General features: G+C 42.8%; 1 protein-coding gene across 2 annotated transcripts; it reads right to left on the bottom strand.

The window, feature by feature from the left end:
- Positions 1-70,677: 70,677 nt before the first annotated feature.
- TNFRSF21 (TNF receptor superfamily member 21) lies at positions 70,678-138,168 on the bottom strand. 2 transcript variants are annotated; one of them, XM_028097749.2, is made up of 6 exons: positions 137,668-138,168; positions 116,609-117,257; positions 114,576-115,070; positions 92,729-92,994; positions 73,410-73,638; positions 70,678-72,119 (listed from the first exon to the last, which is right to left on the bottom strand). In XM_028097749.2, the coding sequence occupies exons 1-6, from the start codon at positions 137,752-137,754 to the stop codon at positions 71,890-71,892; spliced, it is 1,956 nt and encodes a 651-aa protein (XP_027953550.2). In that variant the 5' UTR covers positions 137,755-138,168; the 3' UTR covers positions 70,678-71,889. The 2 variants fall into 2 exon arrangements, with proteins under 2 accessions (XP_027953550.2, XP_087880073.1); XM_088023947.1 differs by lacking the exon at positions 137,668-138,168 and adding an exon at positions 129,885-129,954.
- Between the last annotated feature and the right edge of the window lie 6,011 nt (positions 138,169-144,179).

Genomic DNA, 144,179 nt, shown 5'->3' with positions numbered 1-144,179 from the left:
GAAACCTCTTAAATTCAACTCAGTTGTTGACCACTTAGCTGGTATTTGAGATTTCCTGCCATCCAAGTATATTTCTCTTTCTCCTGACCCTCCCCTACCCTCAAAAAAATTAAAGATCCCTTTGATCCACACAAGATTATGGAACAATTACCACAGTACTGACCCCACTGAGCCTGTCAGATTGGCAGCTAGATCTTCCCTTTCACCATGTGGCGAAATGCCAGCCCCCTGGCTCAAATACTTTCAGATCCAGGCTTTGCCTCTTCCTCAGTGTTGTGGCGCAGAGGTGAGTATGGGAAAGGCAGGGGATCCAAACTGACCGTTGCCATGGCAACAAGCTGTTAAGTGAAATCCCAGTGTGGATGGCGGGGTGACACCCATAATGTAGCATATTTTACATTCATTTCATGCCATGAATGACTTACCAAACACCTGATACGTACGGAAAGTGCCATCATGAGGACACTACTTTTGTGTCTGTTGAAAGTTGTTATTGAACCATACTTGACCCATAGACATAAATTCTGTCCTCAATGATCACCTATTTTTATAAGAGAAGTGGAGTGCCGACGTGTGTAACTACAACACGATCGTAAAAAATCCCCAATCATTGCATAGGAGAAACAAGGAGAAATGTCATCTGATAAAGTGTATCAGGGAATCCAGAGAACCAAGCCTTATGTCATCAATGACAGTTACGCTACACTTGAAAAAAAAATGAAAAAAAATTTTTTTGAACAATTGAAAGGGAAGCATTGGGAGAGGGACAGAGAAGAGAAAGTGACCTTTGTTTTCATATCTATGGGAAAGCTGCTAGAACCAAGATCAGTTCATGGAAACTTCCAAAACGACATGAGTTTGGACCCCAATGGTATCTGCACTTTAGTGTTTCCTGCGCACCCAGGTCCCACCTGACTCCACCTTCATGTCCTCTCCTTTTCTGAAAGTGGCAAGGCTATGACCCCCAGCTCTTCCTCAATATACTTTCCTTGCCTCCCACTCACCCCTTCAAGGTCAGATAATCTACTTTCAGGAAATGACTCATACTAAGGGATACATTACCGGTGTTGACACAGCACTGACCCCTAAGGAGATCATGCACTTGAACAAGAGATAAGCAGCCTTTATCCCCATAAATGACGTTGGACCTCAGATTGTAGGGTGCTTGAAGGAGTAGGGAATGAATGTTGCTAGGAGGAGTGGCTTCCCCAGAAATAGACACCTCACCTGCAAGTGGGGTCCACCCCACCTTCTTTATGTGTTTATTTTGGATTTTCCTTCCACCGAAATGTAAGCTCTATGAGAACAGCTTTGTCCATCTCATTCACCTCTCCACCCAGTGCCTAGAACAGTGCCTGGCCTATGGTGGATACTCAAAAAACCCTTGTTAACTGAGGGTTTAGTGAATGTTGTCCGCAGCACAGACCTGCTGAACTAAGCAAGACAGGGGGAGGCAACAAAGCCTGGAACTTGAAAAACATGTTCATTGTTGGAAAAAATTTAAAACAGAGAAGCAAAAATAAGAAAATTAAAAGCATTCATAATTTTCTCCCCATTTATTGTTACCATAGTAAGGTAAACCAATCCAGATTTTTATCTATGTCTATATTATATATATGTGTGTACACACACACACACACACACACACACACACACACACACACACAGACTTTAGCCAAAAAACATCACACTGTCCTTAATATTTTATAGCTTGCTTTTTAAAATACAATAAATTGCAAACGTCTCACCATGTAATAACGTATTTTATAGTCTTTTAAATGACTATCTAATAGTCTAGCACCTAGCTATACCAGCATGCTCTCTTTGACCCATTCTCTATTTCTGGATATTAGGTTATTTCCAACTTCTCAGTACTATTTTTAAAAACACAGCTAAGAATGTCCTTAATGCCAAATCTTTGTGTTACTTCCTCATACAAGTGAAAATATTACCATCATTAAACATTGGCAATGTGTATTGAATGCCCTCTATGTGCCAGGGTACTTACATTACTTTATGTAATCCTCCCCCAAACACTATTATTCACAGATGAAGAAACTGACTTTGAAGATACTGACTAATTTGCCTGAGGTTACCATTAGTCATGTCTTTTAGTGTTTTGGATATATACTGTCTTTTGGAAACACACTTTGGAATGTTTCACGGAATAAGTAGGAACTGTTGCTTCAGGTAAGCCCTCTATTAAGGGAGAGATTACACAATCTCCCTTGGTGAACTATTCCCACATTTTATTGGCCTGTCAACATTTGTTTTCCCCTTATGTTTATCCAAAATCTTTGTGGTGGTTTAATCACCCTGTACTACCTGGCAGTAGGTAGTACTTTTGACGCACCCTCTGATCAGACTGCATTCCAGAGAAGCCGTGTATGGTCCTGGACTCAGAGTCTTAAAACATAGGCTTAAACTTTGATTTCATCTCCTTTCCTGGATTGGGTCCTTAGGCACATCAGTTAACTTACCCAAGCCTTGGTTTCCACATAAGATGGCAAAAATGATATGGACCTAACTCATCTCCCACGGTTGGAATGATGGGATGAGAAAATGAAACGTTAAGAGCTTTGCATGCTAGAAAGAACAATGGCAATGCAAGGTATTGTTACCATTATCAACACCATCATCTTTATCGTGACCTTTAAGTCGGTTACCTTGCTCTTGATTCTGGCCTTTGCCTGAACAACATATCGCTGCTTTCAGTTAGTAATCAGAGAGAAAGAAACTTGAAGACAGGAGAAAAAGGCAGATTGAAGAAAACAGAGGTCAGGAAGGAATGAACTGTGCTATTGGGGGACACTTGAGAGAATACCTGTAAGAAGGAGCAATTGATTAAAATTCAGAACAGGCTGAATGAGACCAGACCTATGGTCCAGTGCGTGTGTCCAGAAGACATGTCCAGAAGAGGGCATTAAACAAAGTATCTCACACAGGGAAACCTAACCAGACCTGTAGATACCCCCAGCGTTCACCTATAATATTACCTTTGCATCTCATTTTCCTAACCTTTAAAATAAAGGCGTTAAATTCTATACCTGGACACTTCTAGTCTTGAAGTTGACAATTATCCGAAGTATTTCCTATCAAATTCCTTTGCCCTCAGGACTTTGAAAATTTCTCCTCCTCCTTCCAAGACCCTGCACTTTGAGAACACGAAAATCTCACCCTGCAGGGACAGCAGAGTAGATTTACAGCACCTGGTATCTGTGATTCAAGATGTGGTCCCACATGCATTTTGTCTTTCCCGTGGCCACAATGCAGAACGAAGTGAAGGGTTTACAGGCGATCCCGTTAGTATTGCCAGCAAAGTCTAGTGGGCTTGAGAAAATCCACTGTACAGAGAAATTTCATTTTTAAATTTAATTTCTGCTTGCTAATCAGTCATTCCCAAATGAAAGAAAAAAAAAGGTTAATCAAATACAGGCCTTGAAACAAAGCAGAAGATTAATGTTAGCTTCTCAGGAAGAATTCTGGGGATGGCACAAAGAGAAAGGAAAATGGATAACTGATATTAAGCACGGCATCTCAGAAAGAAATTTGAATGATTTCTAAAAGGAACGACTCTCTCCCATGATTTCTTAAAGATGCACTTCTCTCTCCTCCCCTAAGGATGGATGTGAGACATATGGTTTTCCTTCCTCCCTTATTTAAATCAGAGAGCTGAATGACATCTCACTGCCAAATGATTCTAACATTATTACTTGGCTTTTAAAACGCAAAATGGGATTTTTCTATGAATGGTTTGAGACTGTAAAAAATGCAGATGACTCTGTCTAATTTACAAAGCCATTGGGGAATGGGGGGAGCTGAGCCTAGAGGAGTGGGCCCTGAAACTCAATCACTAATTCACCCATTCTGCAGGAGGCAAAAAAAAAAAAAAAAAAAAAAAAGTGTGGTGCAAGGATCTCTGATTCTTTGCGTGGAAAATTGGGACCTATTTGCCTAAAGCCCGTCATGTTAGATTGGAGAGCTTTGTCTTAAATCGTGTCCGCATGAAGTTGGGCAATGTCTCCTATGAGGAAATTCAATTCCTGGAACCAAATAGATGAAAAAAAAATTTTTTTACACTGATAGGCAGCTACGTGTCTTCTAAGTGGTATTTTGGAAAGAATTTTGTTGGAAATGATGGGAACATAATGAAACTTAATGAAGTGAATTGTCTCAGTTACAGAAGCTGACCTGGGTTTTATGGGGTTACCCTGAAGATTTCTGTTGTGGGAAAATACCCAGGAAGTGACTGAGCCAAGCCAGTCATTATCGGAGGCACGCAGAGGAAAAGGCTGGGTTCGTTGTGAATGTCCTCTTCTGGGAAGACGCTGGAAAGGGGTAGGGAGGGTTCTGCACAGGGCCTCAGTTTGCAGGGATAGAGAGAAACAAGGATTGGAGGTAGGAAGAACAGAGTGGCACTGAGAAACCAAGGGGAAGGGGGCAAAGGCCCGGAGAAGCTACTAAGTGTGGTGGCATCAGTTGTAACGGTCCTGCTATGCCCAGGATTGAGCGGGGTGGTCCTTTTCAGCCTCCCCAACACGGGGAGTGGACACAGCTCTGAATAAGATCGTTTCCCCTTCGGCCTGCTCTGAAATCCCCACATATTTCCTTAACAGCAAACACACAGACCCCTTGGAAAAGCGAATCCGTTTTTCTTAGGAATATTGGAATAAATTAAGCCTTGATGACTCATTCATGTCTTGGAAAAATTTTATTTACCAGAAGTTCCCCCTTTTGCAGGAATTCTGATGAAATAGGTACAGTTGTTTCCATATTAACGATGAAGAGAGGGAGATAGGGAAATGCTTGCTAAAGGTTTCATTCATGAAGGTGTTTAACAACTGTTTATCGAGCACCTACTCTGTGCAAAGCCCTTTACTTGAAGTAAAGACTTTCAAAGAGGCTTAACACGACATCTCAGCCCTCAGGTTCTTATGGTCTAGTTTGGGATCTAAGACATGAACTGTAGGAAAGGTAACACTTAACAGAAGGCGGACATAAATGTCAAATGAAATGTAGAGTAGATTCTAAGTGCCTCAAGAGGTCAGAAGGGAAAGAAGACATTTGGGGAGGTTCAGAGCTGCCCCTAGAGAAGGGCCCGAGCAGCCTGTTGCAAATGGCACAGACGATGCAAAAGGGGAAGTTGGGAGCAGGGCCAAGAAAGGTCTCGGAAGGTCCTTATTAGCTAGAGGCCGAAGATGGACAGCACAGGAAGACAAAACGTGCAACAGGGAGGAGAGCTCTGAAAGAGGATCACAGCTGGGAGCAAGGCTCGCACGGCACCAACCGCCACACCTCTAGCAAGGCAGCTTGGTACAGCAGGAAGAGTGAGCTTGCAATCCGAACAACCCTGAGCAAGATGACTAGCTGTCTTGTGTTGGGCACAGCGCAGTGCCTTGGTGTTCTCGTTTGTGAAACTGGGGGGGAAAATCCGTATCTCACAGGGTAAGATACATACAAATGAGCCTGACGCATGGTGAGATCTTCACCCAAGTTCGTCCCTTCCCCTGACCTCCAGATTCTTACACACACACACACACACACACACACACACACACACACACACACACACAGACACACACAGACACACACACAGAGAGAGAGACACACACACAGACACACACACACAGACACACACACACAGACAGACACACACACACACACAGAGACACACACACACACACAGAGACACACACACACACACACACACACACCCTCCCCAGTAAGCTAGGAAGAAAACAGACATTCGCCATATGCCTTTGTTTAACTTGACCCATAAATCCGTTCCATAAACTGTCTGTAGGAGAGGAAAGAGTGGAGCTGTAAAAGGACTCTGAATCAATAGGGTGAAACATCTTCTAGGTTGGGTCCTTTAAGAGAATCCATTGTTGGGAGTAATGGAGAAAACGGGCATTTTACACGTACCTGGAAAGGAAGACAGTCCCTGTTGCCAAAGTTAGCAATCCACCAATAAGACTTTTGTTAGCAGATTACATCTTCCATAGCTGTGGTCACTCTCCTTCCTGACCCCTATATTCTACTTAGTCTAATAACTGCTATTCACTCTGGCCATTTCTTGGAGGTGAGTCACAACAACTCCTCCTCCAAGTCTTAGAACAACTTTCTCCCACCCTACTACTCAAAATAGTGATGCTTTTAAGATGCATTCTCTTCCAGACCCTTGGGATTCTCCACCAACTCTGCATTCTTACTTGTCTCCATGCACAGAACCTAAAGGCCAGATGAAAGGGAGGCTGGTGGAAGAAGAAAACTCCAAGGTGAAAGTCAAATACTTGGCTACATACCCATCTTAAACATACTAAGCACTGTGTTGAGGTTTCTTGTCTCACACACCAGATTTGTAGACAAAGAACTAGTGAGCCCTGAGAGTTTTGGCACTGTCTTCTTCCTCCTATTACTACCCTAACAATAGCTACTCTGGAAAACATGGGTGTCAATATGTACTAAAATGTTTGACTTTAAGGTTCTAGAAGATGCATTTAGAATATGCAGTAAGGATTGCGGCTCAGGTCATGACCTCAGGGTCATGAGATCAGGTCCCACATCAGGCTTCTCGCTCAGCACAGTCCGCTTGAGATTCTCTCTCTCCCTCTGCCTTTCCCCCCACTCACGCTCTCCCTCTAAATAAACAAATGAAATCTTAAAAAACTTCTCTTCATAAAGGCTTAGGAATGTTAAAGTATATCTCAAAAATCTGTCCCTCATGGAACTCTGCCTGCAGTTTGGATAAAATGCTCTAAGATTTACTAGCACATCTTTGGTCAATTATCCAAACACTTATATAGCCCTTTAATTTGGCTAATAGCACACATGTTTTCCTCCATTATACTTTTAAATAAAAACAGAATTTAAAATTTAAATAACGTGCCAGAAACAAACGTAAAAAACTTTGAAATGGGCAGAAAAATTACTGGATATTCTTTCAATGGAATATTAGACATTATCTTGTGGATCTTTCAGAGTTGTCTATTCTATAGGATCTGTGCCTTTCATTGTCTTTGAGCCATTTTATAACTTTAGAAATTGTAGAAAACTGATAATCTTACAAGTGAATATTGTCCACAAAGATGGAAATGAATTTTGTCCAGTGGAAATTCAACTGCCTTCTCCCTGCTAGCAGAAGGGGAGAGTTTTGCATTTATCAGGAAATTTACTTCAGTGTTATTTATTGCCTCTTCAGACATCTGTTCTGTGGATTGTCCTTTGAACTGGTTGTAACACCTTACTGGTTTCGCCACAATTGATGGCTTAAATGAAATCTTTGACATGTGTTCACTTCATATTTGTATGAGAGTCATAATGTCACCATTTTGAAAAATTCCCTTTAACATTGGGAAAGCACAGTTGAGTCTTGAACAACACGGACTTAAACTGTCAGGCTCATTTATACGTGAAGAACTATATGTTGTTTTTCACAATACAGCACTGTAAATGTATTTTCTCTTTCTTGATTTCCTTACTAACATTTTCCTTTCTCTCGCTTACTTTACTGAAACAATACAGTATGTAATACATATAACATATAAAATGTATGTTAATCGACTGTTTATGTCATTGGTAAGGCTTCTGGTCAACAGTAAGCTATTAGTAGTAGTTTGGGGAGGGTCAAAAATTATACACAACTTTGCAGGGAATCGGCACCTCTAGCCCCTGCATTGTTCAAAGGTCAACTGTATAATAATTATCGATAACTCATTCTGTACTTCAGAGAACAAAAAGAAATAGACAAGACTTACATAATGCATTTAAGTGGATACATTTACTGATGATAATTCCTATCAAGCCCTCCAAAAGAATTGTAAAATGCCTCCGAGCTCCGTTTCCGTGTAGTCACTTCTCTCAGAGAATCTACCAGTTCAATTTTTTTCCCCCAGAGAAATGTCACCTGAGCCATCCTTCCTCCCCCTCCACTGACAGTTGCTTGCTCCACTGCAGCTCTGGGACCCCCTTCCATCTCAATTCCAGTCCCATGCTTTCCTCTGGTCGTTTCATCCCTTGTTTTTGAGGTGCACCTTCTACAGTAGCGTTTGAAAAAGAGTTTACAAGAAATAAATTTTTCGAGACATTGCCAGTCTTAACATATATCCTTATTCTACTCTTGCCCCTGTTTTACTGATTTGGCTGATATAGAATTCGGCTCCCCCTCCACACAAAATAACAATAATAATAATAATAATAATAATAATAATAATAATAATTTCCTTGGAGCTGCAAATATGTTTCTTCATTGTCTTTTTTCCTTCCCATTTTCAGTGAGAAAACAATACCATTCTTTTTCTTGTTCTATGAATGGTCTATTTTTCCTCCTGGAAACTTTGAGGATTTTTCTCTTTATTCCCAGTTTATGGTTATTTCATGGTGAAGCTCATTGGTATGAGTCTTTTTCCTTTCATTGTACTGGGTCCTTGGTGGATTCTTTCTATCAGAAAACTCAATTTCTTGTGTTGTAAGATGTTTACTTGTGTTATTTTTTTTCTTCTCTCCCCCCCCAACTTATATCATTTTAATACTTTTCTCCCTCCTCTCAGTTTGGTTTTGTTTTTTGGTTTTTGGTTTTGTTTTGTTTTTTTGTTTTGCTTTGTTTTGGGGGGGTTCTCTTTCTGGAATTTTATTATCTACTAGATCGACTCTCTGAGTTTCTTATTTTTTTTCCTCTACTTTTCAGGTTGTTGGGGGTTTTTTGTCTTTTTTTTTTTTTTCTATATCCAGGAAGATTTCTCCAACATTATCCGCAATCTCCCTTCATTTTCCTTCTCTCATATTTTAAACTCCCAAGAATTCTTTCCTGTCTTTAACTGGAAATGTTGGCCTTATTTCACTGGAATGTTGGCCTTATTGTACGGATACAGTAACTTCTCCTAACTCTTTGAAGATTTTAATTACACATTTTTAAAGTTTTTTTCTATTCCCTGAATTAGCTCTGTTTGCATAAACAATCTCAACTCAGGTGGTCAGCTGAGCTCTGCCCGCTTCCCTTTCCTCCACCACAGCCTGCAAACTCTCTAAAGGCAGAAGCTGGAGCAATGACAGGACTTATAACATTTGTTTTCCATCCTTCAGGAATCAATGTCCTTTGTTGCCTGATGTCCATTGTTTCAAAAACTGCTGCTTCGTGTTTTGCCTGCGTCGGTGTTTGGTTATATCAGCTGGGAAGGTAAGTTAAATCCCTCCTATTCCATCTTAGGAAGAAACAGAAGTTCTGTGTGTGTGTGTCCTTATTACTTCTGTAAACACATTGATTTTTTTTGAGATCTCTTGTTTTAATAGTTTTTTCAATTTATTTTCTTAGTTTTCCTGATGTAATATTTATATCTGTTATTCATACTCTTATCTAAATGTAATAGACTGTGCACAGCAAACAGTGCCTCACAACAGTGCTGAGAGTGAGAAACCATAGCTTTTAAAGTTTCTGGTGTTTTCTCCCTAAACCTGATGCTGACTTAGGGCTTGAAATATCTTTTTTATTGTTTGGTAAAGAAAGTATCCATCTATTGTAGTTTTCCTTTGTGTTTGAATTGTTTGTCTATGTTTTTAAATCAGAACTAATTATGGGGGCGCCTGGGTGGCTCAGTCGGTTAAATGTCTGACTCTTGATTTTGGCTCAGGTCATGATTTCGGGGTCCTGAGATCGAGCCCTATGTCAGGCTCCGTGCTCGGGGGGAGTCTGCTTGAGATTCTCTCTCCCTCTTCCTCTGCCCCTCCCCCAACACCCCTCCTCGAAAATAAATAAATAAATCTTTTTTAAAAAACTAATTATTGAACTTCATTAAAGGCCTTTTGGCCATTAACTGAGATGAACATCATTTTCCTTTTGATCTATATTAGGATAGTGCATGATCATAGCATGTATCAAGTACTAAGCTATCCTTAATTTTCAGAAATGAATTCCACTTGCTGTATTTTATTGTTTTGCCGAATTATGTATTTTTAATATTTAATTTAAGGACTTATCATTTCTATTCTTAAACAAGATTGGATGCTAGGTTTCTTTTTTAGTGCTATTTTGTAAGGTCTTGGTACAATGTTACTTTGGCTTTCTAAGAATAGTGTGAGAGCTTTGTCGGAAGGCTCTGGACCAGTTTAAATAGCAGGGAATTATCTGTTACTTAAAAATGTGAAATAATTCACCCATGAAGCAATCTAGGACTAATATTTTAAGGAGTGGCCAGCAGGTGTACGAGTCAGGGAGGTGGGTGGATAGATTTTTAATCATCTTTTCCGTTTCTTTTGTGGTTGTTGTTCTGTTTTGTGTCTTCATGGCTCCTATGGTTAATTTTATTACTTAGAAAATTATCCTCTCACTGAAGTCTCCAAGTACATTTCCATATCGTCTTGCAAGATGCTGTTTAATAATGCTTTAAATGTCTTCAGAATGTGTGGTTATTTCTAATTTCTCATTTATAATTGTATACAAAATTGGTGATGATTTCTTCTTTTGTCTTCTTGATTAAGCCGGGTAGGGCTTAGCATATGGTTAAGATATAATGGGCCCTGAGGTAAAAATGCCTGGATTCGAATCCTGTCTCAATTATCTTGTGTCCTTAGTGTCTTCATGTGTAAATGAGTGTATCTGTTAGAGGACAGACTAGGTTATGCCATGGAAACAAACAGCACCAACATCTCTCCGACTTGTCATTCCAACATGTTGCGTGTTTATTGCAGGTCAGATTCATCTGGCTCTATGTCACATTCTCTCCAGGACCCCAGCTAACAAAGTAGCCTCTTTTTGGAATATTGCCTGACTCTTAGCAGAGAGGGAAAAAGAAAAGGGCATAGAGGATCACATACTGGCTCTTAAAGCTTCTGTTCAGAAGTGATACACATCACTTCTGCTCAGATTTTGCTCAGGCCAAAGCAAGACATGGCTAAGCCTGTATCAATGAAGCAGATAAATTTAATCCTTCCAAGGAGGGCCAGCAAATATCTTGAGGGATTGTGCAGTCTACAAGAGAAGATGGTATTAATAAGTTTGTGAGGATAAACCCACATAGCTTCCTATGGGCATAGTGCTTAACTGTAGTAAAGACTTACTAAATTATCCCACTCAACAAATATTACAGAATACCTGCCATATGCTGTGTACTCTGCTAGGCACCAGAGATAGAGTGTAATTGCCTGATTCTTAGTTACAAAACTGTTCTAGCCAGTTCAGTCAGAAGAATTGGACTATTCATGTGTTTTAGCTATCTCCGCGAATCTGTGGAGGGCCAGACAATTTCGTGTGGAGGTTACTGTTCTGTGAACAATACTGGGTCAAACCATAGGCCAACTCCAGGCAGCCCCCACAGCCCCCCAGTGGGCATAAACACAACAGATTGTCCCAGCGTTGTTGGGTATCAGATGCCAGAAGCTTCATCCCTGCTGTCCTCTGAAAGCTTAATGCCCTGACGCCATCCTGGCCAATGATGGATCCCTCCTGGTACCTGGTTCTTCACATCGTGCTTCATGATGAGTCTCACACAGGTTTGGGTGACTGGGCTAGTCTCGGCAACCTGCCTGGACTCCAGTTGTAAAGGAAGAGATGTGAATGGGTTCTGGATTCTTTCTTGAAGATGCAGGACTCATAATGAAGGAAACTGGCCAGATTTAAAAAGGTGGTCCAAAAATACTAGACAGCCACAATGCATGATAAACCTCTACCACACAGAGAGAAGGAAAAAGTAGGCATGAACTTGACCCTCATGGAGCTTTATATAATGCAGTAGAGATACTGCTATTACTCACAGTTTAATCAAAAAGCTGTACACAATTCTAGGAGAGCTTTTGATGTTCAGGCCTAGTTATGATGGTCAGAAATCCCTGAGGAAATAGTAAAAGAGATGAAATCTGAAGATAGTGCAAAGGAGGAGCTTGTCGGACAGAAGGTGAGGAAAGAGCCTAAGAGGCAGAGGGAATGATTTGTGCAAAGACCCATCAGGAAAGTGCTAGAAACCCCTTGAGGGGCTAAACAAGAGGTCACCGAGTCCAGTGGGTAGAAATCCTGTGATGAAACACACTGGAGAGCAGGCAGGGCTGCGCCTCTGCGCCCCGCGCACAGCTCTGAGAACGTCCCGTGGTATGGCGCATGCCCACACGTTGGTGAAGACTGAGACAGGACCACGTATCAAGTGAAACTTCCCCAGGGCTCTCGTCAGGATTTGGAAGCCTCAGTCTAGCCTAGTGTTTCCCTTCGAGTGACTTCTCAAACGTATTTTTAGTAAGGCAGCAAGAGAAAAGGAGGGTTTGGTGAAGGAGAGCAGTCCTTTGTAAACACCTACCGATTGCCAAGCAAAGGGGCTGTGTATAAATTACCTCATAGGCAGGTGTATTCACACAAATGAGGAAACTAATTCCCAGCAAGGTTAAGGAACTTGCTTGAGGTCATACAGGTAAGAAGGAATAGAACAAGCTCTGAACTCATGCCTCTGTGGTTCCAAGCCCCACAACACTTTGTAACCAATGGCAGGTCGGCAGGTCGGCGGAACAATGTCCCAGGCCAGGGGTTCTCTAAGTGTGGTCCTTAAATCAGCCACCTCAGCCGGTTTGACAGGAATGTGTTAGAACTGCAAATTCTGAGACCCCACCCAAGACCTGGTGAATCAGACGCTCCGCCAGGGAGGCCCAGGGAGGGATCTGGGTCAGAACAAGCCGTCCAGGTGAGTGGGTTACACGGCAAAGTTTGAGAAGCAGGGCTCGAGGCCCCTGGTTCTCCCGGGAACCGATGAAGGGCCTCTAAGCCTATCTTTACCTTGGCCATGGCTGAGGCCTCTTCTTCTCCAACCATGAACGCGGTCTCAGAAGCGCTTCTTGGACAGGACCCCATGTGGCCACCGGGAGCCTGCGGTCAGCAGCTGTGCTCCTGCTACCGCTCTCTTGGCAGATGTTACTGCCCTGATTTAAAAATAGTCCCACAGAACCTTGCCCCCGGGGCCCGTGAGTAACAGCGTGTGCTTTCTCTGCTCCCCTGGAGAACAGAGAGGACAGAAGGAGTAGAAAGAGAGACTTCCTGCCCCTTTGTACTTATAAGAATGTCAGAGAATTAGAGAGGATTCTCACCATCATCCGTAAAGGAAATCCCGCAAGAGGGGCCCTAAGGAGGCAGAGTTAGCCCCAGGGAAACATAAATCAATCATTTGTGTGTGTGTGTGTGTGTGTGTGTGTGTGTGTGTGTGTGTGTGTGTGTGTTTTTAACAATTAGCAGCCAAAACTGTGTTTCAAAGAGCATGGTAGGAGTGTGGTAGGCAGGGAAGAGAGAATCGGGGAAATCAGGGAAGAGAGATGCCCTCCACGAGGTACCTGTAAGAAATAGGAGGTGGTCCTGCCAGTCAGCCTGTCCGGGTCTGCGCGACCGAGGGGTGTGGGGGGGTGTCATAGACCCGGGAGATGCTGCCTTTTTCACATACCTGGTAGAGCTGCCTCCTCCTAACCCCTTCCCCAATCTCAGCCATTACCCTCACCTGCCAGGGCCCCGATCAAATTCAGGGCATCCCCAAAGCATCCAACTCAAGAAGAGTGACCCAGTTCTCTGTACCCTGAGAGAGCCTAGCATCTGGGAATTGCAGCGTTAGGTCACACTGCTTCTTTGTCATTTGCTCTAGACATGTGTCAAATGCCAGCTTCATGCCAAGACAGAGCCCAGATCTGCAGACACGGTGGCAACACTGACCACACAAACTCTACTTTGGATCTAGAGCCTAAAGCAGAATTATGCTGACCCATGACTTTTCAAACAGGGCACTGGGATTGAATCTGAATTGAAATTTCAGAGAGTTGGTAGAGGAAAACTTGAGGTTAAGTAGGTACCAAAATCCACTGATGGTCTCAGTCAACAGTGATGGGGAAAAACAAAAACAAAAACAAAAAAAACTCATTCAGCTATGCCCATGGGAATTGTGCTTGTTTCTCTGCTCACTTCAAAGCTGGGCCAACTTGCAAAATCTCAGTAGCCTCTTTATTTATATGGTAACAAAAGAAAGAGTGAGAAGAAAACTATCTACATTTGCTTTCACTGAGAAAGTGCTACGGGTGCATGTTGGGTCTTTCTTTCTTTCTTTCTTTCTTTCTTTCTTTCTTTCTTTCTTTCTTTCTTTTCTTTCTTTATTTCTTCTTTCCTTTCTTTCTTTCTTTTCTTTCTTTCTTTCTTTTCTTTCTTTCTTTCTTTCTTTCTTTCTTTCTTTCTTTCTTTCTTTCTTTCTTTCTTTCTTTCTTCCTTCCTTCCTTCCTTCCTTCCTTCCTTCCTTCCTTCCTTCCTTCCTTTCTTTCTTTCTTTCTTTCTTTCTTTCTTTCTTTCTTTCTTTCTTTCTTTCTTTCTTTCTTTCTTTCCTTCTTTCTTTCTTCTTTCTTTCTTTCTTTCTTTCTTTTCTGGAGAACAGTTTTTTTAACCAGGTGCTGGTGACAGGGGAAGAGCCTAGGTTCCAAATGAGCATTTTTCTATAACAAGACTTGTATGCCAATGCACCACTTATGGATTATATTGCAGTATTTACAGAAAAGAAATAGAAAGTGGGGACCAAGCTGATGCTAAGAAACAAGCTGAATTATTTAGCGGACTTAATCACATGGATGCCTCTTCTTGCCCTTAAGAGCTCATTCACCACCTCTCACAGCAGAAGAAAAGTAACATTGAGGTGAAACAAATCCCACCAACATGAATCAAACTGAACATTCCTAATTAGTGGGCCCCATCTTTAGCAGGTTAGCAGAAACCATGATTGGGGCCCCTTCGTCCTCCTCCTCCACCTTCCCCACTGCCAAGGTGAAGACCGTCCTGTCAAGCGACTATAAGCTGCAGATTCACACATAGGTAGTAGACATGTGTTGTTGTCATTCAATCTTTCAGTATTTTTCAACACCATTCTTGTGATTGGGAAATTCCTCACTGTAGACACCAGACCTTCTTTCAAAGACTAGGGCCCAGCATCTGACTTAGCTGTTGCTATCAGAACCACCTGCTTCAGACTTTGCTTTAGAGGCCAGTGGCCTAAAGGTACTGGTACCATGTAGATTTCATTTTGGTAAGGATGGTGGCAGCCAGGTCCAGTCTTCCAAGGCAGCAGCAATGGGGGATTCCAGCAGTAGCTTCCAGTGTCCCCGCCCTGAGAGAGAGGCCATTCCTATGGTCCCTGGCCCAGATCTTCTATCCAATATTAGGCATTTCTGACTATGTAGCCTCTAAGCCCAATTTTCTAGCCCTAATGGAGATTCTGTAGGTTATCCATTCTCTAATAAGTTCTTTTCCAATAAGTCCCAAGTGGATTCTGTTGCCTACACCCAAGAATCCTAGCTTGTACACCATGTTCTATCTCATTCAATCCCCAGAACAACCATGTAGAGGAGGGTTAACCTCATTTCACAGATGGGAAAATAGAGAATTTGAGCAGTTCACTAAACCTAATAAATGGGAAAGCTGAGTTAGCATACCTCTTTTTCCATTTCCATGGCCTTTCAACCACATTCCACTACTTATCTCCCAATGAACTTAGAACTGTAATTTCTTTGATTTTTCTGCTTCCAGCCTTCTGTCCTTAGCTTGTACATCATTCCTTTTCATTGCTTTAGCTACTTCCATCTTATTGCTCAGGGTGACCTTCCAGCAGCTGGGATCCTATTGAATGCCTGTGTTACATCATGACTAGCTTTTCTCCCTCCTCTTCTTATTGTGGTTATACAACCAAAGTCTGATGAAAATGAAGACACTACCATGTTTCAGTATGTACATCTCAAAATCGCTGTGCAGCCTGTGAAAAGCTATGGAAGGAAGGAGGAGATTATTGTTTGTAGGTACCCCATCTCCACCTTCCTTGCTGGTGGGGTCCTTAGAGCATCCATTCTCCTGTAGCTCTGGTGGCTTGCTGTCATCTCTCCCACCCTCTTGTGCACACATGCGGGCAGCCTCCCTGAGTCACTCAAGCCTTCTTGCCTCCAAAGAAGCTCAAAACCTTGTCATCTCAAAACTCTTCCTCAGTCTGTCTCCTGTAAGCCTCTCTTCCTGTCAGCCATGGGGTAATCAACCTCATGACAGATGAGGACCAAGGCCGCCGCCACAAGCCTGTGGTAGAGCTACAGACAAGACCTGTTTATCTGAGCATTGCAAGAGGAGTTGGCAACAGTTGCCAATTGCCTGACATGAGGCCTGTGTTCTAGTCATATTGGCACCAGCCACAGGCACTGGAGCCCCTACCCCGGCAGAAAATGAGACTGTTTATCACTTGGTGGGTGCACTATACTTTGTCTCTCCTACCTCCATTTATTGTCCTCCTTCCCTCCCAAATCTTGGGAAATTTGGGGATTGGTGCTCCTCAAAGTCTGATAATGTCTCAGGGTCCTTTGGGGCTTCATATTCTGTCTCTGGAATCTTTCTTACTAGTCAGCATAAGGCAGGCACTGGGAATAAGACCAGCTGGGAATGGCAGCAGAGAAAGATGTAGTTTTCTAAATCACTGTCTGTCACTCAGATGTTATGGACTCAATGTCTGTGTCCCTCAAAATTTATATCTTGAAGCCCTAACCTCTCCCACCCCGCCCGTGTGATGGTATTTAGAGGTGCGATCTTTGCAAGATAATTAGGTTTAGATGGGGTCAAGAGGGTGGGACTCCATCATGAGACTGATGTCCTATAGGAAGAGGTAGAGAGACCAGAGCATCCCTTCCCACTCTCTCTCTTTCTGCCCCATGAGGACACAGCAAGAAGCCAGGAAAAGAGCCCTCACCAGGAACTGAATCTGCCCGCACCTTGGCCTTGGACTTCTCAGCCTCCAGAACTGTGAGAAATAAATGTCTGCTGTTTAAGCCACTCATTCTATGGTATTTGTCATACATAGCAGCCCAAACTAAGACAGCTATCACCCCATCATCACTATTACTGATTTGTTCTTCATAGCATCCATAGAAAGAGGGGTAGAAAATAAACAGCTCACATTTCCCAAGTGCCCACTCTGTGCCATGCTCTGCACCAATGATTAAGTTCTTAATTTTTGCAACAACCTTACAATATCATTTCTTTTGTTCTGGTTTCATAAATAAGAAAACTGAGCCAATAGGAGAATACACAACTGGAGTTATATAGGTAATATCTAACAGAAGTTTGACTTGAAGCCAGAATTTTTGATCCCAAAGTTTCTACCACAGCAAAATGAAATTTGAGAACAAGGCCTTCTTTCTCAGAGGTACATAGCAAAACAAAATGTAGATAAACAAAGATTTTGTCTTTCAAAGGCTAGGGTCCAGGTGTTTGTTTTTGCCTTAGGAATTTAGAGAAATGTAGATGGCTAGTTGTTTCAACCTTAAACCAGTTTACTTCATTTAATCACTCGTAAATAGCATTTCCTTAGCTGACAAGCCTAGAGATTCAGGCACAGCCATGTCTCATTCATTTTAATATATCTTACAGTGACACCACCAGCAACATGCAACAGGAAAGTGACATTCAGCCCAGGATGGCCTTACAATGTGGAGCAAAATGAAGAAAGCATCATCCTCACATTGTCGGGCCGTAGTCCTTGATGCAAATTTTAAATGGACTATAAATGAAAAACCTGCCACCAGAAAACACAGGGAATTCCAGAGTTTTGCCCCCAAAATTTCCTGTTATCCCTATTTCCCTACACCAGGGATTTTAACAACCACCACCACCAAAATATTATGCATTGGAACAATTTCAAAAATCTGGGAAACAAATAGAGGAGGAAGTCTTCCTTAGTTTTTTTTTTTCTTTCAGTTGAGCATGTTCTTCCAAGATCTCATGATTCCAGGAATATGGAAGACAGTTCTACTAACTAAACAAACAAACAAACAAAAAGATGAATGCTAATTCACTCCAGATCTAGAGCGGAAACAAAGAAATCTGTTACTCCTTGTGAGGAAATTCAAACAGGCAGATAGAGACTAAGAGAGAAAAGCCTGCCAACTTGAGGATAAGAGTGTTGTTGTGTTTTTCCCCCTTCATCTGTGGCACCTTTCTCCCCAGTGTTGTTATGTGAAAAATTAAAGTGAAACCTGCTTTGCCACTACACCTGGAAATTAGGGGAAAATACTGTGTCCATTGGTTGGGTTAGAGGTCAGCTGATGGGCAAACAGGCATGTTCTAAGTTCTCAGTGCCATGCCAGGTGCTGTCAAAAATAGAAAGGTTTTAAAAATGAGGCCTTATACTGAAAGAGGTGATATGCTTATATGGACAAAGATGATCACAAATGAAACAAGAGTGAGCAAAATAAAATGCCATTAAATCAGTATACTTTATGGCATGCACTGCAAGAGTTGGAAGGTTTCTAAGAGGAGAGGAATGGATCTGAAGGCTGCTGGTAGGCAGAATCAGGCTCATTAACTTCCTTAGCCTCAACCTATCCTTCCCTGAGGCCAGCTCCACACCCGGAGGAGGCTTCCCTGCCAGGCCAGTTGGCACCTCACTTTGCTATTAACCTTAAAGCCTTCAGAAGCTCATTCCTTACTAGCTTCCAGTTCAAATAAACAGAAATGTATTAATAAACTACCACGTGCAAAGGACTTCCTGTGTTTTGAGGACACAGCAATCACTGAGAAACCAGTATTCTTCAGTGACACTACCTTTCAGTCTTTGGATGTGGGCTGCTGCAGAAAGGAGGCCTTGGATAAGGCAACTAGCTTGAGCCAAGGCAAATATTACAAAGGGCTGACAGCGGAGGGTATCTGCCCACAGCCGTCTCAGCAGGTGGAGGAATGAAGCTCTTCGGTACCAAAAGGGGATCTAGACAACGACCACAGCCTAGGTTAGTCTTTCCTTCATCCCGCTTGGATCTATTACTAAGTTCTGAAATCATCTCTTCTAGTATTCTGGGGTCAGTTTGGTGGGGGGAAAGAGTATCCCAAGAGAAACTTAGAAAGGAAGGTTAGCCTTGGGCACTGTAGCTGGTTTCAAGGTAACTGTTGATACCCATTATCTCCTTCCTCTTCAACCATTGTAGATGTTTCCCACTTTTGTCTAGTATTTGGAGTCCTGGTGGCTCACCTCGTGGCATTACCCATATCATCATCCCCAAGGAATCTCCCCTGGTCATCCTGCCTTTATGTGGTTGCTGCACTCATTTCTCATTTGACAAGGGAGTATCAAGAGGAACCTAAGTGAGTTACTTCGGTGACAAACATGGTTCTCCTTGCCTAGGTTGTATAACAGAAGCCATACTTCCTCCTGATAATCAAGGTTAATTACCCCTGTTAGAATTGTGACTTCAACTTGAATATATAGGCACCCCATCCTAGAATCCAGCTCAGGGTTTTGCCCCATACACCAGCTGGTTGTTAGGAATCCTCCATATGGTCATACGTGTGAACTGAGAGAGAGATTCTTTTGCAGCAGTGATGATGACATGGGAGCCTGGGCTAATTGCTTACATAACCTGTTTGTGCCCTCTGGCCCTGCTCATGCTTAATTCTTCCTGTACTGCTTCCTTCTTGCAAAAGATGCTTGCTGGATCTGTCCAACCACATGATTTGGTGGGTCTGAGAGGACCCTGTTCATGATGGACGGTTGTGACTCCATGGTCATTGGGTTTCTCATGATCAATCACTCCACCTCTCCCATGGTTCAGTAGCATGCCAGAAGCTATTTTTCAAAAGGTGTATAATTACTTGTTAGAGTTTCTGTGGTCTTGCTCCAGAATCATGTAGTCTATATTGTGATTCATCTTTGGGGCTTGGCATAATCTCTATGTAGAGTCTTTTCCCACCACTGGGGATAATTCTAGTACCATAGGTCTCCTAGGTCATTAAGCCAAATGCCAAGGTCAAATAATGTACAGAAGACTTGATCTGCTGCAGAGTCCTTTCCTGCTCCAGGCCCTAATCAACACTGGCAACCTTATGTGTCCCTAGGCATTTGATGTGCAACAATATTCCTAGATATGGAATGTGCCATCTCCCGAACTTTAAGAGGTCTACCAGGTGTTGAGTTTCCTTCTGTGGGCTGGGAAGTGCAAGATGAAATAATTTGCCCTTTTCTGCAGAGATGATCTGACCTACTCCAGACTACTGAACACCCAAAATTTTTACTAATATGGGGCCCCCTAAATTTTCCTAGTTTTTTTCTATATCCTAATGTACATGGGGCTCCAAAAAACTAGCCACTACTTTTTCATCTAGTCCAATTAGCATGATTCCACTGATAGAGTGAACCAGTGGTTGTTCTGTAGAATGTTCAAGTCCAAGAGAATTAACATAGCCTTAGACCAAGACTGTAAATGTACACAGTTTTCTATCTCAAGTGAATCTGAAGTTTTCCAGGTATCTTTTTCTGATAGAGATAACAAAAGATTGGTCAGGTCAGGGACTGCATATCATGAATCTTGAGGCTATGGTAAGCTACTCTAAAAGGGGTACCTCAGGGCCAGCAGCTGCAACTGACATCAGTTTGAGCTTGAAATATCTTTGGTCATCCTAGATCCATCTGGTATTTTCAGGGCTCATACTGATAAATTTAAAAGAAGATAGGATGGGAAAAAATTTCAAGGATGGTACTAATTTCTTTCATTCCTCCAAGATATAATATGCTTTTTGACTTACTACCTCGGCAGGAGAGCAGAGGTACAATTTTGGAGGCTTCCATCCAGTCTTTTCCACTACAGTAGCACATACCCCACTGGCCAAGAAGCCAATGTCAAGATTGTGCCCATTATCAAATATGTCTTCTTTGCACTGTAATCCAGACATAGGCTTGAGTTCCATTTATCACCAGGTGTCATATGCTCTACTCTAATAGAGGGTCCATGTTGATACTTTGAATCTCTGTACATCAGTTATCAATTCAGACCCAGGGTCCAATACTCTCAAATGTTGAGTATTTCCCTTTCCCTAACATATGGTTCCCTGAGTAAATGTTTATAGATTCATTTGGAGAAGTACTGGAAGAATCATTATCTGTTGACTTATTGTGTTGTCATAGAATCCTTCCTCCTGAATACACACCCTCTCCTTCAGTCAGTGGGTTCTGGGTTTGAAAGTTGGCTCATATCTTGAACTGGGTGAGAAGTCATGACTTTTTATAGGGGCAACTGCCTTTAGCATCCTAATCATACATCTTTGATAGTTTTTGATCATATAAATTGAGTAGGTTCCTTCTCACCTGCCCATCTATTTTGCTCCTCGTGAAATGAAGTTGTGTTAACTAATTCTATCATTCTCTGTGGGTCAGTCCCCTGGCTGTTCTTCTGTCCTTGCCTTTCATTATGATAAATTCTATCCACCTGGCTTCTGAAGGTTAAATAAAACCACCTCCAGCTATTGTTCTGGGACCCTATTATCCCCATTGCTGTCAAGGAGCCCAGCCCTGTAATGGCATCTCTTATAATCAGCTCTACCTTACACACCATAGCCACTACTGAACTTAATAATGCTAGGGTGCCTCTTATCAGCACCTCCCTCAATGCCACCAAGAAAGCCCTCTGACTTGCAATTAAACTTAGCCTTTAATTGCCAATTAATCCCTCATAGTCTTTCATTTTCTAGTTCCCAAATGTCCATTGTGCTTAGCAACAGCTACCCAATTTCACTATTCTTAGAGTTACTTTCCCTCTATTTCTCAAACCCTCTAGAACATTCTCTTCCATAAGAATACCTTTCAAGAGCACCTGGGTGGCTCAGTTGGCTAAGCAACTGCCTTCGGCTCAGGCCGTGATCCTAGAGTCCCAGGATCGAGTCCTGCATTGGGATCCCTGCTCAGCGGGGAGTCTGCTTCTCCCTCTGACCCTCCCCCCTCTCATACTCTCTCTCTCTCTCTCTCAAATAAATAAATCTTTAAAAAAAAATAAAAAGAATACCTTTCAGTTTACCTCTGGTGTTAAGTGTTAATAAATGCACTGCTATCTCATGCCAGGTGCTATCTGGTGGTTGGTGGAGGTCCTCACTGCCAACTGAGCAGCAAGGGACCCAGCTCCAAAATCTCATCTTAGCCCCTGGTTTCTCAAACCACTTCTGGCACCAATTTTCATGGACTGAGTTCCTAGGAAGCGGACTCTGAGCCAGAGAGAAGCATGCAAGAACTGTATTACAGATAGCTCTTAAGATTAATACCTATGGGACAAAAGGGAAAGCTTACAAGGCTGTCTTGACAAAGCCCCAGTCGACTCTTAGGGCAGCCCTGAATCTGGGATGACCTATAGAGTTGTGCAGTCTTGGGGTGAGGGGCCAGGCACTGCATCTCCACATTAACTAGTCATCAGATACAGGCTCACTTAAGAAAGGGGTCTTCAATTTGAAGATGATCCTTTTTAAATAATTCTGAAAAGGATTGACAGGTGAAGGCTCTGTGGACCACGCTTTCTGCAGCCTGGGAAAGAGAGTCCCTTGTTAATGAGGGACCAGGGTAACACTGCAGTACCCACCACAGCTGCTATCTTTGTCTTATAAGAAGATGGGATGACTGGAAGCCTGGGTGGCTCCGTCAGTTAAGCAGCCGACTCATAGTTTCACTTCGGGTCGTGATCTCAGGGTCATAGGATTGAGCCCTGCTTCAGGCTCCTTGCTCAGCAGGGAGTCTGCTTGAGATTCCCTCTCCCTCTGCCCCTCCCCCTACAACTCACGCATTCTCCCTCTTTCTCTCTCAAATAAATAAATACAATCTTAAAAAAAAAAAAAAAGATGGGATAACTAACACAGGCTAAGAAGCATTACAGAACCAACTTTAGCTGGCTCACACCGGAAGGATGTGTGCCCAGAAAAGGACTCTTCAGTTCTGAAAAACCATGTGGACTAAATCAAGGGTAGGCTGCTAGGTCAGGGAGACATCAAGGTAAGTTGTGGGAAAGGTACTGTGTGGAGATTCAGGACACAACCATTTTGGCCTTTCCTTCCTCAGCTACTAAGTGACTCGGCGCAGCTTCATCATCTGAAAATAAAGGAGGTGCCTCGAAGATAACATAGGAGAAAATCTGGATGACCTGGGATATGGGGATGACTTTTTAGAACAACACAAAAGGCACGATCCATGAAAGAAACCACTGATGAGCTGGACCTCATTAAAATTAAAAGCTTTTGCTCTGTGAAAGACAGTATCAAGAGAATGAGAAGACAAGCCACAGACTGGGAGAAAATGTTTGCAAAAAATACATCTGATAAAGGATTGCTATCCAAAATATACAAAGACTTCTTAAAACTGACCAGTAAGAAAATAAACAATCCAATTAAAAAGTATGCCAAAGATCTCCACAGACAGCTCACCAAAGAGGTACAGATACAAAAAAAAGCTTATGAAAGCGTGCTTGCCGTCATAGTCACTGGGGGAAAATGCAAATAAAAAACGACAATGAGATACCATTGCACACCTACTAGAATGGTATAAATTCAGAACACCGACAACACCAAGTGCTGACTTGGAGAATGTGGAGCAACAGGAATTCTCATTCATTGCTGGTGGAAATGCATAATGGTACAGCCACTTTGGAAAACAGTTTGGCAGTTTCTAATAAAACTAAACATACTCCCATAAGATCCAGCAATTACGCTCCTTCTTAATTTACCAAGATGAAACCAAATTAAGAACAGGAATTACTTTTGGGTCAGAGAAAGATGTAGTTGCAAGAGGAGGAAATAAACTGGAGCCTTGAGAATGAAGGGGTCGAGCAGGGTGCAAGGGGCCCCAAATGAGGCTGGAGTGGCAGACAGAAGCTAGATCATGCTGGGCCTCCAAGGCCATAATAAGGACTTTAGACTTTAGTTCAAGAGCAGTGGGAAGACATAGGAGGGTTTTAGGAAGAGTGAAAGGTGATTGCAGCTGCATGAGAAATCTAAGGTATTTTTAAAAACTTCGTGATTACAGCAGTAATTCAGCACTGGAATAGATTACCAACAGAGCTTAGGGGAGCAGTTTCCCTAAATAGATTGAGTTGACTCTTAAGGAAGATAAATAACTTCACATGGGAAAGTTGCAGAAGAGTACTCCAGGGGTTTGCAAATTAGGTCAGGGTGGGGGAGTTGGGCAAAGCAAAGATATCAGGCTCTTGTCCCTGAGATAGGAGACTTTGAAGTAGGAAAGGAAGAGTAGACATTTTGCTCCCTTTTTCACAAGCTGAAAGTCTATTTTGAAGGGATTGAGGAGCATGTTACTTTTGTGTCTTAGGCCCGCTAATGTGCAGGATGACAGGACAATATTTCAAAAGAGAAGGAATGATTATCACAGCCAGAAAAACCACTCCCTCCAACTTCTGCACAGACTTTTTAAGAAACTTCTTCATCCACGTCAGTGGATGATTATTTCCCTGGAGCACCACCTGTCTATAGCACGTGGGCAACTGGTGAGGAAGAGGGATTGGGAAGGAGATGATCTTAATTTTCAACAAATTCTCATAGGACTTTTTCCTTTTCCTGCCCAGTCTTCCCAATCTCAGAGTGAACTCTGTGTGACCCTTTTGTTTTATTACACATTTTCTGCTACTTAAGGATAAATGCTGGAGTGGGGAAGCTTGTAAAATCCATTGCAACAATGGTTAATGGTAATTTCTAAATAAAATCCCAATTGTACTTAGTAGCAACATTAACATCTATTGAGCACATATTAAGTGCCATGCTACTATAAGTTTTCTGTTTTATACATGTAATTGTTAGAAAAGTATTAGTGAAAGTGCTTATTAAATAAGTGATTGAACAATAATTGGTAGTCATCACTAGGTAATCAGAATCTGACAATGGAACCTATGTGAATGGAGTCAAGAACAGAAATCAGAGAAAAAGCTGAGAATCTATTGAATGGTAAGGAGATCAAAACATGGTAAACACTAACATTCAGGGTGTTGGTTGTTCTATCAACCTGGGTCCTTGAGCAAAGACACCCTCCGTTGGCTTGTAGTTGAGCAAGAAACAAACCTCTATAGCTGCAACTCACTGAGAGTTTAGAGATGCTTGCTATTGCAGAATAAATCTAGAGCATAGTTTCAGTTCCCACTAGTAGCTCAATAAATATTTTATTTCATTGTCTTGAATCAGACACACAAAATTAAAACATTTGTAATCTTTGGTTCCTGAAACAGTATCAGTAATCATCCACACATATCACTCTTTCATTTTATCTCTTCTCTTGAATTTGATTATTTGGAATATTTTTCTAATGAACATCCACAAACATCTCATCCAGGGGAAGAATTAGAATATTGTCGATACCTTCATTTCTAAATGCTCTTTCCTTACCCCATCCTCCTACCTCCCTGCACTGAGGTAACCTCCATCCTGATTTTCATGTTTCTCATTTTCTTGCTTAAAAAAAAAAATCAGTTTTATCATATATATTTAGGCCTAGGCAATATATTGCTTTGGCTTTTAAACATTATAAAAAGTATATCATACTGCATATATTCTCCTGGAACTTAGTTTTTTAAATCTAATTTATCTTCATTCCTAGGCATAACAGTAATTCTTTAATTTTCTCTGCCATACTGCATTATCCATTCTCCTGTCGATGAACTTTTGAATTGTTTCCAGTTGTTTATTATGAAATGTGCTGCTATAAACATTCCTGCACATGTCTATTAGCATACATCTGCAAGAATGATGAGAAATAAAAATGAAAATACAATATGATATTATTAGATATAAAATTATTTGAAATGTCAAAAATTTAAAAGTCTATCAAGATCAAGTGTTGGAGTGATGAGCATCAATAGGATCTGGAATATATTGCTAGTAAGAGGGTAAGTACAAACATCATTTAAAATAACTTGGCATTATTGTTAAAGCTGAACATTGACACACCCTATAACAAATCTCAATAAATGTTCAATGAATACATTAATGAGCAAATAATCACTCAGAGAATTAGTTAAGATATTTTCTATCTCTCTTCATCTTTGTCCCTTACCAGTCTCCTAGTGACTTTTCCATATTTATGATTTTGGCCACTGGCCCACCATTTTCCTCTCTGCCTCATGCTCTGCTGCCATTTAGGCTCACTTTGACTCCCAGGTGGATGATTCACCCAACATGCTAGCCTTCTCCTTACACAACATCTGTTATGAAGACTAAATAAGCTAATAAATCCAAAATGCTTACAACAATGTCTAGCGCAAAGTAATATATAAATGTTTATTATTACTGTATTTCCTTCAGTGCTCTTATAGAAAAATACGGCTGTGGTCTGATACATAATTCAGGTATTCTCGGTTCCTTGGCCAAATATTATAGTTGTATACTCATTTACATTTCATTTTGATTTGGGGCCCAGATATTTGTTTTCCTAACATACTTATCCAAATTTTTCCCTTGGTAGCTCCCCATAATAAAAGATGAAACTTCAGCGAGTCTTGGGTCTGCCCAAATCCCCTATTATTCAAAGGAGTCACATCTCCCTTTCCTTTCCTTCGGAATGATAGCTCCACTCTGATGTTGCCTCCGCATGATCGTTACACCACCTAATGAAGATCTGGACTGCACCCCCTTGGAGCTGTGCTTGTGTCTCCCTTAGTGACCTTCATCTCCCCTTAGAGTTCAGACTTCATAAATTGTCCAGGTGGATCAGTCATTTCTCCTTTCTCCCCTTCAATCATGCGATCACTTTGAAACTTACTAACCAATGCGCAGAGTAGAGTAGCCCTTCCTGATCTCTTTTTACCTCCGCAAACTATTCAAAATTTCTTTACCACTTTGTATCATCAAAGTCAGTTTCCCCTATTGAATTTATTATCAATTCCCTTTCTATAGCTTTCAGAGAACTGTTAGAAACTGCCCTCTTGCATCAGGATCAAACATGCATTAGGCATTGCTATTTGGGGATTTAACGCATGTGCAGTTGGCCCTGGGATTTACCAACTAGAATTCCCGCTAATCCAGGAAGGATCTGGAAAGCATATCTCAGATTTAGATGAAGTTGTTACCATACTAATCATGTAAACCATCAAGCACAGTCTTTCATTTTTATCTCCACCAGGCGGAGGTTATCAAAAGAAGTCAACGTCCAGGGTCTGTGAGAGGACTGTGTCCTGGGAAGATCAGATATATTGTTTACAGGCTTCTGGGGAAGGGCTTGGAATGGAATACTTGTGTCTTATAACCCTCCTCGAAGACAGCTTGCTCGCTCAAGAACTATAACATGAGCTGGTCTGGGTCAAGAAGAGAACAGAAAAGAGAGGTGGGTGTGTAAGAAGAGTGGGAGACCAGAATCAGGTGGTGAGGGTTGGAGAGGGGTCACACACTAGATCATGCATGCCTTGGAATCATTGAATTTCAAAACTGAAAGTGACCTTAGAAGCTTGTCTAATTTAACCAGCTCATTTTACAGGTAGGAAAACTTACATCAAAGAGGTGAACGGACTTGTCCAAGGTCAGAGAGTTGTTGCTTGGATAGAAAATCCTTTTTACGCAAAGGTGGGTTTTTGTTTTTTCTTTTTTCTTTTTTCTTTTTTTTACTTTATTATAAAGAGAGGCTATGGAGGAAATACCTAAATGACTCTAAGTAGAAAGGAAGGGAAAAAAACTTTTCAATTGTATCAACTATGTATTATAACATGCAAAAATGCTTGCTATATTGAGGGTTAAAAACAATGTGAAAATGTACTATAATAAAATTTTAATAAAATAAAATTAATCAAGAGTCAATGTTCCCCTGATCAAAATTCCTTCATCATTGTACATTGGCTTTTAACTTTTCTCTGATGCAAGGAATTATAAATATTTTTCCTTCTGTTCTTCTGTATTTCCATTATAATCACATGTTTCTTCCACAGTGATTAAAAAATGTTTCACCCATTTGCTTTAAAGCTATTTGTCCCCATTCAATTGTCCAGAAGGAAACAGTAGATTGGATAGTCTAACATCTCCTTTTATGATATGAGGAACTTGGCAAATTCCTTTTGGTTGCTATTCTAAGCAGAGTACCATCTCAACATTCTGTTTCACAAAAATTCTTCTTCACTTTCCAGTTTTACAATATTCACAGTAATCTGGAAAAGAGCACAGATTTCCATGGTGGGGGGGGAATCCTTTATACGTGAATCATGTTAAAAACACAAACCTGGGAGGATTCTGGGAAGATGGTGAAATAGGAAGCACCAGGAATCTGTCTCCCCACTCAGACAACAATTGCACTGGCAGAATCTGTCTGATGCAGATATTTTGGCACTCTGGAGTCCATTGAAGGCTTGCAACGTCCAGGGGAAGGCTTAGAAAGTTATATTGTGGTTAATTTCAGTTGATTTCAGCTCTTAGCCCAGTAGGAGCCAACCATCTCACATCCCCAGCTGTGCACATGTTCCTGAGGCAGCTGGCACACACCTTGTGGGAGTCAGGGTAGACAAAAAGGACTCTGTCCTGCAAATATCAGGGATCTCTGTCCTAATCACTGATCATTGCTTCTCATCACAGAGGTTCAAAGAGATAGGAGGCAACAACTGTTTTTACACCTCCCCGTATTGTTGTAAGCTCTTACCCTTCAGCTGAATTGACTTCCAGGGGACCTAACGGGTGCCTTTTTTACCCCCTTCTTCATTTTTTAATTTTTCCCTTTTTGGGAGTAAAGACTAGGACATTCAAAAGTAACTATATAGGGAGGGAAAATTACAAAGTGACCACATATTCCCAAGGTAAGGCATAGGCCCAGAAAAGACCTAAGTTTACATCTCAGGCTAATCTTTGGGACAGAGATGGCTTACAACAATCAAAAAGACAATAAATAAAAACAATAGCAAAAAACATCAAACTCTGAGGAAGAGGAAGAATCTGACTTCCAGAATTACCAGATTATTAGTTTCAAATGTCCAGCATCAGACAAAAAAATTATAAGACATACAAAGAAACAGGAAAGGATAGTTCATTCAAAGAAAAATAGTAAATAAATAAACAGAAACTATCTTTGAAAAAGACCTGATAACAAATCTACTGGACAAAAACTTTAAAACAACTGTCTAAAAATGCACAAAAAAACTAAAGAAAGATGTGGAGAAAGTCAATAAAATGATAGATGAACAAAATGGGAAATATCAATAAAGAGATTAAAAAAGGAAACCGAAAAGAAATTCTGGAGCTGAAAAGTATAACTACTGAAAAGAAAAAATTTACTAGAGGGATTCAAAGACAGATTTGAAAAGACAAAAGAAAGAACTAGTGAATTTGAAGATAGGACAATGGAAATTGTTGAGTTGGGGGAACAGAAAGAAACAAGATTGAAGAAAAGTAAGCACAGTCTCAAGGACCTGGGGACACCACCAAGCAGATCAACATATGCACTGTGAGAGTTCCAGAAGGAGAAGAGTGACAGAAAAGGGCAGAGGGATTATTTGAAGAAATATTGGCAGAAAACTTCCCAAGATTGGTAAAAGACATGACTATAAATATCCAAGAAGCCCAAAAACTCCAAGTAAGATGAACTCAGAGACCCATACTGAGACACATTATAATCAAACTTTCAAAAGCCAAGACAAAGAGAGAATCCTCAGAGCAGCAAGAGAGAAGCAATTTGTCATTTACAAGCAGTCCTCAGTAATATCAGCAGATTTCGCGTCAGAAACTTCGGAGGACAGAAAGTATTGGGCCAATATATTCAAGGGGCTGAAAGAAAAAACTGTCCACCAAGATTTTAATTGGCAAAACTGTCATTCGACAGTGAGGGAGAAATTAAGACATTCCCAAATAAGCTGGGGGGAAGGTTGCTACTACTAGCCCTGTCCTGCAAGAGATGCTCAAGGAACACTTGCAGGGTGAAATAAAAGAATACTAGACAGTGACTCAAAGCTGCATGAAGAAATAAAAATCTAAATTAAGGTAAATGCATCAGCAATTACAAAAGCTAGTATTATTGAAACAATGGCTTGTAACTCTACTTTTTGTTTTCTACATGACTTGAGACTAATATATTTTCTAAAAATAACAATTGCTGGTCTAAAAGCTAGTATCATTATAACTTTAGTTTGTGACTCCACATTTTGTTTTCTGCATAATTTATATTTTTGGTTACACAATGCATAAAAATGTAATTTTGTGACACCAACAACCAAAAAAGATGGGAACAGAGTTCTTATAAAGGAGGAGAATTTTTGTATGTTATTCAAGTTAAGTCAGTAGAAGTTCACATTATATATGTATATGTATATTCACATTATAACTTTGAACCTCCATGGTAACCACAAAGAAAATAGCTATAGAATATATAGAAAAGGAATGGGAAAAAATGTAAACATTTCACTACAAAAAAATCAATTAAACATAATCCATTAAATCAATTAATCAAGAAATACAGGATATGCGGGATAAAAAGCAATAAGCCATATAGAAAACAAATTGCAAAATGACAGAAGGGGGGATATAGCTCAGGGGTAGAGCATTTGACTGCAAAATGACAGAAGGAAGTCCCTCCTTATTAGTAATTACCTAAAATGTAAATGGATTAAAGTCTTCCATTGGCAAAATGGATTTAAAAAACAAAAACATGATCCAACCATATGCTGTCTATAAGAGACTCACTTCAGATCTAAAAAAACAAATAGATTGAAATTGAAAGGATGGGGAAAGATATTCTATGCAAATAGTAACCAAAAAAGAGCAGATCATACAAAGTATATTCTCCAACCACAACAAGTTAAAGTTAGAAATCAATAACAGAAGTAAAACTGGAAATTCCACAAACTTGAGGAAATTAAACAGCATACCCTTAAACAACCAATGGATCAAAGAAGAAATCACAAGGCAAATTGGAAAGTAGTTAGCAATGAATGCAAATGAAAACACAACACACCAAGACCTATGGGGCTGGAGAAAGTGGTCCTAAGGAGAAATTTTACAGCTATAAATGTGTATATTAAAAAACAAGAAGATTTCAAATTACAACCTAACTTAACAACTCAAGGAAGTAGAAAAAGAAGAACAAACTAAACCCACAGGTAGCAGAAGGAAGGAACTAATAAAGATTAAATCAGAGATCAATAATCAAACATAGAGCCCAGAAATAAACTCTCTCATACATGGTCATTGAAGTATTGCTTATTACATATACGTTGGAACCAAATACCTCCAGCCTTCTTGTTAGGAGTGGTAACAAGTGTTTATTTATGGTTAAAGCAACTGCTAGTTGGGGTTTCTGTTACTTGTAGCCCAAGGCACCCCTAACCAATGCCATTGGCCAGCAGCGTAATAGTACTAATAATAGTAGAACACTGGGCTTGAATGCAGATCTGTTTGGCTCCAAAGTCCTACCCTTTCATTTATAATGAGATATCTTCCTTCTTCCCTAAATAATGAATGATTGATTTCCCAGAAATACTTTTAAGTTTTTGAAAGAAAGAAACGTACTTTTGAAGGAATACCACCTTGTTTCTATAAGACCATGTGGTTAGTCCAGACAATTTAAATTTTACTCTGGTCTTCCTAAATATTGATCACAGTATCTCATTTTGCACTATTTTCAAAGTTGATTAATGCAATTTTCATTTTTCCTTACTTATTAATAATGGTAGGGAATAAAACTGTCTCCAAGTCAATGCCAAAGAATTACCATTTGTTTGTGAGCGTCCATTCTCCCCAACCTTCCCTCCTAGCACTGAGTCACCAACGATCCTACCTCTGAGCTGGCTGTGCCCTTGGCTCATTGTAACAGTGATTCCTACCACTCAGCCTGCTGCTACTGGCAGTGCCCCAAGGGCCTGGATGCTCTCTTTTTGCTTCACAAACTCCCAAAAGCTACTCAGGCTGCAAACTGTTCCTTCCACCTATTCTACTGTCCAACCAGCTGAGTGAAAGTTAAGAAGCAAGTAAAGAAGTTTTGCTGCTTCTGTGACCTGAATTCCTCAAGAGAAATGATTACTAACTGCAGTAAGCTTTTAATATCCTACCTAATATATTTCCCCTGTTGAAGAAAGTAATCATGATCTTACCACCCTTAAGGAAATTGGGTAGCGAAGGGTCAGGCCGTCCAAAATGATATTCCCTCCCACACCATGTGTCTTTGATCACAAACACCACAGACTGATCCTGAAAACCATCAGCAAAAAAGAAGCTCGGTGTTAGGTCCTGGACAGCTCGCAGGTTAAAAAATAGGGTGCAACATTCAGAAGGATGGGACAGAAAGCAGTTTGGGGATCTTGGTAACCAGAACTAATGAATGGGCCCTTTGGGGAATGAGCACTGGGATCACATTCGGCCACAAGCATCACTAATTCCACGAAGAACACAGGGATTGGGGAAGGAAAGTCTTCCCAAAGAAAAGTGGCAGTCTTTTTAAAAGAAAGAACGAAGAATACTGAGCATGCTGGTGTGCATGTGTTTGTGTGCATGTCTGTGTTGCAAGTGGGAAGAAGAAAAATCTGTTCACTAAAACCATCTAAGTCGCAGCCATAAGGAGTTACAGGAGCAGTATTTACATCTAACTACAGGCAGCCAAGAGACTGTTTAAAGCTGGGCTCTTACTAGCCACTGGCTTCCACCAACCACCTAAAAGACTGAACTGCAGCTTGGGAAGTTTTGTCATTTGTAGGGTTGGATTTCCTGGAGCAAGGGGGATGGGATTACCTAAAGGTGAAAATGCTTGGCATACTGGCTACAATATGCTTGAGATTGTCTCCCAAGAAAGTCCCTGAGCTGTTGTACGCTTCTCTAGGTCTGGTACGGACCTGCACAGTTCAGCCACGCCCAGCCCCGGAGCCATGAAAGCAGCCTGAGAACCTCCTTCTCAGCTCAGTTCTGATGATCCTTCCAGCAAAATGGGCTTGACTCACCGTCTTAATGCCTTGGGGAGGTCATCCAATATAGGTGCCTGTTCTCTCTGTGCAGGAGGAAGGCCTTGCCAGACTGTTCGCATTTCTTAACTTCTTAGCCCTGGAGAAAAGGGTTTACGTGACAAAGGGTTATGAAACTCAGCCTGAGGGCCCAGAATGAGTCCATGGTCTTTTCACCGAGGATTAGCTTTGTGTAATCAGCATTTTCCTTCTTGCCTTTATGTAGCCCTTCAAAGCAGAAGCTGGAGTCCGCGGCTCCTGAGGTCAGGCATAGGTGGGAGAACCATGGGGGGAGTTGGGGGAACACTGTCTGGGTTTTTATGCAGCAAGAGCGAACTGTCACTTCCCACCTCAGTCACTGACACTTCTCCAAAGGACACAACCACACCTGTCCATTCAGGACTAGCTACATAATTTGAGCAACATGAAAATGGGGGGCCCCATTGAAAACTTAAGAATTTCAAGACTGCACCAGCAAAGTACTAAGTGCAGACCCTCCCGGGTGCAAGGAGAGTCTGTGGCCCAGGTTGTGTGCCCATTCAGGTTTCTGACGGATTGAAGGAGGCCCGCCCGCACTGGGAAGGACAATCTGCTTTACTCTGTAGATCAGTTCAAATGTTCACCTCGTCTGGAAACACCCTCACAGCCCTTCCCAGAATAATGTTTAACCACATATCTGGGCAACTCTGGCCCAATCAAACAGACACATAAAATTAACCATCACAATGCCCTTTCTCTCCCTTCTTTGGATCCTTTGCTAGAATGCTCATCGTAGTGTTGGCCCCTCCAGCAGAAGGTGAGAGCCAGGCCCAGCTTTCCAGAGAGTCATGAAGCCTGTGAATGAAGTCTGTCTCCACACGCTAACCTCAGACCAGCTCTCCTCACTCAGGAGTTATGTTGATCCACTGTCTGTTTCCACCAAACTCTTCCTTGTCCTCTGTGTTGGCCATCAATCCCTCCAGCATCAGGGTTAGGCTCTCTTGGCTTTCTCCCCACCTATTTAATTAGTATATCTCTCCTAGCAGAATGTCTCAGTAGACCATCTGCACTCTCCATTCCCAACATGTGAGTATTTTCACAGCAACTTGCTAATAACAGAACTTTTGCTTCTTTGGGTTATTGCATCCATTTGCTACACTGGGGGTTGAGCTAACATGTCAGACAGAAAGAGCCATGATTGGACACTAGAGACATTTGGGAGCAAATGTTTCTGTTTAGCAGAGTAACCCTGGACAACAGACAAGGGCATTTGTAGGAGTCAGGGAAGCCCGGCTTAATTTTCTGATTTTTTTTTTCCTGTTCTTGCCAGAGGACTAGGGTTACTCCCTTCCTGTGGTTCTTGGTCATACCTGCTCAGTAGGGAAGAAAGGGTTGAGTTTCGGAGTGAACACTTCCAATTAGAGTGAGACCTGAATTCATTGCTAACTTGTTTTGTGGCCCTGGACACAGTTCTTAGTGTTTCTATCTGCGTCTTGGCTTCCTCATCTGCAAAATGGGAAGGCTAATATTTGTTCTATGAGACTGATGTATAAAGCACCCGGCATATAACAGAGGCTCAGAAGACAGCTGCTCGTAGCCAGGTTCCTTGTTCTACGACTCCATCCTTGCTCCCTCATTCAGAAAAACCAGGGAAAGATGAGCACGCAAGCTAGGGGAAACTTGGACAGGCTGGGTGTGGTGTCCATCTTCAAAGGAGAGGCCCTGGGGTGTGGTGAGCCTCTTGCTTTCCTTTCCCCAAATCACTTCCCTTACTGGCTTCCTGCAGTTCATACCACCCTGGGGTCATCTCAAGCTTCCTGCCAGCATCCTGCCCCTCCCTCACTCCTCCTGGGGCAAACATGTCAGCACTCGGTGTTTAGAAGTTTTGAGGCCCATCCCCGGCGTACCCAATGACCATAAAAGAACCACTTGGCCTTGATCCACATTTGGCAGTTAGAGAGCACACAGCTTGAGATGGGTGACTCAGGCAAAGAAATCCCCTTTCTCCTTTTCCTTCTCTATGTGCTCTATTTGCAGAATGCTATCCATAATTGCTTAATAATTACATACACAGACCAGTATCTTTCTACCCCAGGCTTCCCCACACGCATGTGTTAAACTCTTGAGGCTCCAGGGCAACTAAGATTTATTTCCCCCACCCCATACATAAAAGTTAAAAAGGCAAGGCTTCTAGGTTCCCACATTCCTTGGGGGTCGTTCGGGGTATACCTCCAGCTATTCTTAATGGACACATAATACTAGCCTTCCTTCTCTTTTGAAACCCAAACCTGCGTCCCACTGAGGTTTTCTGGCCTCCTTCATTCAACCCCTTCATCCTCCCCACCACCCCCTCAGTAGTCAGCCCTGCCTGTGTGGCTACTCCTTGTATCGTCAACCTTAGAATGACCCTTCAGGCTGACTGAGGGTCTCCTACACGGATTTCTGTACAGCAGAGATTGGCCCAGTTTTTCTGTAAAGGCCAGATTGTAAATAGTTTAGGCTCTATGAGCCAAGAGGCAAAAATCAAAGATATGTGGTCACTTCTATAATCCTTTAAAATGCAATGAATTTTTTAATTTTATTAAAAAAGTTTTTCACTTCTAGACATTCTATCTGGTTGTCAAATAGGACTTGTCACTTCAACAGTCTCTTATTTTTCACTCCTCCATTTGATAATGTCTTTTCTTTGTCAAGCATATTAAAAAACCTAAATTTATTCCATAATCAATAGCCAAATATCTAAAGTGTTTATCAGCCAGATCTGCTGTCTGTGCTTTTATTGGTTCTCTCTAATGATGCCTCAATTCCTTGAGTGCACCGTGATTTCTTTTTAAATCATGAACCCCAGTTCGACAGAATGTTATATCTGGAAATCTTTGAGCCTTCTGATAAGGGTGATGCCTTCAATGAGGATTTGATTTCTTTCTACACTGAGAGTGCCGCCAACTCTGGGCCACATGAAACAAAGTATCAACTTAGGTTTTATTTTTATTTTTTTTAAGATTTTATTTATTTATTTGTCAGAGAGAGAGAGAGGCAGGCAGAGGGAGAAGCAGGCTCCTTGCTGAGCAAAGAGCCCAATGTGGGACTCAACCCCAGGACCCTGGGATCATGACCTGAGCCGAAGGCAGACACTTAACCGACTGAGCCACCCAGGCGTCCCTCAACTCAGGTTTTACAAACCATACTGAGAGTGTCAACTTGACTGCAAGCTCGCATAGAGGTTAGTGCATGGTTACAAATTCTCAGATTTTTCCTCCTGCTATCTAGAGCCAGGGTGAAAACAGGCAAGTTTCCTTTCTATCCTCTTCAGTGAGGAAATGGAGTCCCAGAAATTCCTGGTTTAAACTGTCACTGAAGAGGGGCACCTGGGTGGCTCCGTCAGTTAACCATCCAACTCTTGATCTCAGCTCAGGTCTTGATCTCAGGGTTGTGAGTTCAAGCCCCTTGCTGGGCTCCATGTTGGGCATGGAACCTACTTAAAAAAAAATTAACCTGTCACTGAGGAGACATCCTTTGGGGTCCAAGGTAATTTATAGGAGGGTCTGTGATCTGACTTCTCCTGTTCCCCTAGACTTTGTCTCGTGCTTGCCTTGCAAACATTAAACACACTCTTTGGGTCACCTGAGGATAGACAGATGCCCCCACTGCAGCCTGCTTCCTCATTTGCTTGTTTATTTTGCATAGCAGTGCATTCTTAAAGAATTTAAGAATTTTTAAAGTTTTTTATTAAGAATATTTAGGTGTTTTGGGTGTCTGGGTGTTTCTGTCATTGAGTGTCTGCTTTCGGCTCAGGTCATGATCCCAGGTCAGGCTTCCTGCTCAGTGGGGAGTCTGCTTCTCCTTCTTCCCCTCCCACCTGCTCATGCTCTCATGCTGTCTCTCGCACTCTCTCTCTCTCAAATAAATAAATAAAATCTTTAAAAACAAAAAAAGAATAGGCGCTTTAAAGAAGGAAACTTTTAGGATATCCAGAGCATCATATTACCTGTGGTATATATGTTTTGAAAGCTCCAGTGTCCCCAAAATATGATTTAGTGGTACCAGAATATTTGAGATGGTCCCCAGTGGTCCCCACCTTTATTTAGACCCTTATATAATTTCCTTCCATGTTATATCCTGGGGGGTCTGAGTGACCAGTAAAATATAGCAGAAGTGATGCTTTGTCAGAGGCTAGGTCATAAAAGCCACTGAGTTTTCTGTTCGTTCTTTCTTTATTTGATCACTCATTCCGAGGCAGGCCAGTTGTGAGAATATTCTCTTATGGAAATACACATGAAACTGAAGCCCCCGTCAATAGCCAGATAAGTGAGCTTATAGACAGATCCTTCAGCCCCAGTGAAGCCTTCAGATGACACAGCCCTGGCGAATACCCTGATAGAAATTTCATGAAAGACCCTGTACCAGATCTACCCAGCTGAATGGTTCTTGAATTCCTGACCCTGAGAAACTGTGTGAGATAAATGTTTGTTGTTGCTAAGTTTGGGGGAGAATTTATTGCATTACAATAGGTATCAAGTATAAACTCTTTCTCCCTGCCTGTAATCCCCAAAGTTGTAGAAATGTCTTATGGCAATATATCCAGAAATTCCTCATTACAGTGTCTCTCTGTTATGTGGGTGGGTTAATATACTGACAGTTAACCCCGGATTCCCTTATATAACTAGCTACCACACTTCAGAAAGCAGAGCTGGGGTGTGTGAGACATGGAATGGGTAAGTCCTGTCGAAAAGAGGGTTGTGGTCTGGAGTGAAGATTGCACTTAATAATGGGGAATGGGGAATGAGAGTGGGTGACATGATGCCGTGGAGTGGCTGGGGTCACCAACATGGAGACTCTATCCACACCATTGTGCACATTGTTTTCTTCCCTTACAATCCTGCCTGGTCTTCTCTGGTTTTCTGATCCCTATCCATTCTTCATTCAACTCAAGTCTCATCTCGGTGCAGCCTTCTCCAATTGCAAAGAAAAGAGTATTATTCTCTCTTGTGAGCTCCTGCAGCTCTCATGGTCTACAGTGCTCAGGCAGCACACAGCATGCACCACCTATCTTCAGAGTTAGGTCTGAGATATCTAGGCATCTATGTAGCCCACCATACCCTAGAACCTAGCAGAGTATTTAATGTGCAGCTGGTGCTTTATACAATGATAGTGACCAAAGCCCGCATTGGGAATGGCTTTTCTCCCAAGGAAAGTCTATTACCATTTATGTTGTAGCCTTAAATGAGATGTTTTAGTCTTCTAGGACTTAGCTTCCTCATTGGTGAAAGGGGGTACACCTACAGTAAAGCAGATAAAAAGCTTTCCAGGGCCACTGTGTACAATTACAGAGTGCACTTCATGAAAGGACCCAGCTGAGGGGTGGATAGGGGTTGAAATCCAGCCACCATTCCCCTACCCAAATCTTGTGCCAGGCCAGACAAAAGTCACACATTTTGTCATTCATCCACCCAGAGGGCGCATTTTATAGCACATACCGTGGTGGTCACTGTGCTGGCAGGGCCCAAAGCACTTGACGCTACAGAGTGGCATCGTCTTGCCAACTACGACCTTCCCTAAAGGACAAGCCTTGGGCTCTGCTGTTAAGAGTCCTGGGATCATCAGGGAGACGTCAAAGACAGGCAGGAAGTTGGTTCCTCTTCTTAAGCAAATGGTAAAGAAGTGTGTCATTTGCTCTCTTTCCAGTGTGACTGATTGTAATTGGCTATGACCTTGGTTTGGATATTTTTTCCCTGCCTAGGATTCCTGTGGGTTGCCACATTGCTCTCGCCTGACTTTTGTTCATTCTCTCCTTTTTGTGTGTTTTAATGCTCATTGTTTCCTGGTTAAACCAGTTTTTAGTGTTGATATTTAATACATCTGCTTTTAGTAAACCTTGCAGGGTGTTTCCATTTGTGTAAACAGAAGAAAAAGGCAAATAAATGGGCCTTACAACTGCCGTTTGAATGAGCTAATGATAAAACCATGGCCCTTTTGTTCAGATGTACAATAGCATGGCCATTCTTTCCCATCTTCTTTTTAAAGACTTCCTGTACTCCATCAGGTACCTCCTATGGCCAAGAGAAGATACTTGTATTTCCTTCGACTACCAGGGTATGTTCCTGATTATTTACATGTGTATAAACCTAAAACTTATCTTCAACAAATTTCCAAAACATTCTAACTTATAGGAAGTTGACGCATATTCTCAAATTTATCAAATTCTTTCTTATTGTGTCTTTCCACAACAAGACAAAAACTGCCATTCCAAAAACCGAAGTTAAGATCATAGATATCTTTCCAAAGAGATGGCTTGCAAGTACCTTCTTTGTACCTCTATAAAATGGTCAATTATTTCTAACATTTTTCACCTACATGGTAAATAATAGGTATGATAGAAGGCCTAAAAGCCAGAGGTCAGAGTCTCATAAGTCTCTCAGCCATCCTGGATGCCTGGGATTCTAATACTTTAGTTGTTCCCCAAAGTGCCAAAGGATAACCTGCTTCTGTTTTCCTTCCTGTGTTCTTTTCATTGCTACTCAGACCTTGTTTTCCTTCATGTGGGTCAGCATTATGAAGACGTAGTGTTGGAAGTTTTCTAGGGGCTGTGATGAAGAAAGAATCAGGGAAGTCTTCCCAAAATATAGATACTGACAAGTACCACATGCCCAAAATCCAGCACGAATGAGTCTTCCTTGGGCTTAGGTCTTGCCTTTCCCTCGCGTCTCCCAACTTTCTTTTTCCTCCCAAAATTGTATTATGAAAAATGTCAAATTTTAACAAATATACACATTAAACAAATAAATACACCAATTTTGTTTGGTCAATAAATTTTCACGGAAATCTTGGGTGGTAGATTTTTATTAACCCTGATTTAGCAATGAACAAAACTGAAATTCCCAAAAATAAAACTGGTGCCAGATTACAATGGTTTTGAAACAAAGAGCGACTTCAAATGTAGATCATTAATAGCACATGACAGCTTTCTTGATGGGGAAGACTTTCTAAGGCACAATGAAGGCAAAAGAAATGGGAAAAGTGAATACAACCAGAAAAATCCTTAGACTAAAATAAAAACACAAACGAAGTCAAATTCAACTGAGCACAGAAAACAAATCATAGAGCCTTAGCCTGCTCCACCCTGGCCTAAAGAAAGATGAGGTAGTCCATGGAGTAAAGATTGGCCAAGAAGAAACAGATCTCTGGAAACTGGGTAAATTGCCGCAGAGTTTCCCCAAAAAAAGCAATGTAAAATAAACTTGGGAGGGATCATCAAAATACTTTTTTAAGGATTCCTTTCACATAACAGAAAAGCAACATGGACTATTGCTTCTACTTTGGCACTTCTGTTATACCCACATTTCTATGGTTATACAGAGCACGTATGTATTTGGGATCAATCTACAACAACTGAGACAAATAAGCTTTGAATACAAATCATAGGAAAGTTTTAGGACCCAAGCTCTATAAATGATGACTATGGAGGATCAAATTAGATTGTGCCGGATCCTTTTAATTCATGTCCTAGCATATGGGATGATGGTGGACCAATACCATTGCAATGATTCTCAAAAATAATTAAGTCAGAAATTCTGGGGAGGGGGTCTAGACATCAGTACACTGGAAAAGCTCTCTGGGTCCTGGGTTAATTCTACTGAGCAACCGGGGTAAAGAACCATTGGCACTGGAGAAAGAGCCTGAAGGTTGGATTCAGGGAACTGGGTTTGAACTGCAGCTAGAAGTTACCTGCCTTGTGGCCTTAAAAGAAGTCACTAATCTTTTTCATTCTGTTTCCTCATTCACAAAATTGAGATGAGAACATCTATCTCACAGAGCTGTTGTGATAATTCAGTGGGACAATATAAGCCAAATATCTGACATAATGCCTGCTAGAGCATAGAGGCCCCATTAAAGTCACTGAGGGTGTTCTGTGCACATAGTCTAGTAGTAATAAATACCTGTCAGATTTAAGTGATTTTGCTAATGGCCACCCACCCAACTGTGCCTGGATAATTAGGAGACACCAAAACAACCCTTTTCTTCCCCCATTACACACATATCTATATGCACATATACACACATTCACACACTCATACACACACAGAGAGCAATGCTATCCAAAGGAAGCCGGAAATAATTTCTGGCTGGGGAACTATGCCCCCAGGACTAGGGGAAAGGGAGAAGAGGAAAGTAAAATAGCCATCAAGGGCTGGATGAGGAACCACAACATCTCAGCATGCTGGGCAAGGCAGGCTTAGAGCAAGAGATGAACTGACAGACATGGGCCTCAGCCTCAGAACAGAACATGCCCTTGGCCTAGGAAACTGAAAAGGAAAACCAAATGAGTTACGAACTTTCTCCAAAGGAAGACTAAGATCCATCCTGCATTTTATGTTTCCAAACTACATACAGTTAGTCCCTTTATATAGCCTTGACTGTAGCAAAGTAGCTGCTGCTAAAGCCAAGCTAGCTGGTCTGAGTTTCATTGTTTCCAATAGCAAGAGCCAACACTGAGCCTTTTCTATGGACCAGACACTGTGCTAAGCCCTTTCTATGCATATTGAGAACAAAGGTAGGTAATGCCTTCAGAATAGGTATACTCTTGTTCCCATTTTACAGATGAGCATATATGAGAATGCGGTAACTTGTTAAGGTACACGTAGTTAGTCCAGTGATGGGAACATGACACATTCTGGTCCATATGATTCCAAAACTCAGGCTCTTAAAAACTGTGCTCTGGCTCAGATCTGCAAGTGTGACCATCCTTGCACTGATCACTGAAGATTACCACACAACTGCTTGGAGGAAGAAACACTGGGCAATGCAAAGATAAATGAGACAAGATTGCTACTGTCACATAATGTGCGACCCAGTGAAGGAGCCAAGGAAGCAAGCTCACAACTATCCATTAAAAAGAGTCGGGTGTGAGGGGCGCCTGGGGGACTCAAGTCGGTTAAGCATCTGCCTCATGATCCTGGTGTCCTGGGATCGAGCCCCACATCGGGCTCCCTGCTCAGTGGGGAGACTGCTTCTCCCTCTGACCCTCCCCCCTCTCATGCTCTGTCTCTCTCTCACTCTCTCAAATAAATAAAAATCTTAAAAAAAAAAAAGAGCCAGGTGTGAAGAGCTGCCAGATTTAGCATGTGTGCAATATAGGGTGTTCGGTTACATTTTAATTTCAGATAAATGACAGAAATTTTTTAATGTAAGTATTTCCCAGGCAATACTTGGGCCATACTTACACTAAACCAATTTACTTATTGTTTATTGGAAATTCAAACTTCACTGGGTGTCCTGTATTTTATCTGGCAACCCTACTATGTAATAGGTTTTAGGGTGCCTGGGTGGCTCAGTTGGTTAAGCGACTGCCTTTGGCTCAGGTCATGATCCTTGGGTCCCAGAATCAAGTCCCGCATCTGGCTCCCTGCTCAGCAGGGAGTCTGCTTCTTCCTCTGACCCTCCTCCCTCTCATACTCTCTATCATTCTCTCTCTCTCTCTCTCAATAAATAAATAAAAATCTTTAAAAAAATAAAAAAGATAGGTTTTATGACAGAGAACCAAAGTAGAAATGCGGAAGAGAGAAAGCTCTAGGAACAATTAAAATCAAGATATGGAAAAAAATGGCAAACAGATGGGGCCGAGATGATTCAGAGGAAGAGATCTCACCTAGTTGTTAGGAAGAGCTATGTGCCTGACTTTAGAAGGTGAACAGGGTTTGCCTATATGCAAAGGAGTACAGAGATATTGCATCTCAGGCCAAGATAACAGTGTAAGCAAGGGTGTGGGGGTGGGAAAAAGTAGTTATAGCTCAATACAGCTAAGAATAATGAACAGAGCTGGATTAGAACCCAGGGTTTTCTGTCTCCAGAGTCCATGCCTATCACATTCTACTAGTTAGAGAAGAATGAGGTCTGCTCAGGGTAGAAGTCCGTGACAACGGTTGGTTAGGAACAGACTGTCCAGGGACTAGAATACCAGGCTGGGTCCTGTGGGCTTAATTAAGAATAACTCAGTATAAGGAAAGATACAACCTTCCAAGGACACTGCCTGCCCAAACTAACAGAGGGATTCCAGAAACTCTGGGGTCTGTGGGTGAAGAGCACCTCAGGGGTCACAAAGCTGGTCAATTGGCCAAATGCTGTCTCCACCAGCCCCAGACGCCAGACCCATACCCTGTGTGGAAATCCGCAGCACGTATAACTTAGTGTGGCTGGGAACCGAAGAGGTCCGTGGCATTTTATTGGCCAAAGATGCATTTGACTTCAGCTAGGTATCAGTGTTCCAGGCACTGCATCCATTTTGTGCCAGTTTTTACCAAAAAAAGCTGCAAAGGTGTGCCTCTCCATTGTAAAGTCAGAGAAAGAGAGAAACGCAGTTTCGCAAGCTCATCCATGACTGCTGACTCAGAAAACGCCTTCCTGATGAAGAGCTGGGTCACAGCAACAATCATTCTAACCTTACCTTGGTTGCAAAAATGTGTCTCCCCACCTGCAGAGGGGGGAGTTGGGTGAGGAGTTGTTGGTGGAGGGAGGGTCCAGGACAGGGAAAGTGGACAAACCGTGCATGGTGTCTCGTCTGCTTGTGACCAATGACACCTTAAGGGTACCTGGGCTCTCGGGGATGCATGTTCACAGAGTTTCTCATCCTGAAGGGCAAACCTGCCTGCCACACAGGCATTTGCCTGGTTACTCATCCATATGAAGCCGTGCAGGGAGTTAGGAAATTGTCCCATTAGTAACCATGCCCGTGATCTCAATATCACAGAGCTTTGTGTGTGACGTTCCCGGAGAGGGGGAACGGGGGAGGAAAGCCCTTTGGGAAATTGGCTCCTTGTCGGCAGGGTGTTGAATGAAACCTTGCCCGGCCAGAGAAAGGACAGTATAGGTTAGCAACATAATCCAAGAAACTGTTTGCCAGTGTCTGCTATGTGCCATGCAGTGTATCTTTGAAAAGTGGGCAAGTTTCTTCTTTAATGCTGATGTTAAACTCCCTTAAAATGTTTTTCCCTGGGGGCACCTGGGTGGCTCAGTTAGTTAAGTGTCCGACTCTTGGTTTCGGCTCAGGTCATGATCTCAGAGTGGTGAGATGGAGCCCTGCGTTGGCCTCTACCCTCAGCGCTGAGTCTGCTTAAAAAGTCTCCCTCTGTCCCTCCTCCTCTCTTAAAAAAAAAAAAAAAAATGTTTTTACCCTGACCTCTCTGAATGTGGCTCAAAGACACATGTTTAGCAAAACTAATTTATGGGGACACAAATCAGAATATTATTATACCTGGGTGGAGAAAAGGTTGATTAGAAAGGGCATGAGGGATTTTCTGGGGTGATGAAAATAGTCAGGTCTTATTTGGGGTATTGGTTTCAGAGGGTATACATTTGTTAAAACTCATCAAACAGTACACTTAAGATCTATGCAATTTAGTGTATATAATTATACCTCAATTTAAAAAAAAAAAACTTTTTAATTCCTGCTTTCTGATCCTACATCTCAGAGCCAGTTCCTGCCACATGCCCTTGGAAATCATCTCTCATCTGAAGCCTGGGCTAGCCCTGTGGCCCGGGAAGGGAACTCAGCAAATTCTACATCCCCACAAAGCAATCCAGAAAACCCCTGGTAGTGACAGTCCAGTTTCCTACATCTGCTATTTAAATTCTTTATAGCTATGCATTTAAGGGTTTAACTTCTGTTTTGTGTTTTAACATGTGTTAGCCCAGCTGGCCCATACGGACATGATTATACAGCTATTTCTTAAATGAGACTGACTAGGTAATGGATTTTCCCACTTGCTTTGAGTTTCTCATCTTCTTCCTTTAGTCACAGAACCCAAGTTTTGTTCAGGTAGCAATACTCCCAGTTAAAAAATGGTCATCTCCCCGGACTCCCTTGCAGCTATGGTTATACCACCCATACAACAGAACCCAGTTCTGGCCAATAAGATGTAAACAAAAATTCACCACTGAATAAGAATTTAAGGGGAACTATTGTTTTCCTGATAGAAAGGGTCAGACGTTTGGCAGATGTCTTTTCTTCCACTTCTCTTGGATCCCCCCATCTCTGGCCTGGAAGCCAGGTGAAATGGCTAGATGAGATATAGACACCTTGGACCATGAAGCTACTACACATGGGAGAGGAGGAAGAAAGACAGAGGCTGGTTCATTGAGCCCCTGTCCTTGTCTTCAACTTTCTGTCATCTCTTTATTAAATGAAAAACAATCCCCTGTTGGGTTAAGCCACTGCAGCTGGGTTTCTTTTATATCCAGCCAAATCCAATTCTGTAATTTATATTTAAAATTTTCAACTTGATCAAAAACTAATGATGTAATGTATGGTGATTAACATAACATAATAAAATAAAATTTAAAAATAAACTTCCAACTTGAAAATGTAAGTATCAGTGATCCATGATCATGCAAAAAATGTAAGTATGAGACCCAAGTGATGACATCTAAGCATGATGATGTCATAAGTATGAGACTCGAGTGATGACATCTAAGTGTGATGACATCATAAATATGAGACCCAAGTGATGACATCTACATGTGATGATGGCATAAGTATGAGACCTGAGTGATGATTTTACTAGACTATGAGCTCCTTGAGGACAGGACCATGTCTAATTGTTGTTACACCTTTTCATGAGGCCAGTGCTAGAACACACTGTATGTCTAATTTATATTTGCTGGATGGAATCTCCCTACAACCCTGAGCAAAGAGCCACATTTCAAGAGTACCTATCTCCCAGGTCCCCAAATTTGTTTTTTCTGTAGGAACCTGACCTGGTAGAGACAGACCTTATATTTAAGAATTTCCTTCAAGCAGGGGCGCCTGGGTGGCTCAGTCGTTAAGCGTCTGCCTTCGGCTCAGGTCATGATCCCGGGGTCCTGGGATCGAGCTCCCTGCTCCATGGGAGGCCTGCTACTCCCTCTCCCACTCCCCCTGCTTGCGTTCCCTCTCTCACTGTGTCTCTCTCTGTCAAATAAATAAATAAAATCTTTAAAAAAAAAAAAATTTCCTTCAACCAAACATGAATTCTTCCTGAGGGTTATTCTATTCACTCTTTTCCCCCGGATTTACTGAGGTATAATTGACTTATAATAATGTATTAGTATTGGTCCAAGGCATACAATATAATGATTTGATAAATTTTTAATAATCTATATAATACAAAATGATCACCTCCAGAAGTCTAGTTAACATCCCTCACTTTACGTAGTTAAAATTTTTGTCTTATGATGAGAAGCCTTAAGATCTATTCTGTCAGCAAGTTTCAATATACAATACAGTATTGTTAACTATAGTCACTATGTTGTACATTGCATCCCCAGGATTTATTTATCTTATAACTAGAAGTTTTTACCTTTTGACCACATTCCCTCTTGATCTTCCCTTATTCAAGGCAGAGTTACTCCCAGTTAGAAAATTACAAACTCTAACCCAGTGTAGATTCTGAAAACAGGTTATATCCCTGATGATACCACTGAGCTCACTGTAATGTTCTGGCCTTCCTGTATGAAACCCGCCCCCCACCCCCGAGAGTGAGCATTTTCCACGCTTTTTTTTTTTATGGTGGGGGCAGAATTTGAGTTTCTGTAGTGGTGTATTGGAGTTGCTTTGCAGTGGTAAGAGCTGATCTGTCCATCTTTCCCCAACTCTTGGTTCAGTAACTTCATGTTGTAGCTTGAACTCAGCCATCATGGGAGTATTTATACCGTGGAAATAGGTAAATGCTACAAATCAGTACCCAATCTTTGTCCCAAGAGCTGCTTATTAAATTTTTACCAGCTCACCACTCTGCTTATCTAGCCATGGTTCCTGTCTCAAGTAATCACTCTAATGCTGAGAATGAAGGGGCCTTATATAGGTAACCCCGCACTTTGCAAAAGTTTGCATTCAGCCACTTTGCCTACATTAGCCCTTGTTTTTGTTAACTGAAAGAAATCCGAAGAGGATTTTTGCATTTACTAAAAAAGGAGAAATGCAAAAATAGCATTCAGCATTTGTTTTTGCAGCAAGCTGTTAGGAAGACAGCACACCCGAGCAGGGAGAGGGGCCCCCCGCCAAGCTCTTCCCCAGGAATTACACTCAGCATCCAGCATCCAGCTGACACAACTTTTGAACTGTGTCTGGGAGCATCTGTGCTTGATCTCCATTTATCTTGTCCGTGCATTAGCAAGATATGTCCTAAAGTATCAGAAAGGCCTAAGAGAGAGTATTTGGGGGGGGTCTGGGAACTCTCAAAAAATTTTGCATATAAATTAATGGTGATTGCTTCTTCCCTTTAGGCCATTTCATATTATGAAAGATTTCATAGGAAAAGTTCCAGTTATGGGTAGTGGGGGAACCTGTATTTGGATGGTGGGTTACAATATCTAAAGTGGCATCACATAAATGATTTCATTTGACTCTCACAGCAACCCTAAGAAGTAGACAAGGAAAGTATCATTTGCTCTTTATATTAGTTTCCCACTGCTACTATCACAGACATAGCAGCTTAAAACACAATTTTATATATATATATACATATATGTATATATATATATATATATATACACACACAGTATCTGTACTGTATCTGTAGGTGTATACACACACACACACACACACACATACAGTATCTGTACTGTATCTGTAGGTCAGAAGTCTGAAATGGGTCCTAAGGTACTAAAATCAAGGTGTCGGCAGGGCTGTGCGTCTTCTGGAGGCTCGGAGGTGAGAATCAGTTCCTTGTCTTTTCCAGTTTGCCTCCCTAGGCTGTCTGCATTCCCAGGCTAGAGGTCCCCTTCCGACTTCAAAGCCAGCAACCCTATCACTCCAAGCTCAGCTTCTGTGGTCGCATCTCTTCTAGTGCTGACTCCTCTGCCCCTCTTTCAGTTATAAGGACCCTTGTGAACACGTTGGGTTCACCTAGATAACATAGGATAATCTACCCATCTCAAGACCCTTAATCACATTTGAAAATCTCCTTTTGCCATTTAAGGTAGCATATTCACAGGTTCCAGGGATTATGATGTGGACGTTTGGGGGAGGTCATTACTCTATTTACGACACACCCTTTTATCAACCAGGAAGCCAGCTCTGAAAGATAACAGTCCTGTTCAAGTTCATGAAGGTGTCAGTGGCAAGAAGGGACTTGGGCCAAGGCCAGTGCTCTGTCCACTGCAGTGTGCTGCCTCTCTTTGTAAATATTTGTCCAACAGCTGGCCCCGGAGAGGGCACACTCTGGGGCAATGGGTACAGCACAGCTAAGGATAGATGGAGCCTCTGGGGCCACCGATTTTAGGATTTATGAGCCCTCCCAGGCCCAATCTTCCACTAACCAAACATTCTTAATTTCCCTTCCCAGCATCCCGGGGAGACTTAGAGGTCAAAGTACAGTAACCTAAAGTCCCTAAGAGATGGATTTTCTAAGTGTTGGTTGAGATATAACTGAGGACTTGCCAAGACACATGAAGATGTTTCCTTCCACCCACTTAGCCATTCTTTTTCTTTTTTTTTTCCCCCACTCTAGCCATTCTCCAAGTTGATTAACGCTTTTCCTTTCTGGAGCTTTGCCTTCAGCCTCGGGATGCATCCATCGTCCCCTACTCTCTCCTACATAGTAACCACCACCTCCTTGAGTCAGATGAAATAGTGGGTAAGTGGGGGAAACCATTAGAATATCAGAACACCGTAAGGGCGTCTGTGCCACCCACATGGATTAGAAGGTGACCACCTTGGGAATCCAAATTGGAAGAGAGAGTAGAGTCCTTGCCTGCTCCTGGTGCTCTATGTGAAAAGAAGGTAGCCTACAAGTTGCTGGATTAGGAAGCCTGTGTCCTCATTCACATTTGTCTTTCAGTTCATTGCATGACTTTGAGCGAGGCACTTCTTGTCTTTATCTAGACTGATGCAAGGAGCTGTTCACTCTGGGAGGTCCTTTGCCATCATGTGGTCGATGGTGCCAGATCTAGCATCAGACCCCCTGAGTTCCTAACCTTGCTTCCACCACTGGTTGTAAGAGTGAAGTTGGACAAAAGACAACTTCTCTGTGTCTCATTTTTCTTATAAATAAAATGGAGATCCTAATAACATCACCATCCTTAGACTTATTGTAAGGATTAACTGACATAATGTAATTAATGCACTTAGCACAGTGGCTTGGCACATAATAAGCCCTTGGTAAATGTTACTGTTGTAGCAGATTAGTGATTCTCAAAGTGTGGTCCCTGAACCAGCAACATCAGCCTCATCTGGGAACTTGTTAGAAACATACATTTTCAGTCCCATCCTAAACCTTGTGAACCAGAAACTCTGGCGGCCTGGGGCACAGCATCTGTGTTTTAACAAACCCTCCAGAGGGTTCTAAAGCTACATATTAAAGCTTGAGAACCACTGATGCAGATGGCTCTAAGATGCCTTCCAATTCTGGAATTCTATTTTTTTTCCTGCAAATGTATACATATACCCAAGGCCCAAAGAAATCATTAGTATTTACCCACATCATTCCACAAACATTTATTAAAATTTCTCTTCATACTGGAATCTAGGGATAAAAAGCAAAACAAGAAATCGCCTATGGGCTCAAGAAGGTGACAGTTCATCCCACTACCCTTAATTTTATAGCTTCAAAAATATGATTTGATAAATGTTTCTGCTTTTGTTCATGATACCTGAGTTTCACTATATGAAAATGGTATCTTTTTTTAAAAAAGTATTTTCTTCAGGTTATAATTAGAGCAAGATACTAGCTAAGTGACCTTGAGTCTCCGTGTCTTTATTTCTAGAACAGGATTAATAATACCTATCTCACTAGTTTGTCGTGAAGATTAATATGATTAAATGTGATGACATGTATGAAATGACAGTTTGTTATCGATGTCCAGTAATGCTTAGTTAGATCTTAGTTTAAATCCAGTTCATAATTAAGTATTGTTGATTAGTATCGAATTGGCTTTATGGTGTATACAGTACTGATATACAGAATTTTTTAAAAAAATAAATCCATTATATGTTGAAATCCAAGTCCTGAGTGCTATAAGATGTGTTCATCACTTTCACTTTCTTTTTTCTGACATTCAGGCAGTGAAGACCCTGAAGTACAAACAGGCTCTTTGTATTTCAGAGATAAGTCAGAGAAGTGGCTGGTGTTTATCCAAAGGCAACCCTGAAGGCCAGGAGTCAAAGCAAAGTTCAGACTCAGTTACAGGCTCCTCAGCTGCTTATAGTAAAAACTTTGAAATCCCCTTGGAAACTTCCCTTTTAATCCTATCTCAGAAGATTTTATCTCATCAACCAGGCAGTCCACAGATTCCAGAAGAGTTTCATCCCTCTTCGTGTAAAAGCCAGTATCGGCCTTGAGCTTGACCTGGAAATGGGGCTCTTTGTGGTTCCCCAAATTTAATTCAACAAAGATTGAATTGCTGAAAGACCACAGGGGACTGCTTTCGAAGTCTGTGGCTTCTTCAAGCAAGAAGGCTTGTTCAGGGCTCAAAAACATTCTGCGCATGCGGAGAAGGTACCCTGCCAGTGACTGGCACGCAGTAAGTGCTCAGCCATTTTCTCCGGATGAAAAAGAGTGAAGGTAGTATATGACAAGGGTGTTAAAAAGAAAACCACGGGCCCAAAATGGCTTCACTTAGGCCAAGTAACCAGACTGGGGCTTACTATTTAACCTAGTATCAGTTTCAACCTCCCCAAGGACTGTAATCTTAACTGGTCAGTCAGGAATTTTCTGATCAGCACCAATAGTCATCTGTCATATGGACCTTCCCAAAGAAAGAAAGATGAGGTAATCCACCTAATCAGGTTCCCTGCTTTTCCCCTTAAAGGAAGGTGACCTTGCCTAGAACATTCTTTTTTCTTTTCTTTTCTTTTCTTTTGCTAATAGCTTTTTGCCCTACCCTCCTACCTATAAAAACCTTCCATTTTGTACAACTCCTAGGTGCACCCTCTACTTGCTGCCCAATTCATGAATCACTTAATAAAGCCAATTAGATCTTCAAGTTTACTCCATTGAATTTTTGTTCTTTAATAAGGGACAATTGTACAGAAAACAGGATAGAAAGAGCTACTAAAAAGTTTGAGAGACGGAGAAGATCATAGTGGGCTGGAGCACCCAGCATTCTCACATTATGTAAGAGAAAACTGAGGCACAGAAAGTTTAAGTGAGGCACCCAAGGTCCACAGCTAGTAAGTGGTGGAGATAATGTTTGATGCAAGTTGTCGGGGGGGGGGGGCCAGATCCCATGCTCTACCTGTACAAACAGTTTGTATTTTAAGTTATCTATTTCATTTGTAGTGTATAAAAATGTAAGTATGAACCAGTGATTTCATGGATATTATTGTTTAGAATGAGAATAAGAAAACAATGAGTCCATTTAAAGAAAATAATAGGAGGATGGTTCTCCAGAAAAACGAGAATCAGGAAGGTGGAATGCTGATGACTAAATATTATCTTTATGAAACATGTAATTAACTATGATAAAAGTTAACAGACCCATTATTTACATACCTGGGCAGATAGTCAGTGAGATGCACTATGATGTCAGGTTGACTTGACCCAATGGAAATTTATTGACTGGTTAAACCTTGCTACTATAACCTAATGACTCTCATTCCATTGTCAATAAATTCCTTTACACTTTGGACCTTTGCCCTTCTTCCACTTCCTTCCATTACTGAAAACCTAACTCTCTCTTTAACCTGGCTTTTCACCCTCTTTTTTTTTTTTAAGATTTTATTTATTTATTTGAGACAGAGAGAATGAGAGAGAGAGAAAGAGAGAGAGAGCACATGAGAGGGGGGAGGGTCAGAGGGAGAAGCAGACTCCCTGCCAAGCAGGGAGCCTGATGCGGGACTCGATCCAGGGACTCCAGGATCATGACCTGAGCCGAAGGCAGTTGCTTAACCAACTGAGCCACCCAGGCACCCTGGCTTTTCACCCTCTTGAGTAGAGTTTACTTTTTTCTTCATTTCTCCTTTACCTCAAAGTCTCGAAGGGGGCACATTCTCATTGCCTTCTACCCGACTCTGGCCTCCGGATCGTCTTTGCATTGCTTTTCATATTCTAAGCTCAACTATCTCTCCTCTTTTAAAACCCGTATCAGATTATCACCTGCTCTCCATACTGCTCTGCTATCTACCAACTTTGAAGTTATTTTTCCACATTCTGAAGATTCCGATCTCAACAATATTTGAATGTGACTACCTTCTCCTTTTTGAAAAATTCTTCCTTTGTTCTTTGCTATCTTTGTGTCCCTCCACCAAAAAGGTGGGATTTCTTCAAGGTCCCACGTGCATCCCTTAACTCTTTTCCTTTTGTCTTCTCTGTCTGGTGAACTTCACAGCTTCAACCATTATCTCTTTTCAAATGTCTCTCTAATCCACATCTCTTGTTCAAAACTTCTCTGGACTACAGCCTGGAATTTGTAAATGTCTCTACATTATCCCCATAATATCCTACCAGGTCTGACAAACTATATCAACAATGAACTCACTCCTCCTTCTTCTGGCTCTCCCTCTGCACCCCTTCTCTCAGCGAAGGGTAGTGATGTAGAAGAGAATGCTCAGAGTTACTTCCAATGCCTTTCTCTCTTTCATCATCCCAATATATCTTTGGTCACCATGCCTTGTCAATAAATCATTATCTTTCTGTTTTTACAGTTACTCAACCAGACTCTCCTGTATGCTTCACCTCATGGGTTATACTACACCACCTAACAAAACAGACTACTAGGCTAATGCTAGGTCATGTCATTTTCAGGCTCAGGGCTCTTCCAAGTATTTTGCCTATAAAATGGAGTTAAAACATTTTAGTTTAAAGCCCAAGATTCTCTCCCAACCTATGTTTCCCCTCACCTGTTCCTATATACACCCTATTTTAACCAGCCCAAGTTTCTAGATTGCCCCTGAATAAACCATTTATTCATTCAAGAAATATTTATTAAGCACTTGGTATTAGCCCAACACTGTCCTAAGTGTTGGAAATATAATGGAGGACATGACTCTTGTGTTTAGATTTAGATGATACAATCAGTGAAAAGAATGTATGGTAAGTACTAATCTAGGAGGAGAGCTGGGTACTATGAGCAATCACCTGGTTGCCCCTAACTGCACAGGGACAAGATTTGGGGAATAGGGAGGTAGGGAAGGTTTCCTAAGGGAAGTAATAACTGAGCTGAGAACTGAAGCTAAATAAGAATTATTCAGATATAATATGGGGGGAAGTGTTGTTATTAATACAGAAGGAAATGCATGCAAAAAGACTTGGGGCAAGAAAGGATGGCCAGAGAAAAGGGACATGAGAATAGAGATCAGAGGACAAGGAGGAAAAACAAGGTGTTGCAGAAGCCAAGGGATGAGTGAAAAGGCAAGACCGGACCACATTGTTGCCAAGAAGTCAAATTAGACAAGGACTAGAGTGTCCATTGGATTTAGAGTGGAAAAATGACTAATAACCTGCCCAGGAGCCATTTGAGCAAGTGATGTAGGCAAGGCCATATCACAGTGGAGAGAGAAATGTATGGAAGGCAAGGCATTGAAGACTCGAATTCTAGACAAATCTTTATGGAAATTTGAAACTCACTACATCTTTGTGCCATTTGCTCATTCTGTACCAGTTTCCTCCTGTCCTACCTCTTTCCCTACTTTGCCTGTGCTGTTAGTCCCAATTTTCTTCCCACTGAAATGCTGGCTATCTTTCAAGACCAAATCAAATACTCTCATATCTTGAGCCTCCCTGCACTCCTGGCAGTTCGAATGGATTACTCGGTACTTGCCACATAAATTGTTGCTGCATTAGCAAAGTGTGTTCACTGATCACATGGAACTTCCCTTGTATATCTGTTATAGCACTTGCTTCTTACTAACTTGTGGTCTATTTAGTTGCACACACCTGTTTTCCTGACTATATAACCTAATGGCCAGATAGCTGTGTGTTAGTCGTCTTTGAACTTCTCCTAGTTTCCAACTAAGTGCACTGGGCACTGTTGTCATCTATATTTAACTCAACTGACTGGTCTCTCTCTTGTATTGATGTAAGAACCTGCTATGTACAACATGGTCTTTGTCCTTGGAGACAATGATTTCTAATAGTATCTATAATGAGAATGGAAAATCTTAGGATTTGCTAGGGTTATCTTTAATCTCTCAAAGTATGTCCATTATTATTCACATGTTCTGCATATTCCAAATGCTATAAATCATTATCAGCTTGGTTCTCTGTATGAATGAATACTCTAACTTTCTGATTCAAGTGAAACAACCCACTCAACTTTTCAGCTCAGAGTACTCAAGTAGCCATTCATTAATGAGGTTGAGTTAATATTCACACATCTCTCTCTTTTCAAAGAACAACCTAGGAAATTGTTAAACCAAGCCAAAATAGAAAAGTGGCATTGAACTTTTGGCTTTCTAAGGACTGAAACCAAAAGAATAAGTCATATTCTTAAATCCTAAGTGCCTGATGATCATTCAGATATGCTAATTTGTGGAAGGCAAGGACAATAGTTAGAATGATAGGTGAATTTGTTATCTTATAGACAGAAAGACTTGCAAAATCTTTCAAAAATGTTAGTGGTTAGGGAAATTAAGATCCGCTTACACTCTGATGAATACAATTGATAAACTCCATTAAAAATATTTTAGAATTTCTATTAAGCATATTTTATAATTCTTCTGCAACAGAATCTGGAACTTTAGTCACCTCCCTTCCTCTCAAAGCCCAACCTTTCACTGCATTTAGCAGCACAGAGATAACCAACTCATTCCTAAGTCACATCATAGAATTGGGATTAAGTACAAAGCTCCATTTCTTTGAAAAACAAAGTTCTGAAGCCACTATGGAAAAATATTAATATCTAACAAAACTGGATAGTTGATATCCAGGTTATTGCAATGTTACTCTCTATTCTTTTCTCTTGGTGTGAAATGTTTCATATCTTTAGAATGGGAGAAAAAATATCCATGTGGTCCAAAATTACTGGAGAACTCAATAACCGAAAGAATTTCTTATACCAATTTGTAACTATCCCATTTCTCTACTGCTCCATGAATACTTAGGTCAGAGCTATATCTTTCAATTTCTAGAGGAAGAAACAAATTTAGTTAAGAGAAATCAAGTGATTCTGGAGCACAAGCAGGTCTAAGCTCAAGTCAGAGTTAAAAGTCCTGAGGTATCAAAGAACAGGAGGCTGCCTCCAAATACTGAGTGGCGCCATAGACATTCAATTAGTACGTATGTGACTGATTGGTTGCTTAACAGAAACAAGAGCTCAGCTCTTGGGAAAGATGGCACATGTCACCTTCCATTCATCACTGACCATGGCTGTGTTGGCCCAAACTCAGGAGACCTTTGTGCGACTTCAGCAGTGGCGACAGTTTAATGTGGAGCCAATCACACTCTCAGGGGTCCCTGCATTGAGAAAGTGCCTGGCCCAGGGTTATGGGTACTGGCAATAGCCTTGGTATGAAGGAAAGTTAATTAATCCAAGACTAGGAAGAACCACAGAACCTAAGACAAGAAAGAGCAAAACTATCTCCAGAGACATTGGCTTCCAAGCTGCTCCCTCCTGTTGCCAGCATTTCTGTTGTGATGGGCATGACTGCATGGTGCTCACTTGGTTGGTGGAAAAGTCCACCAAACAAGAAAAGGAATATGGTGGACCCAGGACAGCTCTTTAATTCTGCTGTGTTCCTGAGTTCAACACAGCAGCATTTATTAAGCACTGACATTTACTGACCATCAGCAGTAAGACACTACACTGTCTTTTCTTTCCTCCCTTCTCAACCTCAATGTGTTATCTCTCTATCAGTCTCTTCTCTGTCTCACACACGCACCTGATATTGCTAGCAATATGTCCTGCCCACAGGAAACCCATGTTCAGAGTCTGTGAGGCATCACTTTAAGCAATTGTAGTGATTGGAAGGGACAAAGGAAAGCCAACCTCATTCCAAGGCAAGAGAGTGGCTGAAAACACAAACTGACCTCTTGTCAATGCTCATTTCCTCAAAGCTGTCTTAGGATTTCTTAGCAGTGCTAACTCATAACCAAGTCTCTGCAATTGACTGTCCCATGAGAACCTCAGTAGCAACACACACACCTTTACAGAAGCAGGCTGCTCAGCTCATCCCCAGTGTCCTTGACAGATGCCTCCTCTCTCTCCAGCGTCATCTCTCACTACCCATGTAACTGCCCCAGACCGACAAGTCCAAGCTTGTCACGGACCTCCTCTTTCTGACATGCTCACTGGCTCCTATTCTTCTGGAGCCCTGTGAATACTCTACTAACCAAATCCTCCCAGTGTAATTCACATTCATCCTCCCCAGAGAGAGGAATCAGAATCACGGGGAGCAAAGCTTGTGCACGTGTCGGTCAGTGTGAGCATGTATGTGACTATTGCTAGTAGGAGCGGTTACTACATGGTGGTCACTTTCGTGTATCCACACTGGGCAGCCACAGCCCCAGGTGGAGCCAGGGTTCTACCCAGCCAACACACTGAGAATGGGAAGGTGCTCAGGGAATCCTGAAGGCAGGGGATCCTGAAGCCCCCCTATAGCACCAATGAAGAAGTGGGACCCCGAGCTGGTGCAAGCCTTGGATCAGGCTAGGGCTGAGCAAGAGCTGCAACTCAGACCCACTCCTGAGCTGTCTTAGGGTGGGGCACAAATGCCTGCCAGGAGCCTTCTTTGTCACCCATAAACCACTGCCAGTGAGGGAGGGTGGGAGTGATGAGACTCACCTCTCATTAAGTCCTCATCCTAGGCTTGGCAGGATATAGTGTCTTTCTAAAGCTTGCCGCTGGAGCTGGAAGCACAATTTCTCCTCAGAGCCTCCAGAGGGTTAGAGAAGGTGAAATAAGTGCAGTGAACAAACAGGTGGGAGAACGAGCCACACGAGAGGAGACGGGGATATGAGGTGAGCCAAAGAGAAGGCCAGGTCAGCTGTGGCCACGTGACGGCAAAGGCCCCAGGTCCAGCTGAGCAATGCATTTTCTCCTCTCTGCAAGGGAGGAAGCCAGAGGAGGCAAGTTCAGGGAGTTGCCTCTGCAAACCCCAGCCTGCTGAGTCCTCTGGTCTGCATCAGCTAGAAATGTCGGGTGAGGGGATAGCTGGTGGGAGGATGAGACCCAGAGACACACAGGGAGGTCCCCTAGATCATTCCAGCCTTCTTATGAAGACTGCCATCACCACAACCGGGAGACTAAAGCTGGGCCGAACGTCAGAATAGGGCAGTTCCTTCGGGACTTCTTGTCAACCCTTGGTCTGAACCTGCCCAAGACCAAGTCATCTTGTGCCTCAGCCAGCCTAATCCTCCTGAAAATGCTTTCATCTCACCCCTCCCTGGATCAGAGCACACCCCTGGCTCCATACTGCGTCCTGCTTCAAGTCTAAACTGCTCTATCCCCAGTCCGGCCCTCCCTCCCTCCCCATCCTTGGCACCCCCTCCCTCCCCATCCTTGGCACCCCCATCACCTGCATGCCCACTTCAGTCAGAACTGCCCTTTACTCCTCCCCAGACTCTCTGTGTGCATTTCTCTCTTGCCTCTTTCCCTCCTCTCTTACTTAGGGAAATCCTGTCTTCTCCCCCTGTCTGGAAATGATCTGCCTATCCATCAACGTGTGGCTTAGGCTTACTTCCTCCAGGAATGCTTCTTTTTTACCAGTCCGCATTGATCTCTCCCTTCTCAAAATGTCCTTGCAAAATCCAGTGTACCCCAGGCAATGTCAAATCTCTGTAGAAAGTTCAGGCTTGTTCCTGGGGGGATCAAGACTCGAAGCTCCGAATGCCAAGTCGGCTGGGCCCGGGTTCACACAGGGCTTCCACTAATCTGCACGGCACCTGTGTGCCCATCAGAAAGACCTGCATAAAGGTATCCAGCAGCCCCGGTGCAAATCCCTCCTCTGCTGCCCACTAGCTGCGTGACCTGAGGCAAGTTCTTAACTTCTATCAGCCTCAGCCCCTCGCTTGTAAAATGGAGAACATTGTGCCTACCCCACTGGGTTGTTCTAAGAGCTAGGTATAAATGCTGTAAAGGGCTGGGCATTAGAATCTGTTGAGTGGTCACTAAATGTTGGCTGTTATTAGCCTCCTCTACCTCCTCAATGAGCTGTCTCTTGAAAGAAGAAGGGGCATCAGTAAGATAGCAGCTGACATCTCATTCCTTCTCCTCTTTGTCCTTTGCCGTCATAGCACCACATCTTATAAAGCAATTTCAAAGACCCCAGAACCAAAAATAATTTAGCTGTAGGGAAAAATTTTATCTGAGGGCTAGAGTAGTCATATTTAGCCTAAGGCAATCCAGGCATCAGGTATATGAGAGAGAGAGAGAGAGAGAGAGAGAGAATTATCTTCTAAAGCAGGGGAAAGGGAGTGAGAAAGTTTTCCCTAAAGCCAGTATTTGAAAGTGGGAAGGTATGAGACCAAAATAAGTAGATATGGAAATCAGCACATGTAAGGATGGAAGGCTGACTTGGGCATTTCTTAGTGATTGGATAAATTGACTTTGGGGGTCTAACACCCTAAAGTTCAATTCCTCTATCTGCCCCTTACTTTTGGGGTGACATTAGACAAGTTACTTAACCTCTCTGTGTCTTAACTTCCTTATCTAAGAATAGTAGATGAATGAAACCACATAAGAAATATAGCATGGCGGTGGTAAGCGTCCCCATATTTTGTGGATATTTACTATGTAAGAGGCCCTCAGTGGCACCCAATGACAGGAGAAAACTATGCCCATTTCTCAGCTATGAGGCCATTGATAACCCTTACCATCTCCCCCAAAATCATCCCTGAACCTAGAGTCCAGGAAAGCCAGGATTCAGCTTGAGGAGGAAGCAGAAAACATAGGGACATTTGCATTTATCACAGTAAGTATCTTATACCTCATCACATATCTGACACATTTTACAAGTGCTTGAGATTTTGTTGAAGTCATGTGTAAACATCCAATTAGTATTTAATGTAGCCTGCTGAATTATTTAACTAGAGTGGAACTCATGGTTCCTGATGAGAATTTATTTTGTATTTTTTATTATGAATAATTTACACAAAACTAGAAAAGTTTAATAAGCCCCAGTGTACCCATCACCCAGCTATGAGAATAATCAACTCATAGCCAGGCATGTTTCATGTATGTCCCACTCTCTCCCTGCCCAAACCCAAATTATTTTGAAAGAAATCCCAAACACCATATCATTTCATGAGAATATTTTTAAGAGAGATGAAAGGGAGAAGGGACACATATTTTTTCTAAAAAAAGATTTTATTTATTTATTTGCCAGAGAGAGAGAAAGAGGGAGAGAGAGCACAAACAGGGGGAGTGGCAAACAGAAGCAGACTCCCCGCTGAGCAGAGAGCCCGACGTGGGGCTCGATCCCAGGGTCATGACCTGAGCCGAAGGCAGACACTTAACCGACTGAGCCACCCAGGCACCCGGGACACATACTTTTACAGTAAATTTTACTTTTCCTGAAACAAGGGATGGGGCATGGCAAAGAGGAAAGCAAGACACCCAGTTGCCAGGATGGGCAGAAAGTGACTAATTCTGCGCCATTTTAATTGCTTCTCCACCATGCATTTATTCCATTTATTCTTTATCATTGTTGTTATATAGGCTGCCCTGTAATTTGTAGCTTTAATAGTCTCACTTGGGTTTGCCTCACCAACTGCAATTGAATTGGAAACATCTGCTAACAGGAGCCACATTTTCTTCTCACTGAATTTAATGTTGTAGGTTCTCGTGCTCCATATGACATCTGGCCTACCTACCTCCTTTTCTTCTTACCGTTCAGTCTTCCTCCTCACCTCCTAATGACTCCTAAACTTCCTCTTGTTAATTCCATCAGCTGAAATTTACTGGGCACAGCTCCTGCCATACAGCCAACAAAAATAAGATGGCAACAGCTAGCAGACTGAGGTAGCAGGATGCAGCTGAGAGGTAGCAGGATGCTGGGAGTGCAGCTGAGTCTTGCTGGGGAAGGATAAATTAGCCAACAAAGGGGGAGGTCGGAGGCAGCTGAGGGTGCAGGGAGGGCATTCTAGGCAGAGGAAGCAGCCCTGACAAAGGGTCTATGAAGGAAATTAGGGCCAATGTGGGGGACTGCAAAATATATCATTGGGCTGGACCAATAAATTTGAGTGGATAAAGAAGGGAGAAGAATGAGGGTTGAAAATGTAAAATTATGCACAGGCCAGTCCTTGGAGGACAGTACTGATTAGATCGGGATGGGAGCTGGTTGGAGTTGGGCTGGTGGGAGAGAGGAGTCCTAAAAGGATGGTGACACAGACATGACGCACTCCTTAAGCTCCTGGATTCGCCGTGGCACTTTTCACCTTCTGCAACATCTCCTGTGAGAACATGGCCTTCCGGGACTAGCATATCTCTTGGATAGTTTACTAAACACTGATGCCTCCCCCGAAGATGCTTACTTGATATAGAATCTACGTGCCAGACGAGGCACATTATTCAAGCATGCACATTTATTTAGTTTGCAAAAATTTGTTTTCTCTGAAAGTGTTTTCAAAACAGAAAGCCAGACCAGACCTTATTATTTTCATATGTTTGTTTCACTTGGTGCAACAAAACAACTGCTAATTGGAATGAAAGGGTGGTAATGTAGATAAAGTGTTTTTACTGTGCTTGTTATTAGGTTCACTGTATCTGCAATTGCACCTGTGGAAATATATTTGGAAATATTCGCTTCACAGCGCAAGAGCTATTTTCTCACGTAGCTGAGACTTTGAGCGAGATTCATAGATCTCAAAATGAAATCCAGAGTTGCCATTTGGCAGCTGAATTGTAGTGCGTAGATAATCATTGCCATGGGATTATCTATTCTGGCTATCATCACTGCCCCAATTTTCTCGGCAGTTGAAAATCCCACACTTTGCACTTGGGCGGTTGCACTTGACTGGTTTCAGAGCTCAAGGGCTGGAGGGATGTTTGTAAGTTTCAGGGGTCATGAATTTGAATTGCAGTGAAGTATGCGATAGAGTCCTGGAGTGAGAAGTGTGATTAAGTGACCTCTAATGCTCCTTCCATTTACATAACCCCCTGTCCTTGGGCCGCAGATATCTGAGGCTACTACATTTATAATCATTTTCTTCTAAAATAAAGTTAACCAAACTTCAGGCAGATGAGTCAGTGACCATTTGGAATGATGGAGGGAAAAGTTGGACCATGTTGAGATCTAGTTTCATACTTTATGAGATTTAAGAACGTTGTTCCAGGGCAATGCCAGGTCCCCTGCCTCCAGACATGACTTCACTTCCACTCACTTGTCCCCCATTTGAGTCAGGGGCTCACTTGCCTATTTTCCTCAATTGTGGCCCATGGTTTTCAATGCCCTGACTGTGTTGTCTTGCTGGGCTTCTGTTCACCCACATCTCACCCTCATCTTTAAGCTCAGTTGTGTCTCCCAAGGATAGATCTAGTCTTAGAGAAGGAGAGCTATGTGGGGGTACTTGGAGACTAAAATCCTCTTTAATCCCCCACTCTCAGACCATCACTAGTGTGGATTTTACCCCTATTTCCCATCTTTGAGGGACTGCCAACCTGACACATGCTGCTAGCCTTTTAGATACTAATGCCCTGCTCTGGGGGCCTTGGCTGATCTCCCACCCTACTCCTGCTCAAAGCCACCACTGGATTTTAAACTGTAAAGCCTTGAAAATTGTCCTTGTGACCTCTAAATTCTAGATACCTGGGACACATCCTATCTAGAACCATGTCACCGTATCTCCCGGCTGGGCTCCCATGTGGACCCTCAGGCCTGACTTGACATTTCAGCTTGGGCTCAGAACCCCACGGATCCTGAGTCTGTCCCAGCCCCTCCAGGCCAGAGGTCCCACTTAGGATCCTGGACTTGGCTTCTGACCAAAGTGAAGGCAAAATCTCTGGTTCTGTCAAAGCCTTGTCTCGGTTATCAGGACCACATTATCACTTTCTAATTGGCTTTGTCTGGTATTGATTATTTTGCTTGCACGTCCGAATGCTGGTCTTTGACCCAGAGTTTGACCTGACCATGGTAACAGTGACCATTTTATGCCTCTTGCTTCCCTGGAACTCTCGGGGCCTCTTCAGCCACCAGGTTATTGCCTTACTCTGACAGCTGGCTCACGTGTGCTCAGAACTTCCCAGCCTTAACCAATAGCAGCAATGGGCCCAGATCTTCTGACCCTAAATCATGCTGCTAGCCTTTTAGATACTAATGCCCTGCTCTGGGGCATCCGTTCTTTCTATATGCCGCAATGTTACGATCTATCGCAGCAGCATCTAGACTCTGCTCTGTAGAAAATTACTATTCTATGAGCCAATAGGCATTTGTAGAACTAGCAAATGAATTCACTAAGAAGCATTTATATGTGTGTGTATTTCGTGGTCATGTGAATTTGGAAAATGCTGTGTTAAACAATGTTAAACAGGTTACTTCATTACAAGACTTTTAGGCCCCCTAATATGCTACTAATGGGCATTGTAATATTCAAGGGGTGGGAAGAGAGAAGCAGAGTATATAGCTTTTTTCAAATTTGTTGGCCTGTAGAGATTTTTTTCCGGTGGCACACTCTAAACATGTGACCAGGCTTAAGCTCCATTCTTTGACATTGACCTGGGGTCACCTGAACAAATTTCTCTCAGAAGTAATGTAAATGGAGCAGGGGAGTCAAGACTTCCCTAAAAATTAGAATAAAATTGGACCCTTATCTTACACCATTCACAAAACCCAACTCAAAATGGAGTAAGACGTAAGGGTATGACCTGAAACTGTAGAACGCCTAGAAGAAAACACAGGAGAAAACTTGACATTGGTCTTGGCAATGATTTCATGGGTAGGACACGAAAAGCACAAATAACAAAAGCAAAAATAGGCAAGTAGGGGCTCCCGGGTGGCTCAGCTGGTTAAGCAACTGACTCTTGATTTTGGTTCAGGTCATGATCTCAGGGTCATGAAATCGAGCCCCGTTTAGGGCTCTGCGTTGGGTGTGGAGCCTGCTTAGGATTCTCTCTCTTCCTCTCCCTCTGCCCCTCCCCCTGCTCATGCTTGCTCTCTCTCTTAAAAAAAAAAGGAACTATATCAAACTAAAGTTTTGGCACAACAAAGCAAACAGTCAACAGTGAAAAGGAAGCAAATGGGATGGGAGGAAATATTTACAAACCATTTATCTAATAAGGAGTTAACTTCCAAAATATATAAAGAAATCCTACAACTTGGTGGTAAAAAATAACCCTAAAATGGGCTAAAGACACGAGTAGACATTTCTCCAAAGAAGACATACAAATGGCCAAGAGGTATATAAAAAGATGCTCAATGTCACCCATCATCAGAGAAATGCAAATCAAAACCACAGTGAGATGCCACCTCAAACCTGTTAGGATGGTTATTATCAAAAAGTCAAAAGAGATAAATGTTAACTAGACTTATTGTGGTGATCAGTTTGCAATATATACAAATATCAAATCATTATGTCATACACCTGAACTAAAACACAATGTTGTATGTCAATTATACCTCAATTTAAAAAAAAGGCAAAAGATAACATGTTGGTGAGGATGTGGAGAAAAGGGAATTTTTGTAGAGTATTACTAAAAATGTAAATTGGTTATAGCCCTTATGGAAAACAGTATGGATAGTCCTCAAAAAATAAAAAATCGAATGACTAATATGATCCAGCAATCCCACTTCTGGGAATTTATCCAAAATAATTGAAATCAGGATCTCAAAGAGATACTAGCACTTTTGTGCTCATTGCAGCCCTATTCACAATAGCCAAGATATGGAAACAGACTAAATTTCCATCAAGAGATGAATGGATTAGGAAAACCTGGTGTATACATACAATGGAATATTATTTAGACTTTAAGAAAGGAGGAAATTCTGCAATGTGTGACAACATGGATGAACCTTGAGTTCATGCCTAAGTGAAATAAGCTAGTCACAGAAAGACACTGTATGATTTCATTTCTGTGAAGCATCAAAAATACTCAAATTCATAGAATCAGAGAGTGGAATAGTGGTTGCCAGGGACTGGGAGTAGGGAGAAAATTGGGAGTTACTAATCAAGAGGCATAACTTGTAATTAGGCAAAATGAATAAGTTCCAGAGATCTACTGTATACTTTGTACCTGTAGTAAATGACACTGTGCTGTATACTTAAAATTTTGTCATGAGGGTAGATCTCATGTTTAAGTATCCAATAAATGAAATTTTAAAAAGAATGAAATTATGGCAATTAAATAGAAGTGAGCATCTGAAAGGTAGCACTTTTTCATTTTAAATTCTTACTCATTTGCATGTTTCCATAAATTTAGGTTTGTACTACTCACACATACTAGAATGACAACAATAAAAATACTGAAAATATTGAGGACTCACAAAGATGCAGAGCTATTGGATCTCTTATGTATCGTTCTGGGAATACACAATGGTCCCACCACTGTGAAAACAGTTGGTCGGTTTACTAATAAAGTTAAAAATACACTTAGCATTTTATCTAACAATCCTACACCTGAGGATTTATCCTAAGGAAATGAAATTTGTTTCCACATAAAGCCTGTATACCAATGGTGCTAGCAGCTTTACTGGTAATAGCCCAAAAATGGAAACAGTCCAAATGTTTTCCAATGCATGAATGGTTATATGCACTGTGGTACATCCTTACCATGGAATACTACTCAGCAATGAAAAGGAACAAAGTGTTCATATATGTAACAATTTGGTTAGATGGCAAGGGAATTATGCTGTGAAAACGAGCTGATCTCAGATTACATCCTGCATGATTCCATTTATAGAACACTTTCTAAATGACAAACTCATGATGGAAAACAGCGGTCAGGGCTTAGGGTAGAGGTGAAGGTATCATTATAAAGAGGCAGCAGGAGGGAGTTTCTTTATGGTAATAAAGCAGTTCCTGGGGCGCCCAGGGGCTCAGTTGGTTGAGCTTCTGACTCTTGCTTTTGGCTCGGGTCATGATCTCAGTGTTGTGAGATCCAGCCCTGGGACAGGTTCTGCACTCAGCAGGGAGTCTGCTTGAGATTCTCTCTCTCCCTCAGCCCCTCACCTTCTCACACGTGCACTCTCTCTCTCTCTCTTTCTCAAATAGATAAATAAAATCTTAAAACAAAAGCAGTTCTGTATTCTGATTATGGTAGTGGTTTCATGAATCCACATATGTGATAAAATTGCATAGTACTCTATACACACCAAAAAACAAAAACAAAACAAAAAACAAAGTGCATGTAACACTGGTGTGAACTGAGTAAGGTCTATAACTTAGTCAATAAAATTGTTTGAATGCCAATTTCCTGGTTTGGGTGATAGTATGGCTATTAACGATGTTATACTGGGGAAGCTAGGCAAAGGGTAGATAGGAACTCCCTATATTACTTTGGAACTTCTTGTGTATTTTAAATTATTTCAAAGTAAAAAAAAAAAAATTAACAAGGACACGCCAAAAAAAAAAAAAAAGAAAGAAAGAAAAAAGAAAAAAAAAGTAATTTGACTTTGGTTGAGTCCAGATGAGAGGCTCTAGAAGGACAGGCATCCAGTCTACCTTCTTTGTCAGTTAGGACCATGCCCGGCTCACGCAGTTCTACAATAGCCTTCCTGGTTCCACCACTTACTAGCTGTGTGACGTGGGGGTAGTCACATCTATCTGTTCATCAGTTTGCCCATCAGCAGAAGGGAAGTTCTAACAGTTCCCACATCATAAGATCCAGGTTAAGATTAGAGTGAATTATACTAAGTGCTTTGGATACTTTATAGGAGGAGGAGTCCCATGAAGGGACACACATACATTCTGTCCTCTGAATGAATAAGTGATACGTGCAAAGCAGTCACAAGACTAGCCTCATGTCTCATGATCGTCAGCCAATGTAGAAACAATATGAACTCTTTGCTTGCATAATAATGTCTGCAACACCTATGTTTTCCTTCTGGATTTTTTCCCCTTTTCAAACTATCTCATTCCCCAAAGCTTTGAAATATATGAAACCGCAACTGTCAGCCCTTTGTTTTTGGCACAGTTTTCTTTGAAATTAATAAGAAGGAAGACTGCCGGGGTGCCTGGGTGGCTCAGTCGGTTAAGCGGCTGCCTTCTGCCTAGGTCATGATCCCAGGGTCCTGCGATCGAGCCCCGCATCAGGCTCCCTGCTTAGCAGGAAGCCTGCTTCTCCCTCTCCCTCTGCTGTCCCACCTGCTTGTGCTCTCTCTCTCTCTGTCAAAATCTTAAAAAAAAAAAAAAAGACTTCCCCTAAAAAACTTTGTGATCTTTTCCCTTAATTCATATTCATATTCGGTTTCTAACTCTCCCAATACCCTCTTTGTACTTCTATCATTTCATTTAGATACATTGGATTATAATGTCCGTATGTCTGTTTCCCTTCTGAGATGTGAACTTGAGCTCCGGGCCTGCATGCTTTCATTTATTCAACATAGAGTAACAGAGCACCTACCATGTTCCAGGCACTGTTCTAGATGCCAGGGATACAGCAGTGAACAGACAAATGCCCTGGTATCAACGGTAGCTACCTACTGTCTTGTATGGAATTCTTCTTTGTATTTTTAGCTTCTGGCATAGCGCCTGACCCACAGTAGGTGCTCTAATGTTTCGTAGTTGGATGAGTGGTAAAATGAACATTTCTGTTGGTGGGTACCCTATATTTGAACAAAATGAGCCAAACTCTAGTGTGAAATCAACCATTTAATTTCTAAAGAGAATGAGAAACAATTGTCATAGGACTACTGGAAATGAGCTACCTTTTGTCTCGTCCATCTCCCTCATGAGATTTCCAGTTTGGCGTCCACAGGGATACATCAATTGGTGAGTGAAAACAAGACAAAGCCGGTGCAGAAGTATCTCCTCTGGAGAGATGAAGAACCACCCAAAGACTCTTAAGAAATATTTGACCTTTTTCCTCTTAAAGCTATTAATTACAAGTGATTCCTATATTGAGAAATATAAAAAGATTGGCCAGAAAATTGCTGCGATGTCCCACGTCTCTAAATTTCTAAGTTTGAGTCTCTCCATTTCAATTTTGCATTAATTAGGTCTGTTTGGGAGCCAAGTCCAGGAAAAGAATCTAAAATCACAGAGGTTGGGGTTGGTGGTGAGCAGAGCAGGACGCCATTTCCCTTTGCAGATTTTACAAAAATGCCCCTTACAAAACTATTGCTGACATTTAAGTCTGGTTCATGTGACTCTTACCTTGGTCTTCATGAGCATACATTCCCTGGATGCCTCAGAAGTATTCTAAAAATAATTTTTATTTATAATTTTTTAAATTCCACAACATATGCACACGGTGCAAACCTCAAAAGGCTGCAAAGAGGGGCGCCTGGGTGGCTCAGTTGTTAAGCATCTGCCTTCAGCTCAGGTCATGGTCCCAGGGTCCTGGGATTGAGCCCCGCATCGGGCTCCCTGCTCCACGGGAAGCCTGCTTCTCCCTCTCCCACTCCCCCTGCTTCTTGTGTTCACTCTCTCGCTTTCTCTCTCTCTGTCAAATAAATAAATAAAACCTTTACCAAAAAAAAAAAGGCTGCAAAGAACAAATCATGAAAAGAACATGTCCTTCCTTTCCTCTTCCTGTCTCCTGGATGGCTGGTTCCTCTCCCTGGATGGCTGGTTCCTCTCCACTGCCATGTTTTTAATATATCCTTGTAAGGTATTTTATGAATACCTGTATTTTGGAAATGATAAAGATGGTGGCATCCAACATGCTTCACATATTCAGCTACTTGAAATCAACTAGAGTAAAAACTGTTTTGGATTTCTAATGCAAATAATTCTTGTTCAAATCATTAACTTCATGTTCTACTTCCTTTCAAGAAAAGAGGCAAAATAAGGATCTTGGAACAGTGAAAGAGTGCTGGCAGGGACTAGGGTAACTGGGCTCTACCACTACATAGCAGAAATGAGCCTAACTTCCCACCTGAAAACCACACGACTTCTACACAATGTCCAAGTTTCCTTACAAAGGTAAGGGCCACAATTCTGCTAACCAAGAGATTGATCATATCTCCATTGCTCAAATCGAAGTTTAAGAGAGGTGCCTGATGCATCTACAGGACTGTACAATGAGATCTATGCTCCCAGAGCCCAGGGGCTACAATAGTCTGAGATTCTATGACATAGTCAGTGCAGTTTATGACTCATCAGATCTTACTTTATTTTTTGAAAATTGGCAAACCTTCAATCCAATATATATAGAAACACAAATCAGAATAACATCACATCCCAAATGTTCTTGGTTAATCATACCTTATACATAATGCTCAAAGCCATGAAGAATTGATCAGTTGCATCAATTAATTATTCATCAATGCAATGAAGCTTTAAGATGTTGCCCCATTCATGCTTGGTAGTATATCAATTCTTAACAGTTATATAGAATTTTACAGTAGGGTTATGGGTCCTAAAGCAAGTCTGCAGAGTTGAGTGGGACTATGTATAGCAAAATCACAATTGCAGATTTCCTGGTTAACTCCCTGCTAAGATTTATCCATCAGCTCTGGGGTGAGGATTGAGAAGCACTCTCTTTACATACAAACTCCAATCAGTGGCTGTCCAAGTTGACTACACATTGGCATCTCCTGGGGAGCTTTAAAAAAATGCTCATACCTGGGTCCCAGGCCCTTACATTCTGGCATAAGTGGTATGGAGTTTAGCCTGGGCATTGGATTTCCCAAAGCTCCCCTGCTGATTTCAGTGTGCAACCAAGGATCAAGAACCACTGCTGTAGATCTTGACTAGGACTGCCTGACTCTGGAAATCTCCTCAGATGGTCAGAAATTGTTTACTTCTCTCATTGGGAATTGGTGTAATCTTTTCCCATGTTGGCACTACTCTGCATGAAACCGAGGCACAGTCATGGGCTCCTCTGATCTAGAGACCAGAAGCAACCACATCACCTAGGTACCCACCCCACCCCAGCAACTGAAACAGAATCTGCATTTTAACAAGATCCCCAAGTGTTTCATTTGCTCATTAAAGTTTAAGGAGCATAGCAAAGTGGCCTCAAATTATGCATTAACAAGTTCCCAAGTGCTGTGGCAGTCCACAGTGGCAAGGATCTCAAGCACTTAGCCCAACATGAGTTTCCAGAAAAAATGGTGTGAGATGCTGGTTCTCTCCTTCACCACAAACCTTCTGAATCGAACTCTCTGGGAACCTGTCTTTATAGGACTGCTCATTCCCAGGTGATTATTTACATGCAAGGTTGAGAATCACTGAAGCACGTCCAACTTTTCCCCAGAATAGGGGTCATTTTCTCCTTTGAAAAGCAGCCTGATCTAACTGTTTAAAAGTTCCTCTACATTTAACCTCAATTGGCCTAGAGGAAACAGTATTACTCTCTAAAGAAAAAGAAATTGTCTCTTCCTTAGCGCTGCAAATAACTGAAGATAGTCTTTCTCCCACCCAAATGAGATTTGTCCTCAGGTTTAGATTTCTCAACAATTGCTCCTGTTTCTTACTCTTCTGGTTATCCCTCCAACGCCCACATTGGAAACCTTCTAGTTCAGCATAGCCCTCAAAGTCAGGCAGCTCAAACCAGAGAAAACCTCCAAAGTGAACCACAAAAGATATAAATCAGACTGTCATAAACTCTGACCCAAACATTATATATATATATATACATATATATATATATATATACACACACACACATATATACACACTTTTAATAATGCAGCTTGGGGTTGCTTTTTTGGAGGGGGTAAGCTCTATATTATGTTAATTCAATATGAAACTTCTGTTTAACCACAACTTCTTTGTCCCTTTCCCTTGGATCATCAAGAGATGCTACCCCATTCCTATAAGTTCATAATTATTTATTGAATTTAATTTATCAGGCTTTCCTTATAAGCCAAATAAATTTCATCACTGTGATCTCTGTGTCCACTGGTTCAGCCTGACAAAGTAGTTCTCGTTATCAGTCCTGAGTAAACAGCCTTGGATTCAGAGTCAAGTCTGATCTCTACAACTCTGTTGCAGAGCCTTAAGCAAGCCCCTTAGCCTTTATAAGCCTATTTTTCATCTACAGAATAGGTACAATAATACTACCTGCAAGATAGTTATGGAGCTTCAACGAGACAATGTAAAAAACACTTTGTAAAATATAAAGCTGCATAAATGGTTAAGAAAATCATAACCCCCAAGCTATGAATAACTTACAAACTTAATAACCACAACACTGATTTATGTTTTCAACCCCCAAAAAAGAAGTGGCAGTCGGGAAATCCTCTGAAAAACACACTCTGTCTCCTCCCCTACTATCTCTGACCCATTCTAGTTTGCTTTTCATTTGTGAAGAGTTCCTGTCTTCTGTTGACAAAAGAGGAAGGGAAACCTGACCAGAGAACCATAACCCCAATGCCAGAATGGTTCTCTAGAAACCAGCCACGTGAAGTGGATGAAAGCAGAAAACCCCTTTAATGTCACTGACACGGGAGTCCAAGTGTTCAGACAGGCCATCTACTTCTACTTTCCCACTGAAAGAGGAACTCAAAATTGCTGAGGTCCTGGCCATTGGAATTCTATAGAGCCAGGGTTCCCAGGCTAAGGCGGTTATGTGATCAAATACAAGATACAATATAATATAAAACAATACATATAATGTGATGTAATATATCCCATCCACATAAGACTTTACCTTGCCCTATTGCCAAGAAAGCCCCCCAAACTTAGTCAGGGAGAAAGAAGTTTCACACAGAAGCCTGTGAACTGATATAGACCCCCCACAAGTGGTAAACTTCCTCGATGGACACGAGTAAGAATATACTCCAGGGCCTGGTCATCATTTTCACCTCTCCACCTCCAAATCCACCTTTCTAAAAATAGGAATGAACTCCAAAACAGGAGCCTTAGGTTTACCCTCAAAAGACCAGGAAATGCTTGGTCATCTTTAACGCTTGGCCATCCTTCTCTACGTATCTCCAGATACTCTTCCAGACACAAAGCTCTGTTAATTTGCATGATTTACAGATCAGAAATGCTGAGATTTTTGGAACACACATATTCTTTTCCAAGGGACTCATCAAAGAGTTATAACTTCAGCACATGTATAAGGCAAGTAGTAAATACACTCAAACTACTCAAGTAACAAACACCTAATATTTATTAATAAATTAGTACACTTGAAGGCATTTTTCTGATATCAGTCCCTCACCACAACCCACAAACCCCACCCAAAGGGAGTCCACGCCACCTTTGCATTCGAGTCTGCCAACTGAGCATTAGAGAGAGCGCGCAGGTTTATAAATGGGAGCAGAGTTGCAAATATATCAGGTAAGAGTTCTTATAGCTGCAGCCATTTTTAATTAAAGTGACTGAAGGACGAAGGAGACCCACCTAGACCGAGGCCTTGAGGCGGACTGGACCTACCGACTATGTGTGTATAAAAAACAAGACATCTTTTAAAGCAAAGCTGGGCAAATTCCCTATGGAAAAAGGTGCCCCTGGCACTCAGTTGTGACTTTCCAAAGTGCAGCAGTATGTTCCAGAACAGCTCAATTCCTAAAAGATGAAGTTCAAGTTCTTTGGTGGCCCAGTTGTCAAGCCACTTAAGTAGCAAGTTCTGATGGCTTGAGGATTTCCTGTCTCCAGCCCAGAGCATATTAGCATAAGAGAAGCACAAGTAATGAAGCATTCTACACGGTGCTCAAGTGAAAAACCATACAATCAGCAACAGTGTGGTCAAGTTTCAGCCATGAATATGAACTCTACACCAAGGCATATTAAAAAGAGAACTCAAAATCTAATTGTATTACAGTAACTCAATGGGGTATTACATTTCTTCAACCCTTAGGAAAATTTGTAAATTACAAATAATAATAAAAATAGTAATCATTAAAAAAAAAAGCAGATGTGGATGTTGAGACATGAAAAGACTGCTTAGAGAATTCACAAGATGCCATTATACTTTTAAGAAGAGCCTCACAATCCAGTGTGCAGGGAAAGTCACACTGCGTTTGTGGTACATTAAGTGAATTTAAAGTGCACAGAACAATTCTGAAAATACGTAAGAAGTCAAAACGGAGAAAAATACGGAACCTAAAAAACTTTAGTGGTGGGTATTTTTCAACAGTTACACCTTGAGAAGGCTTATAAACTAACTTCCTAGAAGGGTTAAAAAAAGAAAGAACGAACTCAAAACACTGGCCATATACTCTGTTAAACACACACACACACACACACACACACACACACACACACGCACACCCCAAAAAACTAGAAAAACAAAAACAAAACCAACGAAAAATCACCCTGCCACTACATTGAGTCATTTCCAGAGTGCAGTATCCCTCGGGTTCTACAATAGGTCGGGAAGATGGCTATACACAGAGTCCAAGAGGGTCTGACTGGCTTCCTGGCTCTTGACTCCGATAATCTCAAACAGTCGGTCCAGCTTGTCCTCAGCCTGAGGAATCTCTTCAATCACCCGCAGCTCCTCAGGATTCAGAATGTGGAGCATGTCATCAAAAATAGGCTGCAAGTCACAGGGGTCCAGGCGTACCTGCCGCAACACTGTGTCCTTCTTTTCTGCAGGGAGGAGAGGGGAGAGAAGGCGACAGAGGTAAGGGACTGTACTGGGGAAACAGAGGCGAGGAGGAGAGCTAGGAGGGACAGCTCCCCTCCCCACAGGCTGTTCCCACCCCCACCCTCAAGGTGAGAGTCCCCCCCACCCTTGCACTTAAGATAACAAGATTTGATTCATAGAGGTCAGACGAGGAACCGCTTGAATGGGTTGTTGATTGTCATTAGCATGACTTTACCTAGATTTACAAGACTTCTAGATTCTTCTAAAACTCAGGAGGATACTGAAATACTTACAGAAACTTAAATAAAACAAAACCAACAACAAAAAAAGCCACTCTCCCCACCTGTAATGTGTTTACTAAACAAAGACGTCAGTTCACCTTTGCCCCTCAAAAATTCCAAGTCAATGTAATCTGCTCATCTAACTTTCTAATTATACGGCCAAATTTTAAAACTAAACTGCCAAGAGCAAAAGCACATAAATAAGAAAATACTGCTTCTTGGGTCATACCTTACACAATGAGGTGAAGGACTGTAACTTTTACTACTATTATAAAAAGCTTTCTCTAAAGTATAACATGGAACATAAAATACAAACTAAAATATAAATCTTTCATTTAAATATAAAATAGATCATCTAAATAGCTAAGGTATAGAAAAGAGAACGTATTTTATAAACATAAACTATAACATAACATAAAATACAACCCTTCCACGAGAATATAATTGGAATTACCCAAACTGGGAAATTTCAAACAAAACCCTGTCATCAATACAGCGTGCATGCCAATCCTTATCCTGCTATTAAAAACTGCAAGTGGCAAATTATTTACCAAATGTACTAATCCACAATGTTTTAAAACATTGCTATTTTAATTCGTTTGAGTCACTGAAACCTACACTCTAGACGCTCAAGATAGGTTACACTTTAAATCCTTGGATTCTACAAACCTGGTAAATAATTTTCAAAAAAAACCTGCCAGACTACATTTTATCAGACCTTCCCAAAGCACCTTCGATAGCATCATGAGGATAAAGGGCGACCAATGTGGACTCTCTGCCAGATAATCAGAGCTGGAAGAGACCTTCTGGGTGGGTCCCGGCTGGCTAGCGATGTGGTTTCTCTGAGGCCAGCCTCATCTTGGGGTCTATGATAGATCTTCCCAGACAGGTCTCCCAAATGACTCAACTACCCCTGGATTGTGGAACGGGCCAGGGAGAAACCCCAGAGGCTCCTCTGGGGGAGGCTTACAGAATGAGTAAGTCTTGTAGCCGTCCTGCCAATGTCCATACCTTTGGTAATAAAGGAGCCCGTCCTGCTCAGCGCGGAGGAGCCGCTGGATGTGGAGTCACAGCGAAGAAGGGGCTCCGACTCATCCACGAAGAAGCCCTTGTTCTTATCCAGCGGGGAAGGCTCCACCGTCAGCAGAGTGGAATTCTCAAGTTTCGTGTTGGGGCTGGGGATGGGGCTCGGGCTAAGGGGGCTGGGGCTCATCGGGAGAGCCAGCTTGTCAGTTTCCAGCTGGGGGAGGAAACAAACAAAAATGCTTCTTTATTATATACTTCAAAAATTAAAGAGAAAAAAATGAAAATGAAACCCCCTGAGGTGTTCTTTTTGTCCCATTTAATGTTTTACAGATAAATTCTGCTGTTCTGATGGTCCATAACTTACATTATTGCTAAATACACACACACACACACACACACACACACACACACACACACTTTTTTAAACCCTTCAAAAATATACGTGGAGCTATGTGTAAGCATTAAAAATTAGGAAGCAGGGGCACCTGGGTGGCTCAGTCGTTAAGCGTCTGCCTTCGGCTCAGGTCATGGTCCCAGGGTCCTGGGATCGAGCCCCGCATCAGCTCCCTGCTCAGCGGGAAGCCTGCTTCTCTCTCTGGTCTTCCCCCTATTCGTGCCCACTTCCTCTCTCTCAAATAAATAAAATCTTTTTTTTTAAGATCTTATTTATTTATTTGACAGAGAGAGAGACACAGTGAGAGAGGGAACACAAGCAGGGGGAGTGGGAGAGATAGGACCCTGGGATCATGACCTGAGCTGAAGGCAGACGCCTAACGACTGAGCCATCCAGGTGCCCCTCAAATAAATAAAATTTTACCAAAATATTGGGAAGTTTATGCACGAAACTGTTACCTCACAGGAGTGGAGCAGGACAAGGGAGTGAAGAGGAAGACCTCCAACTCAAAATATAATTTCATAGAGCTGGAAAAGGTCTTAGATAATATCTAGAACAGTCCCCTCTGTATGGGTTGAATTATATCCCCCAAAATTCGTATGATGAAGTCGAAACTTCCTGAGCCTCAGAATATAACTGTACGTGCAGACAGAGCCAACTAAGTAACTTCAAAAAGAGGTGATTAAGGGACAGTTGGGTCCTACTCCAGTATGACTGGTGTCCTTATGAGAAGCCGTTAGGACACAGACATACACAGTGGGAAGACCATGTGAAGACAGACGGGGAAGGCTACCATCTTCTACAGGCCAAGGAGAGAAGCCTGAGGACCCCTTTATCTCAAACTTCTAGCCTCCAGAATTGTGACAAAATAAGCTTCTGCTGTTTCAGCTTCCAGTCTGTGGTACTTTTTCATGGTAGCCCAAGCAAACTAATACAACCTCTCTTTACAAGTAAGGAAACTGAGGTCTAGAGAAATGATGTGACTTTCTTAATTACAGGCTCCTGCCCAGTAAGGGGCAGAACTAAGGCTAGACCCTGGGCTCCCCAGCTCCCACTTCAAAGCAGCTCAGGAGAACCCCAGAGGCAAAAGCAGCTGGACGGAGAGAGTGAGGACCACCCCAATGGAGCCAGGGTACAACTCCGATGGATTTAACGGAGACCGTGAAGCTTGCATTCTGGAGGGGAGGGTCAGAAAGACAGTAACAAGTAAGCAAACAAACAAGAAGTTTTCAGATGGCGATGGTGAGCTTCATTGACCATTGGCTGGTACATGGAGAATGGATTTTAGGGGGGCAAGAAAAAAAATAGAGAGACTAGTTAGGATGCTGCTACAGTGGCTTGGGGAAGGTAAAAACCACGGCTTGCACCTGGGTGTGCAGTGGGGAAATGATAGGTGATATCACCCCATTTTACAGGTGAAATGACTAAGGCCCAGAGAGGGCACATAGCCAATGGAAGAAGGCTAGTGCTCAATTCAGGTCTGCTTGATACCTGTACTTGGCTTGTCATTTGCCACTAGTCTTCAGAACTCTGGCAGGTACCTGTGGCATCTTCCAAATCCACTGACCTTAATCTCTTTATTGGCTCTTCTGGCATGGCTGCAAATCTGGGAGTCAGGTGGCCAGATCCCACGAGGCAGGGTTCAGGGAGTGTTCATCACCACTCATTAGAACCCTATTGACTTCACTTACACATGACAAGCAAAACATTTTCAAGTTCCTCAATCGAGAAGACATTGACCCTCATTTCAAAGTACTAGGTTGAAGAGTTGTAAAAAGCACAAAGCAAACACAACTGTCTGTTTTACAACCTACAAGGCCTGAGAAATTCTTGCAACTGACTGCAGATTCCAAAGACCACCAATTACTGCACGTGTCTACCGTTCCAACAGCACTTGTCCTCTGCACAACCACCCATACCCCGAGTTTAAGACTTGGGTAATGCATTCCCAGCTGCCCCCTTCCGATCCACAAAGTTTTGTGTATATGCTTTTAAATTTTTTAATTCAATAGGGCCCCAGCATGTGCCCCTCCGCCCTGAAAATGCACATGGCCATTCATGCCAATACACATTTTTTATTCACTCAATTAGACAAAGAGCACTTGTCTACACTTTGGTTCTCAGGGACAACATTACATTGGACAACATGGCCAGTCAATATAGTGCCCTGTTCTTGCTTAAAAAAAGAAATTCCTGCCCCCAAATCACATGCCAACAGACTAAGGAGTCCACCCACCCATTTCCTGAACTTAGTTCAAAACTTTAAATATTTAATTTTTTCTCCACTTTTGCCAAAGGATCCTATCCGTGGAAATTAAATGCATGATTTCCAACATCATTCAGAAAGACAGAATGCTGCAGAATGCCCTCTTGTAATTAACAATGAGTCAAGAGAATATGAAAATGCCCCTAAAAATGGTTTTAGCATCGCCACAGTGGGGCTAACAACCATAGCCAAAGCCCGAGATCACGTGACAACCATCTTCCTAGAAAATCTACTCAGCTACTAAGTGTAGGTATCCCTTGCTTTATGCAAGATACACAGCAGCCAGTTGCATTCCAGATTTCTCTAAAGTTATTTGCATTTTTTTCCTATAAGAAAAGAAAATCTTGCTCATAGAAACTTAACTTCTTTCCTCCCTTGAGCTTACTCTTCATAATATCCATCAAAATTGCACTGCAACACAGCAACTCAAGCATTGTATGACCTATGATAGCTCTAACTGGAAATGAAGTCATCAGGATATGTGGAATAAATTAATTCTTTATTGATTCAGAAAGTTCACTGTTGAGTTCACAGCAGATAAAGAATACCTCTAATAAGACTTAGATACTAAAAGACAAATACTCTTTTTTTTAAAGTTCTTTTTTTTTTTTAAGATTGTATTTATTTATTTGAGAGAGAGAGAGAGCACAAGAGGGGGTAGGGTCAGAGAGAGCAGCAGACTCCCTGCCAAGCAGGGAGCCCGATGCAGGACTTGATCCCGGACTCTGGGATCATGACCTGAGCCGAAGGCAGTCGCTCAACCAACTGAGCCACCCACGCGCCCCAAAAGACAAATACTCGAAACAAGAAAGCCAGAAAAGGGTCTCATCCTCTTGCAAAAGCTGTAAACATAAACTTATCCAAATATTCACAAAATAGATTACAAGTGACTTAATTTATTCCTTATGCATCTTCGAGGCTTCCAAGTTCTCTACAGGGACATATTAACTTTTATAATTATAAAAATAATGCATGTTATCTTTTTAAAAGCAGTTACCACTGATAAGTATGTTTTCCTTTTGCTAACTTGAAAATGTTATGGCTGCTGTGGGTCCTATTTATATTGGTAGCCAAGGAACAGGAGAGTTGGAAGATCACCTACTTGGCCGAGCGCCTCTCTAGACTTTTGTTAAGAGTTCCCAGGCCCAAAAGCGCAACACTGCAGTGAGGTAGATATTAAGCCTTAAGAGAAAGACCTCTCGGGAAACTTGGCCAGTGAAGGCAATCTATCCACCAGATAATCAAAGTCCCTTTGCAGAAACTTAAAAAATACAATTCTTTTTGCCTCCCAGCCATGAGCTCCTCATGCTCACTTGGAAGACTCACTGGGGAAATGAGGTAGAGACGGTAAGACACACGGAAGCGGGAGGAGGCAGGGATGATGAGGGGAGAGCTCCCCAAGCAGCCAAAATCAGACCGGTGGTTCTATTGTGTGAACTTCAAGAGCATGCAATTTATTTTGGCCAAATGAGCCCCCAAATGTCCTCCTGATTAGTCTCCATGCAAGTATACTTAGTCCTTCCAGATACTGTATTTATTAGTCCCAAGTGATAGGGGAAGAGAGAGAAATGGTTCACCTCAAGTCCACAGCTGAGTCACACCTAACTAAAGCTCCTCTGCTGACCTGTTTTCCTTTCTGATTACCAGAACCACTGAGTCCAAGGAACCAGCCAAATGGATGAGGTAAACAAGGTATTGATTGAAATTTGGGGGCTTGAACACCTCTGGGGTATAGAAGTTTGCAGCAGCGTTAGTGAGAACAGGGACTGAACTTGTATTTGGGCTACGCTGGAATGAGCCATTTTCAGCTGTGTCCAGGCAACCCTCTGCTCCTACAGGTTCCAAAGTGAAGTGCCCACTCCGGGTGCTCAGCTGAATTACAACCTGAAACTGAAGCTCAAAAATAAGTCTTCTCCTTTAATATCAAACCAAAAAGCACTTTCCCCGTCAACTGGCCCTTCTTAAGAGGATACACTGTGGAGGCTGAAGAGTTTTCTAGTCCTTGGGGATGGTCCACTAGTGGGTTGTAAAGGAACATCCTTGCAAGTCTTGGTCATGGCAAAAGTGAAATGAAACAAGGTTCTAAGACTACCTTTCTTCCCTCCTATGATCTAGCAGCTTTCCTAAGTATACTCTCTGCCTCAGAAGCAGTTTTTCCAGCATGCATTGTAATGTTCCTCATAGTCAACTCCTAAACATCAAAGTCATTAATATCCTGGGATTTCACTGCAAGGGAAGAGAGGAAACAGACCTCTAACTGGCTGTGTGGTCTTAGAAAAATCCCTTCCCTCCTTAGACCTGTTTCCACATTTCTGAACAAAAAAGATAGACCAGGTAATCTCTGTTCAACTTATGTTTTATTTATTGTCTGCCCTACTCTTGCTATGCCATTCTCCCTGCCCCCAACCCACCCGCCCCGACTCCCTCTCTCCTTCCAAGTTACCCCCAACTGGTTCACCCAACTAAGGTTTACCACTGAGTTATTTTCAATTACAATCTTCCTGTGGTTACACAATCTGTTTTCATAAAACTAATTAACAACTTTGATGCATCAATGATCCCCTGAAATGAAACATTAATTACCCAGCCTAGATGCTCCTTGCCAATCTGCTAAAGGGGTTCAAGTGAACCCCTTGGCTCCAGGCACTACCTAGTTGGATTCCACATGGCCACTTCCCCCCCCCCATAGCCAGATATGCCTGATAGATTCAAGAAGAAGCTTCCTTACAGTCAAAAGTTACCCTTTCCACTGAACTTTCCCTCCAGACCTCATTTAACACTTAGAAAGAAGGGAAAATCCTGTGCCACATTTGTGAAATTTTCCATCACTTCAATAATGGTTTTTAAAAGCCCATTTGCTAAATTCAATGAAAACTAATTGCTCTTCCATCTGAGCTGACCAGCTTGTTGCTCAGATCCAGTAAACAACAGGGACTTTAAGAAATAAACCAATACCAGTACTGAACAAAATGATTCAGCATGAAATGTTAAGTAATCCATTTGCTGTGAAGGTAGCTCTTATGAGCTTCATCTGACAGATGAGAAAACTGAGCCTCTAAGAGATTTGCATAACCTGCCCAAGGTCACAAAGCAAGAATTCAAGATCAGGTCCGTCTGGTTTCCAAGTGATCCTCCTTGCTGAGCTATGTCACTTCTGTCTGGACCCACTAGACATTTACAGGAAATGTCAACCCCCCATACACTCAATACAAGCAATTACATGACCACAAGATGCTGCTCTGGCTTCTGAGCCAGAGGGAAGGGGCAAAAGGCAGGGTCCACAAGGATCTGTAACTCAATGGCAAGCTTACACTCTGGCTCTGAGATAAAGATGGGAGATTCTGTAAATATCAGACACATCAACTGTGGCCCAATAACTTGGCTTTGTATTTGAAAATATTCCAGATCCCAACAGACCAGTGATTGTTTAAAAAAAACAAACACATTCAACTGCCACTAAAATTTCATCTCAAAAGAATTATAGTCACAAATAAATACATAACTAAAATTATTTAAGGATGATGATAGTTATCTCAAGCTTGCTCCCCCTGCTCTCCCAAGAGCTCATGTAATCGTAATCAGATTAGATTTCATGACCTCCTATAGGTCTAGTAAGTACATAAGAATGGCCTCTGATAAAAGCAAGGGCCATCTCCCTCGGCATATGAGTAGCTAGATGCCTGAGTCTACGTAGTTCTTGTGTTTAGAGAACAGGAATGCAGATAATAAGGAGAGCTTTGTTATCTAAATCTATGTAGTTCCAGGATTTCAGATATAAATGAGGGTTCAGATAATGACAGTTACCAACTGTCTCTCCAAAAATTATCTGAATCTATTCAATTCCTAAGTTCAGATAGTGAATAATACCTGAGAAATACAATGATTTCTCCCTTAAAAAAAAATGAAACAAATACAGCAGTGGTCCCCAACTTAATAAAAAGGAAAAATGGGTAGGAGACAATGACTTTATTCTTCTAGCGTGAATTCTTATTAAATTCAACTCAGAATAAGAGGTCTTGGCAAGCATAATCCAAATTTACCCAGTAAAAATTTTTTTGCAAACAAAAAGAAAAAAAGGACACGGGAAGGTGCTGATTCCTTAGCCCTCAGAAGTAGTATCAGTTTTAAAGAAATTTGGAGGGAATTCTTGGAAATGGAAATGTGAACTAGAAATATACATGCATGTATATAGATAAAGCAAAGATGTTAAAATGTGAATTAACTGTTAAATCTAGTTGGTAAGTTTATGGGTGTTTGCTGTACTGTGTTTTCAACTTTTTTTGTTTCGTAAGCCTTATTTTTTAGTTCAGAAAATAAGTATACAAAAGGGCTAACAGCCAAATAACTATAAGACAAAAATTCCCCAAACTTTTCCTAGGCTTCTCTTTAGTCTGTTGTTGTCTTTCCATCTTTCTTCTCTTGCCCAACCCCTGCCACGGGAAAGGGAGATAAGGAGGTGCCTCCATTGCATAAGCAAGGAACAGGGCTAACACTTAAAATCATCAGTTGCCAAGCAGACGTTGCTGGCCTTATGTGGTCTAGATCCCCCCAAGGCCACTGGAGGTCATGGGATGGAAGCTGCAACAGGAGTGCAACTCCAAGAAGCCCTGCTTAGCTTCCCTGGGAAGCCCTGTGTCAGACCACCACGGTAGCAGAGCTGAGTGGACACTGAGCCTCCGAGAGCTGGGAGCCCCAGCAGAGCCCGCAGAATGAAGAAACTCATCCTTGGGAGGCTCAGAGGATTACCTTGGCCAAAAAATGGCAAAGCCACTGGGAAATTATTTTAAAAGACACCTCACACCCACCCTAGATCTATCCAAGCAAAGCATAATGAAAGTATTTTGTATCAACTGCAACCTTCCTTAAGGCTATATTTAAACTTTATCCCAGGTTAACTGGCCAGAGTGTGTTTCTCCCTTAACTACCCTAGGCCCAAGTCAAGGTAGTTGCCAGTCGTGCGTGTATATGTCATCCATCAATTCTGTTTATTTCTAAGAGTTAACTTCAAAACTGAATCCCAAAGCCTACGAATCCACCTACATTTAAGTCAAGGTGGCCAATCCTTGCCCTAAACAAGGGATCTGTTCCTCTCCTGGATGCAGAAGGGAAGAGCCAGAGGAAACCCCAAGCAGTGCTGTTGGAAGCTGCTAGAGCTGGTAAGAACCAGCTGGCTCGGGAGGGTGAGCCCCGCCCAGCTGCTGGCGCATGTGTCTGCAAGCTGTCCCGGCTGCTGACATCAACAGTAACATTGCAGCCCTGAGCTGACTCACGGACTAGAAAGGAAGTGATGGTAGAGTAAGTGGGCTCTCTTGGTTCAGAGCTGGAGCTCACTCACATTCAGACATACTGCTGAGCCTTACAAAAGCTCAGCCCCATGGACACATGAGGCGATCATGCTGTTGGAAATGACGTGGGCTTCCTTAAATTTCACTCACTGAGAACCCATTAGGAAGCCTTTCCCACAAAACAGCCTTTGAACAATTCTAACCATGAAAAGAAGTTGCATGAATCTTACAAGCTTGCCTTAAGGCGTTGTGGAAGATAGAAAGGAACTTCATAGGAAACTCATGACCTTGAGGTAAGAAGGCTCAAGCTCATCTCATTGACTCCAAGTGTTTTGAACCTGCTCAATTTGATTAAATTAGTATTATTTAATAAAATCATTAGTTGGATGCATTCTTAGAATTATAACTATACCTGGTACACAATTCCAAAAGTATGAAAGGGGCTACCATGAACAATACTTCTCCCTCAGCTACTCAGTTCCCCTGCTGGTGGTGACTCTTACCAGCTCCTCGTGTCCTCTTCCACAGTCGATATACCAATGAATAGGTAATATATAGTCTCCACCTGATCCAGCTCTTCTGTATTTATTACATTTTTTTACTTTTACTTTTTTTAACACAATATGGTGGCCGAGCGCACCCACTGTTCTGCACTTTGCCCTTTTTCCATTTAAAAACAGTTCTTGAGGTTAGCACATAAACGGCTGACTCACTCCTTTCGACAAGTGCAGACTATTCCACTGTGTGGATGTTCCACAACTTAATGACCAACTCTCTGCTGAAGGGCATTTATGCAGAGGAATACTTGGACTTGCAATTTCTACACACATGGCGGAGGTAGGTGCGACTAAATGTAGGACATATTCCTGGGAATGCAAGGTCAGTAGTCAACTGCCATACACTTTGGTAGATAATACAGACGGTTCTCCATAAGGGTTGGGCTAATGTACACACACATCAGCAATGGATACTGTGCTTCTTTCCCTACACCCTCACAACACAAAAAAAAAATGGTGTCGTACTCTTCCCTCTTTGCCATCTAAGAGCTTAAAATTGTATCTCAGTGTAGGTTTCCATTTTAATTCTTCTTATTCTGAACAAGGCTAAAAAACCTATACAGCTTTAAGAATCTTCAGTATTTCCTTTTCTGTGAACTCGCTTGTTCACAGACTGCCCATTTTTCTTTTGGGTCATTGGTCTCTTAATTAATTTGTAAAAGCTCTTCATTTTTTTTTTTTAAGGCTATTAACCCTATGTTGCAAACAGCTTCTCCCAGTCATTATTCTGGCTTTTGATTTTGCCTATGATGCTTTCTGGCTTGTACATTTATTGTTAAGGAGTTGATTCTTTCTTGTATGACTTCAGTGTTTTCTATCACTGTCAGAAGAGACTTACCTACTGTTGTGAGAATAAAAACAAAGAAGAATTTCCCCGTGTTTTTTTCTAGTTCTTTTTTTGGTGACAAGTCATTTTAATGGTTGGTCATTCCATGTCCCCTGACAAAGCCCAACTGTGGATAAATCAAAGTTTCTCTGTGAAAAAAAAAAAAAATGTAATGGGAAAATCAGGAGTGACAGCTGACACTCACGAAGAATATGAGGAATAAGTGTTTAAAATGTTGAAATCAACTGGTGTATCATAAAACCTACTGTTGACCATGATGCAATTTCTCATTAGCAAGTGCATCTGCTATTGGCACATGAGTTATAACGGATCAAGAGACAGTCTCGTAAACATAGGATGGAGAAGCTAGGCCCAAACTGGAAGCTATGAAGCTTTATCCAGATATGAGTTTTGGCTCCAAAACTAAATAAAAATATGATATCCAGCACTGGTAGTTGATGGAGAAAATAAGCTTGTTTTCACACTATTGATTCTGATTTCCTCTCAGTGGATTCTTTGAGAAAGCCAGTAAGGGTGTGTATTAAGGGGTGGAAAGTATCATCAACTAATAAATTCAGCCTTTTCTGAACATGGAGACACTGTGTCTCAGGAGAAAAATAAAGGCCACTTCAAATCCACAGAATATCCTCTAAATTGTGGCTCATACGTATCCCTCCTATAAAACTGTCAGCATCTTCAGGGAGGATTCCCTGTTTTTGTGTTTTGTTTTGTATGTGTTTTGTAGGCATGAGTTTTCATCTAGTATCTCCAGTGTCTGGCACAGGGCTCGAAACATAATGGGTGTTCCATTTGTGTTTACTAAATAAGTTGCTTATGTTAATCGATCTTATCCTTAAAGGCAATTTTAAAAAGAAAAAAAAAAAAGCATGTGTGAATACATGTTAAGAGCGAGAGTGTATCGATCTCTAGACCCCAAGAATCTGCTTCTAGACTTCTCCTTATAAACTGTACACTCAAGCTCAACTATCATATTTGATTAATTCTATGATGTGTATTTTTTCATATTTTAACATCTCTCGAATAGGGATATATCTTACAACTATAAATGGTAATGTTTTAATAGCTTCCTTAGTCGTGTGTATAATGGTGCATCATACACTGAACATGGCCTTCAACAAAATACAGAAATATGTCTGAATTCTAATATCAACCTATACCTCTCAGGACCATGAAAGCTTGCTAGGTTATCACAGATGTCAACCACTCAGACAGTGTTTGGGAAACAGTAGATACTCAGCAAATGTTGGTTCCCTTTCTCCTTAATGTGCAGAGTGGTATCATTTGCTCTTGAGTCAGAAAAGGAGAATGCAAAATTCAAATTTCAACATAGAAGATAGCAGCAAACATGTATTGAGCCCCTACTCAATGAGCCCCTGTACTCAAAGTGCAGAACTGGGCATTTATATTTATGATCTCCGGTATCTACACTCTCTCTAATCCTCCCCAGATCCTTACAGGCAGCTATGAACTTAAGAAGTCAAAAGTCAAATTGTTGGATGCACCAGTCCCTTCTACTAGTTCTTAGAGATTCAAAGTTCGAACTCCAGCCCTGCCATGAATTGAGACATCGCACCTTTATTACTTTTCACATTGCACAACAGTGAAAGCTTTCTGAAAAGCTTGCAACTGAGCAAAACACAACAAGGTTCTCAGTAAAACAAGAGTTCTTTGCAGAGTCAAAGGCTTGAGAAGCCTTTGGCGTGATCAAGTAGGTAGGGCTCCATAGGCAGAAACCAGATGGAAAATCTCAGGGATGAGGACCAAAATCCAGTCTTGAAAGAAAGTACAGTCTGTTTTTGTTTTTTTTCCTTTAAAAATGACTTTCAAATGGACACATATATGTCTGCTATTGTTTTCTATGTGTTTTTTGGTGGGTCAGTACCCCTGCCTTCCTCTACAACCTTATAATTTCCTGTGTACCCTTCTGTTCTAACATCTGCTGATCACACTGAATTGTCATTATTTGCACAAGAGTCTCCATCTCAGTGACTGAGCTACTGAAAGGCCCGAAGACCACCTTCCTTTACATAGTGCCAGAAATACAGCCGGTGCTCGACAAAAGGTTGTTGACTAACTAAGTGAAACCTGAGAACATGATAATAAGTAGAACGGCCTGAAACAACACTGAACACCTAACGGCTTATTCACAGATCTCGCTTCTTTGTACACGATGACTGCCCTCCCCACAAGCACGGCTAAATGGACCTGGGCCTCCTCTGTGGCAGCAATCCCTTTATAAAGTCCCCTTCTCATCACACCAGGGGTTCCCCAGAGCCCACAGTCACACGCTGCAAAGGAAGTAACTTGACCTCAAATGCCCCTCAGCGCTGTGGTCACACGGCAGAGGGCAGGCGCAAGATCCAGGCGAGTTCAGCTAACAACTTAGGGCCTGGGGGTAATAATCCTTATTTTCTCAGAGATGACCAACTAGCACATTAAAGACAAAGACAAATTTGAACAGCCAAAAAGCCAGCAGTTAAACCTACAGCTGGTATTTGCCTCAACGCGCCCTCATTGTGTTAAATTTCTGAAAATAGCTGGTCTCGGTCAGACCATAGATAAGGACAGTTGCATCCTGCAGCTGGTAAACAAAAAAAATAAATCAGCAGCTGTAATTCCCTCTGCGCAGCAGCAGTGGTGCTGTCCTTGCCAAATTGAAAGCCCAGTGCTCCTGGCGCTGTTGAGATTCAAAGCCAACCAGTCTCCAAACGCTGTCTACTCTAGTTGGGGGCGGGGGGGGGGCGGGGGCGGGCAGCGGGTCTCTGGGACATAGGTCTCCTGCATGGTTTCTGGAAGGGATCAAGAATCTCATTCTACTACACAGCAGCCCACAACAAGGTTGGCTTCAGGTCCACTAGTGTAGTTTTACTCTGTGTATTCTATTGGAAGAAGGGAAGGAATGATAAGATACTCCCCTGCCTGACAAGACCCAATTCCTTTTTATTTTAAAGATTTTATTTATTTATTTAATTATGGGGGGAGAGGGAGAGGGAGAGAGGATCTCAGGCAAACTCTGCGCCAAGCGCAGAGAGCCCGACGTGGGGCTGATCTCACAACCCTGAGATCATGACCTAAGCCCAAACCAAGAGTCCAACACTTAACCGACTGAGCCACCCAGGTGCCGCCCCAGCACCAATTCTTTACATTTGTGAATCTCTGGTCAAAGCAGACAGCTGAAGTAACACTTTATATTATTTTAAATTCTTGTGGTTGTTTTTAAGATTAGCATTTTTTAATGTACATAGAATTCCTTTTTTCATCCCTTATCAAAATAAGACAAAAAAGGAATACTGAAATTCAAATCACAATTACTGCCGAACCTAGCCAGTAAGCATCGCTTTACTACCTCACTTTCTTCTACCCCACAGTTTAACAAAACAGTACTTCATTTAATTCTGATAACCACTTGATTTCCCATGCTAAATAGAAAAATCTGAGTCCGAGAAATCATTTACCCAAGGTTTCCTATAGAGAAAAAAAACAAGTCCACCCCCTCCAAGCAGCGGAAAAAAAAGAAAAAGATTGCACTGGTTAAGCCTATTTGAATACACCAAGTCCAGGAAAGAAAAGAATAGAGCAAAAGAGGTGAGGGGAGACGGGAGGGGGGAGGGGGAGGGGAGGGGGGAGGGGAGGGGAGGCGAGAGTAAACCTAAGAAATTCCGTTGCTCAATTTTGTTTCCCTTTTTCTGACAGCCAGTGAGAAAGCAGACCGTTATCACACACATATCATCACCTTTGTTTCTTCACTAGAGAAAACATCCCCAGCCTAGGAACATTTGCTCAGGCAGTAAGGAATAAATATTTACCATTAGCTGGAATTTCCAGTTCTTGGGCACTGAACCCAGATGGCAACCCTGATACTCAACCGTCCACTTTAAGCAGTGTTGGAACTGGAGGTGCCTCCCCACCCAACAGTCAGCAACGAACCCCTCAGTGTTCAGGACTTGAAGGATCCATCCTGTGAATGAGTTGGAGCTACTTAGGAGCATTCTTCCATCTCGCTTGCCTCCAGAATCGGGAAATAATTGCAACTATGAATAGTAAACATTCACCAGGTACTTACTGTGGTACACACTCAACTAATCCTCACAACAGCTCACAGGACAGGCACTAACAGTGTTCCCATTTCCTCAGGAACAAACTGAAGCGGAGAGCCAGGTAACTTACCAGAATGTTCCCAAACTGATATGCTGCCAGGGCAGGAATTTAACCGGGCACACATCTCCACACTCCTGTTCCCATTTGGAGCCGTAACGGCCGATGGATTAGCTGTACATCCAGCACCTTCCCTCCTCCCACTCTTGTGGATTTATTCCCTTAAACCGTGTTAAGTATATATGTTTCTTCCATTCAACCGTAAGCTTCCTTGACAGCACTGACCCCGTCTTATACTCATCTTTGCATTGCCCAAAGTGTCTGGTAAAATACTGTACACCTCATTTGTTATGTAATATAGATAGGAACATAAAATCATGACATCCCCTTTGCTCTTTAGCAGGGGAAACTTAAATCCAGATATGAAAGCATCAAGAGGAAATAACAGTGAAACTAAATTCTCTTTTCCAGCTATCCTTCAAAAACAAAGGGCACGGGTGCCCGGGTGGCTCAGTCAGAAGCATCTGCCTTTGGCTCACATCATGATCTCAGGGTCCTGGGAGCAGGGAGCCTGCTTCTCTCCCTCTCCCTCTGCCTCTCCCCTTGCTTGTGCTCTCTCTCTCTCAGAACTCTCTTTCTGTCAAATAAATAAATAAAATCTTTTAAAAAGGAGGGGGGCAAATAATGCAATTTTTTTATTTAGTTGCCATTTCCAAGACACAGAAAAACAGAATTTATTGCTAGAAACCCTCACTAAGTATTCTTGAGGCCAAAGAAAAATGACTTCAAGTAGAAGTTGAAGCTGCAGAAAGGAAAGAAGAACAGAAAAGATCAATATGCAGGTAAATCCATGTGAATCCTGACTGTGTTAAACCATACTAATTATGCCTTTTGGGGGCTAAGAAACGTGTGGTGTTAAAATTCACGACAATAAAAAACATAATGCAAGTGAAGGATAAATAGAATTAAAGTCTCCTAAGGCTGTTGTGCTGTTTGGAAAGAGAAGTACACACTTAGGAAACATCTCCCATGATTTAAGTGTGCAAGTTGTAATCTCTATGGGAACCATTAAAAGTAAAGTAAAACATTTATAACAAGCCGGAAGAGGAGGAAAAGTGGAATAATAAAAAAAATACTTGATTAATCCAAAGAAGGCAAGAAAGAAGAGAGGGAAAAAAAGAGAGACAGGACAAATACCAAAAAAAAAAAAAAAAAAATCAGATGGTAGATTTAAACCCAAATATATGAGGAATTACATGAGAAATGTAACCACACTGAAATTCTCTAATTCAATGACAAACACTGTCGGACTAGATTTTTTATAAAACCTTAAAATATATGCTGCTTACAAAAGACTTTCTTTAAATAAAGCCTCAGGAAAAAAAAAAAGTAAAAGGATGGAAAAAAAGAGATAGCATACAATTTGGAATGCTGTATTAGGGTTTTTAAATAACTTTGGCCAAGTCCCAATAACTTCCAACTATTGTCCCACTGCTTTGCCGCATCTACCAAATGCTGATGCCCTGGACGGGAGGAACGCACAGGATTCTGGAAGGCTGCAGACGTTGAACTCGAAAAATACAATACATACCTCCGATAAAGAAAGAGTCAGGAAGGTGAATGGACAAATAAACTGGTACAGTCAGAGAATGGAATATTATTCGGAGCTAAAAAATGAGCCATCAAGTCATGCAAAGACGTGATGGAGCCTTAACTGCACATTATTAAGTGAAAGAAGCCCATCTGAAAAGGCTGCGTGATTTCCACCATATGACATTCTGGAAAAGGCAAAACCATGGACACAGTAAAAAGATCAGTGGTTGTCAGGGGTGGGGTAGGAGGGAGAGCAGTCTCAATATTCTGTATGATAGTATAATGATGAATATATGTCATTATACATCTGTCCACACCTACAGAATATACAACTTAGTGAGCTCTAAGGTATCGGCTTAGAGTGATTATTATATGTCAACGTAGGTTCATCCTTGGTAAAAAATGTACCATTCTGGTAAGTGATACTGACAGTGGGGGAGGCTATGCAAATGTTGGAGCAGAAGGTATATGGGAAATCTCTGTATCTCCCTCTCAATTTTGTTTTAACTAAAAGTGCTCTTAAAAACTTAATTAAAAAAAAAAAGGCCTCAGGGCGCCTCAGTCCGTTAAGCGGCTGCCTTTGGCTTGGGTCATGATCTCAGGGTCCTGGGATGGAGCCCCGCATTGGGCTCCTTGCTCAGGGGGGAGCCTGCTTCTCCCTCTGCCTGCCATTCCCCCTGCTTGTGCTTTCTCTCTCTCTCTCTTGTTCTCTCTGTGTCAAATAAATGAATTAAAAAAATAAAAATTAAGGGCACCTGGGTGGCTCAGTTGGTTAAGCGACTGCCTTCGGCTCAGGTCATGATCCTGGAGTCCCGGGATCGAGTCCCACATCGGGCTCCCTGCTCAGCAGGGAGTCTGCTTCTCCCTCTGACCCTCTTCCCTCTCATGCTCTCTATCTCTCATTCTCTCTCTCTCAAATAAATAAATAAAATCTTTAAAAAAAAACAAATAAAAATTAAATAAATAAATAAATAAAGGACTCAACAGTACACCAAAAAGTGAATATTATTATATAATATTTTTAGTACACAAAGAAATTTTTTTAAAAAAGAAAAAGTCAGACTGGGATGCATTTAATTAAAAAATGGCTAATAGGCCACCATGGTTAATAATGGACCAGCTGTTCCTGACAGAGGTAACTAAAAGGCACACCAGGCTAATCCTTTGTGTGGAACATAAGGTGGGTGCTCTCAGGTTCATGAATAGGAAAAAACATTAACCATTTTCAAACAATGCACACAGTCATTTTTACACATTAAGCTTCCATTAACTCCTAGGGCCAAGTCTCAAGTCCCCAGCAGGACCACAATACACAAAGAATACAAATCCATCATCAAGTGGGAAGAAAAAGTCTCAATTATGCCCCCTGCATTCTGTCTTGTTTGACTCAACTAATCTCAGAGATAACCTGTAGACAATTACATACTGTGTGATTACTAAGAGCTGACCGGCAGAAATCCATGCTCCTTGGCTATTAAAATTAGAGTCAAGAGCTGGGTCCACAATGTGGCTAGACAATGATGGGCATTATGAAAACATGGACTGAGAAGCTTAATATTGGCTTCTTAGGCCCCGTCATCACACACAGGTTACACTAGAACCACAGAGAAAGCTATAGGATATGCATTGATGCCCCTCTCCCTTAAAAAATAAATAACAGAATAGATATTAGAATCTTGTTGGATATAGACGATTTAAGAGGAAAGAACTAAAGGGTACAAGAGTTTGGCACTTGGGGACTACGTATTTTGTTTTGTTTTCTTATTCACTGACACTGTGATTTTTGTTATGAATCGCTCTCCTTGATATGCAGTCTCCCCCACAGAGGCTTTGGGCCCACCTTTCCCAGCACCTATGACAGTGCCTGGAATAAAGTAGGTGCTCAGTAGACATTCATGGACCTCAACAGAATCATCAGAGACACATACAAGTAATTTGTTACAGTCAATACTCCACCACCATCACTACCCCCTCCAAAAGAGAAGTAATCCCAAACACTAGGACCAAATTCTAAATGCTGAATGTACAACAGAAAAATGAGACAGACTTGCAGAATCCAAGAGCGAAGTAAGTTTTTAACAATTTTTTTTGGCAAATCTGACCCAATGTTACAAACCTCACTCAATGCTACCAAGGAAGAATGGGTTGTCACACGAACCTCGGTCTGCTCTCCTGAAACCGAAATGAGGAGGGCCTCCCTCTCTCAATTTAGCACAAACAAAGCCCTACCTATCCTTTCTCGGGTGCCCTTTCAGCTTAGTCGTTTGATGAAATACTTTAAATCACAAAAGCAACGTGTTTTCATTGCAGAAAATTAAAAAAAAAAAAAAATCACTTCTAATCGTACCACCTGGAATTAGTAATGTAAGATTAACATTTGTGCTCTTTCATTTCCCCATGTTTATGTTTTCCCGTGGTTTTATATCTAATGAGAAACCTCCTTTTCCCTTAAAAATGCATCATGATCATCCACTTTATGAAATATTCCATTTAACCAAATCCTAACATTGCATCAACCACATTTTACCTTTCTTGTAAGTATCATCAAAAAGATCTAATGACTTATTCTCCAGTATCTGGATCCTTCTTCAGGTCTGCTGCTCATCTTACCAGCTCTAAAAGTCAACATTCCAAGGAAGCCCATTCATGTTTGAGCCACACTTCTGATATCGTTCTCAGGAAGTCACAAGACATTGGTGTGTGCCTTTGAATGTTTACCATCCCATCTATTCATAAATATTTTTTTCTGAAATTCCACACCTCGAAGAAGTTAAAAATATGCCAGGAGTTTAAAGATCACTTTTGGCATCAATTAGCACCTATAAACTTTATCCAGTCACTTAAATAAAAGATCCACCTGATAAATGTTTACCTCCATAGTGAAGAAATACTACACTGTTCATATAAAAAAGAATAAAAGCACATGATATATAAAACTTGGTACAGGACGGTCGCGAATTAGAGTCGATGGGGGAAATGTCTCTCTCCAGCTCTTTCGGTAATGAGTTTAGAGCACTGGAAAATAACAGCGACAGAATGGCCTTTTAAAATTTTAAGTGGGTTTTATCAGGTCTCAGTGGCAACATTTCCTTTACTTTGGGAATATATTCGGAAACTTTAATCGAAGTCTGTGAGACATATAAGTCAATACCCAAATTTGTACTTAATTCATGGCCTTTCAGGGTTGCATACTATGAGTAAGGAAAGGCTAAGTAAAATCAGTTATGTTATGATCATAACTACCATTTGTAAAGCACCTTCAATGCATCAGGCATCCCATGTACTTTACCTCTAGTCTTAATTAGCCCATTAAGGCTGGCTTACACATGAGAAAACAGAAGCAGAGAAAGTTGAAGTAATTTGTCCTTGGTCACCCAGCTAGTAAGTGTCAGAGCCAGGATTCAAATCCAGTGCTGCCTGGCTCCAAAGCTGACCAGTGACTATTAGTAAATCACACTCCTGGGTGCCCTCAGTTCCCATCTGATGTGCAGACTGAACAAGCCCAAGAAGAAGGATCCATCCATCCCGTTACCCACTGCTGTCAGCTCGATCTGCATCCTCAGAAGGTAAGATTGAGCTTCCCTAAACTACATCACAAAAACATATCCTGGGGGCAATGGGTTGGTGGAGAGAGAATAGGAAAAAAAAAAAATCTTCCTTCTTGGATTTGTTCCGAGTGTGTTATGCAAAATGAGACTGTACGTGGGATAACAAGAAGCAGATCTGGCTGTAGAGTCTGATGCTAGAATATACCCCAAACAGGATGATTCTCAACTTTGCACATTAGCATTATTTAGGGAACTTTTTAAAATACTGATCTGTGGCCCTCCCCCTAGAGATTCTGATCTCACTGGTCTACAGTGGGGTCCAAGTTATCAGAATTTTTTTAAAGTTTCTAGATGGGGGCGCCTGGGTGACTCAGTCAGTTAGGCGTCTGCCTTCTGCTGGGGTCATAATCCCGGGCAACTGGGATCGAGCCCCACGTCAGGAGAATCTGCTTCTCCCTCTCTCTCTCTGCCCCTCCCATCGCCTGTGTGCTCTCTCTCTCTCTCTCTCTCAAATAAATAAGTAAAATCTTTAAACTAACACAAGTTAAAAAAAAATAAAGTTTCTAGATGATTGTAATGGACAACGACTGAGAACCACGGCCCTAGAAGGGGAATGTGTGTGAACCAAAACACCTAACACCTGTATTTTTCCTTATTCTATATCCCTGGTTCAGGGAGAAAAAGGTTAGTTGGAAAGACCAACAACCCAGTTTCATTACCTGGGCCGTATCTTCCATCAGTCCCCGAATCTTCTCCACGACATCATTGCGTCGGTGCTGACGCAGGGCGCTGATTAACTGGGCGAGGCTGGCCTCGGGCCCCCGGATGGTCCAGTGCTGCAGAGCGGCGTAGGCCCGCTCATGGTCGGCCGTGTACCCGTTGGAGAAAGCAGCCACTTCTCTCTCACTGGCATTGCACAGAAACTGGTAGATGTCCTTCCACTGGCTTCCCACTTGGGCTGCGACGAGTTTCAGGATGTCAATCCCTAAACCAGAGGGAAAATAAAATTAAAGACAAATCCATGGGATTGGCATGGGAGGGAAGGTCTTTCTCTATGGCTACTCTATTCTAATGAACTAAAAAAAGAAGCACACTCTCCCATTGTTACCTGGTCAAAGGAATGGACTGCCTTCTCTAAGCACTCAGCATCTGCAGCCCCTCCTGGGGACTAATTAGGTGACCTCCTGCAAATTTCACTTCCTGAATGTGGAGCGAGAAGAAGGAGTGAATCCTAGAAGGGCAATAACTACTACCCCTCAAAAAGCTGTTTTGAAAGCCAAACCAGAACAAAATAATCAGTGATTCCTTTGTTACTGCTAAAAACAAGTGTAAACAAATAAGAGGCCCCCCAGACCAAAAAAGTGGTGACTTCATGAAATTAAGAAAAAAGTAAACTACGGATTAAAACTGCCGTGGAGTTGATCCAACACTGTCTGGATAAAGCGTCTTCAGATTCTAGCAATAGTGTCCTTTATGTCAGCCGACAGTTTGCCCAGCCATTCCAGCCCCAGGGAGGCACTCCTGAAGGACTGCTGGTTCCCGGTGCTCTAATCCTATGCTCAACAAGCAATTTTCTGGTCTATTGCTCAGTCTTGTAAGTTGACCTGTATAGTTATAATGGAGACAACCACCAAAATGACAGTATAATAATAATCACTATAGTCTCCCGGGTTTTATGTTAAGGTGTTGGCTCTTAGAACATCTTTATAAAGCATTAACATTCCAATTGCACAGATAAGGCAATAACACCTAGAAAAATCATGATTTGCCCAGTATCACAAAGGTAGCTGGGTGGGAACTGAACCCAACTCACCGGACAGTGCATTCTATTGTCATTCTGGCTTCTCAGTCACTTGTAAACTGGGTCGGTGTGGGTCTGCAGTATGCAGATCTGAGGAGCGCAGGGTGAAATGCGAAGTCAAATCTCAAAGCTGCAAGCTCAAGATGAGCCCTTGGCACCGACCCTCTGTGAGGTGTGGCTTTCCCTGAGCAGCACGCTCTGGTGTCTTCCTCTTCAAAGCACTTTCTCTCTGCATTTATATACTGACTTTGTCCAAACTGCTACATGGGGTCATAGCGAACCTCACGGTATGGGATCTGGCAGTTTACCACACAGGGGGGTGAGTCCTCTCAGCCAATACCATGTCTTTGAATGAAGCCATACCCACATGCCCAGATACCAGAGTTGTAACAGTTAACAGTGTCTTTAAAACACTAACAACTAAAAAAAAAAAAAAGAAAAGAAAAGAAAAAAGAAAAAAAAGGAGTCAAGTTTCCAAGCGAAGTAGGAAAAGAAAGGGAGAGAATAAAGAAAAGCTTCCTATTACAGAGAATTGTATTTTTCAATTAACTAGAGGTTAACCAGGGGAAAACAATCTTTTTGTGCTCCCATCAGTTGTTGGGGAAAATATCTATAAAATTAGCTCTCGATTTTTGCCTAAGAAAAGCGCAATACCAATTCCAGAAGTTTCTTTGAAAATGGAGGACTTGGTGTTTCCTCAACATAAATCCTTACTCTGCCACGCCAACCTGTAGAGGCAGATGATCTGCAAGAGTGCATACAAATCCTGAATCAACCACCCACAAATGGCTTTTGAAAAATAAGTTCCTAGTAGAAGGCTGCTTTCTTGTCAACTCTAAGAGTAGAATGCCACAGAATGAGGCATTACTGCACTTTTCACATGATTTTCCCTGGCAGTGTGAAATACACTTGAACCAGTTGCTTTTCAATTTTTAGGGCAATGTTTTAGCCAGATACAGAGCTTTTGATTTCAAGCAACAGACTCAAAAAAAATAAAATAAAATAAAAAATTCCATGTCCTATTTAAAACCCTGCAGGTAACGTTAAGGAGCAAACCAGCTCTTTGTGATTGATGTGGTAGGTTCCTCCAAATACCAAAAGGCACGTTAGTCCCTGAATCTTAATTTAGGTTAATTTGACGAAGGCCCACAGCGCCTTACATGAAAACATGACTGCATTTTCTTGTACATGGGACCTTTGCTTAAATCTTCATAATGCCGATGACAGTGTGGCTTTGGGCAAACCACTAACTGTCATGTCCATTTCCTCATTTGTACAATGGACATACTCACTATGGTCCCTGGGGATGAGCTGATTAACATTTTCTATAGAGTTGATTTATTTTTGGAAGTACCCCATCATTATAAATGTTCCATATACTGAACACTAAAACTTAAGACTAAATGCATTTCTGATGCAAATACACAGCCTTTATAGAGTAATTACAGAGTTTAAAAGGCTCAAACATAACAACAGTTCCCTCTTCCAAAACTCAGTATTTATACTTTATTTTCAGCCACAAAATAAAGAAAAAAGAGGAAAAAAAGGAAAACACGAAGAACAGACACAATGAGATTTTCCTTCAACCAACATTGACTGGAAGCTAAATTTAAGGCCCACAAATCAGGTCTCATCTCACTTTTTTTCCTAGGAAAACGTGGAGTCAATGCGCGGGAGCTGCCCCGGGTCAGCAGTGTTCTTGAGCGCAGCCCCCTCCCATGGCCCAGTGATAAATCTAAACATGCCAGAGAAAATGGCTGGTGACAGCAGCCTTCCAACATGGCGAGGAGTCCCAACACCGCAGCAGGGGAGGGGCCCCTGAGCGCGCTGCACCTTGTCCCCACCTCACCAAAGGGGAAAGAAAAGCTTGCAGGGTATTTCAAGAGCATTTGTTGAGCAGTCACTGCGGGTTCCTGGGTTTGCTGGTCTGAGAACCCTTACAAAATTTTAATGCAGAAAGAATTTATCCCCAAGAAAATCAAGTAATGCCAATGAAACATAAAATTTGATGGACTTTGAAAGTGTTCTTTATTCAGAAAAAGAAGTTTTAGGCAAAACAAAAGAATACAATTACAGAGCAAAGCAGGAAGATAATTAAACTAGATTAAAAGAGTTTTACCTGGGGGCTGGGCCCGGAGCTGGAGGTTCCTGGGTAAAGAAACAGAAGGGACTCCAAGGTAGTCACAGGTTCTATTTGCTAAACTGGATGCTGGGGAAATGGGTCTTCCTTTTATCTTATTACTTTATTATTGGTTCAAGGTCAGCTAGCTAGTTAATGGTACCTCTGTTGCAGTTCACAGGGAGGGAACGTGGTGTAGTAAGGAGCTTTATTATATGCTGGAATTATGAATGCACTCGGGGTTGGATATGATGTGTATGCTTTCTTCCTGACCTGTTATTACTGACCAAGCAGATGCTGGGAAAGTTTTCTCCGGGGCTAAAAAGTTTATTTCTTTTCTTTAAAATTACGGTATGGTACCCTTGGGGGTGGGGGGAGAGAGAGGGGTCAACAAACTTTTTCTATAAAGGCCAACCAACAGTAAACATATTAGGTTTTGAGTACAGGGAGGTCTCATGCAATTTCTCCTGCAACATGAGATGGCCCAAGGCTATATAGTTCACCAACCCCTGAAACTGTTGCAATTTTAAGGGACCATAGCTAAATTACCAAACGGAATAAAGATTTAGAAAAACATTTTGTTAAACACCCCTCCACAGACGCGCGCGCGCGCGCGCGCACACACACACACACACACACACACACACACACACACACACAAGATGATTCAAATTCCCGCCCCAGTTATGAATGTGACATAAGGGTTAGGGAAATGGAGACCAACTCTCTGGCTGACAGAGTGCCCCAATCCCCTGTCACATCAGATTTCCAAGTTTTCATCGAGACTGGAAACAGATGTGTTGAATCGATCTGACCCCTTTGGCTGAAAGTGATGCCAAGTCTCTTTTTTTGTAGGTTGAAAACAAACAACACATCCCTCAACCCACCAAAGTGCTGACAGGGGTATGGAGCTTAACTCTGCTTTTCCTGTGATGTCAGGTCCTAGAGCTCTGAGAATGAAGCTTCTAAAGAAATCGTCACAGGAGTCAACCAAGCCCTTATCCACCAGACGCTGTTCTCACCAGGAGCTGTGTGCGAGAAGGTGGCCCTGGCCCCAGGACAGAGCTTTTGAATTGTAAGGGGCAGGTAGTGGAAAGATCATGAACTTGGCCATCATGAGCTATGGATTCAAATGCCATGATTTGTCAGTTGTGTGACCTTGAAAAACGAGCACCTCTACGATTTCAGTGTCCCCATCAATAAAAGGACAACACCACCTCTCCTCTCATAGGGTAGGTAAGGCGATTTATGGGATCACGTAGTAAAACCAGCAAGCCAAGAACCTGAGCACACGTCAGTTTCGCGTCCCCCATCCCCGCCATCTCTGCACGGACAAGTCATCGGGGCAATGGACCTAAAAGTTGGTGGGAGTTTTGCAGAGACATGGGTTTTAGCGCCAGGACTGTAGGTACTGAATGATGAAGGCAAGCGCCACAATCCTGGCTTCCTGTGCTTTCCGGCACCTCACCAGTACATGTCAAAAGGGGCACCACCACCCTGAAGGGCCCCATTCAGAGAAAGGCAAATGTCAAAGAAGAAGACATGGAGGGCGTCCCATCAGTACTCGCTGCTGACACTGCCCAGATCCCCCATGAGCGAACGTGAGAACAGAGGCATGAGACCATCGACTGGGCTATTGTGGATGAAAAGGCATTTTCTAGAGCTTTCTAAAATCCTGAATTAGACCTTATCGGGGTGACAACATTAATTTGAGGCTCATTTCTTTAAGTTCAATGTCAGCTCCAGTATGCAAAAAAAAAAAAAAAGAGTTCCACGTCTTTTCATAAAAACCTGAATTGACCTTTATCATCAGAGAAGGTATTAGAGCTCTTTCCTTTTAGAGATAAATACCTGAAATGGGTGCCATCCTTAAGAACCCACATTAAAGCCTCGCTGGATGAGTGATGAAGGACAGTGATGACAGAGCCCGAGGAAAAAAAGGCCATTTGTAATGCACAACACAGCACCCCATTTCATGATCTGCACCCGGCTTCGCACAGAACACGTTCATGGGAGACATGAGCAGGTTATAGACTTTGGTACCAAACTTATGGTACCACCATATAATGGTACCAAATTCTCATCATTTAAAAGATTCGAGCATTCCCACAGCCATCTCCCATGCTTGTGAAATGTAATGTCAGTTCTCATTATTCTTCTAGAAAGAGAGACAGAGGGACAAATAATGAGAAAATTCCCATCGAGGCAATTAATACACAACCTCCTCCCAGGACAGATGACTCCACAGTTATCCCCATACTGGTTTCTCTACACAAAGCAGTCTCCTGTGAGGCACACAAAAAACAGGAGACAATGAGTTCAAGGTTCTCTCCCTTCTACCATCACCCTAATTCCTGTCCCCTAGACATTGCTCTTTATTAGCACATGCTGTGACCTCAGGCTTCTGAACTGCAGGTACAGGGGCAGCACATCCAATGTATGTCAAGTTCGAAATCTGAATACAAGCGTGGCTTTAGCCTTCCTAGAATTGATGTTCTTCCCTATACAATGGTCATGTCCTCACTCATGCCTTTTCTGACCACCTTCTGCCCAAGCCCCATGTCGACTTTGACTATCATTATCTCCATCACCTCCCAGAGCCTAGCACATACTAGGAATACAATGATCATCTTAAATGGATGAATGAATGAATGAGAGCCTTTTTTGTCAGCTTCCCCTCTTGCCTGATCCCCTACACACACCTTTTATCATCTCATTAATCTCTATGGCTGCTGCCACTGAGAACATGGGGGGGGCCACATGCCAACACACCCTTGTCGTGAAGCCATGCCAGATCAATCTCATGCGGTCCCCGATGGGTGGAAGCTGGGCTTCCTGGCACAGGAACCCCGTTCTTGTGCAAGAGCCTCTCTGTCTGGCGGTGCCCTCCTCTCCATCAGGGTGGTCCACTACGTCCATGTCAGGCACCAGAAGAAAAGTCTCCTGGGTTCTGCCCCTGCAGAGAGCAACTGTCTAGACCAAGGTCTGTCTGGCCCGATTACACAGTAAGTGCTTCTAAAAGCAACAAACTCGAAACATGTGCATGTGTTTTGTAGTAACTACTATATCATAGGATGATTTAAAAATGGGCTATCAACAGGAATCACTCCCAATACATCACACAGGAAACTGCTTTATCAGCGCTTGGGAGCCCAGAATGCCCCAAGTTAAAAATACCCCTTCCCTTGTTGAAGTACAAATGTTATAGGAACTGCTTAGACCTCATTTTAACCCAAAAAGTGACTTCTGAAGCAGAATTAATCACTATCTTATTGAAGGTTCAATGGACAATCATCATAAGTTCAGATGAATTCCCTAAGCTACTGACAAACCTGTGCAAAGGTCTCATCAAGCTAATGATGGACTGTTTACCAATGACAAGTGCTATCAAAACAGTAGACAATTTTCCAGATGGAAAAACCAGATGCCACTGCTGCGGTAAGGAAAACCAATAACCTTTTATTTCATCCCATGGAGGAAAACAAAAAGCACAAAGCCAAAAATCCCTCCTTCCTCCTGGTCTTAGTCTGTGTCTGAAATTGTTCATTTATTTATCCAACAAAAATGTATGGAGCAGTGACTCCATCCCCTGACCCTATTCTAGGCTCTGGGGGCATGGCGGGACAGAGCAAAACCAAAGCCTTTCCTCGTGAAGCCTGCATTCTCCTGGGGGACACGGGATGTAATAAAATATTTAGTGATAGATAGTGAGGCCCTGCTGAAGAGGAAAATAAAGCAGGGACCAGGGATGGGAGGGCAGGACTGTCATTTTTAGATATGGGGCCTTCGTCCTCAAAGCTAAAAGGTGACCTTGCTGAGGTTAACATTTGAATCAAGACCTAAAGGAAGTAAGACAGCAAGGCATGCAGGTATGTGAGGGAATGGACTCCTAGGCAGAAGGAACGGCAGGTCTGGGGGATGGAAGGGCACTGGCATGCACAAGGAGGAGCAGGGGGGGCTGGTGTGGTGGAAGCCAGTGGGCAAAGGGGGAGGGTGACGGGGGTCACAGGCTGAGAGACAAATGGCGAGTACGGATTGCACTGGGTCTTGAGGCTGCTACTCTGCATGCAACAAAAAGTCCCTGGAGACTATTAAAAAAGTCTCAATGTCTCAGTCTTGAATGGCACCATGTGACTTCCATTTGGGCGGGATCATTCTGGCTGCTGTGTCAGGAATATATGGAAAGGTCACAGGCAGAGGAGGAGCCACTGGTCAGAGCCCACAGCCATTATCCAAGGGAGGGGACTGACTTCATTTGGGCCAGAGGGGCCATAGTGGAAATGATAGGAAATGGTCAACTTCTGTATAGATTCTGAAGGAAGAGCTGATGGGATCTGCTACCGGGTTTGCTAACTACGGGGTGCAAGAGAAGGGAAGGAGGCACTCTCTAATGTTCTGGCCTAAGCAACTGGAAGGCTGGAGGGGGCTCTTTCTGCAATGGGTGACTGACGTGGGGTTGTGCTTTGGGATTTGGTTTAGACAGCTTAGGTGTCGAGCATCTAGACATCTGGGTCAGTCACGCAAGGGAGAGGGTATTCACATGTTGTGTTCAGGTGCAAGAACCAGGCTGGATCTACGCACTTGGGAATCACCAGCAAAGATAGATGGTCTTTAGAGGTCTGGGTCACCACAGGAGGGAGCATGTGCAGGGAGAAAAGCCCTGGGGCTGTCCACTGTTCACAGGTCAAGTGAAAGAGGAGGAACCAGCCAAGGAGATGAAAAAGGAATGGCCAGAGAGATGGGAGGAGGACCAGCAGAGAACAGTGTCCTGGAGGCCAAGGTAAGGAAGTGTTTCGCGGAGAAGGAAATCAAGAGTGTTCAATGCTGCCAAGAGGCCAAGGAGAGGAAACTAAACTGAACAGTGCAGTTAGAATCATGTGGTCAGACCCTATGGAAAAGACACAAGATTGTGGCTAAGATACTGCCATAGTTCACGGGTCCTAGGACATCTGAACCCGTATTTGAATCAACGCCTTTTCACAGTTTGGTGACGGTGGGTTTTCTTCCTTAGTGGCATATAAGAAAATGATATGTCACCATCAGTGGTGTCTTAGATTTGGTAAGACATAGTAAGAGTCACTATTTTTTAAACATGTAAACTTGAACCCACCTATGTTTTAGAAGTCGACATACCATCAACACACAATGTGTCAAATTCTGTGCATACCCCGCAATGTTAACAACCAGTTACTCCTGAAGAACGATCAACAGAAATCTAGAAATTCCTCCTCCTCGGCAAAATCTGCTTACATAACACCTGACCAGGTTGATTCAAGGGCACTCATTTTTAAGGATTTTGTTTGTTTCCTTTTGTATTTTATAGTCCTACGTAGGGGGAGAACGCTGATTTGTCTTTCAATATCCCAAACAGCTTAAATTCAAAAGCTGTTAGTTAGGTAAATTACAAAATAAAATACGCATTTAAAAATAAATACCTTTTATACCCTAAAGCCTAGAGGAAGACGTCATCAGTGGGCGAGCCTGGGGTGGGTGGACAGCCGCCTGTGACACCCCAGGGCAAAAGCCCCTCTCTGGCCTCTTTGGGCATGAGATAATGCTTTTTAGGCTACAGTGATAAGAAGAGGCTTTTCTCCTGCAACAGTTCTGCCTGCTGTATAATCCCCAGACATCCTCAGCGGTTAAACAGAAAGGTGCGGTCTGCTGAAAGTGGCATCGCTGGATGCAAAGGTGAAGGCAGTAGGGTGAGGGGTTCCGGGGCAGGGGGAAGCCTCTTGCAGCCGCTGGAAAATCACTGCAGTAGGGCAGCCCCAGGGATGGGGCAAAGGACACAGCAACCTCTTCAGTGAAACAATCCGCTCCCTTCAGCCCAGCTTCCTGGTGGTTACACTTCCAGTCTACTTCCCATAGGAAATTTGGGCCGTCTGGAATTTTTAGTCAAGGAGGCTTCAGGCAAAGAAGGAATGTTTCTCTGCTCGCAGCTGTCCGCTGTCTGGGGCTGAGAAAACCCAAGTTCAACAGACGTGACTTCTGATTAGCAAAGCACCTCTGACTTATCGGTCACAGCCTTTATTTTTTCCAAGAACCCTTGGGGCCTTGAGCCCATTGGGTATCTGGCTTTCGAATTTTCCCCTTTCAAGCAATCGAAGAAAAAAAGCAAAAAGGAGGAAACCAGTGTGACTTCTACAAAGGACAACTCCTTACTGATGATAATTTTGTAGTTGTTTTACTTTAGAACAAGCTGGGCTTTGCTAAGGGAAATAACATTTTCTTAATGGAGGATGATTAAAAAAAAAAAATCAACCATAGAAACCTAGACATTTCCAGCCTCAGGTGATTCATGGGAAATCCAGACTGTAAGAATCACGGGGCAGTATCTAGAGTCAGACTGGTACCCAAGTTTTAAAAACCCAGCTTTGCCACTTCCTAGCTGTGTGACCTGGAGCGAGTTACTCCCTCAGCCTCAGTGTCCCCATCTGTAAAGTGGTGATAATAGTGGCCTACGTCCCAGGGTTATGGAAATCAGGTTAATATTTTGAAAATACTTAGGGCAGGATATGGCGCTCGGTCAGCATGAGATAAGTCTTTGTTGAAGAAAAGTAAACAAGACTTAATGGCAGCAGAGACCTTTCTTATAAGGTTAGAAAAATAGATTTCGTAATCACAGTGTAACAGGTCTTCTTTGCATCCCAGAATCATGTCGTGATCTTGCCTATGTCAATACTAAGAAACACCTCACAGTGTCACTTTAGGGAAAAAAAAAAGAGTGGAGAAGTACTTATTATCAAATTCCTAACACACATTTGTTCTTCTTTGAACACTGCATAGAGTAGTTTTCATAATTCAGTTGAAATGTTTTAAGTCATTCCTGAAACCTGATGGAAGAGAATATTGATACTGTTCAAATACATATGGGGCACAGCTTCTGGTTACTCAACATCTGTCCCCTAACCAGTCACTGCAACCTTGAGGAAAGATTAATGCCAGAAATACCATCCCACTTGAACTGCATCCCTGGAAAGAGGAGGAAGGCTGCAGAGCTGGGAATCTAAGAGTTTCCTTCACAACCCCCACAAAGACCAATTCTCCCACACCTGACCCATCCTAAAGGAGGAACCACAATTTGGGAAGAAAGGAAACACATCTCCTAAGCCTCTCGTTGGGATTCCTAAGGACCCAGAACCAAGAATGCTGTTCCTGACTAAGACCAAAAGACAAGGCAGATGAGAAGGGAGAGGTTTTGCGTGTTTGCTAGGTAACGTGAGATGATGTCATGTATTGCTTCGCTTGAGCAGTGGGTTGTGGATAGCGGACAGGATGGAAGAAACAAAAGCTCTATTACCAGAAACTCTCCACGCCCAAAATGCAGCTTCGTTCAAGGACTGGGTCTGAATTTTTTAAATAAGAACACAAGCAAATTATGTCCCGGGTCTGAAGCAGCACTGTTTCCCCCAAGAAAAGTCTTTACATACAGACTGGGATATCAGTCTTATACAAATAAAGTTACGCAATCAAGTTAATGCAAATACGAGGTTTAACCACCAAGCCAGCTGGTCTGCACTTGAACTTCATCTTGGGGTTTCAAGCCTGAGACACAGAAGCGGTTTGGTTGTGGATTGTGTTTAACTTCACCGTTCAGTTTCTGCAACACTGAAGGATTGGATTTTAGAATGGAAGACGTTAGAGATCTTGAATCCAAGACCTTCATCATACCCATGAGCACCATCAGGCCCCACAAGCTCCGTCCCTTTGCACAGCTTCCCTCACAGCCAACGCTGACCCACTGCACCTGCCCCCTGGGCATGGGGTGCTCCCCCCCTCCCATGGCCCCAGGCCGCACTATTGTCTCAGAAGTGCTCCTCACACCGCGGGAGCAGGCTGGATGAGCAGAAGTCCTTTGTCTCACCCTCGAGAATGCTGAGAACCAGAGCCATATGCCACACCATCAGTTCCTTTTAAGCTGTTTTTGTACTGCTCAATCAGGCCTTGAGGCGTGTTATGGCCAGTGTTCTTGTATAGATGTTTTCTCTGCAGCCATTTCTCCTGGCGCCTATGACTCATTAAGTCTCACCCTTAATGGAGTTCTACTTGTGTAGATCGGATACAACTGTCCCTCTGCCCTGACCTCAGCTCTCCACGAATGCTGAGTACAGCTTAACTTCCTGACCTTCCCGTGAGGAAAGAGAAAGAAAAAGAAGCAGAGCTCACAGCCTGATCAATATTACATATGATCTCATTCGGTCCTCAGAAACAATCCCATGAGACGGGAGTTATGTCCACATTCCAGATAGAAAAACTGAGGAGAGGTTCGGTAGCTTGGCACAGTTGCCTAGTGAGGGCTGAGAGTCAAAACCCAGGTCAGTCCGACCCATCGGCCCCTCATCCCTCACAGCACCATGCTGCCTCCTGGGACTATGCACAGTGTTACCAACCCATCTTTCTTGAGCCTTGCTTGCTTCTTTGAATGTAAAACTTTTGAATATGTCTTCCGCCAACCCTTACTCCCCTTCATGGAGTCATAGAAAAGGAGACAAATGGAAATAAAGTCTGTTACAACGATATATTTGTGATAATCTAGGTTTCAGCTGTCTGCCCACACTCCACCCTTCCTCCAAACAATGGAGAGACACGAGTGAGCTGCGGTGTTGCACACTAGTTACCAGCTCAGAATCCAAGGCCGACCGCCTGAATGCTAGTCCTGGCTCACCACAGACTTGAGGTATGACCTTTGTCAGGTCATGTAACCCTTCTGTACCTCTATGTTCTTAGTATGTAAAATGGGCATGATCCTGACATTAGAAGGTTGTTCTAGGAATTAAATAAGAAAGTACTTATAAATCCCACAGAATAGTGCCTGGCACACACTAAGCATTCAATAACCATGAAGTATTACTTCTCTCTTTCCCCCCACACCAGTGTGTCAATAATAAGGCCTTACACAGGTTGCCTTGGAGCAATCTGCTTATAGAATAATCCTGGACAAGGGCATCTTCAAGTAAAACTGAGTTCAAGTCAGAGAATGTCAAGAGCAACCAGAAAGGTGATCAAGTGCCTGAGAGACAGGCTAAGAGGGTGTAAAGAAAGGATAAATGAAGAGGGGATGATTTTGCCTCTTCAAGGTCAAGGTGGGAAGGTTCCATGTAGATTGTGAGTTTTAAGCATTTCTTTACTTTCACCTGCCGCCAAGATCTAATTCATCTCCAGCCATCAGCTCCTTCACCTCCCCCAGTCTGAAATCATCCAATGAAGATGCTTGGCCATCTCCGCCCCCCGACACTAAATGACCACCTATGGACCATCACCACTCCCATGAAGGCAATCCAGGGAGAAACAAGCCAGAGGATGTTCCCCTCCAAAACACGCCTTCATCTCTTTCTCCCTCATCCACTCCTGAATCCCTGAGGCCGAAGGGCTAAGTTCTTTTGCACCCCCAGGGGCAGCCTTCAGTAGCCTCACAGGTGAACAGCCTCTTCACTTTGTCATTCGAGAAACTGGAGTAATAGCTTCCAAACCACAACAGCCTCTGGTTCTGAGCAGTACCCTGTAGTCCCCTGAACGGAGAGGCAACATGAAATATAAAAAGCACTGTCTCAGGAGTCAGGAGACTCAGCCCTAGTCTCTTCTCTCACCCTACTGGCCACGTAACCTTGGGCAAGTCACTGTTCTTCCCTGGGACTCAGTTTCAGCTTCTGTAAAATGGGGGATTAGACACAAACACACACAAAACACACACACACACACAATTCTCCATGATCTCCAACTTGAAGCTCTCACCAAAGAAACCTAAAACAAATACGCTTTATGTCACTAAAGCCTAGTCCTAGGACAGTACCTTGAACTTTGTGTTCACATACATATAATTAAATGAAAAACAACAGAAGTTAAGCAGTTTAATAATGAGTCGTGTTTAAAATTTCCTAATCTTTTCTTTCTTTCTTTCTTTCTTTTTTTTTTTTTTTTTGCCTTGGGATTCCTTAAAGGTGAACCTGGCTACAAACAGGGAAAGTTTACTTCAGATCCCACAGTCCCCTACTTCAGCCAAAGAATGAGGCAGATTGACCACTGAGTTTCTCTTTAGGAAAATAATTCAACATCTGGACAACAACTCTCAAACAGGAGGTAATACAGCAAAAGACCAAAAAGAGAGGGAGAAACGTGTAACTAAAAGGGAGAATAGCTCCTCTCCAATCTGATATCCCTCATAGCATTTTTCCCTGAAGAAATTCTTGGCTGTCCTGGCTAAAGACAAATCCTGTGGACAGTGAAATAAATTCTTTCTGTAACCCCAGCCTTCCACTCTTGGGGAACATTTTTCCCCCAGCCTCAAGGATTACTGTTAGATTATCTTATAAAAATTCAAGCACAAAGACCCAACGAATTACAAAGATACATGGATCTGTGGTAAATGTGTAATTTAAGAACTTCTTTAAAAAAAAATTATTTATTTGACACAGAGAGAGAGAGAGAGAGCACAAGCAGGAGGAGCAGCAGGCAGAGGGAGAGGGAGAAGCAGGCTTCCTGCGGAGCAAGGAGCCCGATACGGAGCTTGATCCCAGGACCCTGGGATCATGACCTGAGCTGATGGCAGATGCTTAACCAACTGAGCCACCCAGGCGCCCCTAAGAACTTCTTTATAGGGGACAGTAACGCTCACACTAATGAGGTAACAAGAACTAATAAGAATACATGAAAGTTAAAGAGAGTTTCAGTATAGCAAAAGTCTGAACTTCTTTACTGATAGTTAGACTGAGAGGAAGGTACGGCCTAAACACATGTATCCTAGGAGCTGCCCACCCATGACAGGTGCATATGAGCTGCTGGCCTCCCGCCAGCCCATACGAGTGGAGTAACTTGTCCAAAGCAGGAAAGCATTTACCAAGTGCAAAGCTGTTCTCAGGAACTCTGTTGTGACTGGGGCTCCCTGGCCCATAGGAGGAGACCAAGGTCTCCCTCAGCATAAAAAATCCAGAAATGCATGAGTGCCTTGGACACAGCTTCTCCACTGCAATCGAGGTGACACACTTGAAGGGACTGAAAGACCTAAAAGCAGTTTCTAATAGCTGTTCAGTTGCTACCATGCTACCGAAATGTCTCACACTCTTCCTAAAAGCATGCGCAGTTACTGCACGTTCTCCTGGGCCTCCCCCGCCCCCCAAGTGTCCTGACTTAAGTTGGAAATTCTCGCTGCACTGACCTTACTCTACTGGAAGCACGAGGGAAAGCTCTGCCGTGTGGCAGCGAGCACACAGACAGCCCTTCCTCGGCATCCGTGTGGGGTGAAGCCTGGCCTCTTATCTCTGCCTGGCAGCCCCTGTACTCCACTCGCCAGCACCCCGCAGGATCAATCAGGGCAGTGTTTCCCAGGACAGACATCGGCGGGGCGGCAGTATGCTCGGTTACAGCAAAATGGTCACGTAGATTGAAATCGGGTGTCCCTGTGGTAAGGGGTTCAAGTTTCCTCATTTTACAAACAAAGTTGAGATTCAAAGAGAGGTAGCCTTCTGCGGGGGGTCATGCAGCCTCTTAGCAGAACAAGATCCGGACGTCAGGTCTCATAAGCCAAGGTCATTTCTGCCGCCACGGCTCCGCCTGTGGGCTGCAACCCAGACTCTGAAGAATAAACCCATGGCTCTGCTCAACCAGCTCATACTTGTTAAAAGGACTGCATCTGGGATATCCTTACCCTGTGTAGCAATCCGGCGTGCCTCCTTCCAACTCTCCTCCACAGCACTATTCGGGCACTGAACTAAGAAGATATTCACAACCATTCACTCTCTGGGGTTCTCTCTGAGGACAGCTGGGGTGCGCTGGAGTCTACAGCTGGTGGCGTCTGTCTACTGTCCCTCTTGGCCCCTCTCTCCACTCAAAGTATACCGGTTTCCCGAGCAAACAGATGAAAGGTAGGCGGGCAGATTGCACCCCAAGCTACTCTCTCTCCCTCTATGGTTCTGGTTCGCCTGACAGACACGGTGTAGCAAGTGCGCGGCTGAGGTCTTGAGGTAAAAACTAGTATTTTTCAGGAGGAGACGGAGGAAGGATGGAGCAATTTGTAAGCAAATTACAAGATAACTGCCACCTTTTCCTCACTCCCACAGGTATCTGATGGTCCTGTTTTATAACTCATCCCTTCAGTAGTCCACAGACTGGGCAACAGTTACTGCTAAATATAAGGCGGAACACTAGTGGCTGGAACTCAAGAAGCTCTCCAAGAAGAACCAGACTACTTCCTTAAGTGCAGCTGCATGCATTATAAAGGAGACTACTTTCGCCTTTTTCAGGGTCATTCTTTCTGTGAGTGAATCAGGAAACCGAGAGATTACCAGAGAGGACGGAGGTGACGATGAGTCATCTCCACCATCGCCACCACCCTCGTCACCACTGGCACTTTGCAGACCACTGGCTGGATGCCAGCAACATACCGCACCAAGTGGTTAACCAACTGGACCTTGATCACATAGCTAGTAAGTGCAACCAGATTCCAGAGTCTGCTCTTAAGCACATATGATAACACCTTTTTTCTAACCTTATAAACAGAGGCCCAGAGAAGTAAAAGGTCTTCACTGAAATGGACAGGGAATGGAAAATCTAGAATTTGAGAGCCCAGCTTTACGGCTGTCATTTCTAGTTTGTGATACTGCTTTCCTCCCAAAGCCTCCTTGTCTCCACCACCTCTGCTGCTCTCGCCTCTGACCCAACCACAAGACTCCCATAGGCTTCTCTGCTTAAGGCCCCCCACCAGACTAAGCCATTTCCGTTCTGCTTAAACACAAGCATTGAAGCGTTCAGGAGTTAGCGGTTTTCTCTCTCTTCCCATCACCCAGCTTCCCAGTGTCCATGGGCGAAAGCGTTCCACTCTGAAGAAGCAAAGCAGGTGGAGGAATATCAGCAGTTTTTTGTAGCTGTTTTTTGCATATTTTAAAGCACTGCTGTCATGGAAGCGTCCATTAGCTCTGAATAAGAATTCTTGGTATCTATGGCAATTTCGTGTCAAGAACCCACCTTAATCCCTAACAGCAAATATTATTATAAGTCAAAAGGAAAAAAAATCCAATAGTTCAGTGGGTTGAAAACAATCCAACCTTGAAAAGGATTAAGTAGATGAATTAGTTCATGGTTGCTCTCAACTAGTGTTATCCAGGAGAACTTTCTATGATGGAAATGTTTTCTATCCGTCCTGTCCAATATGGCAATTAGTAGCCACATGTGGTTGTCGAGCCTTTGAACTGTGGCTGGTACAACTGAGGTACTGAATTTTTTATTTTAGTTCATTTTACCTTTAAATTACATAGCACGGGTGGCTACCGTATGGGCCAGCCGGGCTCCAGACCACCCCTCCCAGGACCCCGTGCTATTGACCAGGCATGGGGTCACACAAATAAAACCCAGAGTCTGCTCTCTAAGGACTTAGAAGCAATGTGGGGAGACAAACCACATACACACAAGCAATTAAACAGTGACAGACAATAAGAGCTACAGGAATTAAGAAAGAGCATCTTAGAACCTAGTTCTACAGAATGAGTCCTTTACCCTTTTGCTACTGGGGTTACAAAACAGTCTGCTTGAGAAAGAGTATGCCACCTGGCTGCATTATCGCTTCTGCGATCCATTGAAAGGAGATGCTGCTGTCCTTATAGGTCATGTGCTTGAAGTAGCTACCCCCGAAGGGATCGCTGCCCCTGTCAAATGCTTACTATCTCCCCAAGACACAGGACTAAGAATGTGCTAATCAGGAACTAAGCTCAGTGTAAACGAGATAAATCCAATTCCTGTTTCTCTCATTTTATCATCATAGCCTGAAGCCTGAGAGAAAAAGGAAAAATGACCAGGGAGAAATACTGTCCATTTCTTGCTCCTTTTATCACCTTGCAGGGCCCTCCTCTCGGGATTTTCCTCTCATTTGTACAAGCATTTTCCAGGGGATTTCTACTCTTCGACCTGCTTTTCAAACTTCCCCTCCAGAGCCCTAGGCCAACAGGTTGGCCGGGAAGCCAACTTCACACCTTTTGCAAATAGTTGAAGAGGAGGGGAAATAAAGGAAGGAAAAGAGAGACAAGTAGGGAAGGGAGAGAGAAGAGGGAAGAGAGAAGGAAAGGTAAATAGAAATGGCCCATAAAGGAATGGTGAAGAGAGAGCAGCAGCTCTCTGCTCTCTGAGGGTCATCCTCAGCATCCCTGTTCTCAAGGGGGACTGGGCCACAGTTCTCGACCTTCCATGGTTACCAGGAAGTGAATGGCACGACTATTCTGAGATCATATGAGCCTCTCGCATTGCAACGTATGGCCGGTTAGGTACAGACCGGGTTTCACTATCTTTACTTTTGTGCCTTTTGTGACAAACAAACAAAACAAAAACTACTGTTTCCTGTGTAACCTCCCAATTAATGTGACCCACACTCTTCTTAACTTTAAATGAGCCATTTTGGACCTACCATTTGCCTCATTGTGTTGGGGTTATACTACAGAAAGAACTAAAGGTTTTCAAAAGTGACAAAAACATGGCAAATGGAGCATTAACAATAGACTTACATCTTGATGACACTCGGACCAGGTAATAAACTCTCACACACTTTTGTGTCTAAAAATTCTGAAGGGACTTCTAATTCTGTTGCTGCAGGAGACATATTACAGGGAACCACAGTACAGTCCCAACCTGCTAGATGTAACATTGCTATGACTGCAGAAAGGAAGGAAGAATACAATGGACCACAGCACCTTCGCTCTTCGATCCTCCTGGCCACATAATGTCTCATCTGGTGTTTCCAACTCTAGCATTCCGTAAAAGTGGGATTGCAGTTTTGTAGAGTTCAACTTTAAAAACCTTAAGTCCATGGGAGGTAGAGAGGGGTGAGTGGGGCCTAACAGAGAAGAGGCTCTTGTTGGTGACAAAGATGGGAACTAATAGCCCAGCTTCAGAGCACTGATGGTCTATAAGGCCATCAGGGTCATGGCCAGGTCTGCTGAAGGTAGGCAGAGGTAAGGGAGGTCCTACACGACCTCTCATAGAGCACGCCCCAGAGCTAGGTGATTGTATCCTCACTCTCATCCTCATGAACAATTCAGTGGGAAATGGATGAGGACCACAGAAAGATCTTATTATACAGGATCATCTGCTGCCCAGAACTCACTGCGATCAGATCAAACAGGTAGTGTTTCTAGGGGCTTCTCTGAGCCCCCGGGACAGTTTTTATGAAACAGAACCTCTCTTTGTAATGGGATCTTACCTGGTTGTACCTTTGAGAATAGCAATTTGGAAAGAAGAGACCTTCCTTAGCGGGGGGGGGGGGGGGAGAAAAAACACCTTCACTATAAACATAGCAACGCAAAAACCTGGGGGAAAGTTTAAACTATGGGAAGAGGTGGTTGCACCTGAATGAGACTACTGTGATTTAGCTGGAAAAGCATACTGCCCAGGTACTGCTATCGCAGGAGGCATGGCCGGGCTCTGTTCGATTTGGCACTTCTTTTTACGAAACAAGATATTGTTTCAAGGACACAGGCACAGAAGTTTACAAGGTGACAGTGGTCATAAGAATGTCTCAGGTCACTCACTGCATTAGGCTGCTTTCTGCTGCTGGACCCAGTTTTACTTCTACAACTCCCGGTGTTCTCAGAGAATTCTGACAAGTAGGCTGCAAAAGAGCATTTAGAAATACAGCTATCTGAGATCTAATCCGTAAGTGCAACCACTAGAGAAATGGAGTCACTTCTTAATAAAGTAGGAGGACAGTTCCAGACATTTACAAATCCAGCAGGATGTTCTCTGCTAATTTTCTCCTAATTAAATAGATCAGAGCGAGTGTTCTGACTGGCCACTTAAAGGGCAATTCAGTGAAATATCTGACCCTAGGCTGATCCTAGACCAGAGCAAGAAGGGATGCTATCAATCAAGGGCTTTACTGGGTCAACTGGCAACACTGGAATATGGACAATGAATTAAAATATCGTATCCATGTTAAACTGATTGAGGTTGAAATGACCGTTTTTTCTTTTAAGAGACTGTCCTTAATTGTTAGGAAATACATACTGAAGTATCTAGGCATAAAGTGCCATGAAATGATTTAGAAAAATTACTGTACATGTGTACAATAGTGACTTATGATGGGTAACACCCTGATAAATCCAGTGCAGGCTGAAAATATCATTTAATAGAGTAAGTCGTAAATGCATGTAATACATCTAACCCATTATTCTCAATTAAAAAAAATATATACCTCATCTACCAAACATCACACCTTAGCCTAGCCTACTTTAACCATGCTCAGAACACTCCTATTAGCCTACATCGGGCAAAATCATCTAACACAAAGCGTATTTTAAAATAAAGGGTTGGATATCTCATGCAATTTATTGAATGCTCTACCGAAAGTGAAAAACAGAATGGTTATTCAGGTACATAATGGTTATAAGTGTACTGGTTGTTCACCCTTGTGATTGCGTGGCTGATTGGGAGCTGCTGTTGCCCAGCATCATGAAAGAGGATCATACTGCTTATCACTAGCCCAGGAAAAGATCAAAATTCATAATTTGAAGTATGATTTCTACTGAATGCATATCATTTCGGCATCATTGTAATGTAAACAAATCTTACGTTGAACTATCATTAAATCAGGGACAGTCTGTATATATACACTATGTATTGTATATTACAAAACATTAGGGGCACCCGGGTAGCTCAGTTGGTTAAGTGTCTGACTTTGGCTCAGGTCATGATCCCTGGGTCCTGGGATCGAGCCCTGCATCGGGCTCCCTGCTCAGCGAGGAGTCTGCCTCTCCCTCTCCCTCTGCCCCTCCCTTTGCTCATGCTCTCTCTCAAATAAATAAATAATATCTTTAAAAAAGAACATTATATTATACATACTATATAACATCATATCATATGTAATAAACTAGTCTATATTATACATATGTCATAATATAAAGTCTGCATGTATTTTTATGTAAAAAGAGCAAATAATAGAGCAAAAGGGCAAAAGTCAACAATAGTTCAATCTGGTCACAGGTACATTAGTATTCTTTGTACTATTGCAAATTTTTCTGAAGTCTGAAATGACGTCCAACTAAAAATATGTTTTATTAAAAAGGAGGGGAGAATTGAAGCCTTCCTTCCCCAGCTGGGTTGCCGGCAAAGAGATGTCTTATTCAGGTCTATACAGGCTCTATCCCAGGTAGGATGTTGGCTTCAGTCTGATTTTCACTTGTTTTGATCATTCATACAGACTAGCAAAAGGAAGCAAAATGAGGTGGTTTTTTGTTTGTTTTTTTTTTTACTTTCTTTAAATATCTGATTATAAAAATTGCATGTGCTTACTATAGAAAATTTGGGGGAAAGAATAGAAACCTAATAAAGAAGAAAAAGAAACATACATAAATTCCACCACATCCCACCAAACTGGAAGAAACATTATTTTTATTTTGGCATACTTCTCTTCAGTCTTTTTCCCAAAGTTTTGAGAATTGGGATTATATTGTATAAAGTGCATAGCCTGGTTTGGTTTTGTTGTTTTTCCTTTAACTTAGTATTAATATTTTCCTATGTCATGGGTAAAAAGGAAAAAAAAAAAAAACTCCATTAAATCTTCAATGTCAACACAGTATTCCACTATATGGATATGCCATAATTTACTTTTTCATTTCCCTAAAACTGGACCTTTGATTATTTCCAATTCTTATTTATTACACATAATGCTGAGTTAAAAGTTTAAGACCTTAGTGCTTAAGTCTTTTTTTTAGTATTTCTGATTTATACCTTTATGACAGATTCACAAAAATTAAGTTACTGGGGCAAAGGGTATAAACATTTTTAAGACTCAATGCAAAAAAAGGTCAAATGACTTTTTTAGAAAATTAGGCTCATGCCTTTATCTTTAAAAAGGAGACACCTAAAGGAGATTATCAAAACTTTGGGCTGATATCTCACTGAGGATTTAAAGAAAGGGAAGTTACTGCCACAAGCTAAAAACTGCAGTCTTCAGACCAAATTTCACTGCAGAGACAAGTTCTGTAAGCTATTGTTTGTCTTCAGAAAAGGAAAAACTAAAATATTCTAGCCTGTATCAACACACGCTGGCTGCTAGGTAGAAGATGTAGGGTCCAGCCTCAGATGATAACCGGTATATTAAGCTTTGGGTGTCTAAAATCTAAAAGACCTTCTTATCCTCCTGATAGAAATGGGATCCTAAAAATACAAGGAGCCGAAAAGCACATGGGAGAAAGTGATAGGAATCTATAAGCAAGGTTCAGAGTCAAAAAGACAGACTTAATTAAGACAAGTTGGATTTTTTGCCCTCTAATTTTCAGTAGTCAATGGTCAGAGGAGACACAGAGTCAGTCCCGTCTGTCCTGAACAAACAACCAGCCTGGGTCAAGGACACAGCCAAACCTCCCCGAATGCTACCTCCTCGCTTGTTAAATGACACGGTTGAACAAAGTCCCTAAAGGTCATTCTCAGGTCTCTGGTGTGTCAACATTCTCCTTTAAAATGTGCCAGCGGAGAAAAGGGCAGAGTGGTGATTCTCTCTGAATGTATTAGATCCAATGCTGACCACCTCATTTTTCATAACACAACTGGACCAAATGGCACTTGGTAGACAGGAGCTTCTAGAAACTTTGCATTTCCCCCTCTTTCAGGCAGTGAGGACTGAGAAAGGAAAGGCAGGGGGATGTGTGAGCAAGGAGAAAAGAAGGCTCACCGTGGCCATTGCAGTAGTAGATCCACTTCTCCCGGTTCTGGGTTGGGGTCATGGATTTCTTCAGCCCTGCCTTTTCCACAATGGCGCTGGGATCCTGCCGGGGCCCCTTTTTCAGAGTCCTTGAGCTTTTCCGGATACTGCATACCACTATCACCACAAGCACCAGCAGCAGGAAAAGCACAATCATCCAGGGCAAATGTTCATTGATGTCAAAATGCTTGTGTAAGTTCTGTCGGGGGTGACCCCTCTTGAGGCCTTTGATAGGCGTGCTGGATTTCTCACCCCCAGTGGCCTCCATGGATGGCAGCAGCTTCAGGATGTGTCTGTGGTGGGGGCCTTGCTGGTGGTTGACTACCTGGAGGCTTGGGAGGGTCTTGTTCATGCCTTCCTCACCCCTCGTTGAGCTTGTGTTGTCAGGGACTGTCCCTTCCTGGATGCCACTCGGTACCTTTGGTCTAACAGAGGCAGAAGAGTTGGATTCTGTTGAGTTCATGCCTAGAAAAAAGGAGGGGGGAGAGCTTTTCTATATTTGGGGATCTGCATATTCTTCCTCTTCCTGCTCATCTCCAAGCCAGGCCAGATAATAAAAGAAGAGATGGACTTTGGAGCTTAAGAATAAATTATACTGCACATATTTGTAAAGACTCTTAACAGCACCTTTCTGTGGAAGGTAAAAACTAAACTTCACAGCTAAACTCACTTCCTCATGGCAAAACCAACAGCATCCTCAGGGATCCAACATCTGAGCCTCACAGCAGCTTCCCCTACATGTTTCACATACAGAGCAGACTCAGGTACGTTTGGGGTTCTAGTCAACTTTTAAAATTGTGTCGATTGTTCACAAAACTAGTTCAAATTTAATCCGTTTATTCCTCCTCTCCCATCTTTTGGCCATTTCAAGATACAATGGTAAAATTGAGAATATGACTAAGATAGGGAGAAAAGTTCAAACTCAAATCCAAATCTGACCAGTGAAAGCTTTGGTGAGATGAATCAGTGAATAAAACAAGGCAGGACTTTCTTAGGATCTATTATTAAGAGAGAAGTTTTGGGCTGGCGGCTTAGTGGACTTCCTTCAAAGAAGCTTCCACAGCACTCTTCACTAAGGAGTGTGAGAGCCAGGGATTTCAAGTCCCAAGAGACAGGACCTGGATTGCATCAGGACCTGGATTGCATCAGTCCCTGAGAAAACCTGGACAGGCCACTGGAGCTCTCTGAGCCTGTTTCTCCATTTCAAAATGGCAGTCGTAAGGCCCTCCTTATAGAGTTATCATGAAGGTCCAATGTAATCACACATGAAGAGTATGTTAGAAAGCACAACTCAAGGTGGCTATCACCTCAAGAAAATTAATCAAAAAGGATCTGAAAATAAAGAATAAATTTTGTATTCTGCCTGAGGCCAACTGGGACACTTGATGAAGGGCATAAAATTAAAATCATTCAAAAAAGTTAAACTTACTATTTTCCAGATGGAAACGCTAGTTATCTTCAACAGGCTACAAACTTGTGTGTTTCCCAAAGGTTCTAACTTTCTTTTCCCTTTTTTGCCCCACCTTGGTTCCAATATTTATCCCTCCCTTCTAGGCCATCATGGTATTTTCTCCTCTTTTCCTTCCTTCTTTCCTTCTGGCCGTGTCTATCCAGGATAGATTCCATGTTGGAAAGCTTTGAATCTGGGAGGAACCTTGAACATCTAAATCACTCATGTATTTGACAAGTTTGAAACCAAGTTTGAGGAAGTGACTTATATAAGGCCATGCACTGTCCTTATTTCTCTCAGTCTTTCTTTTTAAGCTTGATGCGACCTAGTTCTTTAGATATTTGATCCCCCCTAATGGAAAATCTGAGTCTAAATGTTTCTAATACATCCAGAGAAGATAGATTAAACTAGCCACAAAAATGGAGGCCCCTTCTTCAAGGGGTGACTTTGGAATATACAAAACGGAGAAAACATCCTTGGTTCAAGCCCATTTTTGGTAGTTCCACTGGGCTCAAAGACTTTTTCAAATAAATAACGCATGAGGTTAAGTTACCTTTGGGAACATAAGTGGAGGAAAGGACTTCATGGGACTCCATGTGCTCCGGGTGTGAAAAGATGGCTGTGCCAGGGGCAGGTGAGGTCGTGCTGGAGGACGGAAGTGTGCCACAGACATTGTCTGCTTCCTTGGTCCCCGGCTTGATCACCACCAAGTTCTGACTCAGACAGTCTGTGTATGCTTTGCATTTCATCACACTAGAAGGCACATCAGAGAAGGTACCCCGAGCACACTGCTTACACCGCACATCCTCAGTCTCTGTCCCTTTCTTCCGCACACCCCAACCCACGGGACACACCGTATGGGGGGCACAGGTACCATTAAACTGGAACATGCCAGGTGGGCAAGCACATTCTCGGTCAGTCAAGGCAGCACAAGGTAATTTCTCAACCATTGGCCATGGGCATGGCTGACTACAGTCATGGCATTTCTCTATGCCATTCTCATGCCTGGTAAAGGTTCCCACAGGGCAACTGCTACAGACACGCAGGCTCGTGTTGGTACAGTGCTCAGACACATAGGTTCCTGCCGGACACTTGTCACAGGTTAGCACCTGGCCGGTGGCACGGTCAACATGGCGGTATTTGCCAACAAGATTTGGGGCCTTCGGTTCTGGCTGAGCGGTGGTGGTGCTAAGGAATCCGAGCTGAAAGAAACAAAAGGGGAGGGAAAAGGAACAAAAACCAAGAAGGGGTTACACAGGAACAGAGGAGAAGAAAAGATGGAACAATCCCACCACCACCACCACCATTCCCATTAAAGATCTGACCAGTACTGCATCCTCTTAACACTACTAGAGTGACATGGTAGAAAGAAAGACTCCGATTCCATCCTGGGGCCTGACCTACTAGCTACGAAGCTTTGGTTTTGTTTCATGACCGTTGCCTCAACTTCCTTTTTTTCTATCAAATGAAGCTGACGATACTGCTCAAATCGATTATAAAAATCGATTGAGAATATGGACATGTAAGCACTTTGTTGTTCATTTTCAAAACGCTATACAGAGGCACCTGGCTGGATCAGTTGGTAGAGCATGTGACCCTTGATCTCAGGGTCGTGAATTCAAGCCCCATGTTGGACGTAGAGCTTACTTAAAAAAATTTTTTTTTCTCAAATTTAAAAAAAAATTTTTTAAATCCTGTGTAGAAGTGAAAAATCCTAATGCAAGAAGAAAATAACCTGCTGAATAGCCTGTCTTCCTTCCCATGACACAATGTTAAGTTGCCATTTCTTAGCACCAGGACAAAGCTAAGAAATAGGATGGAATGTGTTCAAGCTGCTTCTGCTAGAGCACCAGATTACCCACATGGAGTTAACTGATAAGGCTGGAGTTTTTCAAAGCTTTTGTCTATGCAAAAAGCCAAACATCTTTTGGTTTTTGTTTTGTTTTATTTGCAAGACAGAGGCAGGCCCTTGGCATTCTTAATTTGCTTTAAACAACAGAGTTGATGCTTTTAGAGGTACATCCTGTTCACTCAGCCTCTAAAGGCCACGGTCCCTGGAGCATGGACCTGCAGACACCTAGGAAGTCCGGGCACAAAGCCGGGCCCAGCAGGGACTCAAAAGAAGTAAATTTAATTCATAGGACAGAAACTTCACCCAGCTAGAAAGGATTTTATACTACCTTCCAGACTGGAAACTTGGGAGAAAGGAAATTATATTTGTGGTAGTAAATCCTGAGGTCCTTTTTGAGAGCAGGGGGAAAATGTTTAAGAATGAATACTGAGAGAGAGCTTTTCTGCATGAATGAAGATTGAGAGGTTCCAAGGAGGAAGTTTCCACGGCCTTCTACAAAATGGAGAACGGTTATGTGTCAAGAAAATAGTGACCGCCCCATACTACCAGATACCCATCAGGGCAAGTTCCTTCTAAATTAGTACCAGGAACTAAGAGAATAAAATAAGAATTTCTTCAAAAATTGATCAGAGTTCCTGTCTCCTTAGCACCTTGAAAGTTAACCCAAGATTCAGTTCCCCTCCACCTCAGAATTCAACGATCTGAATCAAAAGTATCTCCCTTAAAGCCCCTTACCCTATCCTAGAGCTGCCTCCAGTTAAACAACAATACTAAAAACAAATTTCTGGCTTGTGAGAATCTATTCATCTTTTCCTTAACGTGAGACACACAAAAAAGGGCTAGCAGTGGATTTTTCTCAGTAAGAACTTAATGGTATCTTGGACCGAAGAAAACGAAATCTCCTGCTTGATAATGGTAAATTCTGCACTATCTTCCCTTTTCACTTTCTGGCTTTCTTCCCTTATCTTGGTCCTTCTATTTGCAAAATGAGCCCAGCCACCCTCTTCTGCGCCTGGCAGGTGTATTAGATGGAGGGCAGAAAGCCACCACCATGGCCTGGAGCCCAGGTTCCATTCAGCAAGTACCTGAGGACAAGTCTCCTCCCAGTCTGCTTGACGCTAAGGAGCCACCCGAGAGGTCGCAAAAGCGCCTCTGCTCTGTATTTCTCCGAGTTCCTTTACATCTAATTTCTAAGTGCAAAAGCACTTTTAGATGGCCACAGGGTTCTGGAATTTGAAAGATGTATAAATAACCTCCATGGCAGGTTATTATACCTGTGCAAACGAGTTAAAAGCAGAGAAGGCAACAGGAGATCCGGCCAGAGGGCGGTGGTCAGGAACAAACATCACCCTGCTGTGCCATGGGCTCTGAGTCTGGCCCCCTACCTGTGCAGGCAGGCTGGGCAGTCAGCCAGGCACATACCCCGAGCACAGGGTGGTGGCGAATAGCAGTGTGTGTGCGCGCGAATGCGTGTGTGCGTGCGTCCAGGCATAAGGCTGGGGCTTGTCTTCCTACAGCTTCACTTCTCTCCCCAGGGCACACACTTGTTAGGGATCTATCAGCCCCCTGACTACCGAATTACCAGAGGTCCCCCAGCAGCACACAAAACCCACCTCCAAATCCCACGGCACCCACACACTTCCCCACTCATTAAGCAGATGTTTCAGTTCTTGGTTCATTGAAAATAACCAATCAAGTTTCTAACTAAAGCAAAGCCCCGGGCTCTTTAACTGCATCATACGAAGTAACCCGCTTTAGACAAGGTGGCTCTATAAATGGACCTTTCATTACCGCATGTTGCAGGAGGCAATTCCAGCTCCTACACAGAGTTAACAATGATGCCTCGGCAGCTCACCTGGACTGAACACTAGAAAGGAGATTTGTGCAAAAACTAGGTGTTACGAATGCACTGGGCAAATATGTATTGAAGACCTACTACGTGTATGCAAGGCACTATGCCACAGGCTGACAACAGAACCTTGTGAACTCTATTCCAGCCCCATGAAGTACACCTTCTAAAGCACGACAGACAGAAACACCTAATTACATCAGGAATTACTTAATTAGAATTGAGATTACTGATGGGGAGAAACACAAGAGTCCTGTGAGGGGGAGGTTAGCAGGTGCTTCCCAGCTGAGGGACGTTACAGAAGTGTTCAGAGTTATTCTCAAGGACAGAGAAGCAAATGTAATTCTGGGCAGGGGGAAGGGACGGCGGGTTAGGCAGAGGGAGCCCCACAGAAAAAAATCTGAAGCAGAATGCTCAGCTCAGGAACTAAAAAGTTTATGTGGCTCTCCCTCAAATGCAACACAGTGACCACATAGTTAAATTTGGAGAGGCTCTGCATTTTGATCCTAATCCCAAATCCAAAATTTTGGAAATCCAAATCCAAAAGTCACCCTTCCTCTATATAGGGGGGTGGAGGGGAAGAGATATATAAACACAGTTGTGAATAAAAAAGTGAACGGGCAGCAGAGCAGAAGGTGAAAGGGGTTGGAGGGGAGGGGATGGAAAATGCCACTTAGAAGGTGAAAGTCAGGGGCAGCTTGGATGAAGGGGGTGGCCATGGAAAGAGAAGACAGCAACAGATTTGAGAGGTCAGGGCAGCTAGATTTGCTGAATGATTACCCACGGAAGGAGAAAGAGGAAAAAAATCAATCATCTTCAAATTGGACTCAAGAGAGCACGGGACAGAACACCGTTCTCAAGGCTACCCCTCGAGCCGAGAGGGTGCACCTGTGGGCCCATGGCAGGGTCAAGAGGTAGAGCTCCAAACTCCCCATTTCTGCCTCAAACACAGCAGCTCCAATTTACCAATTTGCTAAGGGAGGGTGAGGGGGGCAAGTAAGAATTCATTTGAAGAAAGGATTCCTCCTAAAACAAGTTTGAAAATCACGGTACTTGAGGGAACTACCCCTACGATCTACCCCAATTCCAAAGTTAACGGCAAAACCCATCTGAGCTACAAAGCTGGAGGACCTGCTCCTTGGGCTCTTCATCATCACCGAAACTCTCCTGAAGGGAAGAGGTGGCAACACCCCTTTCTCTGAACAGAGACACGGGTGGCACCTGAGAAGTTATTTTCCTAAAGGCTTTTAGTTGCCTGAAGCCTGGTCTAAAACTAGAACTTTTCCCACTAGCCTGGTGGCAAGCCTCTGGTTTCTAAGAAAATTAAAATGATGTATACATCATCCCCAAAGACAGTTCTGGGGGTGAAGCAATGGGCCATTTGGGGCGGGGGGAATCAAGTTCAAAAAACAATATTTAAGAATGTTCCAGGGCACTGAGTGGCTGAGTCGGTTAAGTGTCCAACTCTTGATTTTGGCTCAGGTCATGATCTCAGAGTCGTGAGATCGAGCCCCACGTCTGGCTCCGCGCTCAGCACAGAATCTGCTTGTCCCTCTCGCTCTGCTCCTCCCCCTGCTCTCTCTCTCTCTCAAATAAATAAATAAAAATCTTTTTAAAAAAATGTTCCCTACAAAATGTAAAAACAAGTTTAGATGATACCTAAAAGCGAATGTTAGGAAGACACCTGAATCAGGAGACACAGTCACTGAAAACAGAGAGGGAAGCAGAGCACTTGAGTCTGGTTCCACCAGATCAAGATCTTTAATTCTCTCATTTGCGCAGAGGCAGAAAAACTAAATCAGAGGTTCACCCCAAAGTCTCAGGCTTCAAACACAGCATCAAAGCTGTTACCTGGGAAGCTTCTTAAAAAAAAATCCATATCCCCATTCCCATCATCTGAGACTACTGCGGGTCTGCAATAGAGCCAGGAATGTATTTTGTTTTTAAGCTTTCCAAGTAATTCTGATGCCCTGGCCAAGTTTTGGCCCCCTTGAACTAAGGCAGGACCCCTCTGGCTCAAACCTTCCCTGATCCTGAGAACTCCTTTGGAGAACCCCCGGATCCAATGTCAGAGTCCCTCCCTCTGCCTCCTACCCAACCTGCTACTTTTTATTGTTTTACAACAACAACAAAAAAATCAACCTTCTTATAACAATTCCAACAATTACAAAATAGAGTAAAATGTTTAGAGACTTAAAATCCACTCATCCTCAGAGAAACTCACAGGTGATTTTGGTGCATATCTTCCCAGACCCTTTTCTGAGCTTTCACACGTAACACATACACATGAACTTCGAGTTGGCTGTTTCTGTTGCTTTTGGGTTTGTTTTGCCTCACGTATCAAAAAGGGACAGGCCATACAAACTGTTCTGTGATTTGCTTTTGTCCATCACTGAAATCTTTCCATATCAGAACACACAGACTACTTTATTCCTTATAATGGCCCAAGTTCTCTTCAACAGGATGGATACGTCTGAATGCAGAGATTTTTTTCCTACTGAGGACATGCAAGTAACCTCCTTATCCATATGTCAGGGGATCCATGCATTCTTCTGCATTCCACATTCCCTTCCGTGCCTTCCCACTCCACACCCCAGTTTCCCTTTTCTGTCGTTCCCACCCCAAAAGACAGATACAACCATCCTGCTCTCAGTCTTTTGAGAACCACTTCTTTCAAGGACAAATATAACCCATTTGTGTGTGTTTATATACATATATATACATATATATATATATGTAACCCAAATATATAACCCATAACTTGGAAGCTCTCACTCACACCCCTCTTCCCTATTAATATGAATCTACTATATAAGTATTGTCAGTCTGTGGGAGGACCAGGCCCGAATAAGAATACTTGGGCAAAGATTTAGAAAACAAAAGACATGTTTTTGTCATTTTGACCTGCCTTAAGATCGGTTGGACCTTGGGGGCACGTGGGTGGCTCAGTCGTTAAGCGTCTGCCTTCGGCTCAGGTCATGATCCCAGGGTCCTGGGATCGAGCCCCGCATCGGGCTCCCTGCTCCGCGGGAAGCCTGCTTCTCCCTCTCCCACTCTCCCCTGCTTGTGTTCCCTCTCTCGCTGTGTCTCTCTCTGTGTCAAATAAATAAATAAAATCTTCAAAAAAAAGAGAAAGGATCAGTTGGACCCTGTCTTAATGCTTGTAAAATTAGTATGTTGAATTTGGTCACACTGAACTCTACCCTTCAAGGTGTCTGCGACTATAGGTCCAGTTACACCTTCTCCATGAAGGCTTTACAATTACTCCTAGACACCCAGATTCCAAGCAGATGAGCAAACTCTTCATCACATTTCCTGTTTCTATTCTTCATTTCGGTGCCTAATTACATCTTGCTGGTAATGTTTGTTGATGGCCTCGTAGGTGCATATATTTATCTTCCCATAACGATTATAAGCAGCTCAAGGCCAGGGACAACCACGTAGATTGCATTTCCTTCCTTGCTCAACCACCTCAATAACGAAGACCATGGAAATCATAAACAAAGCAGCCTCTGAGCCAGGGGTCAGCAAACAAAGTCACTTATTCTTGTAAATAAGTTTTATTGGATGCAGCCATTCATTTAGGTATTGCCTATAGCAGCTTTCACGCTATAATGGCGGAGCTGGATAGTTGCAAAAGAGACCATATGGTCCACAGATATAAAATATTTACTATCTGGCCCTTTACAGAAAAAAAAGCCAGCCAATACCTGCTCTGAACAGTCCAAAGAAATGTCAAAAAAAAAATCCCGGGACCAGGAGCCCATTCACAGGAACCCTCGGACCTCCTGTAGAGTCTAGCAGTGAGGACTGAGTTCTTGGCTTCCCTTATTGACATTCCAACTCACGCACCCAATCCGATCCTTTTATGCCCTTAAAACTCAGTGGTTTCACAAAGGACTGCGGATGAAACGCAAACTCTTCCAGGTAAAGATCCTCCCTGCCCTCCTCTTCTTAACTCAAAACAGGTTTCACATTCTCCCCTCCCTTGTCTTCCTACATGACTACCATCATTTTATAGTTGTACATTTACTGGTATGGTGTGTCTTCCCGTCTGGACCGCAAGCTCCGTGAGGGCAAGGAGAGAGTCTATTTTACATAACGATGCTATCCAAGGCCCCAAGGCCAGTACCCGACTCATGATATACCTGACAGGGGGTCTGTTGACAGAATGAACAGATTTGCAGACCATAAATAATCAGAAGCAACAAATTAAAGGGTGATGGTAGAAGAGGTTGCTGGAGCACAAGTATAAGAGCAAGTGTGAGAAAAACCAAAAAGCCTCCACACTGTAGCCGTAAAAAATTAAAGGGATAAAGCTGCCTGGCACCCTTCAGTAGAAGGCCAAACATGTGTTTCCCCTCCAAAGACCCTAAGGCCACATCACTGTTTTAACAGAACCATTAACTGGTTTACAAGAATTATGCTCAGCAGGGTGCTTACGATGACAAGCACATGTAATGAAGAATTTAAAACATCCCCCTTCAGGGCACCCAGGTGGCTCAGTCATTAAGCGTCTGCCTTCGGCTCAGGTCATGATCCCAGGGTCCTGGGATCCAGCCCCGCATCGGGCTCCCTGCTCGGCGGGAAGCTTGCTTCCCCCGCTCCCGCTCCCCCTGCTTGTGTTCCCTCTCTCGCGGTGTCTCTCTCTGTCAAATAAATTAATAAAATCTTAAAAAAAAAAGAAATCCCCCTTCATTCTATAAAAAATGATTAAAAAAATGACACTAACTTGATACTTGGAACTGTGAGAAGTATATAATGAGATTATTCTTCAGAAGTCATTTATGTTCTGTCCTGGTTTAAACTTCAGTTATTTGGAAAATTTCATTTATCCAGGACACTAATTTCACTGACAGTAACAGATAAACCACCAAATATCAACGTACCATCCAAACTGTACAGGATGTAGGAGGGCTCTAAGTACTTGTTGAGTAACAAAAAGGTAAACCCTGGGACAAAGAAAATTTCAAAAGAAGGAAAAGGTAGCTCTAAAATGACCAACTATAAAGGCCTCCAAGTCTTCCACACACACCGTGGTGGCCCATGTCACAGCGGTCCTGTTGTCATTTCTCCTCTAGGGCACTGGGACGGAACTGAAGACAAGAAGCACCCAGATATGCTAACACATGTCAGATTGCTGACGCCTATTTATCTGTAACGATTCTCATCCCATGACCTCATCCTTCAAACAAATGAGGAAAAAATTCCCTGCGTTTGATGAGTACAACACATTTATGCCTTTCTTGTTCTTTATAGAATTCCAATAATTTTTCACGGAAAATGAGTAAACTCAAGGCAGTGATAAACTTTTGTCTATTCATAATGGGCAAGCAGGAAGACTGACTGTGAGTTTGCTATAGAAAATGTTTAATGGTGCATAAAACTAATATTTTAAGAGGGATCTCAGTTACTGTGATATTATAACAAAGATAAGGCAAGAAAATTATTCCCGAGATGGTGACCATAAAATATGCCAACCGATGATCAAAAGGCAAAAAAGCCAGGCAGGCAAGGCACCCCCAGAATTTCTGACCATTTATTCTGAGAATTACATTAAATTTACAATAACAAGACCCTGACTGCTGGAGTTCTCCAGATTCCAAGGGAAAAAAAGAATGGTATAAAAAGGAAAACTTCAACAGAACTGTTCCTATGTATGTTATATAAATTTGGTCAGCTCTTGCATTTCCTATTACCTTCCCTGACTTAAAAAAAGGCTTCTGTTGCTAAGGCAAAAGCAGGGACTGCTGTTAATGCTGAAGAATATAAAGAATGCCAAGGCTAGAATGTGCTGACTCCAGGACTGGAAGGAGGCAAGCTCAGGGCACACTGGGAAAAGGAAAAAAATAGGCACGACTTAACCCGGATGCTGTCTTCCCTGGAACCTGCAATGCTGAGGAGCAGGGGGTGGCAATCAAACGAAGAATAAAAATTTGTTGACACTTGGCACTGAGTCCTCGGACCTCAGACTTCATCGCCTTCCATCTATGCCCACGGCTACTTTCTGTAAGCTAGGACCCCCACCTACATGGAGAAGCCACGTTATAAACTAGACAGTGATAAAGGTTTAGGGGGAAATACTCTTCTGTGCTCACTAAGAATTTATAGAATCTGCATATAAACCAAGGCAAAACTAACACCACCAGCCAGCACAGTAGTTCCGCCAAGAAAGCATCAACCAAACCTATTTTAGCCTGGCGTGTGCTCAGCAGGCTCCGCTCTACCAGGTCCTAGCTGGACGATCTTGGCTAGTGACCCAACCCATGTCCTCCGGTTCCTCATCAGTACAGTGTAGATAATGGTAATACCTACCCTCCTGAGATTGTTTTTTTTTAAGATTTTATTTATTTATTTGAGAGAGAGAGAGAATGAGAGACAGAGAGCACGAGAGGGAAGAGGGTCAGAGGGAGAAGCAGACTCCCCGCTGAGCGGAGAGCCCGATGCAGGACTCGATCCCGGGACTCCAGGATCATGACCTGAGCCAAAGGCAGTCGCTTAACCAACTGAGCCACCCAGGCGTCCCTCCTAAGATTGTTTTCACAACTGTTAAGACAGATCAAGCAGGTGGGACATGCGTGACCCAAGTCCCCCATATAGTTGTTATTTTAATGATCACTCCTTCTGCTTAGCATATTACTGTAGTTTAGCTTCATTCCCTTGGGATTAGGCAATCTTTTTTTTTTAAGATTAGTTTTTTTTTTTTATTTGAGAGAGAGTGAGGGAGAAGCAGGCTGCTTACTGAACAGGGAACCCAACTCCGGTCTCCAACCCAGGACCTGGAGATCATGACCTGGGCCGAAGGCAGACCCTTAACCCACTGAGCCACGCAGGCGCCGGGGATTAGACAATCTTTTAAAACACCCCAGTTAAAATGCAAATGTCCAGTTCCTGAGAAGGGTATCAAGAGACTCCAGATTTTAAAAAGCTGGCATCCTGAAACATCCCCTACTAGACTTGGAGCATTCTACAAAACAAAAAGTACAAACAAAGGGCGCCTGGGTGGCTCAGTCGTTAAGCGTCTGCCTTCGGCTCAGGTCATGATCCCAGGGTCCTGGGATCGAGTCCCACATCGGGCTCCCTGCTCGGCAGGAAGCCTGCTTCTCCCTCTCCCACTCCCCCTGCTTGTGTTCCCTCTCTCGCTGTCTCTCTCTCTGTCAAATAAATAAAATCTTTTAAAAAAAAAGTACAAACAAAATACAGACTGCATGGTGATGAGTTAAAAGACAAACAAGGGCCAACCGACACTTCAAAAAAGACTTAACAAGGGCGCCTGGGTGGCGCAGTCAGGCGACTGACTCTTGATTTCGGCTCAGGTCATGATCTCAGGGTCATGGGATCAAGCCCTGCGCCTGGCTCTGCACTCAGCCTGGAGTCCGCTTGTCCTCCCTTTGCCCGCCGCATCTCTCTCTCTCTCTCTCTCTTTCTCTCAAATAAATAAATAAATACAATCTTCAAAAAAGGCTTAACATACAAACAACATGTAGCAAACGAGGAAGCACAAGAGAGGAGAAAGGATTTCTTATTAATAAAGTGCACTTTAGACAAATGGAGCAGAATCTCAGCAAGCACTTTCCGGAGTGAGTTTCCCTGACCGAGTCCCACAGGATGGTGAGGACCTCGGGTACGATACACCTGCGAACAAACTCCCGCGGGTTGCCTGCTTTTTTACAGCCCGCAAGCGAAGAACGACTTTCACGTTTTAAAAAATTACAGCAAGGGGCGCCTGGGTGGCTCAGTTGGTTAAGCGACTGCCTTCCGCTCAGGTCATGATCCTGGAGTCTCAGAATCGAGCCCCACATCAGGCTCCCTGCTCAGCAGGGAGTCTGCTTCTCCCTCTGACCCTCCCCTCTCTCGTGTTCTCTCTCATTCTCTCTCTCTCTCTCTCTCAAATAAATAAATAAAATCTTTAAAAAAAATTATAGCAGGGGGTGGGAATCAAACAAAGAATAAAATTTGGTGACACGTGGGAATTTGAAATTCAGATTTCAGTGTCCACAAACGCAGTGTTATTGGAACGCAGCCACGCCCCTTCTTTTAGGTACTGCCCGGAGCCGCATTTTAAAAAGTACAAAGGCAGAGTTGAGTAGTTTCCACAGAGGTCACCTGGCCCACAAAGCCAAAAATACTATCTGGCTCCTTACAGATAAACTTTACCAAGCCCTGGCCTCCAAGTAGAGGAAATGTTCCTGATGGCAGCCCTCACAGAGGCACAATTAATATTAGCCTGCTGATGGCTCCAGGAGGCCCAGCAAGGGGACTGCAGAAAATAGTGACTTTGTTGAATCCGGCATCTCCCAAACGTATTTGGCCATACAATCCTTTACTCATGCAAGATGTATGAACATCCTGCAGAACCTGCAGAAGCAGTTTCCACCACCAACATGATGCTGACGTCCAGAAAAGTCAACAAACCCAAAATTAAAAAGATCAGATATAAAATTCGAAGTAACAAGAATTAGACCATCGGTAAAGAGATCAATTTCTGATTATTAAAACAGAACCAATGGCAACAAAGGACACTCTCAGACACAAAAAAGAAGAGGCTTAAGAATGTTAACCTAAATTTTTGATATTAAATGTAATATTAAAAGTAGAATATAAAAATGTATGCCAGGGGTGCCTGGGTCGGTTAAGTGTCTGACTCTTGATTTCAGCTCAGGTCTCGATCTCAGGTTCGTGAGTTTAAGCTCCATGTTGGGCTCCATGCTGGGCGTGGAATCTACTTAAAAAAAAAAAGTATGTCATACACGGCTAATAAAAGCTTATCACCAAAAATGTAAAGAATTTATGTAAATGGGGTTAACATAAACTCCACTCAATAGCTGAGCCAGAGGACGACATGAGTAATTACAAAGGTAATTATCACATGGATAAACTTATGACATCCCTAGCAACTCCTGAAACGTACATGTGCACAGCCAAGGACCCTTACCTATCTATATTAAAGCAGCACAAATAAATGAAAATGATAAACTCCAATGTTGGCAGCCTTGTGGGGTAGAAGGCGCATTTATAGTTCCTGGTGGCACTCTAAATTAATTCAGTCTTTCTAAAGACAATCTGGCAATGTGCTGCTAGAGCCATAAAACCATTCATTCATTTCCTGTGACCCAGCAATCCACTTCGGGCAATATACCCCAAATATACCTCACTTCTGGGAACAACCCAAAAGGAAAAAGAGCAATTGATCTGTACAGAGACAACTTCATCAGTGCTGCTGGCTTGCAGAACAATGACAACAACCCAAGCGACCAACAACAGCAGGATGGCTCCACCCACGGCCAACCCGGGGAGGACGGGGGCATGGCAGGCCTGAAGCTTGAACTGCAGGAATCACAGGCACCTCAAACTTACTAACACACACCCAAACTTTGGGGTCCCCAAACCCATCCACCCTTCCCGCAGCTTTGCCCTTCAAAGTAATGAGACCACCAAAGACTCAGCTCAGGAACCAGGGAGTCAGCCTTGATGACCAAGTGAAAGCGGTCATGCTTTCCTTTGACTCCTGCCCTCTCACATCTCACTGGCAGTAGACCTTCAAAATCTTTAAAATCTATCTAGTAATCCCTGTCTTCACAGCCACCCCCCCACCCCCAGAAACACCATCTCCCCCGCGCCACCCTGAGCTAACTGCAAAAGAATCCAACTGGCCTCCTGCATCTCCACTTCCTCTTTCCAATCCATTCTCCACAGAACTGCCAGGGTGATCTTAAAAAAAGAAAATCTCATTAAAACCATATTACAGGGGCATCTGAGTGGCTCCGTCATTAAGCGTCTGCCTTCGGCTCAGGTCATGATCCCAGGGTCGTGGGATCGAGTCCCACATCGGGCTCCTTGCTCAGCGGGGAACCTGCTTCTCCCTCTGCCTGACTGTCCCCCCGCTTCTCTGTGTGTGTGTCAAATAAATAAATAAAATCTTTAAAAAAATAAAAATAAAACCATATTATAACCTTGCCTACAACTGTATGGCCAGCAACATCCCGACATGTTCAGACCTTTGAAGGGCTTGTCCGATCTGGCCCCTGCCTGGCTGCGCAACCTCAATCCACACTCCCTTTGCCCCTGTTCCCTGAGCACCAACCACAATGGCCTTTCTACTCTCTGAGCACGTAGGCTCTTTCCTACCTCTGGCCCACCGTATATGCTGTCCCTTCTCACTGGTATACTCTTCCTTCGGCTCTTCCAGACCATCACCCTTTCTCTCATCCTCGATAAACTATTAACTCCCAAAGGGAAGGATCACAAGTGGCCTTTTACTATCATGTACCCAAAGTCTGACATTTTGCAATGCCTGACATTTTGCAATATAATTGAGCAATGCACCAGAAATATTTGTTAAACTGAATGAAAAATGTAAATGTATCTCTATAAGAGAAAATAGCTACATAAAGAGAAGCAGAATACAAGCACGTATGTACACATTAGTTTTAACTGTACACAAATGTTTGTATAACGTCAAAGAATAAAAATGAATTGGGAAGGGAAATCCATATCCCCTAGGTCCTTCTAGTTGGCAATTAGCCTGAGTATAAAATGTTCTTTGTTAGTTACTCAAATACCCTTCAGTTGTAGCTCAAAGTATTGAGATGGAGCTCAAGATCCAACTACCCTTCAACCTGTCTAGAATGAATGAACAGTTAGTTTAGAGCAAGATCCTTCTGGAATTCATTCAACAATCATTTATTGCTTAACTACTATGTGTCAGGGCATCAAGCCAAAAGCACAAAGATGAATAGCACATTGTATGTTGTCTTTAAGAAGCTGAGCTAGGGGAACAACATTGGCCCTAGCATTCAAAATGAGGAATGAAGCACACCCAAACCTTGTCTAATTTGGTATTTTTTCCTGGACCAAATACAGAAGATTCAAACCAAAGAGGAGAGAGGGGCCATGGACTCCCAGAAGTAAAGGAAGAGCAAGGAGTGAATAATAACCAGTTAAATTATTCTGGAAACCTGTCACCATGTGCCTTTGAATCTTCTCCATCCCCTGCCCCCCATTTCTCCTAATCCTGGTTATGCCGACCTGGCCATACCTAGGATGAAGTCAAATAATGGTCTCGTCCCATGAGTTCTTTGGGAAAGCAGAATTCCATCCTCTTTCCCAGAACCAATGATTACATTTCTTCTCAGTCTTTGCCTTTCTTTAGTCTACTCAGCATCTGCAATCTAGGAAGAGGCAAGTTTAAAAGCCTGCTGACGAGAATGTTAAAAAGTGAGTGGGATACACACACAAAAACATGACTTAGGGGACCATGCAAATCAGGACGTTAGACCAGTTTCTATGAGACCCAAAAAGTTAACAAAGTAAAGACTAGTAACAGATGAGGCAAACCTATGCACTAATCCTATACAAATAATCAGGCTGGCAGCAACGAAAACCCGACCCTTTCAAGTCCATGATGTAGTAGCCTTCGCCCCATTTTATAGATGAGGATTTGAGGGGTAAGAGAGGACCCTGGTCCTCAAGTTCTCAGGAAAAGTGAGTGAAAACTCCTTGCTAAGCAGAACCCATGTCACACTGTTACTCACTAAGCAAATATTTTTCAAAATGACCCGACTAGCAGGAAAGCAAGCATCCATTCCCTATTTTTAACATTTCAATTTGCAAGAGTATCTTTCCATCTTAACCATGGCACCATTGTCCGTCAGAGGCACACCATAGGAAAGTGCTTGCCAGGGCCTCCACACCCTCGGCTTTCAATCCACACACACAGGTTGCTCTCATTTTATAATCGGCTCCTCCAGCTAAACTTCCAAGCGCCATCGTGGAGCTGACCTGCTTCCCAGGGGAAAAGGGAATGTTCAGCTCTCAGGTAAAACCATTCCCTTAACATTAAGAAACAAAATTCCAGGGGCGCCTGGGTGGCTCAGTCAGTTAAGCATCTGCCTTGGGCTCAGGTCATGATTCCTGAGCCCCGGGGATGGAGCCCCGCATCGGGCTCCCTGCGTCTGCTTCTCCCTCTCCCTCTGCTCCTCCCCGCCTCTTGTGCTCGCTCTCTCTCTCTCTCAAATACACAAATAAAATCTTAAAAAATAAATAAATAAAAAACAAAATTCCAGTAAATTGAGGTTATCTGTCCCCCACCCACAACTTGGCAGAAAAAAAGCAGTGTGTTATCAAGCCACTCGGACCTAGATGTGTGAATGAATCCTCTCTCGGGAAGCTGCCAATTGCTCGACCCTAACTTCTCTTACACCTCAAAATCCTCATCTATAAAATGGGGCGAAGGCTACTACATCATGGACTTGAAAGATTTACTGAGATCATTTGTAGAAGGCATTCAACACAATGTCAGTGGTAAGGAGGAGCTCAGTAAATAGGAGCTTAGTAATTCAATATAAATGATTAAAATTAACAGCCATTAATATTCCTCCCCTCTGAGCTCTCAGTACTGAAGCCCTCTTGAATCCACAGTGGCTCTCATGTGATGCCAGGACGAACGGACTCACTCCTCTCTTCCCTCCTAAATCCATTAAACTCATGTTTCTTCTCCCAAAACAGATCTGCATACAGTTCCAAGCAGCTGATCCGCCAAGCCCTTGTGGTGGCAGAAGAGCAACGGGAAAATTGTGTAAAGATCAGAGAATGAGCCTTTGCTAGGACTTCGCTTACGGAGTGGAGCCCCCTCTCCTTTTTTGTTGTTTTGATTTTGTTCTTTAGAACAAAGCCTTAGGCATAATTTTCCAATCTTCTAAAGAGGAGATGGGGCTACATATAGCTCAGTACCCTGACTCCTCACCTCACCAGGCCCAGCCCCACCCAGCCTGAGGTCCCTCTGAGCAAACTTTCTCACCACTGCAAGCATCTGTCTCTACAAGGCCATGTGCTGACATCTGTGGGGGGAAAAATCCAGATAGCCAGAACCCAGAAAGAATGAACCATTCCTGGCGGACTTTCCATCTCTTGAGAAGAATGAGGTCAACAGCCTCAATATCAGCTTTGAATCAACAGCCTGAATACCACCGCACCGCACCTCTCTGCAGCCAAGGTGAGCACACACTCCCTGACATCTGCCAGGTGCCTTGCTGGTTATAACCTCGGCCCGGCCCCTGGACTTGGGCTGGAAATGGGAGCTGGTAGGAAAGCCAGATGGCAGCATACAAGCCAATTTAGGATTCTTGTTTATTTTTTGGTATTTGACAAATACAAACACTGGGACAAGGCCCGTATTTATTCATGATTTGCCCACCCCCATTCTTAAAAAAAAAAAAATCAAAGCTCAATAGCCACTATCCTAACGGCAACAAAGCCCAGTGTCCTCACCCTAAACGAGGATTCAATTTGGGGGAACAAGTCAACTCCTATTAAGGCTTCTGTTTTCATTCCATCAAATACACATATCTGCGCCTGATGGTCCAGACCGAATCAGCTTCAAATGGTCATCGGGCACATGCCCAAAGGCGATGACATACCCTGGGCTCCCCCTGTCACAGAAGAGCAAGCATCCGAGTTTTCCAGGAAGTTGCCGGTGACCCGGCCTCCCCAGAATTTGCCAGACGTGTTTGAGGGAAGAAGGCCAACCGCGTTTAGCGCTTACTGGAAAAGAGACACTGCCGCTTATGCAGTAAAAAGTCACTCAGTTCATACTGGCTCCTGAATAGCCGGCGATGCATCTGACCATTTCCCAGCACCAATCCGTCAATCAACCAATCAAGTTTCCTTAAGCCGAGCATGCTTTATAAAGGGCCGGCGGAGTACAAAACCAATTTGCAGCTTGTCTACAGAGTCACCAAAGAAGCTTTACCCCTCATCTTCACAGATGGAGTCAAAGGTACAGTTCAAGTGTGATGTCTCCACATTCTGATCTACGAATGGACAGAATACATAGACCACCTGTTACTTAGGCCACGCCTCCTCGCCTCTATCCAATCAGGCGCACCTGGAGAAGGCGCCTTCTGCAACCTGTCCTGGAAAACAGGGCATTAACCACAACCAGCTTGGTAGTCTTTGTGAAAATATGGCCACACTAAAATATGTCCTTTAACTCGTTGGTGGATCTACGTCTATTTAGTCTCGGGTTTTTTCCTCAATGTAATGTAGTATAGTATACATTCCATCACAAGGATTTTTTTTTTCCTTGCGTATTTTATTTATACTGGAGGTCCGTCTGTTTGTTTTGGGCTGAACCTAAAGGCAGATTCAGCCATATGCCTTTAGAAATAGTTCAGATAGAGAAAGCTTGATCCTCTACTATACATTTGACAACACGGATCAGAGATTCATGCGGTAAGTCAGAAATCCTGCATTCCAGGACATGTCTGCCCTCCCTATTCTGATTATAAGTGGCTTTCCCTACCGACGCATGTTATTCTGAGAATCGGGAAGGTTTTTCTTCTGCTGGCTTTCATACTGACTATACCAGCCCAAAGTTACTTTAAGTACTTTAAAGATTTTAACAACCACCACATTTTGTGTATTATTTTGAATACATTCATCCACTGATTCCATGTCTGCTCATGAAACCCAACTGTCACTACTGATAGCCAGGTATGTTTTACGTAGCATAAAAACTGTGCCTGTGGGGCAAGATCGAAACCCTAATTCATCCCTGGGTTCCCACTGCCTAGTACAGTGGCCCTCTCAGAGTGGGTGTTTCGTGTGGGTTTTCGAACATGGAACCTTATCCATCATGGTTCCCTTCTCTTCTGACTGCCTCATTGCCACCACTCTGGGCCCAGGCAAACCAAGCTCCCTGAGGGCAAGAGACATCTCTGAGAGTGTCCTGTCGTGCTGGGCTAGCCCTTCTAGGGCATTTCTTAACACTGGCACAAACTTAAAGGCTTCCCTTATCTTCCCTCCAGACTTTTGGCCTGGAACACATAACATTTTATCTTTCCGTTTGTGGTTTACTTCCCAGTATCATGCAGACACCCCAACTCATCAGAATCAGAAGTACAAGGAGCAAGAACACTTTCTTCCAAAGGCAGGCATGTAATTCTAATATTCTGCAACAAACCAAACCACCAGCCTCAACTTTGCTCCAGTGAGCCTTCACTGTTGCTACATTTCATCGTCTAGCAATTTGGAATTGTGAAATAGGTACTGTGGCACGGGAGGGAGCAAGGGCATGAGCTGAGGAGTCAGGTGCTCCCAGCTCCTGGCCTGAGCACCATCAGTGGCGAGCTGTGTGTCTAGGAACAAACCAATGAAGTTTGCCCAGCCTACATCTTCTCATCTGTAAAATGGAGATAACACCTTCCTGCTTCACAGAGATGTTGGGAGTAAATGAGATACTGTATATAAAGCATCTGACACATAGTAATTTATATATATATATATATAAATTTATATATATTAAATTAAATTTATATATGTAAGTATATATAAATATATATAATATATAATATAAATTTATATATATATGACACTATATGTTAGGTATCGTATTTTTTAAGCTTATTAAAGCCATATGAAAGTTCTCTTTCATACAGTTAGCCAGTCATCATATGGAAAAAAAAAAGTGCCAAAAATGATGACAATAACAAATATTGTTACAAAAAGGAAGATACTTGAAAAATGACAGTAACTGAAAGCCATAATAAACAGGACATTTTAATGAATTTATTCTTTTTTAATCTAACTGTAATATATGGGTAAGGCACTAAGTTCCCTACTTCCCACACACACACCCCCTCCCGCCCCACCCGTAGTGTTCTGAGCACCTGCCATGCTTAGCTGGGCTCCGGTGCCTGGTGTCTGTCATTTTCACATGGCTAAGAATCCCAATGGGGTAAATAATCCTTATACTAATATAAGAGCATCACTTTATACATGGGCAATGTCTATCCTGAGGGCTGGAGCTTGCAGACTGGGGATAGAAAAAAAGAAAAGACATTGCCTTCCCCACCCTGGTTCGGGGTTACAGTAAAATCCCTGGTGATCCCTGTTACACCCTCTCCGGCACCCTTCAGGGCAACAGGGTCAACCCCAAGCCATTTCATGGACCGAAATAGAGCCTTTCTATTAGTTACCAGGAAAAGAAGGACTCTTATTTAGTTAACAACATGAGATTGCTTCTAAGCTCCATTACAAATTTCATTTTTTTTAAAGACAGCCAAACTTAAATTCTCAGGTCTTTAGTTGTAAATCTAGTGCACAATTTTTAGATAAACTGAGTTTAGTGATTTAAGAAAAGGAACTGAGCTCTTTCTCAGTTGGTTAAAGCAACCTACCCTTTCACTACAAGGAGACCTTACTTTGAAACACCTATCTATCTCATGTTCAATTGTAAAATGAATGAAATATCACACTGACTTAAGATTTAATCTAGGAATGGACTCTGTGGGGCATGTAATAATCAGATATGTTGGAGGGAGCGGACAGGCATGGGGGGGAGGGTAGAGTAGTAGATGGGAGGAGGAAACTCAAGGATTGATTTAACTCCACTGATGTTAGAGTCAGTGTTCCATGGACTGAAAATGGGTTTCTCTACACACCAACACTGTCAATCCAGGTTCACTACTGGAAGAGACTCCCTCCTTACTGCTCAGCAGCCTCCACACTTGTTTGGAGGGTATAGATCTTGACTTTGCCATTACTATAAATGGGCAGAAAAGACTCTCTGGGAAGGAGACAGGGACTTGCCTCATTATAAATGCTAACAGCACCAAAGTTTTCTTTAGTCTCTCTTTCCCCCTTAAAACACACTCACACAGGGAACCAGAGCGTCTGTAGGATGAATTCCCAGGCCATAGCAACTGCAATGCCCTGGGATCTAAGAGATCTTGGCTGACCAGGCATTAAGCCCTTTTTGGGAAGGAGACAGCAAGCCTGCCTTTCCCTTACACAGCCCTGCCGTGAAAATAGGCTCTTGTGTTTTGTTTTTGTTTGGGTTTCAGCTAAGAATCTCTGTCTTCCCTGAAAAGACAAAAAGATAGGCCTGGGAAGCTTATGGTGGCTCAAGGGTTTGATCTCAAATAAATTTTCTTCCACGTAACGCGGCCCCTCCCCTTTAACTTTTGGAAAGGGGAAACGCTCTGTGGGAAGTTGGGGATAAGTTTTGGGTCAAGGATGGTTTCAGGCTTTGACCAGGTAAGGGTCGGGGGGGGGGGAGGAGGTATAGGACACGCCTTGGAGCTGAATGCAGCTTGGGTGCTGAAGAAGGAACCTGCTCCACTTTGCAGGGTCACCTGCCTGGCCACAGGTAAACGAGGGTTAGGAAAGACTGGAGAAATTCATCTTCCTTTATGTAGATCCCTCTCCCCCTCCCCCACTCAAGTACCAGCGTGCTGGCTGGCTGGGAGCCGGCGCTTTGGAGGCGCCTGAGAGTGGGTCTAACTAAGGGTTCTTTTTTTTGGCGTGCAGAAACCGGGACCCACCCGAGCCAAGGAGGCGAGGTGGGGGAGGGGCTTTGCGCCCTGCTTGGGAATGCACAGCGCGGACGCACCCGGGTCTCCAGCGTCCGGCGCGCACCGGTACCACTCTCCCACTGCGGTAGCATCCCGACATGACACTGCAGCTGCAACAAAGCGGCGGCCGCCGCCAGCCCTCGCCGCCCCGCACCGCAGCTCCGGCCCGTCACCACGCGGAGTGGGCAGTGGCCGGTGGCTGGGAGGGGCGGGGGGGCGGGGGCGTGTGCGGAGAGGGGTCGGGGCACCAGGGGTCCGAGTAGGGGGGAAAGCCCTGAAATGCGCAGGAAGCCGGGTGGCCACCTCTAGCGCCTCCTCCAGCGCAGCCAGACTGCGAGGTAAACAGTTCGCCTTGGTTCCAGAGTCCCGGCTGAGCCTGGTGGCTCCCCCAAACGACCCGGGTACCTTCCCCTGCTTGCAAGCCCCCCTCCCTCCCCACCCAGCCCGGTCGACCCCGCGCCTCCCCGCAGCCCCGGCCCGGGGACCAGCCCCGCTCCCGGAGAGCGACGCCTTCGGCTCTGGCGCGGCCGCCGCCCCCGGTCCCCTAGAGCGCTCACCAGGAGAAGGGAGCTCGCGATCATCGTAGCTCCCGCGACGCGGCTGCAGGAGGCGAGGGCGGTGCTGCTGCTCGCTGAGGTCCCCATGGCTGAGCCCGGGGCTCGCAGGGGCGCCTGGGGCGCGTGGCCCCCAGGCAGCTGGAGTCGGCGGCTGCTTCTGCCCAGCGCCGCATCCACCGCCGCCTCCCGGGCCGGGAGCCCATCTACCTCCAACACCCCATGTGCACTGCGGCAGCCGGGCAGCCGGGCAAGGAGGGAGGCGGCGAGGGAGGCTCCGGGGGCGCTCAGCACCTGCCCAGCGGCGCGGCCGCCCGGGCGGGGAGAGGCAGCGGCTGCTGCAGCCCGCGCCTCCCTGTGCTCTCCTCCGACAGCGGCTGCGGAGAACCAGGGAGAAGGGCTGGGCGCGAGAGAGCAAAGGAACAACTTCCCATAGCGAAGCCTCCAGCCACTGCCAACCACCCTCCACCGCTGCCCAGACCGGCCGGCGAGGGACTGAGTCGGGTGGCCGCCGGGCTCGGGGACACACGTGGTGGCGCCGAAGGGGCGGGGGAATCGGCCCTTTGTGATGTCACCCGGGAGGAGGCCGGGCTCTTTGTGCTATCGGAACTGGGAAGGCGTTCCAAGTAGAGCGAGGAGGGAGAGGGTGCCCCTTGGCGTTGGCTGAAGAAATTACAGCAGCTTATTGACCCAGAGAAATCGCTGCGGAGGTATGCACACCCCTGACCCAAATTTACTTATTTTTTTCTAAAATGATTCTAAGTAAATTATTTCTGCGACAGGCGCCGTTCTGCTGTTTTTGACGGCAGTGATTAAAAACAGCCGATGACCATGGAACACTTAGATCAACCGCGTGCCAAAAATATACCGGTGACTTGGTTCTCAAACCTGGCTGCGCTTTAGAATAACCTAGAGAGTTGAAAACATATGCATGTATGTATGGTCCCACCCCAGAAATTCTGATTTGATCGAAAATGGGGTGTGGCCCGAGTATTGGGGTTTTTAAAGGTTGTCCGGGTGATTTTTAATATGGAGCAAAGTTTGAAAACTTTTAGGCTAATGAATGCAGTTAAGGAAGTCCAGAGTAAGAGTTCCAAACTCAGAGTCCGCGGAGTTGGGTCCGTGGGTGGTCTTTGAGAGGCCTTGGAAATCCTTGAAATGTGTAGGCAGGTGCATCTTCCTAATTAAGGATCCAGTGTTTTGAATCCGATTATCACAGAGATTAAAAAAAAAATTCTTTCCCCCAAAAAGCGTTAAAATTTTTGAGTTGAGTTTCAAATGTCTTTGTGGGTTGTGGGTGGGTAGAAAGGAAGTTAGCACGCTGCTTCAGAAGTAAGAACAACCAGAACATTATCTTGGCTGGTTGACATCTCTTACATTTCTGAATGTGAACTAGGACCTGGCATCTTTTTCCTTGTTTCACCTGCAGGGAGTCAGTCCCCTGACCATGACCACCATGTCTGGGACAGTGGTGTCCATCATCTAGCTACTGACAGTTCACAGTATGCTATATTGAAATTACCACTTTCACCATGTCAGCCCACCAGTCATTTGTGAGCCCGGGTGATACTGGGCTTAGTCTAACTTTCCTGGACCCTTCTATTTCCATATAAACACACTTTCTCCATTACCAGCTTCAAGACTCACTACCCAGTACTCCTGAAGATAACCTTCTATAAAATACGAGTGTGAACTCTTCATTTTCTGAATATATTGGGCTTTGGCCTTTGTTCTGTGCATACTTCGAAGATGATAAGAAATATGAAGATTCCTTCCAATCTCTTATTTCAAACATCTATTAGTAAAGAAAAGGATTATCCTTAAATATTGGAGGCAGGAAAAGCCATAATATATAACCTCCGGTGAAATCCAAAGAAGTTCTGAAAAATATTATCTCTAAATATGTAGCTTTGGGCAGACCATAATATTTGGACTTGAATGTCTCTAGCTACTTCCAGGAGTTCAAAAGAGTGAGGGTTGTTTATTGGGTCTCCATATATAACAGTTCCAATTATTTCTTTAAAAAATTCAAATGACTGGTCAATATCGTCATGTTTTTTAAAAAGAACTTACATAGGTGTAAAAAAAGGGGAGGGTGGAGGGTGAAAACAGTGGTCTGTTAGCTGTGCATTTAACTCCTTACAACCAAACCTACTCAAAGTTGGATCTGATTGATGTGCTCCATGAAGTTAGCAAATTTCAAGTTTAGAATTTGGGTTACTATGCAGGCACGAGGAGTCCTTTCTTAACTATCTCTCTTCATAATACCCAAAAGAAGTTTGAATTGTGTTTTCACCACTTGGGAATTTTATCATTTCCTGACGTAGTATTGATCACATCAAGTTGAAACTGATCCATTTTGAGGGATGAAAAATTCCCTCAATCCTGTTTACTACTAACACTTAAGTAAATGTCCCTCTATATGAGTCATAAATGGATTATGAATAATTTGAATCTATCAGGGTGTGAAACTTTATTACTTTGAATTAAAATATATAAATGCTTTTATTTCACTCTGTAAAAATTCTTCAACTAGTGATTAACTCATTGCCACATTTTCAGTATGGTCCCTTAGACATGTTTATTTTCTGGGAAAGGAGGGAAATCCAAGAATCCATAAGGATTAGCTTTGTCATATCTTTGCCATTATATCACTCTCCAGCCCCCATCTCCTTACACACATTCCAGCTTTGGGCTTTTTTAAAATTTCTGCCAGTGCTATACATTTCTCCTAGTCTTCTAGTTTCAAAATCATCGTTGATTCCTTTCTCTCCCTTAATGCATTTCCAGACACGCTGCTTATTCAGTCTTCCAATTTGTCCATTTTCTTTGCCTTTCTAACTAAATCCTTATTACATATTTGGACACTGGAGAAATCACCAAAGTTACCATCTTGCCTTCAGTTTTGCTTTATACTTTTATTTATCCTGCACACTTTGGACAGTTCTAATAAATTTTCAATTTTCAAAAATGTGAGTACCCAGTTTTTATAACGAAAATAGCATTGTCCACATTCTGAGTTGTGACTGCTTTATGGCCAACATCCTGAGCTGATCCTTGTGATGGAACGGCAGGAATTGACAGGAATAGATATGAGCATGCAGAAGGTAGAAGAATCAGCTGAAGCCAAACTCAGAAGGCAGAAGAGCATGAAACTTGTCTAAGCAACAGCAAGACTCTTTCGTTGCAACATGTATCAAGTATCTATTATGTGTCGGGATACTGCACAAACAATAATAAGAAGTGATCCTGTTTTTGAGTTCACAGTCTCAGGGAGGGGAAATAGTACAGTGGGTGTGGGTAGTAAAGGTTGTTATTGTACCCCCATTACAGGTGCACACCTATTTCAACTCTCGGGCAGCTGCCCGGAATAAAAGACTACCTTTCCCAGCCTCCAGTGCTCCTAAGTGTGCACCAGACTCCTGTTTCTGGCAAGCAGAATGGTCACGTGTGTCTTCTGAAAAACCTTCCCATTGACTAGATCTTAGTTTTCCTTCACCCCTGCTATTCAAACTTTACTAAGACCTGCTAATTCTATCTCAATCAATTCTGATCTGATTCTATGCCAAATTTTCCCCTTGCTCCTCCTATATATCCCTTCTGCCTCTTACCCATACACAAACCTCAGGATTGACATCCTTGCCTCCGGTTTTGCCTGGACCTCTCAGTTCTGCAATAAATCTCTTCTTCTCACCCTAAGGAAAATGAGCTTCTTACAACCCAAGTCTGATCCTGTCATTCCCTTGCCAAAAGCCCAACAAGGAACCCTCATTATTCCCAATTTGAAGTTCAAAGTTCTAAAAAAACCTTCATATTCTGAACTCTGCTTATGATGATTCAACCCTCGCCGCTGACACAAGGTTGAGTAAACATCACAAATATGACACACAGAGCCTTTACTTCCTATATCCAGCTCAGTGTTCTATCCCCATTGCTGCCAAGCCCTACAGACCCCAAGGTCTACATAGTAACCCCATTAGATCACTGTGTTTCTTGACTACCTCATCCCTGTGATTCTTCCAGACCTCTTTTAGGTCTTGTTTTCTTTTTATTTTCCCTCCTCTGCTTTGGAATTCCTATGAATCCACCCTTTAAGACCAACCTCAAGTGGTACTTCATCTAAGAAGCCTTCTGTGATGTCCTCTCTTCACCTTCTCTACCCTCATTTGGAAAGACTTAGTTGTTCCTGCCTCTCATTTTTTCCCAGATGGCTCTGTTACAACATGTATGACATGATACTATAGTTCGCTTACCTCTCCATGTCCCTAGCCAAATTTTGAGCTCTTTGGAGCCAAAGTCTGTATCTTAATCCTCTTCATATCTCCGTAGCCAAGAGTCAAGATATTTAACTAACTCAGTAAATATTGGTTGAGTGAAACAAACTTGGAAAATTTGACAAGCAGCAGAAAAGTTAACACACCTGATGGTACATTTTCTTTTTCCAAGCCTCAATTTAAACATCCTGCATTGTGTGACGCAACAGTAGATTTAATCTTGTATATTACCAAAGTGCCACGTCCCACACGTGGGTTAAACATTTTGTCCGCAGCTCTGTTTTCTTCAAAAATTCATTTATGAGCTTGCCGTTCTTTGGCCTAAGAAGGAATATAAGCCATTCAGCAACAGATTGCAAGATTAAGTGCAGGAGCATGAAGTTTGATCAAGTCTCCATGGTGACATTCTACAAAGAAGGCACTCTTGGATAAGATCAAATGGGAATAGACTTGCAAAGCAGGCACAGTTCCAGAAGCTTCCTTCTCTCTTGAATGATAAGAGAGGGATGATTTGAAAAATAAAAGAGACAATCCTTTGAGGGTCTGACACCTTGGTCTCACTCCCAAGAACAGGGAGGTGATTAAATTAGTTCATTTCCCTGAAGGAGAGAACGTGGGCACTGGGAAAAAATGGGGCTCACCTAGAATTGCCCATCATCCATGCACTTTAAGAGTCCACACCTATAATGTTTTCATTTTGCCATAAGGTTTTTCACCCAGGGCCCTAAATAATTTTTCACTTCATGTGAGAGTTGATAAGAAAGTTTTATAGTTTTACATTTAATTTTTATATTCATATATTTATAAATATATTATTATATAATTTTAGATATCATATATATTTATAAAATATATTTATATTTTTATATTTAATATTTAATAGTTTAATCAAAAAACAATGGGTTTGAGGAGCCACCAGATATGAGATCAAATCTCTGTTATACCATTTATTAATTGGGTAGGTATGAGAAAGTACCTTAATCTTTTTGAGCTTCTCCATTTGTAAGACATAACTAGTGGTGATATGAGGAAATAAATGGATTAAGATATGTAAAATCCCTAGCACAGTGCCTATCCTTTAGTATGTACTCAATAAATCAACTCCCTTTCTCTAGTCCCCTTTTGAGAGGATAATCTTTCATAAACTACTCTAATTACAGAAAGGTGGGAAAGTATAATATTTCTTCATAGACACATTAGAACTTGGGGTTAGAACAGATAAAAAAAAAATGCTTCCTCTGATAAAATGCAATGTAGTGTCAAGAAAGTTACAACAGGCAATGTGACGCCTGATCTTGGTCCGGCATTAGCCAGCTGTGCAAATTTGGACAAGGTACTGCCCTGCTCTGTGTCTGTTTGGGTTTGTTTAAGCTTCCTGATGTGCAAAATGATAAAGATGGACTAAGCGATCATTTGTGGTTCTTTCGACTACCGAAGTCCTAGGATTCTAATTGGCTCCAACAGCATACTTTCTCCCGGCCCAGAGGGGTTCAAGTTGTTTAAAGTCTGAAGGTGACAAGATTGAAGAAGAAAGTACTTGGGGAGGAGGAAGTCCGCTCAGATGCAGGGAGGTGTGGAGGGAGCATGATGGAGCACAATTCCCTTCTGTTCAGGAGTTGCTTTTCCATTTTGGGATTTATCAAGTCATTGGCTCCTCACCTTTCCTCACTTGCTCTGTCTGCCTGACTTTCCTATCCACTCAGTGACTAAGTAGTTATGGTGAGCATGCTCTGTGGTGGCAATCGGGCTTTTTTCTTACACTTCTCTTTCCCTCAAATCCTCTCCCCCCACCTTGGCCCCTTCACCCTTGTCAGACCACCTTGCTGATCACGGGTTCTGCAACGTAAGCTTCTCCATGAGCCTGAGTAGTTCTCTGACTTCACCTCCTTTTCTTTCATTGTTACTTCGTTTCAGTCCTTGAAGCATCTGTCCTTGCCAAGGCTGATGCTTTCTTTTATGGTCTTGAGTTCACCACTCCTGCCTCTAAAATAATGACTCTTTCTCCCCCTGCATCTCAAAAATCTCTCTTTTCTGTTTTTTCCCATCCCTATAATATCCAAGGACCTTCATCCTTAAATACATAAATAAATTAAGTAAACGTATAAACAAAGAAACCCTTACATTTCTCCATTTCTTTCCTAAATAAACCAATGCCTCTTTTTGCACTGTTTTTGTTAATGGCACCACATTTTTCTCATCCACAGGCCTGGATTCCCAAACCATCCCTGATTCCTCCTTTTC

The sequence above is a fragment of the Eumetopias jubatus genome, unplaced genomic scaffold (genome assembly GCF_037043125.1).
Source record: "Eumetopias jubatus isolate StellerSeaLion01/CBP00866 unplaced genomic scaffold, mEumJub1_p1.0 scaffold_6, whole genome shotgun sequence".
NCBI lineage: Eukaryota > Metazoa > Chordata > Mammalia > Carnivora > Otariidae > Eumetopias > Eumetopias jubatus.
The sequence above is the reverse complement of the archived record's forward strand: the minus strand, read 5'-3'. Positions and strand labels throughout refer to the sequence as shown.

What these genes read in the sequence shown, in the direction of transcription:
- TNFRSF21 (XM_028097749.2), bottom strand. Translation starts at nt 137,754, where the DNA reads ATGGGGACCTCAGCGAGCAGCAGCACCGCCCTCGCCTCCTGCAGCCGC. An exon ending in TCGCGAGCTCCCTTCTCCTG is followed by an intron (nt 117,258 to 137,667) that starts GTGAGCGCTCTA and finishes TGTTTCTTTCAG; the next exon opens with CTCGGATTCCTTAGCACCAC. An exon ending in CTCCACTTATGTTCCCAAAG is followed by an intron (nt 115,071 to 116,608) that starts GTAACTTAACCT and finishes CCTTTTTTCTAG; the next exon opens with GCATGAACTCAACAGAATCC.